Genomic DNA, 132,288 nt, shown 5'->3' with positions numbered 1-132,288 from the left:
GCGGCGGTGACCACACTGAATCCACATGCACTGCAGACTCCTCACCTCCACCACTTCGACCGGGCCCTGCCATGGTTTGTATGATTTCGGGGAAGTATTCATCAGGACATAGGGGCAGTGGAGCCACGCCTTGACCCCTGGCGTCCATATTGTTGTGGACTGGCGGGGCTTGACGAGCCGTTTATTGGCCGCCCGCCACAAGATGCCTCCCTAGCTTCTGCCAAACGCTGTAGGGTAAAACGCATGGGGTTCGGTATCTTTGTGCAATTTCCCAGCGGTTTGAGCTGCACATCAATTGGTGGGTCACGCTCCCTTCCATATGTAGGACTTGAGAAATACGCATTCCCGCGATGGGTTGAGATACGTGCACGTGGCGGACAGTGAGGGCAAACGGGGACACAGGGCGCTGAGCGACTTACTGTCGTTGTACCAATTAAAATGGCATGGTAGTTAAGGAGGGCCGCAGGTGGCCAGGGGTAATTGAGGACGCAGGCCGGTGATTGGACGAGAGGTATGGGTGTCTGAAATTGGAAACCGCTGTGTCTACAACAACAACGCCACGTGGCACTGGGGGCTGGGGGCGAGTAGCGAAGCGGGGGATGATCTAATTAATGAAGGGGAATTGGTTCAGGGATAAAGGCGGAGAGCGTGGAGAGAAACGGGGGTTGGTGCCTGGGACGAGTGACAAACGGATGGAGAGACGGAGCAGTGGACAAAAAGAATATAGTATAAGGTAGCAGTGGACAAAGAATATATCTTCTTGGTTCTTGTATAGCATATTGTATAATAATAAATAGTATTAAAGTGTACTGTTTAATACAATGTATAAGGTAATATATTGTATCGTTATTATATAGTGAATATACAGAAGTGTGGTATACATTTGGGTGGGTAGAATAATACATAGTGTAATATTACAATGTATAGTCTAAAAACATATTAGTTGCTGCGGCGCCATATTATTAACATTCTTTCCCTTTATTAATTCTAACCTTACTCCCTCCCTTTGATACTGCTAATCCTGCATAATGCATGGGCATAATGACTTTAAACCCCTCGCCAATCCTCCTACGTATCTCACAGGTAGTACTAATCGCATATCTGCATTTCCCATGAATATGCTAAATTCCTCTTGATATGCAAATTATTTTGTGAAGACGCTCTTCGCCCCTCCATCCCAGCATAAATAGTCGCTCCAAGCCTGGAGCGTGCCATTCAGACTCTATCTACTTGACAGACCTGTTCTCCACCTGAAGACGGCTGCTTGCGTTGTGGCCGAAACGTCGTGAGAATTATTTTATTATTTTATTATTTTTTATTATTTTATTACTTCCCTTCTACGTAACTTTACCGAAAGAACCAAGAAGATGAATCCCTGCAGTCACGAAAGCTTTAAATCGAAAGAGAATATAGTATAAGGTAGCAGTGGACAAAGAGAATACAGTGTACGGTAGCAGTGGACAAGGAGAATACAGTGTACGGTAGCAGTGGATAGAGACGATACAGATGGAGTAGCAGTGGACGGAGCGAATACAGCATAGGATAGCAGCGGAGTAACGGACCTTGGTGGAGAGAGCTACGACGGAGTGGGACGGCAGAGAGAACAAAGAGCGACTGAGCTGGAGAGAGAGCAGAGAGGAGGGTCGCTGGAGGAGCAGAAGGAGAGCGAGCGAAGCCAGCGGAGCGGAGCAAGCGAGCGGAGGGACATTGAGTGATGTTGATGGGGAGTTGCGAGTGGAAGAGTATGGAGAGACATTGAGTGATGCCGACGGAGGAGATGTGAACTATATGAGTTAATAAAGAACCGAGAAAGACAAAGAAGCTGTCGCGTCAGTACGATATAATAATGGGGAAAACCCGGTAAAAGCATACGGGGCGGAACTATATGCGGCGAGCACGCCCGGAACATGTAAGTCCCAGTCTGACAGGGCTTAATTGACACGTTGGCACAACATCGAAGTCAGGGTTCTGTGTAACCTCTCCACCATACCGTCCGTATGGAGGTGATAAGGCGATGTGCGCACCTTCTTCGTACCCAATTGCTCGCAAACCTCTTTCAACAGCTTGGACGAATTTGTTTTGCCCTGGTCCGTCAAGAGACGTTCAGGGGCGCCTTTATCCAATACGTAGCCATGAAGGAACACGTCCGTGATGGTTCCAGCTGATTGGTTTGGTAGCGGCCAGGACATTGGCCAACGTGACAAATACTTCCCCCACGGAGTGGAGTGGGGGAAACGCAGATTGATTTCAGCGTTGGGCGATCCGCTCTCATCGGAGGTTTGAGGCGAGCGCATTCTGTGCAACCCTGTAGCAGGTTATAAACGTCATCGGCCATGCCCAGCCAGAACAAGTGCATTTTTAGAGTAGCCAATGTCTTTTGGACACCAAGGTGCATTAACTGCTCATGCTCGGCACGTATAACCCTTCCCCGCAAAACAATGGCGTATCGATGGGATTCCTCGTCCCATCTCATCAGCAAGCCTCCGTCAAGGATCACCGGCGATACTTCTCATCTGTTACCCCGACCCTCTGCTTTATTGACACTGTGCCACAGTTTGAGCAGGGAGGCGTCTTCCATCTGGAGTCACCCCCATTCGTCATTCATGAGGCCGAGTGTTCTATCACGCATCTGGACCGTGTCCATAGGCAGAACATCCGCAGGTGCCACCATAGCCTGAGGCAACTCCCCATCAGGGGTTTTGCAGCATCCTGCACCCGTGAGGCATGCGCATGAATCTCGAGGTGGCAATCTTGAGAGAGCGTCCGCGTTATGATGACGAACACCCTTTCTGTACGACACTTTAAAGGTATAGTCCTGAAGGACCTCTAGCCACCGCGAGAGCTGCCCGGACAGTTGGTCAACCCGCAGCGCGTACTGAAGGGCCGTGTGATCTGACCACACCTCAAACGCCCTCCCATAGAGGTACGGACGATATACTTGGACAAAATAGACGATGGCCAACAATTCTCGTCGCGTTATGCAATACCGCTGTTCTACAGGGGATAACACCCGACACCCATAAGCCACGACCTTATCCTCCCCGTCAACAACCTGGGACAGCACGGCGCCAATCCCAGTGTCACTGGCTTCCGTGTTGAGGAGAAAAGGTCGGGAGAAGTCGGGATAGCGGAGAGGTGCTTTGACCAAACCCTCCCGCAGTGCGACCAACGCCGCCTCCTCCATTCCCCAACGAAATTTCTGGCCTTTGACAGTAAGGACATGCAGTGGTTTTGCGATAGTCGCAAAGCCGGGCACAAATCGACATCCTGGGGGTCAACAACAACAACCGCCATTCGCCACTAAGTGGCGGTGACATCACCACGACGCTTGTGCCAGGCTATGTGCACCTTGAGGCCACGTGAAGTGTCGAACGCCGCTGGCAGGAAGTCACGGGGCAGACCCAGATGAAACAGGTTGACTGACTGAGATGATTGGCTGATGCACCACCTTTGCCCCCTACTGTGCCAACTTGCTGTGCTTTTGCCACCCGGCGCTCCGCTTGTTGTTGTGAGCGTCGCTCCTCCCCCCTCCATTGTTGTTGGAGGGCAGACGCCCTCCAACAACAACAGAGGCAGACGCAGTTGCCCAGTAGCGTCCTTCATGAGCCTCTCCGCTGGTACCATCATCGGCAAATCCACTCAGCTTTACATTCTCCTGTACCACATCACTCCATTTCTTCTCTAGCCCGTGTCGTGCACGTTTCGCCCCCTCGATCCGGCCGAACAAAAGCTGTTTAGGCATGCAGTGGCTGAGCATGCGGGCAACATAGCCCAGCCGAAGCAGCCTTGACTGCCGGAGGAGCTCACCGATGGGACTTTACCCAGATATTTCAAGGATTTGTGAGCTCCTCACACAATCCAGCCTGGTTAAACCCAGGATGGATCGAAGGCAGGCCAGCCTAGATGTTTCTAACCGGCAAAGATGTTCCATCAGAGGGGTCCACGTTTCGCAAGCGTAGAGAAGGGAGGGAATGACCGTGGCCGAGAAGAAATGAAGCTTCGTTCGGAGCGACAGACCAGGTAGCGTCCACACAGAATTACGCAACCGATGAAAAGATAATGCCGCTCGACTGATTCGGAGTGAGACCTCTGCTGTTAAACTGGAGCCGGTCATGAGCGCACTGCCCAAGTATGGGAAACTTTCCACTCTCTTCACAACTGTCCTATCACCAATTGGGAGTTGTGGGGGTGGAGTTTCCGATGGTACAAAATACCCAGGCAGGTGCTTAGTTTTGGTGGAGCTGATGGTAAGGCCCCACGTCTTAGTGGCACGCTCCAGTCTCAGCAGCAGCGTCTCCAACTCCTCCTCTGAATGAGCAGCTATTACCAAATCATCGGCATACGTGACATGCTCTTTGGTTCTTTCGGTAAAGTCACATAGGTAGAAATAAAATAAAACAAATCACGACGTTTTGATCACAACACAAGCGATCTTCATCAGGTGGGACAACCGCAGAAAGAAAATGCTGAAGTCGGCGGGAGAGCTGCCGTGGCAAGAGGTTATATAGGTAAGAGAATGGGGAGGAGGCAAGGGGGGAGAGAGGGGGGGGTGTGGGGTAGGGGGGGGTGTGGGGTAGGGGGGGGGGGTGGGGTAGGGGGAGGCAGGGGGGCCGCGTGAGCGCTAGGGGAAGAGGACGTGAGGCGGGGGGGGGGGGGACGTTGGTGGGGCTAGCAGTATCCCGGCAGGTAATGATGGAAACAAAAACAACAAGTTAAGGCATTACCTGGTTGATAACATCCTTCCAATGATTGTTCAATTTGTATCCGTATCCATCTTCTCGGTTGAAGTTTTGTCTGTTTATATATCTGGATGGCTTCATGAACAAACCTTTGATAGTAGCCCAAAGGTTTGCAGAGTACCTTGGTCTCAGAAAAAAACAATATCATGCGAGCCCACAGCGTTATAACAATGGCCAGCTACGGCAAAGGTATTGGTTCTGCCATATTTCAGATCTGCCTTGTGTTCGCGAACACGGTCTGAGACATGTCGTTGGAAGGATGATATCAACCAGGTAATGCCTTAACTTGTTGTTTCCATCATTACCTGCCGGTTTACTGCTAGCCCCGCCCACGTCCCCCCCTAGCTCCACGTCCTCTTCCCCTATAGCGCTCACGCCCCCTCTACCCCAACCCCTCTCTCTCTCTCCCCCTTTGCTTCCTCCCCCCTCTTACCTATATAACCTCTTGTCACGGCAGCTCTCTCGCCGACTTCAGGATTTTTTTTCTGTGATTGTCCCACCTGATGAAGATCGCTTGTGTTGCGATCCAAATGTCGTGATTTGTTTTATTTTATTTCGACCTACGTGACTTTACCGAAAGAGCTAAAGAGTATGGATTCCTTATGTCACGAAAGCTTCAAATCAATACGTAACATGGTTGAGCAATTGGGAGCCATCCATTGACTGCACCGGGCATCGATCAGCCTCCCATTGTATCTGTACCAGATGGAAATTCCTCCAGTACAGCTATTGAAGGCTTCATGAACTACGTGGTCGAAATAGATGTTAAATAATGTTGGAGCCAGAGGACATCCCTGTCGCACCCCAAGATGTACAGGGAATGGTTCCGACTCCCGGCCACGTAGTTTTACCCAGGCCCGCTTACCATCATGAAGGTCCTTAATGATCGTGAGCAGAGGGTCAGGGACTCCGAAAGCACGAAGAACAACCCAGAGCCCTGACCTACTGATGGTATCACAGGCCTTGACCAGGTCGTGTTGGAATTCCCTACACCTCTGCTGTAGCAGACGTACAGAAAATATGGCATCTGTGCAGGACCGCCCTTTCCTGAAACCGCATTGGGGCTCCGCAAGCCTCTCCTCAGCGTGCCTAGCAAGGTGATGTTGAATAATCCTTGCCAGGACCTTTCCCGGCACACTGAGGAGTGAGATGCCCCTGTAGTTATTACAGTCTGTGCGTTCCTCCTTCTTAAAGAGGGGGACCACCTTTCAGTCCTGCGGAACCCGTCCAGTATTCCAGACTGTTGTTATCATCTCATGTAGGGCAGTCTGTGCACAAACGGCACCCTCCCTCAGCATTTTGCTTGGGAGATCATCTCTGCCCGGTGCCTTTCCTGGTCTCAGACTCTGGATCGCCTTCAGTACTTCTGTAGTGATTTCCGACGTTATCTTGGGAGCAACACTATTTATTCCGCATTAACACGTAACACAACACCATCTACACTCGGGTCTCGAATGCCCATCTAACTACGATACGGCCGAACTAGTCACAGTTTGCTATCCCGGTTCGGACCACAAATGGGGTCCCGGACTGTGTGGCTAGAGGCTTCTTCTCCTCGACGTCAATCTTGGTAACACCAGCACACGAAGAACCCCGAGCTCCGAACGGAGCCCTCGTTATATGCTCCCGGGCTGGGGCTGGCTATGCCCTTCGCCCCGCCCACCTTCCAGGCCTCTCGAGCTCCTTCTCGAAGGTTCACGAGAGCTCCTTTTGACCACGTGACCGCCCCACAGCCCCGGTTCACTGGTGGCCCCCCTCTAATATCGTCCGGTCACGTGACAGCAGGTCAACCAGCGTATCATGCCCCAAGATAACTCTGGCTGGCTGACGCTCCCTCACCGGGAGCCCGCACCGCACACTGCTCGCGGTGCCTCCGCGCTAACCAGCGCTCACCCAAACCCCGCTAGGGTTGGTACTGCATCCCGTAACCCGGGCTGCCCATAATGACAACACATTACCGGCCGTGGATTCGCTGCAGGTTACTTTTTTTTTATGGAATTAAAGAACAATTTGTGATCGCGGGCCATTGAGGCAGACTCCATCTCCTCAGCAACCCGCGACTACCACCCATCCTTGCAGCGGCTCACGGCTCTCCGAACCTCTGAGCGAAGGCTGCGGTAAGCCTCCTCATTCTCCGACATGGGATGCTGTAGCCGATGAGAGTGGACCTGTCGCTTTTTCTCAGCCAGCTTGTACACCTCCTCTGTCAGCCAGGGTCTCTGGGGACGTCTGGATCGTGTACCCAAAGCAGCCATTGTAGCTGCATGAGCCACAGTCCTAAACCTCGCCCATTTCCCCTCGACATCAGGAGGAGTGGGGGACGATGCCAACCCCAGCTGCAAGCGATGGTTCAATTTTCGCTTGCAACTTTCATCAGCTATCTGAGAACATGCCACTAAGGGTTTGAATAGGGTCCTGGGTGTACATCCACCACTGGTGTGGAAGAATGGCAGGTGCATCTTACAAATGACAAGTCGATGGTCAGTGGGCAGATCAGCTCCACGGTAGGTCCTAGTGTCAAGGACATGGGCCCGCATCCGTTGTTCCATCACTATGTCGTCCAGCAGATGTTCTTGCTTGGACCCGGCATGCATCCATAATGTTGTGTGGATGCTCCGATGCCGGAATAGTGTGTTGGTAATTACAAGCCCATGGGCTGCACAAAAATCTCGCAGCCTCCTGCCGTTGTTATTGAGCTGAACTGGCCCATGCCTTCCAATCACTCCAAACCAGGTGCCAGCATCATGACCAACTCGGGCATTGAAGTCACCCAACAAGATGACTTTATCCTGAGGGGCCACTTTAGCTATTTGCCAACAAGGTCTGCGCAAACAATAAGGTTTCACCCCGAGCCGCCTTGTTGGAAGGAACCAACATCCCTACCTTTGAATTTTTCCTATCAACTTGTTTCTTTAACCACAGGGGAATTAATATTTGTGAGCCAGGGGGGATTTTAACGGTTCGGCTGGCCATTGCCGGAGCGGATATATTTGCTGTGTGGAATACGGTTGGCGATGCTAAAAATGCCATCTGGCTAAAAAATCCGTCCCCAACAGGCAAAATACTGTGAGGGAGGTGGAAACAAGCACGGGATCAATCCAGCTGATCTCGCCGACGCATACTGTAGCCATTAACTGACCAATGATCCCTAATGACTGACCATTCGCGGCGAAACACGGAATTTTAACAGGCGAAATGGTGCGAGATTTTGGCGGCAAACAATCGTAAATAATTTCCTAAATGATTGTTGCCGATGCACCTGTGTCCACAAGTAGGAGTACCTCAATCTCCTCAATTGTCCCTATGTCCCGATGACCCTGCTGCCGCGGCAATAACGCGGCGACCCAAGGTGTGGAATTGCACGGGATGTCTCGGCCACCCTTCACCCGTAACATCGCGGCCCACACGTGACGCATCCTGACACGGCTGGACGACACGCGACCCCGAACCCGATGCATGAGGTGGGTGGTTTGGCTGTGTGTGGGGTGCACCGCGACTTGTCTGTAGGCCCCGATGAGAGGAGGAGGGTCAGTTGTAGAACTGCGGTGTCGTAGGAGGTCTTGGTCGTGGAGCGCGGCAGCCAATGGAGATGTGTCCCGGCAGGCCGCATTTAAAGCACACCACTGGCCCATCCCTCTGGCGAAGTGAAGGATCCCTAGGACGTCCACGATCGTCGTGTAGACTCACTTCGGCCCTCCTTTCCCTTCCTCCAGAGAAGAAAGCGGAGGCTCTTTGAGATGCTCCGTCTTCCCCGACAGCTAGGACTCCTGCAGCGACGTCGGAGCGTCGCTGAATGCTGATATGTGCCTCCAGGCACCGTGCGATCCTGAGCGAGGAGAGGACGTCAGTGGTCGGTCGCAGGTAGTGGGACCTGTAGTTCCCGGGTGAGCTGGAGCATCTTCCCCAGGACCAGCGAGTCCCTGCCGACCTGGTCCATCCCAGGGTAAGCTCACTTTGTCAGTGCCAGAAGCTCGCACTTGCCTTCTGCAGCGCGCTTATGGCACTGGCGAAGTGAGCGTCTCAGCGACTCGGCCTCCCCTCGCCGCCGCATTGCGAACTTGTGGCACTTTTGGCATTGAGGAGCGTAGATGAGCGCCATCTGGGCCAGGGCTTGTGCCAGAGAGGTCTTGTCCTCTTCAGGAATAGCGTCTAAGGCCGCCAGAGCGTCGTCGTCCAACGCCGTCGGCAGCACACGTAGCGCCTCCTCCTCAGTCCAATTAGCTAACTTATAAGCGGCGGTAAAACGGCGTCGAAAAGCTTCGCAATCGCCACTAGGAGCTGTGAATTCTTTGACGAAGGGCAGCCTCTTCTTGAGTGCAAAATCTGTGTTCAGTGCCATTGGCGGGTCTTACAAATTGGCGGGAGCCGTTTCCCGCCCGCTGTTCAAAATGGCGGCTGCTTTCGCGGCTTGCGTCCTTCCGGTTTCCCGCGTGCGGGAAGTGGCTGCGGTTGAGGTCGCGGGACGCTGCACGGGCATCCCCTCGTCGTCCTCCCTCTGCATTAGGGCGGCTAAAGCAGTGACGGCGTCCAGGAGGTCTCCCATAACTTATTTCTTTGTCCGGCGATCACTGCTTGGAAGCGGCAGCATGGTGGGAGGTCGGTCGTCGCCCCGCGTTGCCGGCGTATCAGCATGCTGCTCTATTTCTAGGTCTTGAGGAACCTGGGTCGCTGGTGGTGAAGTACCGTCGTCGTGGTCGTCCTTGTCCGAAGACGACCTTATAAGTTGCTTCCTCCCTGTTAACATTAGTAGCCTACGCTATCGCCAACTATTGTAACTCCTGACACCAGTTGTAGTGCTTCAATAAAGACACTACGTGAGTTGAGGTGAGTCTTTTAATAACACTTCGCTTACAGGATGGGTTCTATAATTGTTGTAAACGTAACTACCCCTATGTAACACTGTGTAACACTATGTAACCCTCTTACACACGAGGCTATTGAAGATCCCAACCCGACGACGTGACCCACCGAGTGTTATCCACAATGATGACCCTTTACTGTATCCTTCTTCCTAGCGTTGTTCCCGCTGTGGCGCAGGGTCCGCTTTTCGGCATTGTCTTCTCCATTTGGCTCGGTCCAGGGCATCTTCAGGGGATGCGTTGACCGTCTTCATGTCTTCCTTTATTCGGTCCATCCATCGCTTCTTCGGACGTCCGCGTGGACGGCGGCCCTCTGGCTCAATACGCACGGCAGTCTTGGCCACTGATGACTCTTCACTTCGCATCACATGGCCGTACCACCGAAGCCTTGCCTCAAGCATCTTGTCCGCAATGGGGGCCACACCAAGTCGCTTCCGAACGTCTTCGTTCCTGACACGATCCCATCGAGTGAGCCCGAGGCTCCATCTGAGCATCCTCATCTCCATGGTGTGGAGAGCTTGTTCGTGTACAGTTGTGGCTGGCCAGCACTCGGATCCATAGAGTGCCACCGGTCGGACGATGGTCTTGTATATTTTTCCCTTCAGCCTATCCGGCATTTTCCGATCACAGAGGATTCCGGTGACTTGCCTCCATTTCATCCACGCCGCATTGACTCGTGACCTCACATCAGTCGTGATGCTACCATCTGAGCTGATGGTGGAGCCCAGGTACTTAAAGTCCATCACTTTATTCAGATCTTCTCCGTCAATACTGATGGTGCCGTCGGTTTGGGGGCCACACTCCATATACTCCGTCTTTTTGATGTTGAACCTCATCCCGTTTTCGTCCAAACGTTCCTTCCACAGGCGCGTTTGTCTTTCCACTTCTCCTCTCTCTTCATCTGAGAGGAGGACGTCATCCGCGTAGAGAATTGACCATGGCAGGGGCGTGTGCAGGTCGGCAGTGATCGTGTCCATGCACAGGATAAACAGGAGTGGTGACAGGGCCGATCCTTGGTGCACTCCAACGCTGATGGGAAATGGCGGTGATAAGCCCACTGCACACCTGACTGCACTGGTGACGTTCTTGTATAGGAGTTGCACCCAATGCACGTAGGTTTCAGGGACTCCATGGGATCGAAGCGAGTGCCAGATGAGGTCGTGGGGGACCCTGTCAAATGCCTTTTCAAGGTCGAGGAACGACACGTGCATCCACGCTGCCTTTTTATCTCCCTAGCTGGGCCTTCCCCCGCCCTTTGGCTACGCCCTCTTTCTGGCACTCCACAGCCGGCTCGCTCCCTTGATTACCCGAATGATGTACCGGCATTACACTACTATAGTCAGTGGATACTACTATAGAGTCAGTAGATACTGCTATATAGTCAGTAGATACTACTACAGTCAGTATATACTGCTGTAGAGTCGCTAGATACGACTATAGAGTCAGTAGATACTGCTATAGAGTCAGCAGATACTACTACAGTCAGTAGATACCACTACGGTCAGTAAATACTGCTACAGTCAGTAGATACTACTATAGAGTGAGTAGATACTACTGTATATTTAGTCGATATTACTACTGTCAGTAGAAACTACTACGGTCAGTAAATACTGCTACAGTCAGTAGATACTACTATACAGTCAGTAGCTACTACTATGGTCAGTATATACTACTGTATAGCTAACAGATACTACTACTGTCAGTAGATACTACTATAGTCAATAAATACTACTAGTCAGTACGACTCTCTGAGTACTTCATCAGGTTAACGTATCCCTATGTGTGTCTCTCTCCCTCTATGTGTCTCTCTGTGTTGTGTCTCTGTGTGTGTCTATCTCTATGTGCTTGTGTCTCTCTATGTGTCTCTCTGTGGTTATCTCTCTGTGTGTGTATCTCTCTCTGTGTGTTTCTCTGTTTGTGTGTCTCTGTGTGTGTGTGTGTCACTCTCTCTGTATGTGTCTCTGTGTGTTTCTCTCTCTCTCTTTGTGTGTGTGTCTCTATCTGTGTGTCTCTCTGTGTGTAGGTGTGCCTCTCTCTGTGTGGGGGTTGTCTCTCTGTGTGTCTCCATATGTCTCTGTGTGTGTGTGTCTCTCTCTACGTGTGCCTTTCTCTCTCTGTGTCTCTCTATGTTGTGTCTCCCTCTCTGTGTGTGTGTCTCCGGCAAAAACAACCCCCTACCTCCTCGCGGTGCCGGATGGGCAACGCTGTCTTGGACAGTGCTGTGGGGGGGAGGGTCAATTCCGATTGACCTCTCCCCTCATGGCGTCTGTGACCACCACAGTGGCTAAATGGGGGCTCTGGACGGGTGCGAGGGGCTAGTAACCCCTCCACCTTCAATAAAGTACCACTAAACCACAACTAAAATATCTAACTAATAAGCTTGTGCCGAGGCCCCGGGGGGGCCAGGCGTCTATGATGTATCCTGGCCAAACCCCATCTGGTGGAGCCAGGAGATTTCATCTTTACCCTCGGGGCTCCTCCAGAAACAACGACAAGCCACTACGGATGGCCACGTGGAATGTTCGAACGCTCACTGCGGAGGAGAGGCTGCCACTCCTCTGTCGGGAGCTGGACCGGTACCGCCTGGATCTCTGTGGCATTCAGGAGGTCCGGTGGACCGGCTCTGGCTCCTGTCACCATGAGGGGTGGACAGTCCTCTACTCGGGGCAAGAGACTGCCAAACAACAGGGTGTCGCTCTTCTTCTGAACAAGAGAATGAAGGGGGCGTGGGAGCGTGGCGGTGAGGTTTGGGAAGCTGTAAGCCCCAGGCTACTTTGGGTTCACCTTCCCATTAACCGGAGGTGAGGAGTGGTGGTCGTGGTTACTTATGCCCCCACTGAAGACGAACATCCGTGGAGGGATGCAGGCAAGGCCGATGAGTCGGATGCCTTCTATGACCTCCTGTCACAGGTGCTGGCTAAAGTGGCCCCTCGGGATAAAGTCATCTTGTTGGGTGACTTCAATGCCCGAGTTGGTCATGATGCTGGCACCTGGTCTGGAGTGATTGGAAGGCATGGGCCAGATCAGCTCAATAACAACGGTAAGAGGCTGCTAGATTTTTGTGCAGCCCATGGGCTTGTAATTACCAACATGCTGTTCCGGCATCGGCGCATCCACACATCATGGATGCATGTCGGGTCCAAGCAAGAACATCTGCTGGACTACACAGTGACGGATCAGCGGATGCGAGCCCATGTCCTTGACACCAGGACCTACCATGGAGCTGATCTGCCCTCTGACCATCGACTAGTCATCTGTAAGATGTGCCTGCCATTATTCCACTCCGGTGGTGGGTGTACACCCAAGACTCGATTCCAACCTAAGGTGGTCTGGTCTGCTGATGAAAGTTGCACGCGAGAATTTCATCATCACTTGCGGCTGGGGTTGGCATCGTCCCCCACTCCTCCTGATGTCGAGGGTAAATGGGCGAGGTTTAGGACTGTGACTCATGCAGCTGCAATGGCTGCTTTGGGTACGCGGTCCAGACCTCCCCAGAGACCCTGGCTGACAGAGGAGGTGTTCAGGGTGGTTGAGAAAAAGCGACAGGCCCACTCTAATCGTCTACAGCATCCCACGTCAGAGAATGAGGAGGCTTACCGCAAGCCTTCACTCGGAGATTCGGAGAGCCGTGACGCGCTGCAAGGATGCGTGGTGGTCGCGGGTTGCTGAGGAGATGGAGTCTGCCTCAGTGGCCCACGATCACAAATCCCTATTTAACTCCATAAAAAAAGTAACCTGCAGCGCCACACCTATTACCATCATTAGGGGGAAAAAACGGTGATCCAATCTCCGACCCCCCAGGAACAGGTTTGAAGATTTGCTGAGCATTTCTGTGGGGTCCTGGGGGAGGGCAAATCCCTCAGCCAGGAAAACATTGTGGCACAAAGTGGGGATGACCCTGCTGAGGCTGCGGTGCCTCAAATATTGGAAGAAGGCGTCACCCCCTATGAGTGGCTGGCTGAGATGCCATCTATTGAGGAAGTACTGAAGGCGATCCAGAGTCTGAGACCAGGAAAGGCACCGGGCAGAGATGATCTCCCAAGCGAAATGCTGAGGGAGGGTGGCGTTTGTGCACAGACTGCCCTACATGACAGTCTGGACCACTGGACGGGTTCCACAGGATTGGAAGGATGCCCTGGTGGTCCCCCTCTTTAAGAAGGGGACCGCACAGACTGTAACAACTACAGGGGCATCTCACTCCTCAGTGTGCCAGGAAAGGTCCTGGCAAGGATTATTCAACATCGCCTTGCTAGGCACGCTGAGGAGAGGCTTGCGGAGCCCCAATGCGGTTTCAGGAATGGGTGGTGTTGTACAGATGCCATATATTCTGTCCGTCTGCTACAGCAGGTAGGGAATTCCAACAAGACCTACATCTCTGCTTTATTAACCTGGTCAATGCCTATGATACCATTAGTAGGCCTGGGCTCTGGGTTGTTCTTCGTGCTTTCAGAGTCCCTGACCCTCTGCTCACAATCACGATGGACCTTCATGATGGTGAGCAGGCCCGGGTAAAACTACGTGGCCCGGAGTCGGAGCCATTCCCTATACACCTTGGGGTGCGACAGGGATGTCATCTGGCTCCCACATTATTTAACATATATTTTGACCACGTAGTTCGTGAAGCCTTCAATAGCTGTACTGGGGGAATTTCCATTTGGTACAGATATAATGGGAGGCTGATCGAAGCCCGGGTGTGGTCAAGGGATGGCTCCCTATTGGTCAACCACGTTATGTATGCCGATGATTTGGTAACTGCTGCTCATTCAGAGTAGGCGTTAGAGACGCTTCTGCTGAAACTGGAGCGTGCCACTAAGAGGTGGGGCCTTACCATCAGCCCCACCAAAACTAAGCACCTGCCTGGGTATTTTGTGCCATCGGACACTCCACCCCCACGGCTCCCAATCGGTGATGAGGCAGTTGTGGAGGGAGTGGAGAGTTTCCCATACCTGGGCAGTGTGCTCATGACCGGCTCCGGTTTGGCAGCGGAGGTCTCACTCCGAATCAGCCGAGCGACAATATCTTTTCATCGGTTGCGTGACGCTGTGTGGAAGCTGCCTGGTCTATCACTCCGCACAAAGCTTCAGGTCTTCTCGGCCACAGTCATCCCTCCCTTCTCTACGCTTGTGAAACGTGGACCCCCTAAATGGAACATCTTCGCCGGTTATAATCATTTAGACTGGCCTGCCTACCATCCATCCTGGGTTTAACCGGGCTGGATTGTGTGAGGAGCTCACAAATCCTTGAAAAATCTGGGCAAAGTCCCATCGGTGAACTCCTCCGGCAGGCAAGGCTGCGTTGGCTGGGTCATGTAGCCCGCATGCCCAGCCACCGCATGCCTAAACAGCTTTTGTTCGGCCGGATTGAGGGGGCTTAATGGGCTAAATGGGTGCAGCAATGGGCTAAAGAAGAGATGGAGTGATGTGGTACAGGAGGACGTGGAGCTGAGTGGACTTGCCGATGACTGGTACCAGCGGTGTCATGATAGGCCTCAGTGGAGGAGGCTCGTGAAGGACGCTACTGGGCAGTTGGAGGCAGTCGCCCTTCAACAACAACGGATGGCGAAGGAGCGACGCTCACAACAACGAGCGGAGTGCCCGGTGGCTAAAGCACAGCAAGTTGGCACAGTAGGAGGCACAGGTGGTGTATCAGCCACTCATCTCAGTCATCTCAGTTCGTCGACCCGTGGCACATGGGTTTGCCCCGTGACCTCCTGCCATCGGGCGTTCGACACTTCACGTGGCCTCAAGGTGCACATGGCCTGGCACAAGCGTCGTGGTGATGTCACCGCCACTTAGTGGCGAATGGTGGTTGTTGTGTCTCTCTATGTGCTTGTCTCTTTTTGTGGGTCTCTCTCTCTGTGGTTGTTTCTCTGTGTGTGTCTCTGTGTGTGTCTTTGTGTGGTGACGTCACCGCCACTTAGTGGCGAATGGCGGTTGTTGTTGTTGTTGTTGTCTTTGTGTGTGTCTCCCTCTACGTGGATGTCCCTCTCTGTTTGTGGGTTGTCCCTCTGTATGTGTCTCTGTGTGTTTCTCTCTCTCTCTTTGTGTCTGTGTGTGCCTCTCTCTGTGTCTATCTGTGTGTAGGTGTCTCTCTCTGTGTGTGTCTCTCTCTATGTGCTTGTGTCTCTTTATGTGGGTCTCTGTCTCTGTGGTTGTCTCTGTGTGTGTGTCTCTGTGTGTGTCTTTGTGTGTCTCTCTCTATGTGGATGTCCCTCTCTGTTTGTGGGTTGTCCCTTTGTCTCTCTCTCTCTCTCTCTGTGTCTCTCTGTGTGTCTCTTTGTGTGTGTCTCTCTCTGTGGCTCCGCTCCATGCTCGCTGGGGAGAAGCTGCTGCAGGACGTGTTCCGCACCATGAAGGAGCTGCGCCTGAAGCTGGAGGCACCGGAAGATGGTGGCAGCCCTCCCCCTCCTCCTCTTTCCGGAGTTGTGCTTCTCCTGCGCGCAGCCCCCCGGGCCACAGCGACTCCGGCAAGCTACTGAAGCTCCGAGGCTGCAGGAACGTGCCCCTCAAGAATGCCCCAAACATAGCGCTCTACATGTGCTGCGTAAAGGCGCTGCATTCCCGGGACCTAGCCAACCTATTAGACACCAAATGGAGAGACCATTTCTCTCCCCTCATTGTGGCCGCCCCTCAGTGGAAACAAATGTACAAGTCTCCCATAGCCAAACGCTGCGGTGACCTCCAGTGGAGGTTGGCACACTGCACGTAACCATCGGCCGTGTGGCTCAGCCGAATCTCGCCAGGGGTAACAGACTTATGCTTTTCCTGCATTGCCAGGGAGGATCTGCCCCACCAGTACTTACACTGCCAGCGGCTCAAACCAATGTTCCGCCTTTTGGGGGACATCTTCAGGAAACTGGGGGTACCCTTCGACAACAGCAGCTTCGTATATGGGGTGCCTTACCTGGCTAACAAGCGCCATGACCTCGCCAACTTTGCCTGTGCTCAAGCGAAGATGTACGGTGTACAGAACGAGAAAATAGATGCTGGAAGGTGACACTGACGGCTGCTCTGTGCTTCCAGTGTTCAGAGGCCTGCTTAAGGCATGGCTCCGACTGGAGCACGCATACCACACACATGTTGGTGATGTGCACGTCTTCTTCGAACGCTGGGGAGCCGGAAAAGCCCTCTGTACCAGCATGGACGGCACCCTCATGTTTACCTTCTGAAGCGCTCGCTCGTCACCGTGGCGTGCGCGATGACCACCACAACCACGTGACTTTTCTTTCGTGTTGTGTGCGGTGCTTTTAGCACCACAGCGCGTGAATTTGTAGCTTTTATTTTCATTTGTTTGCTGGTGACTGTGTATTTCATATCTAAATCGCCTCCAGTGCTTTTGCTGCTGGTGGCAATAAAAGTTGTTTAAAAGTCAAGTCTGTGTGTGTCTCTCTCTCCATTTGTATCTCTTGCTCTTGCGGGTTTTTTGTTCCTGTTTCCCGGCTCTCTGACATTGACATGCTAATCTTCTCATTGGCACACCCCCGGTTGCTGGAGCCGTTTCACATTGACATGCTAATCTCTTACATTTACGTACAAAGTCCTTGTCTAGCTTCGCCCACTTACCCTTGGGTTGGGCCCACCAAAAGCCTATATAACCTCTTGTTGCAGCAGCTCTTTCTCCTACGTTAGCAGTTCTCCTGCTGTTTTGTTTCACCTGATGACGGTTGCCTGTGTTGTGATTGAAACGTCGTGATCTATTCATTTTCTATCTACGTGACTTGACCGAAAGAACCAAAGAGTATGGATTCCTGCAGTCACGAAAGCTTCAAATCAAAATTTATTTGTATTATTTTATTGTTATTATATTTTATCTATCTACGTGACTTTACCAAAATAACCATAGAATATGAATTCCTGCAGTCACAAAAGTTGTAAGTCAAAATCCACTTACAGTTGTTATAATTGAAATAGGATGAAAGCTTTCAGCTCAACCCCCGTTATAAGAACAAATTTCCCTGCTTCAGCCTTGAATTTAATCATCAGGCATCGTACAGAAATACAACTCTTGTAGCTGCTCCCGTTTTATTGCCACCACATTGCCATGTCACATATTTGAACCATGGTTGCTTGCAGCCACAACGCAGATTTATAACCACTATACGATATCGGCGAGTTACCCGACTTGTTGTGTGGCACTACTCCTGTCTGCATGCACAACGGTGCTCACAGCTTACAGCAGCACTGCAAAGCCTCACACATGATCAATCCCTGCTCATGCTCACACAGCGCTCTTTCTACGGCGTGGCTCCAGGCACCAGGGAAATACTTTCAGGTTAGGGGGAGAGGTGGGACCATTGTGGCCCAGGTGAAGCTAAACGGAATTATTTTTAAGGCTATAATTGTACTAGTATTACCATGAATTTACCTGATTAAGCAGCACGGATTCCAGTGAAAGACTAATGTGGAATCCACTTTGTGACTCTGGCATGAGGCTTACCGAGGGCTTTTGCCAGTGGGCCATGCGCTTGCCGTGATTGTATAGTGATTCGTACTCTGCGTTGTGGGTGCAGCAGTTATGGTTCGAATCCGAGTCTCGGCAGTGTGGCGATAATGATACGGCAGTGGCTCATTAACTTTTTTTCCTGCAATCTGTATCTGAGTTTTTGTGTTCTTCTATTTAACGATGTTGGTTTGAAAAGTGCAACACCTTCTGAAACGTTTAGTAGAAGTATCATTGTATTTAAATTAGTAATGAAAATATATATATATATTGCTCGCATGTGTCCATCCATCTGATATCTGGATTAATGGTTAAACCATTGTCTTCAAGGAATGTCAAAGCCAGGAGGTACGATGTGTGGGTCTCGAATGAGGTACTTATTCTGGATGTCCACAATGTTCTGCTCTGTTCATAAGCATAACTGGGTGAGATTTTAGGTTAGTAACAGCGTAATCCCAGAATCTGACGCAATCTTGAATCAACGAGGTTGTCATTGGCAAGAAAATGCGTAAACTCCATTGTCGTTTGAATGTGGCTATTTGGTAGCCTGTTCATTGCTGTGCGTTTCAGGGTTCTGGTTATTATGCACATTGCATTATGGGCAGTCATCGACTTACGAACTGGTTCCGTTCCTGAGGTCCGTTTGTAAGTCGAATTGTTCGTAAGTCAGAACACAATAATGTACTCTATTTAAATGCACATACGGTCAGTATTCATAATTGTGTTATGGTTCAACAAAAAAGGGAAGCGTCGTTAAACTCATAAATAAAAATAAATATTGAACATTTGCATGTCATACTGTAATACATATTGTATAATAAATACAACATAAAATAACACACAATTGCACACACATGGAGGCACACGTGCATGAACACAGACTAACGACAATGATCTCCCATATAGCCTTAACAGACTGTTGGGGCAAGTGCTCTTAGTGAGTACCTATGAAGGCCGGCCATGACACACTAGGTGGCAGTAGCTAGCACTACGCCGGTCGCCTTTGACTGCTCAGGGGAATGTTAATACACCGTAGCAGGTACTCATTTAAGGCTGAGTTGACCTAGGGGAGGCCCAGGACCCATTCAGATAATCGTCAAACTTGGGTCGTTAGGTTGGTAGCGCAGCGTGTTAACCGTTGCACTACCGCTCCCCCCCCACACACACGTGCGTGTCCACACACATGCACACTCACTTTTTAACACACACGTGTGCGTGTATACATATGTAGTGGGTTCAACTGAGTCGCACACTTAGACTTGGAGCCAGCGCATTTATTTAGTTCCAACACACGGGGTAAACTTTCCCCTTAACATGATAACAACCTAGGGTGGTGACCACCCGGCTAACTACACTAGTTACCACGTAACTGTTAACTATGGACCCGGGACCAACAGCATACTACCCGGGTCCACGTGCTGGAAGACTCGTAGAAGGAGATCGTAGTTGAAGGGTTTCTTTCCCGGGATGAACAACAACCACGATCCCTCTCGAGACTCGGCTTATATTCTTTGCAGCGTGGCAGGCTCCGACCTTGGCCATGCCCCCCTTCCAGAACCATCAGGAAGAACCTGGGTTCTGCCCACGTGATCCTCCAAGCCCCCTCTTCGGGTCCCCCCTGTCATTCAACCTGGTCACGTGTCCTCCCAGGTCAACCAGAGTGCCATGGCTTCACGCGACCTTCCCCTTTGGTCGGCATACACACACAGCGTGCCCTCTAGGGCCGGCACTGCACTTACAGTATGGTGCTATCCAGCGATGTCACTCTAAGCACACCGTGCCCCTCTAGGGCCGGTACTGCACCCACAGCATGGTGACATCCAGCGATGTCACTACACATTTTCACAAACATTCGCTTCCAGTGGGAGGCTGACACAGTACATCTCGCAGGTGGATCGCTCTGTTGAACAAAATAGTTCCGCAGTTCAGTTTGCGAGTGCGAGTTTTCGTTTGCAAGTTACAAAAATTATCATGGAAGCTGGTTCGTAAGTGCGGATGTTCGGAAGTCGGGTGTTCATATGTGAAAGACTGCCTGTATTTGTGTATGCGCTCCCATACCAGGCTGGAGCATTCTACTCTGCCAACAATTAGATTAGTAATAGGGTGATAATTAGCAGCAAATCAGCTAAGGCACCCCAATTTGTTCCTGCATGTTTCTGTAGCAGGACGATTCTTGATTTGGTCTTTCCTCACATCTATTTTTACGTGGGGTTTGAAGGTCAGGCTTATAACCACAACCTCAAGATATCTTGAAGTGGGGTCATAGTGCATTGAGCTACCACAGAAGGGCACATCAAGGGTGTAATCTGATGCATGATGGTTTAGGCCATGGGTCGGCAAACCTCTGGCTTAAAGAACCGCAGAGCCGCATACGGTGGCTCTTTAAGGACTGCAGTTTGACTCTTGAAATTCGAAAAAAATGGCTATTATTATTTTGGTTGCCGACCCCTGACCATGGAAGTCCAGCTCACCATGGAAGTCCGGTTTTCCTTGGAAGTCCAGTTTACCATCGAAGTCCAGTTTGCCATGGAAGTTCAGTTTGTCATGAAAGTCCAATTTACTGTGGAAGTCCAGTTTACCAATGAAGTCCAGTTTACCATGGGCAGGGGTCAGCAAGCTGTGGCTCCAGAGCCGCATGCGGCTCATTAAGGACTGCTTTATGACCTTATTTATTAAGGATCCTCTCGTATTCATCACGTGCATTGCGGCTCTTGAAATATTGTTTTTTTTTACCAAATTCGAAAAAATGGCTCTTGTTTAGGTGGAATGCGCTTGTGGTGGTCTTGGAGGAATTTGGTCGGAGTCTTCAGTGACAGAAATATGCCTCCAATAAAATATGACTCGAGATTTGTGCCCTGTGCAGCAAGGGCTGTGTCATCTACATACATGAACTTGCGAGATGATGTACATGACAGATGATTTTTACGTTCAATAGTGATGGTACTAGTACCGAGCCTTGAGGGAGGCCATTGTTCATTATTCAATTTTTACTGCAGTGACAACACAATGTGCACAATGAATACATCAATTTGCGTAAAATATTATAGAACTTTGCAAAAATGATCTACATTTGAATTTTAACAAGTGCATGTCTAATCTCGAGCAAAATTTATATTTCAATGCACATATTATGGTACAATTGAAATATTTAAATTATTACCGCTCTAAAGTGCAGTACATTTATTGGCACCAACTTGTACGGTGCAACACATGACAGGCTTGTGCGTACGATAAAAACATAACTGGAAAGGGCGTGGCTAATTTCTGCGTGGCACCGCCAGGGAAAACTGAGTCGACGCTTCCTAATGAGCTTGTGATGTCACAGGATCACGGCTCTGTGCGCTGCAAATTCGGCACTTTTTTTTAAGTAAGCGAACAAGAGTATCGCTGAAAAAATATAAGTGGAAAACGGGCTAAAGTATACTGCACCATTGTGATTTCAGGTGATTTTGTGGAAAATTTGCATCCTTGAGCCACCCCTTGACTCGGTCTTAGATGGGTGCCCAGTGTGGTGTGCACATTGGAATCTATTACTGCACACCTATAATTCAGTGCTTTGGAGGCAATGTTGAATCCCCAAAAGGTGGGGGCTAGCAGCTTCGCCAATGGTGACGTCATCATCACGATCTTTCACCGGCTTCTTTGTCTTCACAATTGTTATATTCATATGTATGTTGTCTTCATCATCATTATTTTTAAGTAATGTGAAACTGCCTGTGGCTTAGCCCTACAATTCCACACTTCTGTGAAGGGTTCATGCAATAACCTGATTGGTCGACTTGGCAGGCCAAGCGTGCCAAGCGTGCCAAGCGTGCCGACATCATCACGCTGGACCTTCAGACGTTCCTCCCCTGGCTGCTAACTGGCTGTGAGAATTTGCGTGTAATGGGGCCTTATAAAAGTCATGCTGAGCCGGTGGAACCGGGCTGAGAGCATTTGAACTTGTCAATGAGGACCTCTCTTACCGGTAATTGCCGAAATGGCTGTGGCCTGACAAAATGGTTTACTGGTCGACATAAATTTTATTTAGAGAGGCATAGCGCTGTTGTTTTTAAAAATATTGCACTCACCGCAGATAACTGTAGTATCATAAGCACACTATATGATAGCTGGCGTCAAACTATACCACACGCTCTCCTGCATGGCCTTGTGGGAGCCTCGGTAAAGTTATTTCCGTTTAGTTTTCTTATAGTTCCGTTTTGATGATGTACACGTACGTTATCGGAATGGAATCAGAAGAAAAACTAATGACGTACGTCATCGGAAGGGCAAAGGGTTAAGCTGGATGCGTGGCATGCTTGTCATTTTGAAAAAATAAATCCGGAAACACCATTTAATGGCGATTAAATGGCGCTGGTGTGTTCGGAGCACACACTTATGAAATATATCCAATCAATAAGCAGACAATACGCCTCAACATATCTGTCCATCGATGTAAAAAGACAAGTTACACACGGACTTCTGGGAGAGCATAATTTCAGCAGCATTTGTTCAACACATGCAAACTCTGGATCAGTTTTGACATTCAGTGTCTCCTCAGCTGTCAGGCTTGCTTTAGATAGGATAATCTTGATTTGAAGCTTTCATGACTGCAGGACTTCATACTCTCTGGTTATTTTGGTAAAGTCACGTAGATAGAAAAAATAACGAATAAATCACAACGTTTCGATGGCAACACAAGCCATCGTCTTCAGGTGATTTTTTTAAATAAACAACAGGCGGACTGATGAGGAGGAAATGTAGCGAGATAGCTACTACAAACAAGGGTTATATACGTAGGGTAAGTGGATGGGACTAGGGATGGTATTTGCAAGTGGTGAGTATCGGCTAATCCGAGGAGGGGGAGGGGGGAGCTATCGCAACAAGTGAGAGGGTGGGGGTGAAATTTACAGAGGGAAAAATTGGGGAGGATTTCCACACTACTCAGACATGACTTCAACCGAGAAGATGGATGCAAAATGTAGCAATCTTTGGAAGGACATTGATCAACCAGGTATGGTGTTGACTGTTGTGTTGGCCGACTCTCTGAGTTGCATTACATTTCTAAGTTTGCTAAGTTTGATACCTTTTTTCGTTTCTCTCTATCACCTTTTTCCCTCTGTAGGTTTCACCTCCACCCTCCCGCCCGTTGCGACAGCTCCCCCTCCCCCTCCTCTGATTAGACGACACTCACCCCTACCCTCTCTGCGATTACATTTATGTAGGGATGTAAGTAGCATCCCTACGGGGTGTATGCTATAAGCACCCACGATTTATGCGAGCGAGTGCACCTACCTCTGGAGGGAGTCGACGGAGACATTACGGGAAGCGGGCCCTGCTCGGCGGGGTCCCATCGCTGGAAGAGAGAGGGGATGTGCCGGGGAGTTAAGGAGGCCTGGAAATAAGGGCCCGAGGACATGAGATGCTGGCTACTACTCCATCTCGAGAGACCGAGCAGGGGGTGTGACCGAGGGCGGCACGAGGCCAGGCTCGGGGGAGAAGAGGAATGGGGGTGGAGTGGAGGACTCAGTCCAGCGTGGAAAGCGATCGGTGCGGCGGCGTGGGGAGCCTGGCGAATCGGCTATAGAGGGCTGAGTGATAAGGGGACTTCTTCCAAGGGGTCTAGCGAAATCCCCTCAAGTGTTGTGTCCAAGTGTTGGGGACCAAGAGACGACCGGGATCGGCGGACGAAGGCCTACTCCAGAAAGGGATTGTCCCCCGCCGTATGCTTCAAATGCGGCCATCCGGGTCACATCGCCAAGGGGTGCCGGACTAAGCATGGATGGCCCTCTGGGACGTCGCCTTCCTCTGGTCGACCGTCATTCGTCCCACAGGGCCTTCAGGTGAGTCGGGCTACACTGCACACCCGGCCCTCACACTCACCTCACCCATCCGATTCACGCATCGCGATCGGATCCGCCAGGGACGAGAAATGCAAGGTAGGGGGACGGACGGGTGGCAACGACGACCCGGTCAATGGTGGGCGTTAGGCCAACGTATTGTGGTCGTGTCCGCGACATGTTAATTGATACAGGGACATCTGCCACCATTATATCTGAAAAGATTTTTGATTGCTTGCCGCCTAAATTGGCTATCCTCCATCCGGTCGAGGTACCGTGTTGCGCGGCCAACGGCGGATCGTTGGGCATTAAGGAGCAAATGGCGGCGACCGTGACCATTGGTGACATTACATTATCTGGCACGGTACTGGTTTCAAAATCGCTGGCCGTACCTTGCCTCTTCTTCTTCTTGGTTCTTTCGGTAAAGTCACGTAAAATAATAAAAATAAAACATAATAAAATAATTCTCACGACGTTTCGGCCACAACGCAAGCAGCCGTCCTCAGGTGAAGAACAGGTCTGTCAGATAGACAGCGTCTGAATGAACACCACCAGGCTTGGCAGCGTATATTTAAGCTGGGTTGGAGGGGGAAGAGCGCCTTGACAAAGAAATTTGCATATCAAGAGGAATTTAGCATATTTATGGGAAATGCAGGTATGTGATTAGTACTACTTATGCCCGTGCATTATGCAGGATTAGCAGCATCAAAGGGAGGGGATATGGGAAATGCAGGTATGTGATTAGTACTACTTATGCCCGTGCATTATGCAGGATTAGCAGCAACAAAGGGAGGGAATATGGGAAATCCAGGTATGTGATTAGTACCTACTTATGCCCGTGCATTATGCAGGATTAACACCATCAAAGGGAGGGGATAGGGGTAGCATTAATAAAGGGAAGGAGTGTTAATAGTATGTAGCTGCAGTAACTAAAACCACCACGTACCTTGCCTGTTAGGTACGGATTTTCTGGGGAGAATGCCCATTAAAATCCTTGTTGACCAAGGGTGTCTCGAGTTTCCGTCGGGCCGTAGAATGGCCTTCTTGCCCTTTCCGACTCGGCTGGTGAAGGCTAACGCTGTCATTCAGGCCCTCGCGCGGCAGACGGTTTTGATCCCTCCTGGAGAACAAATGCTAGTACCCTTGCGTCTCAGGAGGCAACTTGATCGGAACGCCACTCATGGCGGTGTTTTTTAAATCCTTTATATTAAGTTCACTTGCTTGCTTGCTTGTGCGTTTACGACCGTGCAAATCTTTCGGTCGTTTTTTAACCCACTTCCCGTGATCCAATCGAGCTGATATTTTGCACACAGACTCATTGTTCGTGACAATTGATTTTCGTGAAAAAAATCCAAAATTTTACACTTTTAAGGATTTTTTTTATATTTAATTACCAATTGCTTAATGGTGGCAGGCAATCATCTGTGCCATAGGTGGCAGCCATCTCAAGCCAGAGGACGAAAGGACTCTAGCCGCCCGTTTCAAAGACCAATGTCCTTATATACGACTTTCCTTATATTTAATTTAAAATACCAATGTGATAAAAATGAAACTCTTACTCAAGAAAAACAGAAATGAATAATAGAATAAAACCGATGCCACGCATATAAAGGATTTATAGTGAAAAACTTTGTTTTTACGGGTTAATTTTTTTAACACCGGCCAACAAAGTCAGTCGAAGCCTTATGTTTGTGGGGGCTCAGACGATCGTCAGGGACGACCAGCAACCCTTTATTCAGATTTTGAACACGGGTCTGGGAACCACAATCATACAGGCGGGCACGGTTCTGGCTCACGCTTCGCCAGCGGATGAACATGTCATGGGATTTAACTCTGAAAGATTAGTCGCAGCTGCGGAGCAGAGGGAGAGCTGCGATGACGCGCGGGTGGACGCTCTGTGCACCGAGAGCCCTGATCTGTCCGAGGATTAGAGGTCTGCATTACGTGCTCTCCTTCTTGAATTCTCGGACATCTTCAGTAAATCTAAATACGACATCGGCCGCACGTCCTTAGTGCACCATCATATTGAGACGGGCGATGCGGCCCCCATCCAGATGAACTCGTATAGGCTGAGCCCAACGGAGAAAGAGCTTGTTCGCCAGATATTATCGCGCCTTCCACCAGTCCGTGGGGCGCGCCGATTGTCCTCATGAAAAAACAGGATGGCTTCTTACGGTTTTGTGTGGATTTCCGGAGGTTGAACAAGGTATCGGTTGCCGACACTTTTCCACTCCCGCGGATGGATGATTCCTTGGATGTTCTGTCGGGGGCACGGTTCTTTTCAACCCTTGATTTGCGTTCCAGCTTTTGGCAGTTGGCCCTGGATGAAAGCTCAAAACCTAAGACGGCATTTCGTACCCCCCAAGGGTTGTTTGAGTTTAATCGGCTTCCCATGGGGCTCCACTCCAGCCCTGCTACTTTCCAACAGCTTATGGAATTGGTTTTGGCGGGACTCCAGTGGGACTCATGTCTCATTTATCTCGATGACGTGATTGTCTTTTCACCTACGTTCGAGGAACACCTGCCACGGTTGAGGGCCGTCTTTCTTAAGATGCGGGCAGCTAACTTGAAATGCGAAGCTTTGTCGGGTTTGCCTCCTATTACCGTCGATTCGTGCCCGGCTTTGCCACCTTGGCAAAACTGCTGCATGTCTTTACCGCGGAAGGCCGGAAATTCCACTGGGGGATGGAGGAGGAAGCAGCTTTTACCACGCTGCAGAAGGGGTTGGTCGATACACCTCCTCTCTGTTATCCGGACTTTTCGTGGCCCTTTCTCCTCGACACAGACACCAGCAACACAGGAATTGGCGCAGTACTGTCCCAGGTGGTAGACGGAGTGGAGAGAGTCGTGGCCTATGGGAGTCGGGTATTGTCCCCTGTGGAACAGCGATACTGAGTGACGCGACAAGAATTATTGGCCATCGTCTACTTCATCCAATTGTATCGTCCGTACCTCTACGGGAGGGCGTTTGAGGTATAGTTAGACCACGCGGCCCTCCAGTACGCGTTGCACATAGAACAACCATCCGGACAACTGTCATGATGGCTCGAGATCTTGCAAGATTATACTTTTAAAATCTCGTATAGGAAGAGCATCCATCATAACAATGCGGACGCGCTCTCTAGGTTGCCACCTTGTGACTCTTGTGCGTGCTTTTCGGGAGCAGGTCGCTGCAAACCTCGGGGGGGATGAAGTTTTGCAGGCCATGGCAGCTTCTGATGACAGGTTACCACAGGACACGAGTCAGTTGCGTGGTAGAACGCTTGGTCTCACGCAGGAGGAATGGGGCCGACTCCAAATGGAGGATGCCTCGCTACTTAAGCTGCGGCGCCATGTCGGTAAGGCTGGGGGTCAGGTTAACGGTTGAGGGGTTGCATCGGTTACCCTTGATGGGGGGTTGTTGATGAAATGGGATGAGGAAATCCCAGCGTTATGCCCTGGTGGTACCATCTGTTCTACGGGGAAAGGCCATAAGGGCAGAGGACGAGTGGCTAATGCACCTAGGTGTCCAGAAAACGTTTGCTACCCTGAAACTATAATTTTTCTGGCCAAGCATGGCCGACAATGTTTATAACGTGCTGCAAGGGTGCACGGATTGTGCTCGCCGAAAACCTCTGCTGAGAACAGATCGTCCGCCGCTAAAATCCATCTGCGTTTTATGGGTGAATGAACTTGTCGCGCACAATGTCCTCGGTCCGTTTCCCACCACCCCAAGGGGGAATAAATATTTATTAGTAGGGGTGGAGTATTTGTTGCGTTTGCCTATGGCTTGACCGTTACCAAACCAATCGGTAGAGGCCATCACTACCGCGTTCCTTCATGGCAATGTACTCGATAAAGGCACCCCGGAACGTTTCTTGACGGAGCAAGGGAAAAAATATTCCTCTAAACTGCTGCAGGAAGTGTGCGATCATTTGGGTAGCAAGAAGGTAAATTACATCGCCTTATCACCCCAGATGGACGGCATGGTCGAGAGATTACACAGGACCCTTTCATCCATGTTGTGCCGACGTGTTAACGAAACCCAGTTCGACTGGGATTTGCACGTTCCGAGCGTCCTCGTGGCATACAGTTCCGCTCCGCATGCTTCTGCGGGGTTTTCCACATTTTTAATGTATAGGAGGTAGCGTGACCCGCCAATCGACGTACAATTGAAACCCCTGGGAAAATGGACTAAGATTTCGAACCCTATGCGCATGGTCCTGCAGCATTTGGAGGAGGCTAGGGAGGTGTCCTGGGGAAAGTCGGCCAACGAACGTCTGGTCAGGCCTCGCCGGCCCACTATGGTATTGGTGAAAGGTGACAGGGCGTGGCTCCATTGCCCTCATGTCCCACTGGGCACCTCGCCCAAACTGCACAAGCCATGGCAGGGACCGGTAGAGGTAGTAGAGGTGCGGAGTCCACAGTGTGTGCGGATCCAATATGGTCGTCGTCGCTGGTTTGTGTACCCGTCGCGACTGAAACATTTTGTTCCACCGCACGTTGGTTCTTCATTCCCAATCCACGAGGGCCGGGGGTCCGGTAAGTCCGATGAGCTGGGGCGCGCGTCACCTGATGTCCTTCCTCAGAACAGTTCTGCTATTCTGCCTGCAGGGTCCGGGCGCCTAGAGTGACCGATGTCGCCAGTCAGTCTGGGACAAGGGGTGCAGGGAAACACGGAGCTGCCATCGCCTGACCCTGCCCCGCGGGGGGATCCTCGCTTCAGGAGGTGCCAGGCCCGTCGAGCCATCTTCCGTACCCCCTTTGCTGGATGGACCAGCAATGAGAACTCTGGCTAAGACGGCTCGATTTAAATTACCATCCATCGGCAGTTGCGTATACCTACACCGGGGTCCGCGTCTGCAACCTGAGCCAGATGAGCCGTTGGCTGAACCGGGCTCATCTCGCGCTCGTGTGCGGTATTGTATGGACGAGGTTTAGGGTTGGCTAGTCCGGGGGGTGGTTTACCCATTGTACATATGCTCTGACTGGTTTTGTTCCCTTCCTAAAATTTTTTTATTTTTCTTGATTCTATATATAATGTACATATTGGCTTTTCCTCGTTCGGGTATATTTATTGTTGTTAATGGTTGTTCTTGTTTCGTTCTGTTGGAGGCCCACACTTGTGTTGCTTTTATGTTGGTCAGCCGGGACGGCTGAGTGATGTAGGGACGTAAGTAGCGTCCCTACGGGGTGTATGCTGTAAGCACTCACGATTTATGCGAGCGAGTGCACTTACCTCTTGAGGGAGTCGACGGAGACGTTGCGGGAAGCGGGCCCTGCTCGGCAGGGTCTCATCAGGGGAGTTAAAGAGGCCCGGAAATGAGGGCCCGAGGACATGTGACGCTGGCTCCTGATCCGTCTCGAGAGACCGAGCAGGGGGCGTGGCCGAGGGAGGCACGAGATCAGGCTCAAGAGAGGAGAAGAGGAACAGGGGCGGAGCGGAGGACTCAGTCCAGCATGGGAAGCCCGGGGAATCGGCTATAGGGGGGTGAGTGATTAGGGGACCTCTTCCAAGGGGTCTAGCCAAATTCCCCCAAGTGTTGTGTCCAAGTGTTGTGTCCAAGTGTTGTGTTATCCCTAGCCCTAGAAGTTATAATAAATTGTGGTGCCTCCAGATCTCTGCGTGTGCCTCGTCTGACACACTACATCTACTTACAATTCCATCCCTATTCCCGCCCACTTACCCTTGGATTTTCAGACATGACTTCAACCGAGAAGATGGATGCAAAATTTAGCAATCTTTGGAAGGATGTTGATCAACCAGGTGTGGTGTTGACTGTTGTGTTGGCCGACTCTCTGAGTTGCATTACATTACTAAGTTTGCTAAGTTTGATATATTTTTCTTCTCTCTCTATCAATTGTTTCTGTCTGTAAATTTCACCCCCACCCTCTCACCCGTTGCAACAGCTCCCCCCTCCTCGGATTAGCCGACACTCGCCACTTGCAAATTTCATCCCTAGTCCTGCCCACTTACCATACATATATAGTGGCGCAACGCGCGTGTGTTTATAACGGCTACACGTACACGTTCGGCTGCCAGGGGAAGGCAGTTGGCAAGCATTGCCACGGGAATGGGAACGCGACGTGGCTGGGTAACGTTGGGAGCAGCCGGGTGCGGAAAGTCCATTGGTGCAATTAAAATAGGATATGGACTGGAATTGAAGAGACCAGTACCTGTCAATCAGATAGAGGAATATTCTGGACAAAATGTTCTGGAAGGGTTGCGAGGGCTATATAAGACGAGCAAACGAGCTCGGAGGGGCAGTGGGCTGAAGACAGAAGACAAGACAAATTGAAGCCGGACCTGCATGGGCTAGCTAGAGTTTTCCTGGGTGGGAGTAGTCCTGTGTGGGCTCGTATAGGCTAGGGATAGGGACGCTAAGGGCGTGAGTGCAGTCCGTACGTCGGCACACTTAACCCCCGGGGTTTCCATGGTATCAATCCGCTGAGATGGCGAGACACGAGACCCGTATAGGCTAGGGGTAGAGACACTAAGGGAGTGAGCCCAGTCCGTACATCGGCATGCTTTAATGCCGTGGGTGCCGTGGTATCGACCCGCTGAGACAGCGAGACATGGCAGCCGAAAGGGGCGAGGAAAGGATTGTAGAGAGTGAAACCGGGAGGCGGCGAATGAGAGCGAACGAGCGGCGCACGGCGGAATCTCGGCATGCTGCAACAAGTGCTGTAAAAGTGACATTGTGAATAAAGTGGCCTGGGAAGGAAAAGACAAGAGGTCGTCTGCCTCAAATCTACAACACTACACATATATAACCCTTGGTTGTAGTAGCTCTCTCGCTACATTTCCTCCTCTGCAGTCCACCTGTTATTTATAAAAAAAAATCACCTGAAGACGATGGCTTGTGTTGCTATCGAAACGTCGTGATTTATAGTTATTTTTTCTATCTTCTTGACTTTCCGAAAGAACGAAAGAGTATGTTTAGATAGGATACTTATTTTTTACGTGGAGAGACGGATATGTGGAGGTGTATTTTCAGCCTGGAGCCCCCCTTCTACTCGGTGGGCTCTAAGTTATGGCTGCATACCCCACGCGTAGGGGCCGGACAGGTGGGGAAGCTGACCACCTACTGGCGCGGACCCTGGACCGTGGTGCGGCAGATCTCCCCCTACTGATCCAGGGCGGGGAGAGGGGCCGAGAAACGGTGGTCAATGTCCGCTGACTAAAACCGTGGAGGGCGGCCCCAGCGAGTGAGGCACCCACTCCTCGGGTGCCCCGAAACCCCAAAATCGCCGCACCCCCAGTACCCGACGGCTTCGCGCCGTACATGGGCCCCGCTGGGCCCCAGTTCCCAGTGGGCCCCGGCCCGGCAAGGAGGGGGCGGGCGCAGCAGCACTTAAACTCCTCCACCCCTGAGTCCGTTCCCCAGCCAGTGGATGCCGGAGGACGGGAGGCGCCTCTGGAATGGAGACGGAGACCACCGCCGGAGCCTCGGACAGCGGAGCCACCACCCATGAAACCGGCAACGAGATCCGGGCGAGTCCCACGGACTCTGCGGTGCTACCTGGTTGGAGCGTCCTAGACGAGGTGCTCCAGTCAGCTCGGGATGGGGACGGACACCTCGGGGGGCTATGTGGTGCCACGACCACAGAGCAACTCCACAAGCGCCGCGACTCCCGCCCCCCACACTAAACACACACCCGCATGCAGTGCGCCCATGTAGTGTCCTGGCGGGGGGGTTGCCTGGCACATCGGGTTTTACTCCGAAAGGCCCCTAGGGGGAGAGTCCCACGGTTTCCTGGTGTCAGATTGGCCGACCCCCACAGGACAGCTTACATTGCAGTGCCCCTAAATTGGCTTAAAATTGTATGGGCGCAAAAAGAAAAGGTTCCCTGGGCCAACCGCAATGAGTTACACATATTGGGGGAGGACGGAGGGTGGAATATTAGGCACCCTGAGCAAGGCACCCTGAGCAAGGAACCCTGAGCAAGGGACAATGGGTGGGGGCGTGACGGACGCTCCAGGTGGGGGCGGGGCATCAGTTGTAAATCGAAAGGTAGGCACGTGATTGGCTGTGCGACACGATGCACCCCGGGCCTTTGAAGTTTAGAGTATAAAGGTGGGCGTCCCGGGATGATTAGTTCAGTTTTCTACAACCTCTGGGCCATCCAGACCGACTCCCTGCCGTCCTGCCTCCTCGAGCCGCTCGCAGCATCCGCGTGATGCCAGCGAGTGCTGCTATGAGGCAGTGATAGGTTAAGTTTTCGCTCGTCCCTCTCCCTCTGACTCTCACAGCATTCGTGCGACGCCGGGAGTACAGCTACGAGGTATGTGGTAGAACACTTGAGTGACTGGGTTCATGGGCAGAGTTACACTAGGCTCTCCTCGCGAAATATTCCTCCTCCATTCCTGTATTGGCGCCATTAATAAACTGTAGTTCAGAATATCGGTGGAGTGTGATTTCTGTGTGTGTGGTTAGAACCTCGGCGTGGTGTCTGCAATTTGTATGTGGTGCGTCTGCGCGGGGGAATCGGGGTGCCTGAGAGAGCAAGCACTGGGATGCAGTGTCGGCGCGGGGTTGGTGATTTGAGCGTGTGTGAGGCACGTGTGTATTACAACATATACGTCTGCCATTGGTTGCGCGTGTTTATGTGGTGCCACAACGACGGGGCCGCTCTGCCGAGCCAGGGAGCCGCCCGGCTTCCACCACTGCACTGCCCCCCATCACCCCCCCCCCCACATAAGCACGCACCCGCACCCACGTAGGGCCTTGTGGTCGGGTCACCTACCCTGAGTTTTCACCCGAGGGCCCCCTCGGGGGGTTACCCCACGGTTTCTCAGGGCCAGGGAATTGGACAGGACCCTTCCCAGGCTAAGTAACACTGCGGCGCCGTGAGCGGATTTGAGATCGCACGACCACGGCGAGCTCAGAGAGCCCCGCAGTTAGAAACGCATACAAACACAAACACGGGTCAGCAAGGCAGATAGCTAGGATCAGGACCCGGGGCTGCTGCTTAGCAAAAAGGTCAAAGGCCGGCGGGATCGCAAAAGGGCGGGAAATCCTAGGCTCAGGATTGGTCGAGAGACCAAGGCGGTCGGGACGGGGGCGCCTAGCCTTTGATGTGGATAGTTTAAAAGAAAACGCAGGGGCAGTAGGGGACTCTCTTCTTCTGGAGTAGTGACACGGGGTCAACGACGAGGGAGTCATCGGGCGAGCCGCAGCATCGTCTGCAGGACGACCTGAGCGCCGCAAGGTCACCTAGGACTACAGACGGTATCGTATTACGCGCCTTACAACACCTCAGAGCGGAGAGTAGGATCCGTAGGAGAAGGTTAGTTCGGGGTAAGGACGAGTAGGAAAGCGGTGTAACAGAGAGCGCAGCATAGAATAGGGCTGCACGCCACTAGAGAGTGGGTTGGAAGCGCCTTGCTGGCTCGTACACACACACGGGTGGCTCGGTGGGTTAACAAGGGTTAATAAAATCTCGAGCATAGTAACAAAACCGTGTTGTTGGGTGTTTTTGAACGTGGTATTAGCGTGCACTGCATTCGCGGGTGTGTGGTCGTTGTATGCGTAAAGGCCGTGGTCTCTGTACGATGGTGCGGGTACGGAGGTGTGTGTGTTAACGCCCGGGGAGAGCACTTTTGTGTGTTGGCGTGCCTACGCAGCCGTGTGAGAGGAGAATCGTCCTTGCACGATACTTGTGTTGACGTGCACGCGCGAGTGCGGGAGGGGACGAGTCGTCGTGTCGGCGTGCACCCCGCTCGCGTGTGCGAAACCGCGGTGCGCAGTGAAGCTGTTAGCTTTGTGCGAGCTTGCGTGTGCTCGAGCGCGTAATCAGCTGCGCATTGTTGTACGGTTTATCTCGCGTGCACGGCGGCGGCAACTTGAGTCGTTGTGTCGGCGTGTGCCCCGTTTGCGTGTGCTCATTACGTGCGTAAAGTGCGGCGCGGTGGTGAGTTCCTGACCCCCAGCCCCGCGGCTCGAGCGCGTAATCGGCTGCGCATTGTTGTACGGTTTATCTCGCGCGCACGGCGGCGGCAACTTGAGTCGTTGTGTCGGCGTGTGCCCCGCTTGCGTGTGCTCGTTACGTGCGTAAAGTGCGGCGCGGTGGTGAGTTCCTGACCCCCAGCCCCGCGGCTCGAGCGCGTAATCGGCTGCGCATTGTTGTACGGTTTATCTCGCGCGCACGGCGGCGGCAACTTGAGTCGTTGTGTCGGCGTGTGCCCCGCTTGCGTGTGCTCGTTACGTGCGTAAAGTGCGGCGCGGTGGTGAGTTCCTGACCCCCAGCCCCGCGGCTCGAGCGCGTAATCGGCTGCGCATTGTTGTACGGTTTATCTCGCGCGCACGGCGGCGGAAACTTGAGTCGTTGTGTCGGCGTGTGCCCCGCTTGCGTGTGCTCGTTCGTGCGTAAAGTGCGGCGCGGTGGTGAGTTCCTGACCCCCAGGCCCGCGGCTCGAGCGCGTAATCGGCTGCGCATTGTTGTATGGTTTATCTCGCGCGCACGGCGGCGGCAACTTGAGTCGTTGTGTCGGCGTGTGCCCCGCTTGCGTGTGCTCGTTACGTGCGTAAAGTGCGGCGCGGTGGTGAGTTCCTGACCCCCAGCCCCGCGGCTCGAGCGCGTAATCGGCTGCGCATTGTTGTACGGTTTATCTCGCGCGCACGGCGGTGGCAACTTGAGTCATTGTGTCGGTGTGTGCCCCGCTTGCGTGTGCTCGTTACGTGTTATAAGTGTGAACGCGTGTGGTACGGTGTATGCGTAAGCTCTCGTCGTGCGAAATCGGCGTACCCCAGGTGCGCGATTGTAACGTGAGCGGCCAGCGCAGCGCAGAGCGGCGCAAGAGTGAGTGCCGTGCAGAGCTGTGTGTGTGGGTGTGCGCGTACGTAATTAACCATGCCTGCTACGCGGACCCGCGGTGGAGGGGAATCCTCGGGCGACGGCTCCCACACCATGGGTGAGGAACTTAGCAGCGGTTCGCTTAGCAGCGGGGGGGCGATTGATGATGCTAGCCCGGCCGTTAGCATTATCGAGGGAGGGATCTCGGGGGCTAGCGACCCCCACAAATTGGTGTCGGAAGCGGTACGGACCCCCGCGTTACCTCACGCTAAAATAAGACTAATATTTACCGGCCGGGGGGCCCCTTCGTGGAAGGCATTCGCCCGCAATCTCTTAGGGGCCAAGGAAATTAATGGATGGACGGACGCGCAGGCAGTACGTCAACTTAATATGAATCTTGATGGGCGGGCAGCCGATTTTGTAGAAGCGTTACCCGCGAGCGCACAGACACAGCTAGAGGAGCTGATGCGCCGACTCGATCAGCGTTTTGGCACGCGTGACGAGGAGGAAGCAAAATCGGCCTTAGAGGCGCGCCGTCGCCAACCTGGCGAAGATCTACGTGATTACGCCGAAGATGTGCGCGAGTTAACAAAGATCGCACGCCCGGGGTACGCAACTGATGTTATTGAGGAACTGGCCGCCGAGAAAATCCAGCGGTACCTGTCTCGCACGGCGTGGTGGCAGCCAGACATGAGCTGCCCACGTCTTCCCTTTAACACCCTTGTCGAGCGCGCACGTAAGTGTGAAAGAATTCACAGCGAACGCGCGCAGCTCCGGGGGCTGGGACGAGAGCGCGCCATTGCGAGCCTGCTCTCGGAAGACGAGGAGGAGGAACAGGAGCTCGCGAGGACGGTAAGGGGCCGGGAAAGAGAGCCTCCAGTGTCCCGCGAGACAACCCCGGGATGGGTTGCCGGTATACAAACGGGTATAAAGGATGTCTCCGGCCAGGTAACCCAGATAGACGACAAGGTAAACCAGGTACGCGAGGACGCAAATAAAAATATGAAGACCCTCCAGTCTGAGATGGGTGAACTACGCTCGACAGTAGGGGGACTATCCGGGAGGGTGTCCCAATTAGAGTCCGATTTGGGACAACTGCGTACTGGGGGAGGGTGAGGGAGCGGACAGGGGACCCGCTACGGAGCCGCCCCCCCTCCCCGGGCATGTTATATGTGCGATCGCCGAGGGCATCTAGTGAGGGATTGTCCGGAAATCACCCGAGCTAGACAGACACGGGGGTTAAACTCCAACGCCCCCTAGAGAGCGGACCAACTAGGGGTGCAATCGACGCGGTCCCGATACAGATAGACGATAATGAGAATAATGGCGAGCGAGTGATCTCCACACAGGTTCCAGCAACAACGCCCACAGAAACGGTGACTCCTGGCGACTGGCTACGGGAGCTGGTGGCGGGGATCACGGGGGCCACGTCGCTGGTGGAAGGGGAGGTAAACGGAGTGCGTACCCGAATCCTGCTGGACACGGGGGCGGTGGCCTCGCTCGTGAGCGCAGCGCACTGCAGCGCGATCGGGGTCGACGTGCGTCACCTGCAGGCACTGGACCGCGCGCTGCACATGGCGAGCGGAGCCGGAATGGGGCTGCTGGGGCGAGCCACCCTAGAGGTCCGCATAGGCAGTCAGGTGTGCACACCCAGGAGTTCTACGTGTCGAGTGCGTTGTGTCACGAGTGTATCGCAGGTACCGACCTCTTAGAACGGCTGGGACTCAACGTGCAACCCCGCCAGCGATGCGCCACCATGGAGAGCAACGGCGAGCGGATACCGTTCTTGGGACGAGAACCGACGCGCCCCCGCTTCGCACCTGTGGCCGCTATCCTGGCGACGGCAGTCACCATCGGCCCGCTCACCGAGATGCTGGTGCCGGTGGCAACATCCCCCACCGACCCCGCGCTCCGACCATCAGGAGAGGTAATGCTAACTCCTCACCCGGAGTTGGCAAAACGGTATGGGATAGTGGGATCCGCCACATTGGTAAACGCAGATGGGGACCGATTGTTTATGCGGATGTTTAACCCCCACAATACCCCAGCGATACTGCGACAGCGCACCCCGGGACCCCGGGCGTCCTGAGGGTGACCAGGACCTGGCCTGGCGAGTCGGCCCGACTCCCCGAGCCGAGGTCGTTCCCCTGCTCGACGCGTTACATGTACCATGGGCGGATTTACCTCAGGGAGAGGCCGATCGGCTGCGCGAGTTACTGCGGGAGTATGCCGACGTATTCAGTGAACACGACTCGGACGTGGGTCGGACCGATCTTGTTAAGCACCAAATTGACACCGGTGCAGCCCGACCCATCAAACTCCCTGCGTACCGAGTGGGCGCACCCGAACGCGCCCAAATCAAAGAGGCAGTTGGGGACATGCTTCGCGATAACATAATTCAGCCCTCGGCGAGCCCCTGGTCAGCCCCGGTGGTACTAGTAACGAAAAAGGATGGGTCAACCCGGTTCTGCGTCGATTACCGTAAACTAAATGCAGTCACGCTCGGCGATGCCTTCCCCATACCCCGCATCGACGACACCTTCGACAGTCTCGCAGGAGCGCGGTATTTTTCCACCCTCGATCTGGCGTCCGGTTACTGGCAGGTGGAGATGACGGAGGAGGATCGGCCAAAAACAGCATTCACCACCCCGATGGGCCTGTTTGAGTTTCGAGTGTTGCCGTTCGGACTCACTAACGCGCCCGCGACGTTCCAGCGGTTGATGGAGTTGGTGATGCGGGGCTTGCAGTGGGAACAGTGCCTGATTTACTTGGACGATGTGATAGTGTTCAGTAGATCTTTGTCTGAGCATTGGTCCAGGCTTCGAGAGGTGTTCCAGCGACTGCGAGCGGCTCGCCACCTATTATCGTCGATTTGTAAAGGGATTCAGCGAGATTGCACGCCCCCTCACCCAACTCACCTCCCCTAAGCACCCCTATCAGTGGACGGGGGCCTGCCAGACGGCCTTCACCACTCTCAAAGACCACCTCACCCACGCCCCCACCCTCGCTTTCCCCGATTTTACCACCGATTTTATTTTGGACACCGACGCCTGCAGCAGCGGGTTGGGCGCGGTGTTGTCACAGGTACAGGATGGGACGGAACGAGTCATCGCGTACGCCAGCCGGACCTTGAGTGGGGCCGAGCTGAACTATTGCGTGACCCGCCAAGAGTTGTACGCTGTGATTTTCGCATGCAAACAGTTCCGGCCGTATTTGTACGGCAGGAGATGTCGCGTACGCACTGACCATTATGCTCTTCAGTTCCTTCTTACATTCAAGGAGCCGCGGGGGCAGATGGCCCGTTGGTTGGCGCAGTTGCAGGAGTACAACCTGCAAATCGAGTATCGGGCTGGCCGGACGCATGCAAACGCGGACGCCTTGTCGAGGCGGCCCACGGTGTACGCCGAGACAAGGGCGGAGGAGGCCTGCCCGTGTTTCACGGGGGGACGCTGCCGGCAGGCAACGGACCCCCGAGAGGCCGCGGCCACTGACCCCCCCCCCCAGCGAGAGAGAGTGCTGTGTGCGCCACAGAGACCCTCACAGGTGGCACCGAGGATCCCGTCGACCGCCCGGCAAGCGCGGGACCCGCAGCCCGGGACCCGATCGGACGGATCCAGGAGGACGTCGGCTGCGCCTTCCCGGGCTTGGACGACGAGCAGCTGCGGCAGACCCAGCAGCGAGATCCGGATCTGGCGGCGGTGGAGGCGGCACTGCGAGAGAAGAAGGATACACTACCAGGACGCTGGAGCGGTTTGTATGCCCGGTTGTGTGTAGAAAACGGGGTGGTGAGGGAACTGGCCGACGCTGGGCAGCCAGGGTGCATCTGCGTTCCCGCCCATGTGCGACCCCAACTACTACGACTGGTACACGACCACCCGCTCGGGGGCCATGATGGGGAACGGCGCACCCGGGAGACTCTGCGTCGCCAGTATCTCTGGCCTAAATTGGCGCAAGATGTGGCCGCCTGGGTGCAGGGCTGCCGAGCCTGTCAGCAGTGTGGGCAAAAGCCGGCGAGGTACCAGGTACCCCTGAGGCCGTTCCGAGTCAGTCGGACGAATCAGTTGGTCGGAATCGACCTGCAGGGGCCCTTTCCACGATCCCACCGGGGCAACCGATATATTCTCGTAGCGGTGGAGTACTTCACCCGCTACCCCGTGGCGGTGGCTATCCCGGATAAAACAGCCCTCGTAGTGGCCCGGGCCTTCGTGGAAAACTACGTACTTAAGTGCGGGATCCCCGAACGAGTCATTACCGACCAGGGTAGTGAATTCGAGGCCGAACTATTTCAGGCGCTGTGCCGAGAGTTCGGGATCCAGAAGGACCGAACCACGGCGTATCACCCCCAGGCGAACGGGATGGTAGAGAGGATGAACCAAACTCTGGCCGGGAAGCTTAAACGCATGGCGGCCGCGAATCAACAGGACTGGGACGAACACCTCCCCTATGCCCTGTTCGCCTACACCACCGCCGTTCACACATCTACAGGACAGACCCCGTTCCTAATGATGTTTGGTCGCGAGTCTAGCCTGCCCGCAGATCTGCTGTTTGGTGTCCCTCCACCGCAACGGGAGGAAGGGAGCCACCCCGTGGAGCACTTGCTGGAGACCCTGCGAGGGGCCAGGGGCCGAGCCTACCCGCACGGAGAGGCCGCACACCAGCGGCAAGAGCAGGGCGCCCGACCCCGTATGGAGCCTCCCTTCTACACTGCGGGCTCCAGGGTGTGGCTGTACACTCCCCGCGTCGGTGCCGGACAGGTGGGGAAGCTGACCACCTACTGGCGAGGACCCTGGATTGTGAGACGGCAGATCTCACCATGGACGGTGCTGATTCAGGGAGGAGAGAGGGGCCGGGAGATGGTGGTCAACATCCGCTGACTGAAGCCGTGGCGAGCAGCCCCCGAGGGGGGGAGCCCCGCCGTCCAAGTACCCCGAAACCCCGGGGTCCCCCCACCCCCCGTGCCCGGGGGCCTCGCGCAGTATATAAGCCCCACGAAGCCCCGGGCTCCGAGGGGCCCCGGGCGGGGCCGGGGGCGACGAGGATGGCGACCCTTAAACCCCACCGCCTCTGAGTTTGTTCCCCAGCCCGCAGGTGCCAGAGGCCGAGGGGAGCCGTTGGAATGGAGGAGGAGACCACCGCCGGAGCCCCAGGAGACGGAGCCACCACCCCCGAGGCCAGCCACAAGGGCCGGGCGAATCCCGCGGACCCCGCGGCGATACCTCGTGGTGGCAACCCAGGCGAGGTGCTCCAGTCAACCCGGGACGGGGACTGGCACCCCGGGGGGCTATGTGGTGCCACAACGACGGGGCTGCTCTGCCGAGCCAGGGAGCCGCCCGGCTTCCACCACTGCGGGATTACATCTTGAATCATTGCCTCACTTGATGCAGCTAATCCGGCTGTGATGGTCCCACCTGATGACGGAGACTTGTGTTGCCTCCGAAACGTCGTGATTTTTTATTTTTATTTTATTTTGATGTTTTACTTACGTGACTTAACCGAAAAAACTTAAGAATATGTAAAAACTAAGTTTTTCACTATAAATCCTTTATATGCGTGGCGGCTAGAGTCCTCTCGTCCTCTGGCTTGAGATGGCTGCCACCTATGGGTCAGATGATTGCCTGCCACCATTAAGCAATTGGTAATTAAATATCATTTATTTTTTCCTAAAAAGTGTTAAATTTTGGAAAAAAATGTTCACGAAAATAAATTGTCACGCACAACGAGTCTGTGTGCAAAATGTCAGCTCGATTGGATCACGGGAAGTGGGTTAAAAAACGACCGAAAATTTTGCACGGTCGTAAGCGCGCAAGCAAACAAGCAAGTGAACTTAATATAAAGGATCTAAAAATAGCATTAACTGTGAGTCGTGCACCCATAGTCCTTGCGCCGCCGCTCCTTTCCCTTTAGCATTAGCCTTTCTTTACACGGCTGATTAAGGCTTAACCACTGGGGGGGGGGGGGGCGCGTGCATATTTATACAGTCCTATATAGCATTATCCTTTGTGTGCAAGCGGATTAGGGTTTAACCCCCTGAGGTGCACGCGCATATTCATACTGCCGTTTTGATTAACGCCAGCCTTTGTGAGGGAAATACGCGCCTGCAGGGGCGCGCACGTGCACGCCTCTGCGTTCGTGTTTGTGTGGTGGGGTGCGTGGGGGAGAGAACCCCGAGCGGTGGTGAGCCAGCCGAGTAGCGATGTCCCTCAGAGAGGGCGCTGGCGCGGAGGGCCGATCACCCGATCGGCGGGGGCGCGGCGAGAGGCGACCAAAGAGGAGGAGGGGGGATGGATGGGGTGGACGTCACACCCGCCCTCTCACGGGGAGCAGGGAGGTAGACGTCAGCCCCCACAAAACTCCTAAAGTTTGCAAAAATTTTTTTTTTTTTTATTTAGCAGTACGATCAAACACTTCCGAGATCTGATAATCTTTTGCCGATTTCTGGAGTCGTGTGGCTGATAACACCTGAAAATTTGCAATTTTACACAAACTGTTGCTGACATTAGTTGTTCTTGCGGTGGTGCGTAGCGGATTTCGGGATTCGCCAAAAGTGGCACCCCCACATCGATGCTGATTTTTGGAGTTTCACTGCATCAACAAAAAAGGGAATATGCATTTTTTAAAATCGCTTTATTATAACACATTTCGATTTTTTAAGACTTATTTTGGTTGGGGGGGGGTGTAAATTAAAGCAAAGCCTTTTGTTTCCAAAACCAGCAAAAGTACTCCGCAGAAACATCGCCACCACTTATGTTCCACACCTGCATTACAATCGTATTAAGTGCAACACAAGTGAACACTATTTTCTGGTGGCCCCATTCCGCTGCTTGTGAAGTCGGCGCAGCGACTACTCGAAGAATGGACAGGTTGTCGACCGTGACGACACACAGAAACGTGGCTGCCATAACTGAGCACTGCCACCCAGTCAATTTGTTGGCTGCAAAAACTAAGCATTGCAAAGGCTTTGCTTTGCACGTGTGGAAGAGGAATGACTCATCGGCTCGCCAGCAAAGGGACAAGTCTGCACGTGTTGTGGCCCGCGCTTCAAGGATGGTGTCATCGATGATAGAAATTGATGATGCCGATGGCGAGGGATGACAATGATAATGAGGGTGATGACACGTTGAGGGGTGGTAGGGGATGATACAACTAAAACTTTTTATTTAACTAGGTCAGGCCCACTGAGCTAGATAGCTCGTTTTCATAAGCGACCTGGCCCCAAATGATATCTCAAAGAAGTGGCATATCACGTAGACATTTATAGCAGTTGAATACTCTATAAACGCACGTTTATGTGGAGGGGAAACCGAGAGAAGCCAGAGAAAAATCAATGTGACCACGGGGAGAACATACAAACTCCAAATACAGGCGTCAGGGTCGGGATTGAACCCACGACCTCCTGTATACCAAGCGAGGTAGTTAATATCTCCTAGCCACCGTGGCGCCCGCGATATTTGGGATATGGGATGACGGTAATGATGGGGTAGAGGCGCATGCCATGCAAGCTGAAGAAGGGGTTCGGGATCAGAAGAGTTCTCGTGGGGAAAGAAGGGAGGGAGGAGATTGGCAGGGGAGGTGGTGTAACGCAGATTGAGGTTGAAATGAGCAATGACAAATAAGAGAGGGACATGGGGCGACCAAGGATGTGGGACGAGTAAGGAGATAATAAAAATAATGGACTGAGGGATTTGAGTCAGTCTGGTCTGGTGGGGAAGCTGAACATAGAAGATGGGAGAGAGGCGTTTAAGGAATAGGATATTTAGCAGGAAAGGTGTTCGTGGTAGGGTAAGACTCATCACTATAGGATTTTGGTGGAAGGAAGTGTGGGAAATAGTGATGTACGTAAGACTTTTTGAAACATTGTTGGAATAAAAGTATGGTTTGGAACAACCGTGATGATGCCAGTGGAAGAGGAGTGTAAGCAAGTGAGCAAGTCTGGCAACCAGTCGACACGTAGGTTAAAAAAGAAAACAAATAAATTAAATCACGACGTTTCGGAGGCAATACAAGCTTCCGTCGATATTTAATGTATTTGTTTAATTTTTAACCTACGTGACTTTACCGAAAAAACTAAAGAGTATGAATCATTGCAGTCACGAAAGCTTCAAATCTAGAACCAGTCGACAGTTACATCACGTGACTTTCAAATCAAGCAGCTGACTGACTGGAAGCATGTGTAAAGTACTCACTTGGAGCACAACTATAAAACCAGCCAGGTGTTAACAGCTAACGGTGGAGCCGCTCTCCCATTGGATAGAGGCTGTTTATAAAAGAAGAGCTCAGAGCACAAACAAGGCAGAGGATTTGGAGACACCAACAACAGTCCGGAGTGGAGGTGCCGCGCTACCAGCAACACCCGAAATAGTCTCACTGCTGCTGTGTGTGGTGAGCAGTGGACTCAACAGCACAATGGGGACTTATAAGCTTGACGCCGTGATTACAATCCTGCATAACAGCGTGTAGTTTAATAGTTTAGCTTCATGTGCTGTACACCAGGGTCCTTGAGTCAAGACTGGAGTACGGTGAAGGTCGAGGCCAAGGTCAAATCAGGGTGGGGCCGAGCAAAGAGAGCAGAACGCTGCCTTCCAGCGCCCGGCCTGTGGCAAGGGTGAGGCAGTGCAACTGACGTGGAACCACTATGAGATCTCTTTTACCAGTGGCAAAATATAATGGTAGGTTTTTACCCTTTTAACTGGTACAATAAAGGTGTCAGTTTTGTACCAGTTAAAAGGGTAAAAACCTACCATGACGTGGAACCCTTTTGCTGTGGACTGGGATGAAGAACTGAATTGTGCTTCCTGTCGGGCGTTGTGAATTGTTTGTGTGGTGCCTAGCATCGAGTGAATTGTGGTGAGGTTGGCGTGAGGCGCCATCTAGGAAATTGTGGAGGCAGTGTGTGCGAGGTCAGCTCGTGATGACGAGCGGGAGTGCTGTGTAGGGGTTGTGGTTGGAGGGGAGTAGTGGGCCTCAGGGCTCCACTCTGATCTCCAGAACCCGAAAGTATAAACCATGGGCAGGGTAAAACCGCGAGCGTGTGAAACCCCAGTGTAATCCAAATTATTTTGGCCGATGTGGGGAGAACTTCCGACGATCTAGAAGGCTGTCATCAAATTAACCTTGGTGCCTAACGGTGGCGGAGTTAACATTACTTCATAGTGTGTGTGTGAGCTTGGGAATACGCTAAGGATGTAGACATGAGCCCCTGTGCTCGGGAGTAATTTCTTTTGAGTTTTTTGAAAATTCTACTGTTATGCTCCCTGTATAAAACTGGACTTCCTGGTACAAACAAGTGTCAACACAAGCGAGAGTTAGTCTCACGCGCGTGCCACTCCAACCGTCGTACATGCACAAATGACCTGGCTGACCAAATGACACTAGTGCCGTCGGTAACGGATCTAAGCTATTGCTATGATTATTACTATGACCACTGTGGTTGGCCCAAGGATAAAATGCAAAAAAAAGACTTAGGCCTTTTGCACTTTGCAATGTAACATTTGCCACCTCTATCTCCTTACGTTCTGCTTTAGTTTTCTGATGCGTTTTCACAGCACGAACGTACATGTGCGTCGCCAAACGAGTGCCGTCAATAGGTAGGGCCACCCCTCATCATGGCGCGTGGAGGTCGGGGATATCCAGGGAGCATGCCGCCGCCCCCCCACGGAGGGTACATCATGCTTGGGTGTGCGTAGGGCGGATAACCGTACGGATACTGCGGGTGCGCGTAGCGGGGGTAAGGGTGGCGGGATCCACCTCCACGCCCACGCCCTGGCTGCGGGGGCCCCTGCGGAAAGTCCGATTCTCCCCGCGTGGCTCGTGCCCCGTTCGGCTGACTTTGACCTCTGCCTGCAGATGACAGGATGGGCAACGTCAGAGGTGCAGAAAACTACAGACGAGCTGGATGGCAGCCAGGCGGTGGTCCAGTGCCAATAATTGCCCAAGCTCTGGTCATCTGTATATTAACATGTTTCCTGTTGATTAATGAATGTTTACACACGAGAGAAAACCAGAGTACACAGAGAAAACCAATACCAACGAGGAGGGGGGGTTACACTATACACGTACAGATGGAAAACGGTGGCGATTAATTCATTTGTTGTACTGCCACGTCCTGGCAAGCCAGGGTATGGCTCCAATTAGCAGTTGGGTACGTACGGTGCGAAAGAAGTTCAACATACGTACATACATACAACCTCGACGCCCATGCGAAGGGAATTTCATAACATTTGTGCGATCCACCAAACCCCGCTGTCTCCACGGTGCTGGGTTACAGGTGTGCGCTACCACCACCCAGCGTGTTGTTATAAAACTGCACGCATCATTCTTGTGATTAACAAAATTACGTGTTTTAGAATTGCTCTCTTGTATTAAAAGTTAAGAGACAACAATCAAAAAGTATTTATCATCTCTTTTCATGGCCAACCCCACACATATTTCACAGTTGCAATGAACTGTCGTAAAGTTCAACACAAAACCACAATATCTCAGTACAAATCGATTCCTCCGACCCAACACACAAATTATGCAAATTCCTGTAATTTATGGGTCACACCTGGACAGGTGGCGACCCGATATGTGTTGGTCACTCACAATTGTTTCAGGTTGACTGACAGAATTTATGAAGCACATTAATGTTGCCATAATTTCCACAATTACCACCACATTGTAGCTTCATCAATATGTTACACATATTACATCCTCAGAAGACAACATTAATAACAGCTCACTGCTCTTCGAATGTGAAGTTGTACAATAACACTGCTACTTTTCATCACTATGCATCCGCCAGCTTGTGGTAATATCTGGAAAAGTATTGCACATATGTATGTTGAACTTTTTTTGCACCACACGTAGCCAACAGCACTAATCGGAGGTGCAGGATAACTACAAGTATTGTAATTTTTACTTCACTCACAATAACCAAACGTATAGAATGAAGTGTTTCTTAGCAAGATAACCTCACATCTATATAAATTGGGTTAATTTTCGGCACGTGCATGATATATCCTGCAAGCATTCTTCAGATGTACCAAGCATTTACAGTAACATCCTACAGACATCACGCCCATGAACTGAAAATTCCCAGAATTAGCCTAGGCATCTTCTTGGTTCTTTCGGTAAAGGCACGTAGAAGGGAATAAAATAATAAAAATAAAACATAATAAAATAATTCTCACGACGTTTCGGCCACAACGCAAGCAGCCGTCCTCAGGTGAAGAACAGGCCTGTCGAGAAGACAGAGTCTGAATGACAACCCAAGGCTTGGAGCGTCTTTTTAAGCTGGGTTGGAGGGGGGAAGAGCGCCTTGACAAAATAATTTGCATATCAAGAGGAATGTAGCATATATATATATATATATAAGCTGGGTTGGAGGTGGAAGAAGAGCGCCTTGACAAAAGAATTTGCATATCAAGAGGAATTTAGCATATTTATGGAAAATGCGTAGGAGGTGGGCTGGGGGGTTTCAAAGTCATATTATGCCCATGCATTATGCAGGATTAGCAGTATCAAAGGGAGGGGGTAGGGGGTAGCATTAACAAAGGGAGGGAATGTTAATAGTATGTAGAAGCAGGAGACCCGCAGCAGAGCAAATAATGCATTGCCTGTGGAGAACACAAGATACACAGTCAATGCCAGTGAGTGGACTGCGGTCTGCAAGTCACCGTAAACGTGAACAACAATCAGTTAAGATCCGAAATGGTTTATTACGTCCTTCCAATGATTGCTGAGCCCAGAATCCATCTTCTCGGTTGAAATTGTCTCTGTGTCTGTATATGTGGATCGCCTCATGAACGAATCTCTCATGGTAGCCAGATGGCTTGCAGAGAACCTCCGTCTTGGAGAAGTCAATGTCATGTGAGCCCAATGAATTGTAACAGTGATCTGCCACGGCTGAGGTGTTTGTCCTACCGTGTTTCAGGTCTGCTTTGTGTTCACGGATGCGGTCCGAGACATGTCGTTTGGTTTCTCCAATGTAACTGCTACCACAGAGGCAACTTAGTTTGTAGACGCCAGGGTACTGTATGTCTGGAACCACGTCTTTTACAGACAGGACCAGATCACGGATTTTATGTACTGTGTTGAATCGGACCTGGATCTTGTGTTTAATCAGGATTTTGGAGATATTTTTTGTGACCCCAGCAATGTAGGGTAAGGTGATGGTTTTGATAGGCTCCTCAACAGGATCCTTCTTGATGGTTGGAGTGATGGCCTTGCGGATTGTGTAGTCGGAGTAACCATTAGCCTTAAGAGCTTGGCGTACGTGTTTGAGTTCACTGGCAATGTGTTCCTGGTCGGAGATGCATTGGGCTCTATGGTATAGAGTCATGATGAGGGAGTTCTTCTGGGATGGATGGTGATGGGAATCCGGTTTTAGGTAAGCATCCGTGTGGGTGGATTTCCTGTAGACAGAATGGCTCATTGAACCATCAGGTCTCCTTTTAATTAGGACATCCAAAAAGGGTAGCTTGCCATCTTTTTCGACTTCCATGGTGAATCTGATGGCTGGGTGTATGGAATTGATGTGGTCGAGGAATTGGTCTAGAGCAGGCCGGCCATGTGGCCAGATGACAAAAGTGTCATCTACGTACCTCTTCCATAAGGTCGGGCATAGAGTGGCAGTCTGGATGGCGTCGGTCTCAAATTTCCTCTTGATATGCAAATTATTTTGTCAAGGCGCTCTTGTTCCACCTCCAACCCAGCTTATATATATGCTAAATTCCTCTTGATATGCAAATTATTTTGTCAAGGCGCTCTTCCCCCCTCCAACCCAGCTTAAAAAGACGCTCCAAGCCTGGGGTTGTCATTCAGACTCTGTCTTCTCGACATACCTGTTCTTCACCTGAGGACGGCTGCTTGCATTGTGGCCGAAACGTCGTGAGAATTATTTTATTATGTTTTATTTTTATTATTTTATTACTTCCCTTCTACGTGACTTTACCGAAAGAACCAAGAAGATGAATCCCTGCAGTCACGAAAGCTTTAAATCGAAATTTAGCCTAGGCATGCTCGAGCATGTGTAGTAGGTTCAAAGAGACTTGGACGTAGTCGGAGGCACACTTATTTATTAACCACAGAGTATATTGCAGGCCGAGATATACAACACTCGAAGGGGTATCGGCCCCTTCACCCGTCTAACAGGGAGATCCCACAATCTCTGTCCCGGCTAGCCTACTCCTAGGTCTTCCACTACAGGGCTAGGGGAGGCTAGCTGACCCAGCTCTGGTTAAGCTGGGATTACGGCACCCTGAGTCCCCAGACCGGCTCTTACAAGAACATCGGCTCTGGGCTCTCGGGGCCACGCCACTGGCTTGCCCTGGTCGGTCCTGAGAAGGACAGCGATCCAGGGGAGTCCCAGGGCCTATCTAGCCGGTCTTCTTGCTTCGCTGGTTTAAGCTGAACACTGAACCCCGAGCCCTCCGGCTCACCGCCTTATATAGCAACTCCCCCACTGAGGGGTGGGGCCGTGGGGGATCCCAGCGCCGTGTTAGCCCCCCAGGCTAAACGGTGCGGACGTGGATGTAAGCATCTCTTCGCGTACGGGCATAACCACGCCCAGTGTGTTTGTTTGCCCTCCCGTAACACCTCTACATCACCCCCCCCCCCCCTGTACAGCCCGCAGCCGTCCCGGCTGCAACAAAATCACAATAAAGATGCATCCCCCCAACCCCTTGTGTGCCTCGCGTAATTAACAACAACAGCAACAACAACCCGACGCATCCCCCCCCCCCCCAAATAAATACCCCATCCCGTAAAAAAACAACATGTATACAATTTCCAGGACCCCTCCCCCCCCACCCCTTAACCCCCGCAAGGGCCGCACAAGCGGCCGATCTCACAAAAGTCTGCGCGTTTTGGCGCGCATTCTTGCAGCGGGGCCGTCACAAGGGGCAGCCCCAGTTGGCCCAGTGGTGGGTGTCAACAGTCCGGGTGCGAGAGTGTCTGGCTTCGCCGATGAGCGACCCCCGAACCCCCCGGGAGGGGTTGGCGGTCGTGAGCACGTCAATCCTGGTGCACCTGGAGGTGGAACAGTCGGTGGCAAGTCAGGCGAAAGCAGCGAAGTCGGACTCCGGGAGTCGGTGGACCCCTCACATGTTTGGCCATGCGTGTGTGTGCTAGGAACATGGGGCGCAATGAACGGTTTCAACCTGGAGGGGTGCACGAACCACCGACGCTTCCCCCATCGGACACGTACAAATTGTGGCCGCAAGACCTGCACCACTTCCACGGGCCCCCGCCACGGCCGTACCAGCTTAGACGAGGTCGCCAGTGGTACTTGGGGACAGTGCAACCATGCCTTGTCACCCGGTTTCCACTGGAGCACATGTGCCCGACCCAGCCTGAGCCTCTCATTCGCCCTCTGGCGGAGTTCTGAATTCTGGATGGCCGCCTCCCGCGCCTCTGTCAATTTAGCGATGTTGAATTTGACATGGTCGGTCAATTTTGATTTAGCATGCGGCGTGGAGATCTGCAGCTGAGTCGCGACAGGTGGGCTAGCCTCGCGGCCGTACATTAAGAAGAAGGGCGAAAATCCGGTCGCCGCATGAAGAGCCATTCTGTAGGCCGCCAAAACCCCCGGAATATGAAGGTCCCAATCGGTCTGGGATTCAGAGACCTGTTGGGACAGCATGGACGTGATAGTCCGATGCAGACGCTCCACCATCCCATCAGTTTGCGGATGATATGGGGAGGTACGAATTTTTTTCGTACCCAGGAGCTCGCACACTTCGTGTAGAAGTTTACCAGAAAAATTTTTACCCTGGTCGGTCAGCAGCCGCTCCGGAGCACCTTTGTCGAGGACGTAGCCCTGGACAAAGGCCTCCGCGATGGCTGCTGCCGACTGGTTGGCGAGGGGCCAGGCCATAGGCCATCGCGTAAAATATTCTACCCCGGTCAATAGGTATTTATTTCCCCTAGGTGTAGCGGGGAATGGGCCCAGAATATCAAGTGCGACGAGCTCGTTAACCCGGGAAACTTTGATAGACTGCAATGGTGGGTTGGACCCCCTCGCTGGTGGCTTCCGTTGCGCGCACTGAGTACACGACCCTAAAAGATCATCCACGTCCCTTGCCATGCCCGGCCAAGAAAAATTCAGCTGGAGCATGGCAAGGGTTTTGTGAGTCCCCAGGTGAAGGAGTCGCTCGTGCGCAACCCACACCACTCTACCCCTCAATGCGGAAGACACCACCAGCCGGTGGCGGCGGGATCTCCCATCCCAATGCATCAAAAGACCCTGGAATAACCCCCACGAGTCGACATTTTCCGCCCCCCGACCAACTCCCCCGATGCGACGGCGCAAAGCGAGGAGGGAGGTGTCCTCCATTTGGAGGTGCCCCCACTCCGCAACAGACAACCCCAGCAAAGAATCCCTTCCTTCTTGCTCAATAGGACCCGCAATTGAAGGCGCATCAGCGGCGGCCGCAAGGACCGAATCAGAGATCACATTCGGAGGTCTGCAACGCCCCAAACCCAGGAGGCAAGCGCACTCGGAGGTGGGCGGCAAACGCGACAGAGTGTCTGCATTCGTGTGGCGAACGCCCTTACGATATGTAGTCTCAAAATCGAAATCTTGGAGAATCTCCAACCATCGAGACAATTGTCCCGATGGCTGTTGAACCCGCAAGGCGTACTGCAGCGCCGCATGATCTGTGCGGACGGTGAAATGTCAACCGTACAGATATGGGCGATATTGCTGAATGAAGTAAACGATTGCCAATAGTTCCTGACGGGTAACACAGTACCTTTGTTCCGCCAGAGACAACACCCGACTGCCGTACGCTACCACATCCTCTACGCCCCCAACAACCTGCGAAAGCACGCCTCCAATGCCCGTGTTGCTTGCGTCTGTATCGAGCAAGAAGGGTTTTGTAAAGTCAGGATAACTCAATGGCAGAGCCCCCACTAGGGCGTCCCGGAGGGAGTGAAAAGCAGCCTCCTCCTCCTGCCCCCAGTGAAACTTGACCCCCTTTGATGTCAAGGCATGTAAGGGTTTCGCAATTGTTGCGAAATCAGCGACAAACCGTCGGTAATATGACGCGAATCCAATTAAACTCCTGACCTCCCCCACCGAGGTGGGAGTCGGCCAGGAGCTGACACATTGCGTTTTGGCGGGATTTGTGGCAATACCTGAGCGTCCGACAATGTGACCCAAATACCGCACCGATTCGCGGAGCAAATGACACTTCTGGGGCTTGAATTTCAAATTAGCAGCCCGCATTTTGAGGAAAACAGCACGCAACCTCTGGAGGTGTTCATCTAATGTTTTACTAAAGACGATGACATCGTCTAAGTAAATCAAACATGAATCCCATTGCAACCCAGCCAGGATCAATTCCATTAATCGCTGAAAAGTTGCCGGCGCTGAATGGAGCCCCATCGGCAAGCGGTTAAATTGGAAAAGGCCGTACGGCGTACGGAAAGCAGTTTTAGGTTTAGATTCCTCATCCAGAGGGAGCTGCCAGAACCCTGACAGTAAATCCAATGTGGAGAAGAACCGCGCCCCCGCCAGGGCATCAAGCGATTCATCCATCCGAGGGAGCGGGTGTGCGTCGGCTACGGAAATCTTATTCAGTCGACGAAAATCGACACAAAACTGCAATGAGCCGTCGTGTTTTTTAACTAAGACGATCGGCGCACCCCAAGGGCTGGTAGAAGGGGATATAATATCCGCAGCTAGCATGTCGTCTACGGCCGATTTGACATGATCCTTTTCGGCGGGACTCAACCGAAAAGGATTTTGGCGGATTGGCGCGCTGTCACCCGCGTCAATATGGTGTCGCAGCAGTTTAGTACAACCAATATCGTATTTGTGTTGACTAAAAACGTCGGAAAACTCGCGCAGGAGGATTCGAAGCCTCTCACGCTGTGAGTCGGACAGGTCCGATGATCCCGCACAAAGCGCAACCAGCCAACCCTCATCACAGTCCGAATGCGGTTGCAACGGAGGAGCGGTGCTCACCTGACCAATGACCGGTTCCTCACAGGGTACCGGCGTCGCGTGCGCAAGCACAGTCCCTTGAGGAACCACAGCCGTTCGCGACCCCACATTGAGGACCGCGATGAAGGGGTCCCCGTCCCCTTTCACAATGGTCTGGGCCGCTATCAAATCAGGTCCGTTGACCCCGGCCCTAGATGGTCCCAACAGAACCCCCCGATCCCCAATCCCCTTAGCAAATGGTCGACGCAGCCTAAGAGGCACGAGCATCTGAGCTCCCGGCGGTACGCGTACCGTCCTCGCAACCAGCGCCTGTACCGTCGCAAATGCCGTACAGACAGTAGCGGGGGAGGACAAGAACATCATACGTCGGCCCGACGGGGGTTTGATGCAACCCTGGTCGATCAAGATACGAATTGGCATTTTGGCCAAGAAATCCGTCCCCAACAGGCACGGAACCGCCAGCGAGGAGGAGACCAATATCGGGCCGGATAATTTGATGTCCCCAATACAAATTTGCGCGCGGATCTGTCCGATAATGCCCAGCGAGCCCCCGTTAGCAGCATAGCATGGAACATAAACGGGGAGCAAAGGACGGCTTTGAACAGGGAGAATGTTATAAATTAAATCGGACACAATAGTTGCCGATGCTCCCGTATCAACTAAGACCCGCACCTCAACCCCATCAATATGCCCCACAACGACCGACGACCCCACCGACGCGGCAACAACGTGATGGGCCAACTCAGACCACTGGCCCGGTTGGAACGCCCTCCCCATCGTGGAACATTTCGACGCAATGACAGGCGATTTTTGACCCCCGTTCGTTGCAGTGAGTGAGTGTGTCACAGGTGTGTGCGTAGGCCAAACATGTGGGGTGCCATGACTCGCCGGAGTTTCCTGGTGAGGCTTGGGTAGAGGCGCGACGTCCGGCCGAGGCATCGCACCGCGCTGTCGAGGAGCCCGGCATCCCGAAGCCACATGGCCCCGGAGGCCACAGTTGTAGCAGCGCGTGAGCGCCCCAGACGGCTTGGGCTGATCCTGGCGGCTCGGTCCGTCCCGAGCTGGTCGTCTCCCGGATCTCAACTCCATCGGGCGACCCACAGCGCAGACCTCTTCCGATGGGAGGGTGGTTGCAGCCACGGTATGCCTGGCCGCCGCCTTGCTGGCCTTGCGACGCTGGGACAGCAAGTTTGCGTGGATGTGCCGCGCGGCCCGCAGGGAACACATCTCCGTGTCGTCTTGCGCCAAGACGACAATGTCCAAATCGTCCGCCAACAGCAATATCTTCTCTGCCACCATGGCGTCCACCCCTTCCTCGTCCATCTGCGGGAAAGCCGCCTTCGCCAGGGCCAGGAGAGCTGTGCGGTATGCCAGGGGCGATTCCTTGGTGCCCCGCTGGCGATCGTAGAACAGCTGTCTGCAGTCAGAAGGTGGTCCGTAGACTGCAGACAGGAGTTGAAGCGCCATTTGCAGCATGGCGCGCGCCGTTCTTGGCGCCGAGGTCAGGGTAACGAGGGCGTTACTGTCGAGCATCGCCGGTAGCGCGCGTAGTGCTTCGTCATCCGTCCATTGTGACATTTCTTGGTGAGCGAGGAACCGTCTTCGGAAGGCTCCCCAGTCACCGTCTTCCCCCACAAACTCTTTGAGGGGCGGTAATCGCTGCTGGAACGCGGCGTCCGCAGCCGTAGATCGCGCCCCGTCGTTCCCGCCACTCCGCACAGTATCGGCGGGAAGGGCGGGCGCCATCGGCGGTCGCTCTGCTGGTGACGCGCTGGCCGCTATTGACGACGTGGCGGCTTCTGGTTGGCGAATGTCGGTCACCTGGCATAGCCCGGCCCCGCCCTCAGCACCCACTGTACTGATGGCGGCAAATCCGACTTCCAGCCCCGTTGAAATGGCGGGAACCGGCGTCGCGTGTCGTCCGTCGTCGCCCCGTGCAGCTCCTCCAGCCCCCAGGCGAGTGATTTCCTCCAACGTGGCGGCTGCCGCGTAGAGTAGCTCCGCCAGGCGGGAGTGAGCCAGCCGTAGTCCGTCAGCCGACGGTCCCCACCCGTCCTGCCGTTGCGGTGTGGGTGGACTCGGCCCCGGTTGCTCGGATTCGCCTTCAGCAATCTCGGGCTCTGAGTCGGCCGAGGTTTCCTCCTCCCCCGGTTCTCTGGTACGAGCCGTCCGTCTCGTATCCATCCTTAGAAGACCACTTCTGACGCCAGTTGTAGTAGGTTCAAGGAGACTTAGACGACGTAGTCGGAGGCACACTTATTTATTAACCACAGTGTATATTCTTAATTTTGGAGCTTTCGTGAGTGCAGGAATTATTCTTTGGTTCTTTCGGTAAAGTCACGTATAAAGATAAAATAATAAATTAAATAATAGCATATGACGTTTCGATTGCAACACAAGCAATCATCATCAGGTATAATGAAATAGCGACACAAAATCTAACCAAAAAACCACAGACAGACATATAAGCAGACAGATATCACCAATATACACAGAGAGAGCAACACAGGTACAGAGAGGGGTGATCGTCTCTGTGGGGTGGCCTTAAATAGACAGAGGGGGGCGGAGGCAGAGAGAGGGAGGGGTTAGAGAAAAAATTACATGTCAATGAGTACGAAGAGACGCGTAGTAAAGTACGCAGGCTTACAGGTAGAAAGAACACACTAAATTAAACAACCTAGCAAAGTATCGAAATGTTACGTGTCGTTTTACATGTCAATGAGTACGAAGATACGCGTAGTAAAGTACGCAGGCTTAGAGGGAGAAAGAACACACTAAATTAAACAACCTAGCAAAGTATCGAAATGTTATGTAAAATGACACGTAACATTTCGATACTTTGCTAGGTTGTTTAATTTAGTGTGTTCTTTCTCCCTCTAAGCTTGCGTACTTTACTACGCGTCTCTTCGTACTCATTGACATGTACATTTTTTCTCTAACCCCTCCCTCTCTCTGCCTCCGCCCCCCTCTGTCTATTTAAGGCCACCCCACAGAGACGATCACCCCTCTCTGTACCTGTGTTGCTCTCTCTGTGTATATTGGTGATATCTGTCTGCTTATATGTCTGTCTGTGGTTTTCTGGTTAGATTTTGTGTCGCTATTTCATTATACCTGATGATGATTGCTTGTGTTGCAATCGAAACGTCGTATGCTATTATTTAATTTATTATTTTATCTTTATACGTGACTTTACCGAAAGAACCAAAGAACAGTGTATATTATTCATAATCAACGTTTTTGGGTTTAGATCGCGTTATTTATAAATGTGTCGTAACCCTCCACCACCCGACACGGCCAATCAGTAAAAAAAAGTGTCACGTTGACAAAAGACAAATAGTTAACTGCTTTAGCCCACCGGTGTGTTGAAGCGTGAAACCACAACATTTACAATTTGAGTACGACGTTTCGCTGGTAATTGCATCCAGCATCATCGGGCAATTCGCCAGAATGGTGAGGCTGACCCAGCTCTGGTTAAGCTGGGATTATGGCACCCTGAGTCCCCAGACCGGCTCTTACAAGAACATCGGCTCTGGGCTCTCGGGGGCCACGCCACTGGCTTGCCCTGGTCGGTCCTGAGAAGGACAGCGATCCAGGGGAGTCCCAGGGCCTATCTAGCCGGTCTTCTTGCTTCGCTGGTTTAAGTTGAACACTGAACTCCGAGCCCTCCGGCTCACCGCCTTATATAGCAACTCCCCCACTGAGGGGTGGGGCCGTGGGGGATCCCAGCGCCGTGTTAGCCCCCCAGGCTAAACGGTGCGGACGTGGATGTAAGCATCTCTTCGCGTACGGGCATAACCACGCCCAGTGTGTTTGTTTGCCCTCCCGTAACACCTCTACACATGTTACGCCATGGTCAGTGGAGAGGTCACAAACAGCAGTGAGAAAATAATGTATAGCTTAAAGTATCCACACACCTTTGTGAGCATGCCTGGAATTAAACATAGCAATCATTGCCCCCTACTGCTCGACTACTGCCCACTTGCAGGCCAGATGCCGAGTTGCCTTGTGCCTCCGAGGGACAGCTGCCACTGGGGGTACCCTTTCAAATGTTTGAGATGTGATGCAAGTCACTTATCGCATGAACATCGCTCTGAGATGCAGTGGCACGCAGGGTACTCCATCAAAAACAAATCCTAGTCATTAATATACCGCTATAGATGTATTTATTTAGGAGTTGAAATGGAAATGCATAAATGCCGATATGAAACATATTTGTCAAGCAAACCATGTTCACTGCTGCTTTCAAAATTAAGAGGGATGTTTTCAATTAACATGTTTAGTGTTTTGAGAAGTGTGACCCACTCGCTGTGCCTCTTTGTAAGAATACCCCAGTGTTCACTTCTTCGTCAGCATGCTTGTGTTTTGATTTAATAACTGAATGCGTGGCGATGTTGTAATTTAGACCAACAAACTAAAATAGTTGAGAAAATGTGTTGTGGGAAGCGGTAGTGTAATGGTTAGTGCACTACGCTACGAACCCCGTTGCACAAGTTCGATTCCCGCTTACGGCCACCAACACCAGTGGCGATTATCTGAACCGGTCTTGGGCCTCCCCTTGGTCGACTCAGCCTCAACTAAGTACCTGGTGTGGTGTGTAAACATTGCCACCGGGGAGACAAAGACGGTCGGGTGTGGTGCTGGCCACCCACCCCCTTCATCTGCCATGCCGGCCTTCATAGGTTATCGCAAACACATACCTGTCAACCCATACGGTTTACCAATATTCTTGTACAGGGAAATTGGGGGTTTTCAGGTCCGTACGGCATGCAGCCATTTTAATATGGGCAAAACAAATTAATACGGCTAAATAAAAAAAAGTCGTGGGACAGCATCAGCATGCAGGATCACAGACCAATTATCAAAATTAATAAGTAAAACTGTTTTGTAACATAATTTTTGTCTATTTGTTTGTGTTTCTCCCTTGTGATGGCACTTTGTAGGATGAACGTTGACATTTATAATGGCACGGGGTGACCAACAAGGTCTGAATTGGTCTGTAATAAGGTAGGCACTGATACGGGGTCGACAGGTATGCAAACAGCACTTGCCCCAAGTCTGTTAAGGCTATACGGGGCGTCTTTGTTGTTAAATCCACTTGTTTGCAGCGAGTGGGTTGGTCTCCACGCACGCACCTGCTATTGCTGCCTGTCCACTCTGCTGTCCCTGCGCCGCCGGCGGTCCCTCGTGAGCAGCCGCCCCGTGTTTGGCTCCCCTCTCCGCCTCTCCGCTCGCAGCCGCTGCCGCCGGTTTGTCACCGCCTCCCTTTCCCGCTCCCATCGCAGCACCGCCCTCTGCCCCCTTCTTCACGTCCACGTCGTCTGCTCCTCCTCGAAATCTTCCATGAGTCCCGCCGCCTTGCTCTTTTTGTTTTTCTCGTCATCGCGTTGCTGAGACGTTACAACGGGACGGGACGGAGGGCGGTGGGGGCGCACGAACCGCGGTGGTCAAAACAAAAATGATGTTCGGCGTCTCCTTGCTGCTCAAACGAGCATTGAGGCATTGGTGCTCATCTCCTGTTTACAGCTCTGAGCCAGTGTTGGAAATTTCCTTTTTCTATGATGGGGGCCACTCTCTCCAAAGGACTCATTTATGACGGGCAAAATCAACCCCCCCAACCGGGATTTGAACTCGCCACTTTTCAATTGCGAACCGTTCACTCACTACCGAGCCACCTGGCCTTACATTCACCACCCCGTGGTCGTTCAAATCAATTCCCTTTCCATTCAGAATGAGTGGCACCACTGCAAATAAAGGCATCAGCTGTGGTTGTGTTGTGCCCCAACGCTCGACAATATGCAACAGCTGCTGTTGTGAAGGCTCGAGGAACGGTGCCAGAGATGGAGATATTGACAAAGGATTTGGTATCAGGTGCTAGGGTGAGGAAGTATGATTATGTTTGTTCCTGTGAAGTTCACTCATTGATTTCTCTGCCCATGTTGAGACTCACCGTTTTATCTCACCCACACTCTTCTTCCACCACACTGAAGATCGCAACAGCTCACTCATTCACCCACCGGCTCACTACACTTCTCTTTCTGCGTTTTCTTCTCTCACAATCCCCGACATCGGATTTCCCTCCCATCGTTTCCTTTCCCAAATTATTTTATAAAAAAACACTAGCATAAGTACCCGGCGTTGCCCGGGTGAAAAATATATTTCTTAATAACCTTACATATATACACAATTGGCTGCTACCCCCGCCCCCCCCCCCCCCCCCAGCCACGATCTCCTCGGCCGCTGTGCAGTAATATGTACGGCCTATAGTGTGGTGGGGTGTCGAGGCCTAGTACCGTGCAGAGCCTCCGGCCTCGCCTAGATTGCCCACCCGGCTGAGGCTGGGTACGGGTGCCGTTCCCCCCCCCCCCCGCGCTACAATAATACTGTCTAATCGCTATAATTTTATTATCTACCGACCCTATAATAGTAATTGCACACATTGGGGTGGGGGGGGGGGAGTGAAGAGGACGTGAAACTTTGATGAATTTACCTCAGAGTCGCGTGTGAATGCGTGCGCATATTTTTAACGGGAATTCAAAATGGCGTCCACCCCGCAGCGAATGCGTCGCTACCCGTTGCCAGGGGCAACCGCCGTGGAAAACCAAACGGACCAATCGCGTCTCGCAAATCCCTCACATTTCGTCCAATGAAACTGCGTATGGTCCGGCGACACACAGACAGACAGACAGATTTGCGATTTTATATATATAGATTGCCTTTGGGCTTGTGCTCAAACATGTTAAAACAGACAGTGTAAGAAATAATAGAGCAAGGCAAGTTCTTGGGACGTGAGCTAATTATTGCATTAAACCAGGGGATTTTCGACATCTTCAGTTTTCAATTATTTTTGACTAGATTGTATTTGCTGTAGGCCTTCCAGTTCTGGAAATGGATTACAAGCCCCAACCCATTATAGTCTCAACAGCCTGAAACCAATGCTTTTATATCGATCCCTGGCTTGTGGGAGCACGGGGCAAAATAATCATGCTCGTGGCATTATGTAATTGAATTTCAAGCCAAGAGGATAGTGGTAGCTCATGGGGAATTATGGATTCCCAGTGCTTTGCATGTGCTTGAATCGAAGTTTGCTGAAATCAGGAACGCGATGCCACTTAGAAAGTTGTGATGTATTGCCAAACGTGCAGAGTCCGTACCATTTGAAGTTTCTTCTTGAGCTCCAGGTTGGCATCTTTGTAAGATTGAGACACTGCCTGTAAGTAGTACAGGGCTAGCCTGATGGGTGCAGGGCAAAGGGAACAGGGCCATCACAAACGGCACAGCACATTTCCAATCTGGTATTTTGCTACAGTTGGACCCATGTTACACACGGGCTATACATGAGGACTCTAACTTAAACATCTCATACTCTTTGGGTTTTTCGGTGAAGTCACGTAGATAGAAAAATGATAAAATAGTAAAAAATCACGATGTTTCGATCGCAACAAGCAATCGTCTTCAGGTGAAAAAATACAGCAGGCGGACTGCTGAGGCAGGAAGAAATATAGCGCTATATTTCTTCCTGCCTCAGCAGTCCGCTTGCTGTATTGTTTCACCTGAAGACGAATGCTTGTGTTGTGATCGAAACGTCGTGATTTTATTTTATTTTATTATTTTTCTGTCTACATGACTTTACCAAAAGACCCAAAGAGTATGAATTTCTGCAGTCACGAACGCTTTAAGTCAAGATTTAAACATTTTACACGTAAGTTGATACAACAGTTCCTCTGGGGCTAAAGAGGGTAGAGTTTTGAATTAAGATTATAGCGTCATCCCTCGGTTAACGTTTTAAATCCGTTCCACGAAAACTGTTAACCGAAATAAATGTTAATCGAATTCACTTATAAGTTGAAAAATAAGTAAAAAATCATTGAGTCTGCAGGAGAGCTGTTTCCACCACCAAAACAGAAAGCGTTGTATGAACAAAGGCAGTCAAGGTCTAAACGCTCATGAATGGGCGTCGCTGATTGGCTGAGGCCATGGCTCAGCCCCACTTACTAGCAGTCAGATTGCCCGAAATTGGCGCTCGCGTGCATAACATAAACACATTACCAGTCAGAATGTTAGTGTTCGTCGAAACCATGGGGTCACTATGAGAGGCGAAACGTTAACCAAAAAAAGGTTAATCGATGTCACTGTTAACCGAGGGACTAATATAATTTGTTTCTGTTTGATGCAAATTAGACTTATACTGTATTACCAGCACATTGTGATATGCAGTGGGTGCAGAGACATCAATCTCGGAGATTAAGGAACTACTCTCTGGGATTTAACTCCAGGAGACCTTGTTCCCAGGATCCTATACACTTTCAGGAATAGTTTAATGAATGGCGACACGATTGTCCAGTGGTAGTACTTGTGGCTTACAGCATGAAGGGCCCGAGTTCGATTCCCAACTCGGGCGAATTTGTGTGTGGTTTGCATGTCCTTTCCCTGTTATGCATGACAACAAAAAATTACATGTGATAGAACTAGTATTTGCCAAACATCCCAATGCTGAAAATTGACCTGCAAATTACTCAATTGGGATTACACGCAGCAACGTTGCCACCGACTGCGAAAACATGGCAGGATCCTCCTCAAAAAGAGTATTTTATGGGTAAACAAGCATCAAAATAAAAACTGTGAATGAAAACCTCAAAGTGATGGGTTCATCATCATTATGACAAAAGGGATGTGAGAAACAATATAGCGAGGTGCTGATACAGTGAGGGAAAGAAGTATTTGATCCCCTGCTGATTTTGTACGTTTGCCCACTGACAAAGAAATGATCAGACTATAATTTTAATGGTAGGTTTATTTGAACAGTGAGAGACAGAATAACAACAACAAAAATCCAGAAAAACGCATGTCTAAAATGTTATAAATTGATTTGTATTTTAATGAGGGAAATATGTATTTGACCCCCTCTCAATCAGAAAGATTTCTGGCTCCCAGGTGTCTTTTATACAGGTAACGAGCTGAGATTAGGAGCATACTCTTAAAGGGAGTGCTCCTAATCTCAGCGTGTTACCTGAATAAAAGACACCTGTTCACAGAAGCAATCAATCAGATTCCAAACTCTCCACCATGGCCAAGACCAAAGAGCTCTCCAAGGATGTCAGGGACAAGATTGTAGACCTACACAAGGCTGGAATGGGCTACAAGACCATCGCCAAGCAGCTTTGGGAGGAAGGTGGCAACAGTTGGTGCGATTATTCGCAAATGGAAGAAACACAAAGAACTGTCAATCTCCCTCGGCCTGGGGCTCCATGCAAGATGTCACCTCGTGGAGTTGCAATGATCATGAGAATGGTGAAGAATCAGCCCAGAACTACACGGGAGGATCTTGTCAATGATCTCAAGGCAGCTGGGACAATAGACACCAAGAAAACAGTTGGTAACACACTACACCATGAAGGACTGAAATCCTGCAGCGCCCGCAAGGTGCCCCTGCTCAAGAAAGCACATATACATGCCCATCTGAAGTTTGCCAGTGAACATCTGAATGATTCAGAGGACAACTGGGTGAAAGTGTTGTGGTCAGATGAGACCAAAATGGAGCTCTTTGGCATCAACTCAACTCGCCGTGTTTGGAGGAGGAGGAATGCTGCCTATGACCCCAAGAACACCATCCCCACCGTCAAACATGGAGGTGGAAACATTATGCTTTGGGGGTGTTTTTCTGCTAAGGGGACAGGACAACTTCACCGCATCAAAGGGACGATGGACGGGGCCATGTACCGTCAAATCTTGGGTGAGAACCTCCTTCCCTCAGCCAGGGCATTGAAAGTGGGTCGTGGATGGGTATTCCAGCATGACAATGACCCAAAACACACGGCCAAGGCAACAAAGGAGTGGCTCAAGAAGAAGCACATTAAGGTCCTGGAGTGGCCTAGCCAGTCTCCAGACCTTAATCCCATTGGAAATCTGTGGAGGGAGCTGAAGGTTCGAGTTGCCAAACGTCAGTCCTCGAAACCTTAATGACTTGGAGAAGATCTGCAAAGAGGAGTGGGACAAAATCCCTCCTGAGATGTGTGCAAACCTGGTGGCAAACTACAAGAAACGTCTGACCTCTGTGATTGCCAACAAGGGTTTTGCCACCAAGTACTAAGTCTTGTTTTGCAGAGGGGTCAAATACTTATTTCCCTCATTAAAATGCAAATCAATTCATAACATTTTTGACATGCGTTTTTCTGGATTTTGTTGTTGTTATTCTGTCTCTCACTGTGAAAATAAACCTACCATTAAAATTATAGACTGATAATTTCTTTGTCAGTGGGCAAACGTACAAAATCAGCAGGGGATCAAATACTTTTTCCCTCACTCTATGATCAAACCGAGCTGCTTTACCCCTCCTACACTCATGTCGTAGTTTAGGCCATCAACTCTGAGAGTTGATAAAACGTGACCATCACATGAAAGCAAAGCCGCGAGGCTGGTGGTGTAAGACAGGAACAAGCAGATGTATTTCACTTGGCCCCATTGTCTCTCGAAGACAACAGAAGGGAACTAAAGCAGAATAAGATCTTATTTCAAGCCACGTGATGTATAAACAAAAGACTTGTAGTTCAATTACAAGCCATCCATTTTGAGGGAAATGCAACCCAAAAAATGAAACAATTCTCATAACGCTTACCTTTTGCCAAGAAAATGTAAGCTGGTAAAAGCAGCATGAATGTAAAATAAATAGACTTCACAGTAGGGCAGCATTATGGTGATGAAATTTCATCATTGCGTTTGAAATATGGGAATTATACTTTGGTTCTTTCGGTAAAGGCACGTATAAAGATAAAATAATAAATTAAAATTAAATACTAGCATACGACGTTTCGATTGCAACACAAGCAATCATCATCAGGTATAAATTAATAGAAACACAAATCTAGTATACTTAGAAATGTAATGTAATACAACAGAGAGTCGGATAACATAACAGTCAACACCCTATCTGGTTGATTACGTTCTCTATGTTGTATTACATGTTTGCTCTCTCTCTATGCATCTCTGTGATATCTGTCTGCTTATATGTCTGTCTATGTTTCTGGTTCTGTGTTTAATCTCTCTCTCAAATTTAGCATTCTCAGGAAGAACGTAATCAACCAGATAGGGTGTTGACTGTTATGTTATCCGACTCTCTGTTGTATTACATTACATTTCTAAGTATACTAGATTTGTGTTTCTATTTAATTTATACCTGATGATGATTGCTTGTGTTGCAATCGAAACGTCGTATGCTAGTATTTAATTTAAATTAATTATTTTATCTTTATACGTGACTTTACCAAAATAACCAAAGAATAATTCGTGCAGTCACGAAAGCTCCAAATTAAGTTTTTATGGGAATTATATTTAACTGAGATTTATGTTACAGACTTTAAGCACGTTTGCAATTATTTTTAGACTTGCCCATGAGCAAAATGGCGACAGCGCCGCAGCTGGCTGCAGTCCCAGATCGCTCTCAGTTTATCAACTTTAACCACACCTCGTACTTTACCCACGTCCTTCTTCATTAACCACCACTCTTCTTACTTTCATCTTCCACTACATTTTTCTTATTATTTATTTCGTTTGATTATTTTCATTATTACTTTGGCGTCGCCCAAGTTCTGGGTGGTGGCAGATCCCTGCCTCCAACCCCGACTGCCTTTGCATTCACTGCATACGCCTCGCGGCGCTACAACAGCTGGAAATGCCGGCTGCTGCAGTGTCACACAACCCGGCTTAACTGCCGCATCGCACAGCTGAGGGGCAGTGCGGGTAAACGAGGCCTGCTGCTCCGACTCACGAGGTTGGAGGACGCTGGCTGCATTGTTCAAGCAGTGCGGCTTAACAGCCGCCCTGGGTCCGGTTCCTGCCAGCAACGTCCTCACAAGGCACCTCTTCCGGCACTATCAGTGAATGGGAGCTTGGCGTGCCCCAGCATCGCCAGCAAGTGGGAGCTCGACGTGCTCCATCCACTGTTCAACACCATCAGCGAGTGGGAACGTGAAGCAGACTGTCATCTCCTCAACACGAGAGAGTTGGTTTGCCTGCTACCCAGCACCACCAGTGAACGGGAGCTCTGCGAAGTTCGTCCACCCTGCTGTATCATCAGCGAGCTGGAGCACAGCGTGTGGTCAGCCAATCCAATGGACCTCGTGTTCTTCTGGCTGCTCCATTGTATACCTCACCTGCGTGGTTGTGTCCCCCGTGTACGTGCTCAACGAGTGTTTACACGGACGTGTATGCATCCGCTACGTATGGGGAAGTGCTTGCTGACGGCACGGAGCTTGGACAACGCTACCTCGACTTGTTGCTACCATCGGTACAGAATGGGCTGATATAATAGGGCTTCGACATGCACCATATCTTCATCACCTGCACCTGGAACCCGCGCTCCTGAGGGCGCTCTCTGGCCTCGGGCTTCTTCGAGGTAAATGTCAGAGACTGCATCGGCACCGTGGTTGCAGAGGTGGTAGGGGCCGCTGTTCACAAGTCAACATTCAACCAGCCATCTCCTCAAATCTCTCGACGCCTCGCCACTACGGATCTTCACATCCACCTTCACACATCCGCCTCGGCCTACTCAACTCAGGCTCCATTACCAACAAATCAGCCCTGGTTCACGATACCATCTCGGACCACCACATCGACCCTTTTGCTCATTATTGAGACCTGGTGCAGGCAAGACTCCCCGCCAGCCATCTTTCTGGAAGTCGTGCCCCCGGGATACAAGGTTCTTCATAAACCTCACGCAACCAGCGGGGTGGTGGCTTAGCGGTCGTTTACAATGCACACTTGAAAATTAAAGAGCTCTATCTACCGATGGCTCCTGCCACCTTCGAGGTCCAGTCCGTATCCCTCACTACTAACGAGTGCTTTTCCAACATTTCCATCTATCGCCCTCCAGATGGCAGCATCACTACCTTCTTAAACGAGCTTTCGGAATTCCTTTACCTCATTCCTAACCCATCTCACAGGCTCGTGCTTACAGGATACATTAATTGCCCCAGCAATACCCCTGCCTCCATTGATAGTCACCTTGAGTCAACCTTGGCCTGCCATAACCTAGTCATCACAAACTCAGGCCCCACCAGAGCTTCCTCAACAAATGCTGAGAGCATGCGCGACCTGGTTCTGGAACCTGACCAGCATCGACGCATCATTGCACTGGGAGATTTTCAAACTGGTTACTCTGACCACCGCCTCATACTATTTTCCCTTCAAATTCCCAAGCCAATCACCATCAAATTCACCCGCCACTCCCGTAATTTGAAGGGTATCGAGTTTTCTGCTTTACACCACCTCCTCGCAAAATCGCCTGCAATGTTATCCCCATCATCGGATCCAACCGTCTGCGCTCTCCAACTAGAAGCTGACATGAGGGCGCCGCTGGACAAACTGGCTCCATTAAAATCACGAACCGCTAGGCAGTCTTCCCACGACACTCACTGGATAAGCAAACCAGGAGGCGCCTTGAAAGTATCGCGTCCTGCAGTGGTCTACCTGCTGATCGACTTGCCTACAGAGTTGCCTGCAGGAAAACTAACAAACTTATCCTTGTCTCACGTTCCTCCTACATTGAAGAATGCATAAAAACAGCAACCAGAAAACCGCACATTTTATGGAAAACCCTCAAGGATCTTCTACATCCTGGTAGCACCATGGTGCCTCACCTTAGCGATCCCCCGGCATCACTGAAACTTGCCACCTCTTTAATACTTACTTCACCAACAAGCTGATCACCATCGCAAACTCCTGCACGTCTACCCACACATCGCATCATTGTACACCGCTCCAGTTTTCTGAAATTGTAAGCATTCACCCAGACACCTTTCTAACTATGCTCAAGCCGGTGTTTACAAAAGACGTTTTCTCTTTAATTGAATCACTTCAATTGAAATAATCTCCACTCGACGTGCTCCCAGCTTCCTTGTTCAAGCAATGTGGTCCGGAACTCGCCATCATGATCAGGAACATCGCAAATGCCTCATTCTCTATGGGGTGTTTTCCGTCCAACCTCAAATTTGGCCTGGTTTCCCCCTTAAATTTCGATTTAAAGCTTTCGTGACTGCAGGGATTCATCTTCTTGGTTCTTTCGGTAAAGTCACGTAGAAGAGAAGTAATAAAATAATAAAAATAAAACATAATAAAATAAAATAATTCTCACGACGTTTCGGCTACAACGCAAGCAGCCGTCTTCAGGTGAAGAATGAGACACTGCCAAGATAGGAGCTTATATATAAGCTGGGTAGGAGGTGGAAGAGGAGCGCCTTAACAAAAGAATGTGCATATCAAGAGGAATTTAGCATATTCATGGGAAATGCGTAGGAGGTGGGCGGGGGGGTTTCAAAGTCATATTATGCCCATGCATTATGCAGGATCAGCAGCACCAAGGGAGGGTGCAGGGAGTAGCATTAACAAAGGAAAGGAATGTTAATAGTATGTAGCTGCAGTTACTAAACAACCACGTAGAAAACTAAAGTATAAACTACATAAAAAACTAAAGTATAAACTGCATAGCATCATCAGTATATTTACTATACTCTACAATAAGCTGAGTTACTAACAGCAAGTAATACATTACAATTCTACGTCGTAAAAATTATATAATATGCTTCCATCTAAACTTTATTCTCTTACATCACACAAGCATACACCGTACTATATACCAGTGGCGGCTCCTGCAAAATCTCTCAGGGGGGGCAAATGTCTGGATGATTGATAAGGATAAGGTCCACCCATGCAATGGATAAATTAACAGCTTAAGCATGTAAAGGCAACTTCACTTCTTTAATATTAATGAAAAATAAAGTGACTCTTACAATACATCTTGTTTGTTTCTATACTCACTATTAATACAATCCACTCAAGTTTATTTTATTAAAGATTCCACTAGGTGGCGACAAATTATATTGTTGGATGAAACATGCTTACGTATAATGACGTAAGCACGTTAGGGCGAGCCCTCCCAGAAGCCATAGAGAATGCATTGCAGCGCCCCCCGTTCGAAAAAAAACATCTTTGAATGTAAGTCTATGGGGCCACTCGGGGCGATTCTCAGCCGGAGTGAAATCGCCCAAAAAGAGGCGGTACTCCACAGAACGTGACATGACGCTGATTGGACTATATCCAGAGGCACAGTGACGGCTAGCGTGACTCTGTGGTTGAATGACATTGGTGGTGCGTCGCCCAATCGCCCTAATGAAGAAACCGCCCCTGCTATATACTGCCATAGATAAACCCAACATTAAATTATATACTGTATTGCAATAAACCACCTTATACATTTAATATAACACTATGTATTATTCTATCCACCCTAATGTGTATCACACTGCTATATGTCTACTATACAATTACGATACTATATGTTACTTTGTACATTGTATTAAGCATATAAATGTTATACTATTTGTTATTATACACTGTACCATTGACCGTCGTGTCAATGGGTGAGTCGTGGGGGGAAAATCAATTCCATACACCCAGCCATCTGATTCACCATGGAAGTCGAAAAAGATGGCAAGCTACCCTTTTTGGATGTCCTAATTAAAAGGAGACCTGATGGTTCAATGAGCCACTCTGTCTACAGGAAAGCCACCCATACGGATGCTTACCTAAAACCGGATTCCCACCACCATCCATCCCAGAAGAATTCCCTCATCAAGACTCTATACCATAGAGCCCAATGCATCTCCGACCAGGAACACATTGCCAGTGAACTCAAACACGTACGCCAAGCTCTTAAGGCTAATGGTTACTCCGACTACACAATCCGCAAAGCCATCACTCCAACCATCAAGAAGGATCCTGTTGAGGAGCCTTTCAAGACCATCACCTTACCCTACATTGCTGGGGTCACAAAAAAGATCTCCAAAATCCTGATTAAACACAAGATCCAGGTCCGATTCAACACAGTACATAAAATCCGTGATCTGGTCCCGTCTGTAAAAGATGTGGTTCCAGACATACAGTACCCTGGCGTCTACAAACTAAGTTGCCTCTGTGGTAGCAGTTACATTGGGGAAACCAAACGACATGTCTCGGACCGCATCCGTGAACATAAAGCAGACCTGAAACACGGTAGGACAAACACTTCAGCCATGGCAGATCACTGTTACAACTCAGTGGGCTCACATGGCATTGACTTCTCCAAGACAGAGGTTCTCTGCAAGCCATCTGGCTATCATGAGAGATTCGTTCATGAGGCGATCCACATATACAAACACAGAGACAATTTCAACCGAGAAGATGAATTCTGGCTTAGCAATCATTGGAAGGACGTAATAAACCATTTCGGATCTTAACTGATTGTGTTCACGTTTACGGTGACTTTCAGATCGCGTTCCACTCACTGTCATTGTATTCTCCGCAGGGAATGGATTCTTTGCTCCGCTGCAAGTTTTCCCCCCACGACTCACCCATTGACACGACGGTCAATGGTACAGTGTATAATAACAAATAGTATAACATTCATATGCTTAATACAATGTACAAAGTAACATATAGTATCGTAATTGTATAGTAAACATATATCAGTATAATACACATTAGGGTGGGTAGAATAATACATAGTGTTATATTAAAATGTATAAGGTTTATAGCAATACAGTATATAATTTAATGTTGGGTTTATCTATGGCAGTATATAGTACGGTGTATGCTCGTGTGATGTAAGAGAATAAAGTTTAGATGGAAGCATATTATATAATTTTTACGACGTAAAATTGTAATGTATTACTTGCATTTAGTAACTCAGCTTATTGTAGAGTATAGTAAATATACTGATGATGCTATGCAGTTTATACTTTAGTTTTTTATGTAGTTTACACTTTATATTCTTAGGTTTTTTCGGTTAAGTCACGTAAGTAAAACATAAAACAACAGCCTCCGAAACGTCGTGATTTTTATTTTTATTTTATTTTTATTTTGATGTTTTACTTACGTGACTTAACCGAAAAAACCTAAGAATATGAATCTTTGCAGTCACGAAAGCTTCAAATCTAGAATTAGTTTATACTTTAGTTTTCTACGTGGTTGTTTAGTAACTGTAGCTACATACTATTAACATTCCTTTCCTTTGTTAATGCTACTCCCTGCACCCTCCCTTGGTGCTGCTGATCCTGCATAATGCATGGGCATAATATGACTTTGAAACCCCCCCGCCCACCTCCTACGCATTTCCCATGAATATTCTAAATTCCTCTTGATATGCACATTCTTTTGTTAAGGCGCTCCTCTTCCACCTCCTACCCAGCTTATATATAAGCTCCTAGCTTGGCATTGTCTCATTCTTCACCTGAAGATGGCTGCTTGCGTTGTAGCCGAAACGTCGTGAGAATTATTTTATTTTATTATGTTTTATTTTTATTATTTTATTACTTCCCTTCTACGTGACTTTACCGAAAAAACCAAGAAGGTGGTTTCCCCCTTGTTAAAGAAACCAAGTCTCGACCAGGATGACCCATCTAGTTATCGTCCCATCACTAATCTCTCAAACCTCTCTAAACTCCTTGAACGACTAGCCCTCGCCCAGCTAAAACCGCACATCACTTCCTCCCCAAACTACTGCTGCTTCCAGTCAGCTTACCGTCAAAACTACTCCACAGAAACAGCACTCACTAGAGTGCTCGATAGTTCCGTACCTTACTGACCAGCAATCTTCAGTCAGGGTGGGCACGTCTACATTGCCTGAAACAAAAGCATTATGCGGGGTTCCCCAGGGCTCCATCCTAGGTCCCCTGCTCTTCACAGCCTACACTTCCCGGATCGGCCGGCTCATCGCAAGCTTCGGTGTTAAGCACTACTCATACGCGGATGACACTATTATATTCACAGCTATCTATTCTAGCAATGCATCTGGATTCGAGAGGCTCTCAGAATGTACCACCACCTTGCAACAGTCGTTCACTGCACACAACCTAGCCCTTAATCAGAAAAAGTCAGTGGCCATCATGTTAGGTACCAAGCAACGTCTCAACTCATCAGCACTCCCAACACAATCCAAATCTTTGATCACAACATCTGGTTCACCGATCACTTCAGCTACCTCGGTGTCATCCTAGATTCAACTTTATCCTTCGACCGTCAAACCAATCATATCATCAGTTCATGTAACTTTCACCTGAAGGCTTTCAGACACCTATGTCCTTTCATCTCCACTTAAATTGCCAAAACATTGGCATGTTGCATAGTTGGGTCTCGCCTCGACTATTGCAACTCCGTCCGAGTCCGGACCTCCACTGGCAACCTAAAAAAACTTCAAAGACTACAAAACAACCTAGCACGCATCGTCATTGGCCGCACTTATCCCCGTCTCGACTCACTTTCTTGTCTCCGTGCCCTTAACTGGCTACCCATTGCCAGTAGGGTCATATACACGATCGCCTGCCTCTGCCACCATGCCTTCACATCTGCCTGCCTGCCGTACCTTTCTCCATTATTGACGAATTGCAGCTCAGCACATGGCAGATGCCTGCGCAGCGCGACTCACGACCTCCTCTTGATACCAAGATCCAGGACGGTCATGTCTATGCGCCACTTCTCGGTGGCAGCCCCAACAGTCTGGAACATTATCCCTCTGCACATTCGCAGCATCACCTCAATCGTCTCCTTCAAGAGACACTTAAAAACTCACCTCTATAACCATGCTTTCGAGCGACTCTGAGCTTGGCTCCGCGCCTCTGAGTTGCGGCCGTTATGTCCATAAATTTGCTCGCGTTATAAATTGCATTATTATTATTAGAGGGAAAGCCTATGGGAACTTCAATCTGAAGACATTCGGATCGCTCACAGCACGTGTACTCACTTAGTAATGCAGGTGCTTTCATTGTGCACATGGGTGACAGCTCCAAAATTGTGGAATGATTTATCCAAAGCTCTGAGACTCGGATACCAATTGGTATTTTAAAATCTCATCTCAAAACTCATTGTTATTAACTGGCCTTTATAAATCGATTGTTTTCTAGTTTACATTGTCCGTCTTGTGACAGTCATTATCGTTTTATCATTCTATTGTTTTGTATTGTACAAAGCAATGGGACATTTGTTTTGTGACAAACGCTACCCGCCACAAATATGCTCGTCTGGCCGATGGCAAAGGGAATGCATCTGGGATTCGAGATGAAAATTGCAGCACTGTGATGCAGCACTGTGGTGCGGCGCTGTGGAGTGGCGTGTGGTGCATACACCATGAGGAGGATGAGCGGCAGGATGAGGCCCGGGTTGGCCGCGTAGCTGAACACGGTGCTGAACCAGGCTGGGAAGTCGGCCTCAATGGTCTCCTGGATGACCTCGTACATGCGCGTTTTTCCACTGGGGTCACAGGGCAACAGGTAGGGGTTTGGATTGGAAGGGGTTTGCAATGATTGATCCAAACTCATTCACGGTTTGTTATTTTCAGTAATGTACGTACAATGCACACGCAATCGCTGGCAGGGAATAAGCTCTCTACGTAGATGCAAGCACAAAATTAACAAAATGTAATGCCAATACTCTGCAGAATAGATTGTAGCAGCCCCTGTCATGTAAAGTACATAATTAAAGGTTATATCTTATGTGTGTCCATATACTAAAAAAAATTTAATCCATTTACTAAGAAATTATGTCTTCTTGGTTCTTTCGGTAAAGTCACGTAGAAGGGAAGTAATAAAATAATAAAAATAAAACATAATAAAATTATTCTCACGACGTTTCGGCCACAACGCAAGCAGCCGACAGAGTCTGAATGAAACAGCACACGAGCTTGGAGCATATATATAAGCTGGGCGCCTTGACAAATGGATTTGCATATCAAAAGGAATTTAGCATATTTATGGGAAATGCAGGAATGTGATTAGTACTACATATGCATGTGCATTATGCAGGATTAACAGCATCAAGGGGAGCTGCAGTTGCTGCTGCTGCAGTTGATGCTGCTGCAGTTGCTGCTGCTGCAGTTGCTGCTGCTGCAGTTGCTGCTGCTGCAGTTGCTGCTGCTGCAGTTGCTGCTGCTGCAGTTGCTGCTGCTGTTGCAGTTTCTGCCTTATCCATTTTAATATAACACTATGTATTATTCTACCCACCCTAATGTATATCACACTGCTATATATTTACTATACAATTACGACACCATACATTACTCTGCACACTGCACCATGCCAGTGAGTGGAACGCGGTCTGGCATGGTGCAGTGTGCAGAGTAATGTATGGTGTCGTAATTGTATAGTAAATATATATCAGTGTGATACACATTAGGGTGGGTAGAATAATACATAGTGTTATATTAAAATGGATAAGGCAGCAACTGCAACAGCAGCAGCAACTGCAGCAGCAGCAACTGCAGCAGCAGCAGCAACTGCAGCAGCAGCAGCAACTGCAGCAGCAGCAACTGCAGCAGCAGCAACTGCAGCAGCAGCAACTGCAGCAGCAGCAACTGCAGCAGCAGCAACTGCAGCAGCAGCAACTGCAGCTCCCTTTGATGCTGTTAATCCTGCATAATGCACATGCATATGTAGTACTAATCACATTCCTGCATTTCCCATAAATATGCTAAATTCTATTCTTAGGTGTTTTCGGTAAAGTCACGTAGGTAAAACATCAAAATTAATAAAAATAATAAAATAAAATAAAGATCACGACGTTTCGGAGGCAACACAAGTCTCCGTCATCAGGTGGGACAGTCATAGCCAGATCAGCTGCATCAAGTGAGGCAATGATTCAAGATGTAATCCCTTAAAAGCGAGTTGAGGGGGGAGGAGAGGGGGGGGGGCTCATCAGAATGTGGTAGCCAATGAATTGGCTATCACTTGATGCAGCTGATCTGGCTGTGACTGTCCCACCTGATGACGGAGACTTGTGTTGCCTCCGAAACGTCGTGATCTTTATTTTATTTTATTATTTTTATTAATTTTGATGTTTTACCTACGTGACTTTACTGAAAACACCTAAGAATATGATTCCTTGCAGTCACGAAAGCTTCAAGTCTAGAATTATGCTAAATTCCTCTTGATATGCAAATTCCTTTGTCAAGGCGCCCAGCGTATATATATGCTCCAAGCTCGTGTGCTGTTTCATTCAGACTCTGTCGCCTCGACGGACCTGGTTTTCACCTGAGGACGGCTGCTTGCGTTGTGGCCGAAACGTTGTGAGAATAATTGTATTATGTTTTATTTTTATTATTTTATTACTTTCCTTCTACGTGACTTTACCGAAAGAACCAAGAAGATGAATCCCTGTAGTCACGAAAGCTTTAAATCGAAAAAGAAATTATGTCTTGGCCAATCTGGCCCGGTGTCTCAATGGTAGAGCCAACAGCTCACAATCGAAAGGTTGCGACTACAAAGCCTGGTTGGGGATTGACTCATCCCATCAATGCTCTGGGGTTAATAAAATGAGTGCCACATTGTGAGGAAGTCAAAAGTGAGTGTCTTATCAAAAGACTCGTCTCCACCCATAGGAATGTGGATTTTTCCACCACTGTAAATAGGAGAATCAATGCTTCATTGGTAATTTTAGCAGGAAACCCCATTTTCAGGCCTGTATATGGGACCGGTAAAGAGCCTATGGTTCAACGATACCCTCAAATCCTCCCTGATGAAGCGCGGAAACATCGGCCATATCCATCGGGATGCAACCCATTTCGAGACCCAACGTCACAATGGCGAAGCGGATCGCCGCCAAAAAAGAAAGGAAAAGGATGCTAACCCGGCACTGCGGATGCCACTCTATCTGGGACCGCATGCCATCTCAAGAGCCACCTCCAAATCTGATGGATGTCATCCTCGAACCCCGAGGGACTGTCGACGAGGTAGAGAGCCACTTACCTGCCCCACCGTGGCCTCCCAGGAAATCACTTTGACTTTACCCTGAGTATTAATTTATGGACGTTAAGAAGATTGGTCCAGCCTTTGTGTAGCACTGTAACTTGAGCGCCGTGTCCTGTCGATGCTGGGGAACGGTTAAGTGGTTGGCCAGAACAAGTCGTGGGAGCATCGCCCACGCACCTAAAGGGACCGCAGTCGAATGAGGGCGGCAGGGACACGATGGTGTACGCTGTGGGCAGCAGGCTGAGGAAGAGGATGAAGAGGAGAATGGCCATGTAGAAGTTGTTGGAACGAGAGGCCTTGAAGACACGCTCATGCGGGACATTGCTGCTCATCACGGCCCAGCACTGCAGGTACATGGAGGCGAGAAGTCGCAGCACGTTGATGGCTGGGAGGCAGGGCGCATAGAAAGAGCCCATCCTGGGGTAGGGTGGGGTGGCAAGGCAGTGTTGGCGAGCAGGTGGATGTATGTTATGCGATCTCTCCTCAAGCAAATGTGGAATTATCATTTAATTTCAAACCAAAGCAGAATTCCAATAACCTATGAATCCCTATAATTCGAGGATTATTGGAAGTTTGCAACTGTTGTTATCGGTTGCGGCACATCGCAGGTGAAGAGAAAATGCTTCACAGCAATGCAAAACGTGATTCATATAATTGAGCAGCACTAATTTGGAGCTGCAGGAGCGGAGCTGCAGGGAGAGTAGATATAAGATGTGATTTTTAAATAATTTAGGTTAACATTGCCCAGACTAGCTGTGCTGTCACTATTTGTTTTGTGGAAAAGGATTTTTTTAGACTGATTACAACGTAAAAGAAAAATCCCTAATCATAGACCCATGTGGCAGATTTTGGCCCTTTAGGTCAGAGAAATAATCATGAACTTATAATTTACCATTATAAGTTCATGATTGTTTGAACAGCCCAGATGAACTCCCTCATCAAAACACTACACCATAGGGCCCGCTACATCTCCGACCAGCGCCACCTAGCCAGTGAACTGGAGCACGTACACCAAGCCCTCAAGATGAATGGATACTCAGACCGCACAATCCGCAAAGCTGTAGCCCCAGCCATGGGGAGACAAGCATCTGAGGACCCAATCAAAACCATCAGCTTGCCATACATAGCAGGTGTAACCAAAAAGATTTCCAAAATCTTAAACAAACACAAGATCCAGGTCCGATTCAATATAGTACACAAAATCCATGATTTGATCCCATCTGTGAAGGATGTCATTCCTGACATGCAATACCCTGGTGTCTACAAACTAAGTTGTGTCTGTGGCAGCAGTTACATTGGGGAAACGAAACGACATGTCTTGGACCATGTTCGCGAACACAAGGCAGATTTGAAACACGGCAGAACCAATACCTCTGCAGTGGCGCTGTTCATTGTTATAACGCAGTGGGCTCGCACGATATTGTTTTTTCCGGACCAAGGTACTCTGCAAACCTTCAGGCTACCATTAAAGATTTGTCCATGAAGCTATCCAGATATATAAACACAGACAATTTCAACCGAGAAGATGGGTAAAAGCTGAGCAATCATTGGAAGTACATTTATTAACCAAGCAAAGTCGTAACTTGATGTGGTGCTTCCATTCTTCTCTGCCGTTTGGCTATTATCTCCGACTCTCTGAATTGCATTACCCTGTTAGGTGCCTCTGCATTAACGGGCTGGGGTCTCACTAACATGGCCACCTCTGCTCCCTTTGCCTCGATGTACCGATGGTTCTGCCTGTGTGATGGGCTTTGTGTCTCACTGGCGCGACCACCATTGTGGTGGTTCTCTTGCGTGGACGCGCTTTGCCTCACAGTCGCGGTTGGCAGCGCTGCAGCTTTTGTTATACATAGACATGACATGAACTTACTAATCTCCCTGCCTAATCTCTCCCATCAACATAGTGCTAATCTCCCATTAACACTGCTGTTGTGCGCATATGTGGGGATGATACTCTGATGCGGCGACGGAAGCTCATCTCATGCTAATCTCTCTCCCTAATCTCTCTTTCCCTAATCTCCCCCATTAACACAACTGACGTGTTTACGTCCGGGGATGGAATTCCTTTCCAGCTCACACCCCGCTTGCTTGCCCATCGCCACACAAATAACTCTTGTTGTAACAGCTCTCTCACTGGTTCAGCAGTTTGGTTTTTCAGTTCCACTGCTGAACCAGCAGTGGAACTGAAGAACCAAAGTGTATTAATTTAGTAATTTGTCACATGCCGTGCTTCCCCAGTGGATTAACAGAATCCCGTGGCCAATTCCTCCCAAAATCCGCCACACAATATTCGTTTTTGTAGATTATAAGTCTAACCCCCGTGGTGTGTTGCATATTACAAGATCCACGAAATGAGCACCCATATCAATACAGATCAATGGATTTCTGCCAATGGCTACTGTACGACAATATAAATCAATAGTATAATATCTATACCTAAAGCTTTCGTGACCGCAGGAATACATATTCTATGGGTCTTTCGGTAAAGCCATGTAGATAAAACAATATATATCACGTTTCGATCGCAACACAAGCAATCGTTACCTGAAGACGTCACCTGAAGACGATTGCTTGTGTTGCGATCGTAACGTCGTGATATTATTTTTATATCTACGTGGCTTTACTGAAAGACCCACAGAATATGATATCTATAATGACTGCGCAGGTCTCCATAAACTTGCAATTCCACGTGCTCCTATTCCAGAAGGTTGACAACCACTTCAGGCCACTTGGCCTTCTAAGCATAAGCTAGACAAAACAGTACTGTTTCCACGAACAAAATACTGCATTAAGTTTTCAGATGAAAACTAAACTCGTGAACATTTAAAGCAGAATCCGCTCTTCAGGGTAGCGATATGAGAAATAAAAAAAGAACACCACAGGTGTGTATATAGACAAAGATCCCCCATAAAGTTTGAACAGACTGTTAGGGCAAGAGCACACAAATACAAGTACAAAGATTCCCCATATAGCCTAAACAGACTTTTGGGGCAAGTGCTCTTTGCAAGCACCTATAAAGGCCGGCACGGCACATGAAAGGGTGGGTGTCCAAACGCACACCCGGCCGCATTTATCTCTGCAATGGCGATGTTTACACACCACACCAGGTACTCATTTGAGGCTGAGTCGACCTAGGGGAGGCCCAGGACCGGGTTTCCGGGTTCGTAGCACGGCGCGCTAAGCGCTGCACCACCGCTCCCCACATCTTTGTGTTTATACATATATACATACACGTAAGCAACCCTGTTGCATAAATGCACAATATGTTGTCGGTGTCAACTAATTGCTGTTAAAATGTACATTTATGGGAAGCAGAATTGTTCAAGAATAAACGGCCATTATTGGATTCGACCAAACATCCCAATGTAGGGCCACAGAGCTTGGACAATTGTTGGTGCCAGCCCTGACTGCCTCCCCGCACGTGTGGTTTGCTGCACGTCTAAACCCAATGAAAACCCTGCAGTGCATTACACATTTGGGTATTAATTGATTCTTCATAATTTGTTATCGATACATTTCATATTGGGACCGAAAAGTTCCCCCATTATGACTCGTGTTTGTAAGACGACGTTTTCCATCCCCAGGAGTGCTTTAAGGCAGGGGTACTGTGTGATACTCACCAGATCATGCCCTGGTTGAAAATGAGTCCCAGCACATTCCCACTGATGTCGAACTCTGCATAGGAGGGCTATGTGTGAAAATTTAGTAAACACACACACAGACACAATGTTTTGATACTGAAGCTGAACGCCGTCTTCTCTGAGACCACGAGAATGACTCAAATGCAACATTTATACAATCGTGAGTGCAGTGTTGTATGTGTGCAAAGGACAGTGGTGCACAGCTGCAGATCAACGCGTTGGAGGCAACAGTTGGTGGATCAAGTAGATTCATCACCTGTCAATCGTTTGGCTTTCTCCAGGTAGTCGTTTTCCTGCCACATGTAAAACACTTTTTTTAAGATATAACCAAACGCCCACATGCAGGGCCCTCCCAAAATGAGTTTTCAGACTCAGTGCAGCTTACCTGCTAAATTAATAAATAAATAAAATTTGTGTTTGTTTCATTGTCACTTGGTGGTGGTAGTGGTGTAAAAGACACAGATCTCAAAGCCTCCCCCCCCCAATGCTGCATCTTGATACGTTTGTAGTGACTGTTCTTGGCATTGTGTGGTGCCGGGACTTGCGAAGTCATGGCCGGTAATGTTGTCATTGCAGGTACCAACACTAGCGGTGGTTGGGTGAACGCTGGTTAGCGCGAAGGCACCGCTCGCAGTGTGCGGTGCCGGCTCCCAGTGAGGGAGCGAGAGAGAGCGTCGGCCAGCCAGGGTTACTCTGGGGCATGACACTCTGGCTGACCTGTTATCACGTGACTGGACGATACTGGAGGGGGGCCACCGGTGGACGGGGGCCGAGGGGGGGTAAACGGGTCCCGGAGAGCTCTCGGGAACATTCGAGAAGGAGCTCGAGGAGCCTGGAAGGTGGGCGGGGCTGAGGGCGGAGCCAGCCCCAGCCCGGGGGCAAATCACGAGAGCTCCTTGAGGAGCTCGGGGTTCTTCAAGTGTTGGTGTTCGAAGATCCACGTCGGGGAGAAGAAGTCTCTAGCCACGCGGTCCGGGACCCAGCTTGTGGTCCAGACCGGGATAGCGAACTGTGTCTAGTTCTGCCGTAGCGTGGCTAGATGGGCATTCGAGACCCGAGCGTAGGTTATGTTATGTTGGTGCTGTTGTGTTGAATAGTGTTGCTCCCGAGTTAATGTCTGTGACTCAGTTGGACTCACTACATGTTAATTCTGGCGGTTTTTGCCCACACCTCACATTGACTTGGCAGGAGTGATTGTTACGCTTTTCTCTGACGTCTCTCTCCATCTGCATCTCTGATAATGTTAGAACCGCCATTTTCCCCATGATTACACGGAGGTTTTTTCAGCTAAGTCACTCCGAGGTGGATTCCTGACTCGTCTTTTTTCCCCAACGTCCAAAGCCCAATATAGATCAATCCCCAGCAGAAGGGGAAGTATGGTTGGGCCCAGCTGTGAGCATAATCACCCCCGCTTAGAGAACTGTTCAGCCTCCTTTGTGACGTTGCAAGCACTCGCATAGGGAAGAGGGGAAAGGGGAACGGGAGGGGGCTGCAGCATGACACGTTCCCATTGTGTGTGTACTATATTGAACTTCTTTAACACCGTACGTAGACAACTGTGCTAATCAGAGGAAATGACCAACATGCAGAGAGCGTTTGCAATGGATATTAGAATTCTCGCATATCAGGGAAATTTAGTTCTGCCATCTTTTCCACAGAAAAACCCCGGACATATTTCTTAGTGACCCGAGGCTATAAAACTCTGGCAGGCTACCCTGGTTAATACTGCGAGTGTATTAGCCATGGAATTCGTGCCATCTGTTGTACAGTGGATGTTAAAGATTCTGTGAATTGTATGTATGTACGTTCAACTTATTTTGCACCGTACGCAGCCCACCATGCGAATTCGAGGTGCAGGCGAAGGACAACAAACTAAACACAAAAAGCAGTTCTAAAGAAATTACTTTTCAATTTAGATTTAAAAATGCACAGCTCCAGTGGCTTCCTAATATCGGAGAGCGTTCCGACGGCCGCAGAAGCGTGGATGAAAGTACGCACTACGGTAACCGTCTTTATTCAATGGCCAGCCAAAAGCCGCTGTGAGGATGACCGGAGTTCGCTTGATGATTTATGCTCCTTGACGAGATCAGCAAGGTATTGGTCGAATCTTGCAGTACCCATTACGACATGTGCCAGAGAATTTTGTACACGCTGCAGCTTGGTGATGTTTTTTGTTAGACGTACTGTAGAGTAGACTAGCGATGACGGTGCGCTAAGCCGGCAGTCAGAGCTATCCCCTGTTCACGTTAGGGTGCGATAGGGATGTGCTCTAGCCGCAATGTTATCGACGAGTCGCGTGTGGTTGTACTGCATCGCTTCACACATTACCCAGCACCATGAAATGACCAACATTCATATTTGTGTGTGGGGTAACAAATTGGGGGTGCAAAGCCTTTTAATGTGGATGTGCAGTTAGCACCTTGCCTCAATTCTAAGTACATATGTTGGCACTGTATGCTGAGGACATGCAGTTAGCTTATGACGTACTGAAGACGTTATGCAGAGGATACAGAAGCCTTCTTGGTTTACTTGGCGAACTTTGGGATGTAGTGTGGTGCAGGATATAATTCAGATTAGGGTTGCTACCTTTTCCACAAACCAAACCCAGACATTTATCACTCAGCGTAGGTCTATCAATACTTAGCAGTAAACCGTGATAAAAAAAAAGCATAACACAGGTGTTAAGTATCGGTACAAATCAATTCCTGCATCCGAACACAGAGGCCAATTTTCAGACTGTCCAATTCACACCCGGACAGTTGTCAACTCCCCAGTGCGGGTTTTCTTGCAGCGAGCTGCACGCTCGTTGTGCGGTGAGGTGCAGTGCCGGGCTGCTGCAAAGGCCCTTACAAAGCCGTACTCCAGGTCCCAGCACCAGCAGTGGTTGAAGAGGCGAACAAAGACGGCACGGCCAAAATCTCCAACGAGGATAGTGACGTAAGTAGTGAGGGTGTCCGACACGGTGAGTCGCACAAACTCCTGCACACATCCCGCACATTCAGCCGTTTTTGGTTAATTGCTCACAAGCTTACCATTAGAAGCCGCATAACAATGACAGCTAATACGAAACAATTAGCACACAAGCTTGTTCATTCAAATCCAACACTCTGTAAATGCTGATGAAAATCCATCAGAACAGGAATATGCCAAAGAATAACTAAGCCAGATGTTTGGCTCTTTTGATCGAGATAAGGCAAAAAGCATTGCAATTTAAAGGTGGTGATCACATGACATGCATGTGTAGCGCTGTAAATAGGGCTATATATACTTAATGGGTCGCGCTACTTACCTGCAGTTGCAGACGTGGTCCACCAGGGGCAATACCTCGGACCGCAATATGGGCCGCTAGATTCTCCAGCTCCGAGTCAAGGGGGGGCTGCGGGTGTGCTGAGATCCCCCGGGACCCCCCTTGGAACTCTCTGAAAGGGAGGCGTGGCCGGGGGCGAGCACGCCTCCAGAGCTGTATAAAAGCCGGACCTCTGGACGGCTCGGGCAGCCAGTTGAAGACTGAAAACCAGCTAGCCAGGACCCTGGGACTCCCGTGACCCACCGTCCCTGTAAGGGCCGGGTCTGAGTGGGCTAGTGGTGCGACCCTGGAACCCTCGGGGCCTGACGTCCTTGTAAGGGCCGGGACCGAGCGGCCCAGTGGTCGGGATCTGTACCTTGGTTGGGTCAGGTCAGAATAGCCTCCCCTAGGTCACCCTTAGCCGGAGGACCCAGAGACCTTAGCCCCAGTAGTAGGGCACGTCAGTCCGGAGGTGGTACCTCCTTAGGCAGCGGGTGAAGGGGCCGTTACCCCTTCAAGTGTTAGGGTTCGCTACATGCTGTATCGTAGCCATTGTTAATAAACGTGTTGCCTCTAACCATCCGTCTCCACTCCCGTAAAACCCACACTACACATGCAAGGCATGATGAGAGTTGAGATTTCCTGCTGTCTGTTAGTACACCCTTTGTGTGTTGTTAAATCTCACAGGCTCTCCACAATTCAAGTCGATGTCAAAAAGTGTCCTTACAGTGGCTTGCAAGAGTGGTACACGTATATATACTCTATTCCACAGGAAAACATGTAAACCAGTAAGTGTAAATTCTGGACACCTCATGACAATTCTTGCTTTGAATTTCCATAGTGTGCCTTCTGTTATTATCCAGTTCAGCATTTGGCTGTGGGTAAAGGGTCATTTAACCAGCCAGATGGAATTAGCAGCAAAGTCAACGACTCACAATTGGAAGCTTGCAAGTTCAAATCCTGGTTGGGGGTTGACTAAGCCCACCAGTTGAACAATGCATCCTGCACAAAGTTTCCGTCGTCTGTTACACAGCACAAACATGCTGGGCCAACCGACAGATTTAGCTTCTGCTGTATCCGATCTGCCTCAAGTGGCCTCCAATCTCCGATTTGCCTCGTGACCTCCTCCTCGTTAAGCCCATTATCTCTGGAACCGGACAAGGTAACTTTCGGTTCTCTGTCACAACTGTGGTTGTCTGGAGTTCACTCCCTCCTCTTCTCTCACGGCGTCAGTGTCGACTTTTTGTCAGAATCTGAACACTTATCTCTATCTTTCATTTATTCTCCTGCGCCCCTGAATGTCCTTTTTGCGTTTAATTTGCGTGTATTATAAATTTAATAATGAATGAATCATCTCTGCAAGGTTTATAAAAACGAGTACCACTTTGTGGAGTCAACACTGGTTGTGCTCTGGATAGACTGACCCACCACCATAGCAATGTGAAATTTCCACCATCGGCTCAAGGCTGTAAGCAAGCAGGAAATGAGCACCACCTCAACACTCATTCGAGTGGGAAGTGATTAACCGACTTTTCCAAAAGTTAATGGAGGTCTGTATGTGGGGTCGGTAGATCACCGCTTTAACAAAAAAATATAAAAAAAATTGTATTTTACCAGGCAAGGCCCACTGAGCTTATATATATCTTTTTCAGAAGCGACCTGGCCAAAAACGATAGCTCAACGAAGTGGCTTATCATCACGTGGAAATGTATAGCAGCCAAACACTCTAAACACATGACGTTGATTCTAAATTTGGAGGGAAAAACCTGAGGACCCAGAGAAACATCCACATGACCACCAGGAGAGAGAAAGCATGCAAACTAAACATATATAGCACGCGTTTTCAGGGGTCAGGATCTAACCCACGACTTCTTGTAGCTTACCTGCCCCACCATGGTCTCCCAGCAGGGCCCACGCGGAATGTCCATGGGATCCATGGGTATGAGCGGGGGCATCGTGGCGTTCTCTGCCAGCGTGCCGTTTAGCACCACGGGGTAGAATGGGTGCAAGATGAATTGCATTTGAGTCGAATTTCGAAGCTTGCTTTCCTCCACCAGCTGCTCGCAGAGGGAGAAAGACGCAATCGGTGAATTACTACACGTGGAATGTGCATCAGGGAGCTGGTAATGGAGTGTGTTGCACGTGCCCCACATTCACATTTAGATCTGCAGGAAAGTGTGGAATCTGTCATCATCTTCATTCAACTGTCCCTGAACCGCAGTGGTCATTGAGAGGGGGTTTCACTGATGCCTCCTCGGCTGTCAATTCTCATATTTGCCAGTCGCCTGCAATCTATGTCAGGTGTTGAGCTGGCTTGTCAGTCCACGTTCCCACATTTGTCGTCCATTGATAGTGGGTTGTGTCCTCTCATTCTTTTCCCTTCTACCATGCCCTGTAAGAATGTGTTGGATAGACACCCCCTTTCGTGACACGTGTTCAAATCATGGGAATTTCCTTTTCTTCGCGGTTGTGAACAGTGGTTTGTATTCTGTCACCGTTCCCAAGATTACAGCCACAGTGGATTTGTTTTTGCGCGGAATTCCATTCTAGTTCGATATTTTTTTGGCGATACTACGTCATGTTGTACAATCCAAGGTCCACAATAAACATATCATCCGTTTAGCAAAATATTCATACCATGATTATTGTTTCTTATAAAAAAAATTCTAAACTATTTAATTTCCTGGCAAAATAATTATGAAATAATGATTAACTTGCATTATGATTAAAGTAAAAAAAAAGTTGATACCCATTAAATGAGCGCTTTGACGTCATAGGGATGATATGATGTCATAATTTTGTGACAGAGTGTACAATATAAGCATTACAGTGTACAATTGCAATGATTAGTCGACTATTGGCAGGCTAATTTTAGGTTAACTTACGTTAAATCACTAAAGATCAAAGTACAAAAACAAGACGATAAAAAAGTGCGAAATACAACGACAAACTTACGGAGAACTTATCGTGCAATAATCATTGTATTGTGAGATGTAACATTTGTATCATGAAATGTTACATTTCGGCGATCGTTCACCTAGCTGCGTTCGAGTCACATTCATATCAATCAGCAAAGTGCTGCGCATGATGGCTTTGTTTGTTGTGTAAGTTCGTTGCTGGACCACGAGGGCTTCCATCTGTCTGGGTTACACTTGGACAGTCTGGTAAATGGGAATCTGTGTTTGTATGGCAGGAACTGATTTGTGCAGAAATGTGGTGGCATTTAATTTAATTGTATTGCAGGAGACTGCACCGTTGTGATAGACCTTGGCTGACTGTGAAATACATCCGGATTTGTTCTATAGTGCAAAAGGTGGCAACCCCATGTGCCAAGCCCTTACCTTGTTGTTGATTTCGTCCATGAGGGCGATGATGAAAGTGTACAGGTTGCCCATGAAGAGAGCGAAGATGCGGGCAAGTTGCCACCGCAGGGCGATACGGGGGTGGTAGTTTTCCAACTCCCCGATCATGTCAAAGAGCGCCGGGCAAAACATACTCAAGAGCGACATGACCACGTTCACCTGCCCAACATTGGTACACATCACCACCGACTCAACAAGCCAGAATAACAGCCATCGTAATAAAAATATATATACGTATAACATTTGCATATTCAGGGAACTTGCTTAATTGCCTAAGAAACCCAAAGCGCCTGACGTCACATCTTATCTCAACGATTCAAAGGGGGACCCCAATAGTGGCAGCCGTCCCTGTGCGGCACGAGGTGACTCAGCATCGGCCTGCATAAACCATCACGCAAACTCTGGTCATGCTTGGAGTAGCTGTTGGCTAACCATCAAACAAAGAAGGTTACTATGTCGCGCACTTTCAGATGCGCTTCTGCGGACGTCTGGAACGCTCTTCCTTCCGATATAATGAAGCCACTTGAGCTATGCACTTTTAAATAATTATCTAGATTGAAATCTCATTTCTTTAGAAATGCTTTTTGTGTTCATTTTGTTGTCCTTCACTCGCATATTCGATTCGCACAGTTGACTACGTACGGTGTGAAAGAAGTTCAACATACATACAAGCCACGGAATCTTTATCATCCACTGTACAATAGATGACACAAATTCCATGGTCAATACATTCGCAGTATTAATCAGGGTAGCCTGCCAGAGTTTGATAGCATCGGCTGAATGAGAAATATGTCTGGGTTTCGTCTGTAGAAAAGGTGGCAGAACTAAATTCCCCTGATATGCAATAATTCTAATATCACTAATAATTCTAATATCACTGCATTCTCTCTGAATGTTGGTAATTTCCAATGAATCCTAAAAATCCTAAACATGCCAGGTTAGTGTAAGTTGAGCTCACAAATAACGTCATCACATCTATCCCTCTATTTAAGGAACGGAACAAGAGGGTTTCTCCACAAATCTGGCTGTCGCCTGATGAAGCTAGTTGTTATTACTGGTGAAACGTCGTACTCAGGTTGTAAATGTTGTGGATTTGCTCACAAACACACCGGTGTGCTGTACTCGTGATGAAGTGCCATGTTTTATTTACGTGACAAATCTTACTAATTGGCTGTGTCGGGTGGTGGCGGGTTTAACGACATATTTATATTTACGCGATCTAACCCCAAAAAAACCCTATATTACTCGTGTAATTTGTTTAACCAGGTGAGAACTCAAAAGCACATGACGACTTCACGTTCACGAACTAATAAGTGATCCATCAATCCCATCGTGTCTACCAACAGAGGCTATTGAGTTATCTCTTCTTGTAAAGTAAAATAAGGGTACAAAGTAGAGTTTCCACCTTTTACGCAGACTAAACCCGGACATACTTCTCAACCTATAGAAACTGTGCGATATACCGCAATAAAGTTCAACACGATACTGGTTCCGGACTTTGGTACAAATCTATTTTTGCCACCTAAGCACAGATGCAAATTCCCGGACTGCACAGAGGCATATCTAGAAATATCCAAAGGCAAGAGTGGCCCCAACATTTCAAGCTTTTTTCATAGGGCTCTACATTATGCATAAAATAAAAGCACTTAATGAAATTTTGCTCGCAATTATAAATAAAAGTACTTTTCAGGGTCTGAAGGAGGAGGCATTGCCCCCGTCACTTCCCCCCGCCAGTTCCACTACTAGGAATGTCAGAACCAAACCCAGAAAGATGACAACGGTTATGAATGTACAATATTAGAATGACGCTGCTGATGACGATGAGCCGATGTGTGCTCACTTCATTGCGCTCCCACCACCCGTAGTTGTCCCATCCATTGCGTGAGAACGTTTGTGCTCGCTTGACGACGTAGTAGATCAGGTAGCCACTGCCCGCAAGTGACCAGGCGATGAGGAAGTTGGCCAGTACTCGCAGGAAGCGCTGGAGATGGACATTCTCTTCCTTGCGGTTCTCCTGCTCTTCCACTATCGATTCCTGCATGCGCACAAAGACAAATCTGCATAACACCTACATAGTGGCAAAGATAGAAAACAAGAACCGACAGTGTGGCCTACACAGCTTGTTGCACAAGTGCTGTTTGCGAACACCAGGTTAATGCCAGAACACAGCACAGGAGGGTGTAAGTGTCCTCCGAACCCAAGTGCTGATGTTTACTTGGGCATCCGGTGGAAATCTGACCAAGGAATTTGACCAAGGGCGCTATGGTGGCAAGATCTTAATTATCTCGCCTGGTATACAGGAGGCCGTGAGTTCAACCCCGACCCTGACTCCTGTATATTTGGAGTTTGCGTGTCTCTCTCCCTGTAGTCGCGTGAACTTTTCTCCGGGTGCTCCGGTTTTTCCCTCCACATTTAGAAACGTGTTTAGAGTTTAGTCAGTTTTGTTGCCAGATAGAAGGGTAAAAAAACAATTATCCTATTTTTAACTGGCAAATGAGGTTCCAATGGTGTAAATGCTTACTCGACATCTCATACTCTGATGGTGCATTGTCTTTAAGTTGTGTGCCTTTTGGCGTCATCTGGTCCAACCCATGTGAGACTAGGCTCTAAGGAAAGCTGTCTCGGGTGTGGACCAATCATCTTCAAGGACAGTGCACACATTATCAGAGTTGTGTTTTTTGTTTGCATTATGACTGCAGGTATTGTGGTCTATGCAAACATGACTCCTTGTAAAAAAGGTGTCAGTTTTGTTGCCAGATAGAAGGGTAAAAAAACTAGTATCATGATAAGCCACTTCATTTGTGCTATCATTTGTGGTCAGGTTGCTTCTGAAAAAAAGCTATATAGCTCATTGGGCCTTACCTGGTAAAATAAAAAAATAAAAATTTGAATTTAGTTTAAACGTTTCTGTTTTCTGAGCCTATCGCATGATGCAGCCGAGGAAATCTCGGAAAGAGCCATTCATTAGGATAAACTACAGGTGAACCTATACGGTAGTTCCCATTCTTACAAGTGTACAGAACAGAAGGCATATTTACGACCGTACAATTTCTTGTGCTGGTTTGTGCAAAAGACACATTCGTAAAACTAAAAAAAAATATGGGAGAAAGACAAGGAGGGAGATCACCAGTGCTGCCTAAGTGGCCGAAATATTTTTTCTTTTAACATTGAAATAAATTGTATTAGAAAATCACCATCTGGCAATGAGGGGGTGCAATGTCGCCACTAGCAGATTAACATCGTGGGCGGACGGCATGTAAGGCCACGATTCACCGATCGCGTCAGTCCCACCACGCGCTCTGCGAGCCTGCACACGCTCGCACGCTTCTTGGGCATTGTTTGAATAAATTAAGTTGCACAGGTTCCACCAATTGCATCAGTCCACAAGAGTGCTATCGCTACGTACCCGAAACACTGTGGTGGTGGACGCAATCTTGCTGTCGGCGGTCTCCGGGTTTCCGATTAGGTAGTCCCAGCTGGTGAACATCTTCCAGCTGAAGTTGAAGTTATCGTCGCCCTCTCCGCCCTGGCTTTCATGGACATTGCGCGCCATCCTGAAGCACGGCACACACCGCGCATCGTGGGCAGGAGCACAGCGACCCAACAACACGCGAATCAACTTAAGAACATACGCGTACACGTCACGTGTGTAGTGATTACAGTGGCATGCAATCGCACGGCAGTGACACACGTACGGTGAGTCCTCACTTAATGTGTGTTCACGTAACGAGTTTTCGCGATAACGTACCTCTTCCATTCGGGAAACACTTTGCTCATAACGCAGAACATGATAATTGGTTCTTTACCCTTCTATCTGGCAACAAAACTGACACCTTTTTGCAAGGAGTCATGTTTGCATAGACCACAATACCTGCAGTCATAATACAAACAAAAGAACATAACTCTGATAATGTGCACTGTCCTTTATCAGAGTTATGTTCTTTTGTTTGTATTATGACTGCAGGTATTGTGGTCTATGCAAACATGACTCCTTGCAAAAAGGTGTCAGTTTTGTTGCCAGATAGAAGGGTAAAGAACCAATTATCATATTTTTACTGGCAAATGAGGTCCCCATAGTGTAAACGCAGAACATGTCCTGTCATAACGCGGAACATGTCCTGTCATAACGCAGAACATGTCCTGTCATAACGCGGAACATGTCCTGTCATAACGCAGAACATGTCCTGTCATAACGCAGAACATGTCCTGTCATAACGCAGAACATGTCCTGTCATAACGCGGAACATGTCCTGTCATAACGCAGAACATGTCCTGTCATAACGCGGAACATGTCCTGTCATAACGCAGAACATGTCCTGTCATAACGCAGAACATGTCCTGTCATAACGCAGAACATGTCCTGTCATAACGCGGAACATGTCCTGTCATAACGCGGAACATGTCCTGTCATAACGCGGAACGCACCCGTTGTGACCCCGTTTCTGAGCGGTCGACGACAAACTATTTTCTTGAGCTGTGTGACTGCGCGGTACGATATTGCACGTGGAGTGATACAGTAACACGGCGGCGTACCCTCATTTATTTGTCCTGCCATCTCGCTTTGTTTGCATACACCGTCGTATCTCGCCAAAATTTATCGTTACATTATTTTGGGGGAAATAATTTTCCTTTAACACGGAACTTTTCAGGAAACGTATCTACCCCGTTCAATGAGGACTTACTGTACAGCACTGCGATTACAGAAATGCACCTGCAGAATGGTGCACTGTACAGTGAGTAAAGATGCCACCATGCAATGCAAATGTTTGGTAGATATTTGTACCCCCAGATATTTGTACCCCCAGTTTTCTATCATGAACCGCCACATACTTAAGGACCTGGATAAGGAAGCTCATTCATGGGGGAGCTGAGCTTCTGTTAACACCTGATGATATGTATGTAATTGCCCATGAAACGTCGTTAAAAATTATAAAAATGTTGCCTGCTGTTCAACAATCTGGAGATTTCCTGAAATGTATATATTTGCCCACGTGACAACTTGATTTGATTGGCTGTCAGGTGACCGAGGGTATAACTTTAAATTGGTATTATACCGACATGATCTAACTCAAAAGTAAATAATTACGACACATTAATGGAGTTGGCCAAACATCCCAATATAGGACCATAGAGTTTGGGCAATTGTTGGCACCAGTTCTGGCTGTTTTCCAGCTTGTATGTGGTTCCCATGCCTTTGAATCTCCCTCTCTCTAAGAGTGCATGAAAACTGCGTATTACTAATGATAAATAAATATATGTACTATTATTACTTGCACTTGTTGGCTACATATTCCGTATCATTTCACTCCGAAGTGAAGGATTCTTCTCTGTAGAGCACTGACACTGATGGGCTGGCGATGCCAGGGTGTTGTCGGCGCCTTTCGGGGTGTCTCTGGGCGGCCCTCACGTGCGAATGAGCACCATGAAGCTGTAGGCGAAGCAGCCGAGCCCCACTAAGAAGTAGGCGAGCGGCAGCCGGTACTTGAGCCAGCCCACTTGGCGCTGGTTGTCGTAGTAACCGCAGAACAGCACCGAGTACTGCGCTAGACCCTGCGAAACGGACGCGTCGTATCATTAATTGCGGGAACCGATTTACACACCCGGTCATGAATTTACACCGAGTGTAGAGAAATTCACTCACCACTCCGGGATTCATCTGGTGCGAGTGTACGCACCTGGTGTTTAACAACAACAACCGCGCTCGTAAACATTGATCCAAGCGACCACACATACACACACGCCCAGAACAGAGAACAACACCCCACACAAAGCAGAACACACGGGCTTGCAATATATCAGAATGCACTAGGTGCACACACAAAACAAATATTACTGTGTGATTTAATTAATGTAATTGTGGTGTCTGACAAATTGAATTATTGATTGTAACTTCAAATTTACACACGTAACAAAACATAGCGTACATCAGGGCCGGGGCGACGTGGGTGCTGGGATAGACCCTGCACCACCAAGTGTAATTTTGGCTCAACCCAGGCCACTCTCCTGGGTGGTGAATCACCGTTATGGTTGCCCACACAACCCAGCCTTCCTGCCCCCCCCCCACTACCGATCCGAGAGAAGCTGCAGCCGGGCCTCACTGCACAAGGCATGTGAAATTATGGTGATCTAAAAAGGAAAGCTCCACTTGGGCCAGACACGGGAAAATGGAAAACAAAAAGAGCAACTATCTTTAAAACTAAACTACTTTTTATTTTATCATGTAAGGCACTCTGAGCTATGTAGCTCGTTTTCAGCAGCGACCCGGCCAAAACTGATTGCTCAACGAAGTAGCTAATCGTGTGGACATTTATAGCAGACACATACTCTCAATGCATGTTGATTCTAAATGTGGAGGAAAAAACACACTCTAGGACAAGGCGAGAGAAGATTATGATGGGGCCGCGCACCCACAGGGACACGTTAGCGGTTAGCCCATCGGAGCCCGAGCAATATTCCACAGTGACTGCACAAACTTCCAATAAAATAACCGGCACAATAGTGTGGCACAATTATGTGCATGTAAACCATGCACCATGTGCCCTTAACAACAACAGCCGAATTCAGAGATTGTCCACTAATTGACTATTAAAACCAACGAGATCTCACTCACTTGCTGCACACGTTAACCAGTACAGACACGGGCATGACACACACACACGACACTCCAAAATTCACATACCATAAAATTCCACAGGGTGGCAAAGTTCATGGCGGTTGCAGAGTCGTTTCGGGGAACGGCCTTGCGTGGCATGCTGCCATAAGGTCGGCCCATCAATGCCTACATGCACCAAACAGAGTACATACACGCATGATGAGACTGAATGTTGAAACCGGTCCAGAGATTGCTTGTATTAAACAAATACTGCTGGAGAAAAAAACACTCTCAGATGTCCATGGGGATGATGAGATGAGTCAAAAATACCTTGTTTTAAGTGCTGAGAAATATATGGACAGTAGGTATATAGTCTGCTAGTTATATTATAACAGTACTTTAGGCCTCCATAGAACACACACACTACACACAAAGCAGATCACATGCATACAATGTATAAGAATTAAAATTATATACATAACACAGCAATAGCCCATTATACGTACCTCGGGCACCATAACCAAGCCAAAGGTCAAACCAAAGAGAACCATGTTTATGCCGTACATCCAGCGCAGGAAGATGAAATAGGATGCAACCGATGAGCCGAAATGACCTTCCAGAGCACACACACACACACACAGGCGCACACACTCAAGCATGAACACAAACATATTGTATATGGGCCTGACAAGATTGTGCACACATTCACCTGTGTTGTTTAATCGTTCTTAAGGCAGCATGCAGGGCAATGTTTTAGTTTTCATCGTGTTATGGATACACAAAAATGTATAGTGTTGAGCCCAGAGGTGTTGAGAGAAGCTGTGCACGATGTGTTTTCACTCACTCTCAATCTCCTTGATCTTCATCTCCCAAGGAATGCAAGCCGTACGAAAATTCTCAAAATCCCGTTTGAATTTCATCCATTTCTGTGGAACGACGGTGCCAGCAAACACGTGATCGGTTAAGTCTAGTTTCAACATCAAGACGTCATCGAGGCCAAAGCCATTGATGTCATTGCAACTCGGTACCAACGCTCTCCACCCTCCGCCAGATCCCGCAACTGCTGCACAGGAGACGCACATCGACCTCCAAGATTTACCCTGACATCTATGATAACTTTTTGCCAGTATCAAAAATGATGAAAATAAGAATAGGTTTTAACATGTCTGACAATAAAGCAGGTAAAACATCTTAACGCCTATTTTATTACCAGAAAGGGTAAAACCTATTCTTATTTTTCATCATTTACTCTGGCAGTTTCCCACCCTCTGCTCTTAGGTCTTCTCTTCCACTTGGTCATAGGACTCATGGAGCCTACGACAATGCCTGTCTCGGCAATTGGGCCCTCCCAACCTGCACACATGGCTCACCCAGCATAGCTCGTTTTGGCTAATTAGTTCTCCACCAATGACCTGCCACGGGTCTCTTCTGGACTCTTGCGTTGTGTATCCTGTCTCACCACAGAATTATTAGCATAAATCACAAACACCTGTGCTCAAATGCCAGAAACGTTATTTCAAGTTGCTTAGTTAAGTATTCATCTCTCTTATCCATACCGCAATAAAAGATAGCACTTCTGTCTCAAATGCCCTTTTAAAAAATCGGTCTGGTTCATGATGAGGATAACTTGTTCTATTAAAATATTTCACTTGCTCATCTCACCAGATTGATTCCGAATATTATCTCCCAAACACATCCTTATTCTCACCATCAGCCACGTACCCCTCACTCACACTCACCCTTCACAGCCATGCTCCGCACGCATCAATACCCAGTGTGAAATATCGTTAATGATATATAACATGCTGCTCATAATAATACCCGGTCTAGATGTTTAGTAACCACAAGGCGATGCTTGTCGGTCTTTTTCCAGTTCTCTTTAAATGTGGGTGAATGTTTTAGGCACAAATCCAATGTCAGTCTTCAGTGAATTGGACAAACCCCAACAATACCCGATTCATAACTCAGTTTAGGTTGGGCCACATAATGATCTGGCTACATTTTTGTCACGAATCCCCACAACACCCGATATAACCAAATAAATGAAATTGTCATATGCACAAGTGTTTACACGGCGATCATTGTCAAGCTTCTACACACGATAACTGAAATTATTGGACTACGTTGAGGGGTGGAGAGTTTTACAACTAGTCCTAAAAGGCCAGATCACTACGTGGCTTAACCTCAACGAGTAAATAAAGAATCATAATATCGGGTGCGAATACCTGTGTGTTAAGATAACAACACCTGTAACAGCCTTCCTTACGCCACATCACATGCTGGACCTGCCACAGAATTGCCACTGCGAGACATCTTGCAGTAATATGCTCTTCACAAACATTTCACTCCACACCTGTCAACCAGGAAAATTCAGCCAGCTGCTCATATTAAACCAGCGAGCACATACACCGTATGCCCAGGCTGTGCATTCCTTATCAAACAACTACAATTCGAGGGCAAGCTTGAAATTTGTATTTTTTTATGAAGCCAGGTGTCATTGCAGTTATGTCAGTTACATCACTTCGTGAAATGTCAACAGTGGTTGTTCTATGGATAAAATGGCCCCTCCCATATGGATGTGGAATTTCCACAGCTAATTCTGAGCAGTCAGCAGATATATGTGATGCGCCAATATTTGAGCGTGCGGAAACGTAGATTAGAGCAGAACTCCAATATTAATATAAATAATCAGTCCGATAATATGAATCTTTGTAATTCGCGGATTGTTGGCAGTCCGTGACTGCTCCCGTATACCATGGCACACCGCAGTCGAGTGAAAACGCTTCTACGGAGCCACAAACCGCGATCCATAGGGGTGGTCATGGTTAATGACCACTCCCATGCTGCAGTAGCGGAGCAGTGCTGACATTATTTAATTAGAGAACATTTTTTGCATGTATTAGACGTGGATATCACATTCAAAAATGCAAATATCCTTAAATAGACACATATGACAGGTTTCCACCATTTTGGGTCTTAGAAAAAAACATTTATTTTGGATTAATTTATCTGCTAGTCATGTGTCGCGTTTGCCCTATAATCCGCAAATCTTTTGTGGAATAACCTGGGTCTCTTTCTGCCCTTAATCCGTGGCACACCACGCCAGCGTAAATAAAACATTGCCATGGATTGGGTTGCAATTCTGCGGTATGATGCAGATCACAGGTTCTGCCATGTAGTCCCCACATACCAACACGGGGTATCGGAGTTCTATGGTATTTATAAATGTTTTAAGAGTTGTGATGTGATGAAAAACGCGACATCAAAGCAAATAGTATGACGTTTGTTGTTTGAATAACGCACCTTGGTCATGAGCACCTTGTAGGCGTAGAGTTTCCGTCCTCGTCCCTTGCCCAGGGCTCCCTCGAACTTTTCCACAAACGTCTGTGCCTCCCTGCAACACAGCCAGCACGGAACTCACTACAACCTCACAGCACACACAACACACACACCGCACACCCCACACACAACACCAACAACTGCCATTCGCTACTAAGTGGTGGTGACGTCACCATGCCAGGCCATGTGCACCTTGAGGCCACGTGAAGTGTCGAACGCCCGCTGGCAGGATGTCACGGGGCAGACCCAGGTGCCACGGGTCAACTGACCGAAATGACTGGCTGATGCACCACCTGTGCCACCTACTGTGCCAACTTTCTGTGCTTTAGCCACCCGGCGCTCCACTCGTTGTTGTGAGCGTCGCTCCTCCGCCCTCCGTTGTTGTTGGAGGGCGACTGCCTCCAACTGCCCAGTAGCATCCTTCACGAGCCTCCTCGACAGAGGCCGATCTTGACACTACTGGTACCAGTCATCGGCAAGTCCACTCAGCTCCACGTCTTCCGGTACCACGTCACTCCATCTCTTCCCGTTTAGCCCTCTCGATCCGGCCGAACAAAAGCTGTTTAGGCATGCGGTGGCTGGGCATGCGGGCTACATGGCCCAGCCAACGCAGCCTTGCCTGCCGGAGGAGCTCACCGATGGGACTTTGCCCAGATTGATCGTAGGCAGGCCAGCCTAAATGTTTCTAACCGGCGAAGATGTTCCATTAGGGGAGTCCACGTTTCGCAAGCGTAGAGAAGGGAGGGAATGACCGTGGCCGAGAAGACCTGAAGCTTCGTGCGGAGCGACAGACCAGGTAGCTTCCACACAGCGTTACGCAACCGATGAAAATATATTGCCGCTCGACTGATTCGGAGTGAGACCTCTGCTGTTAAACCGGAGCCGGTCATGAGCACACTGCCCAGGTATGGGAAACTCTCCACTCTCTCCACAACTGCCTCATCACCGATTGGGAGTTGTGGGGGTGGAGTGTCCAATGGTACAAAATACCCAGGCAGGTGCTTAGTTTTGGTGGGGCTGATGGTAAGGCCCCACCTCTTAGTGGCATGCTCCAGTTTCAGCAGCAGTGTCTCCAACTCCTCCTCTGAATGAGCAGCAATTACCAAATCATCGGCATTCATAACGTGGTTGACCAATAGGGAGCCATTCCTTGACCGCACCTGGGCATCGATCAGCCTCCCATTGTATCTGTACCAAATGGAAATTCCACCAGTACAGCTATTGAAGGCTTCATGAACTACGTGGTCAAAATAAATGTTAAATAATGTGGGAGCCAGAGGACATCCCTGTCACACCCCAAGGTGTACAGGGAATGGCTCTGACTCCCGGTCACGTAGTTTTACCCCGGCCCGCTCACCATCATGAAGGTCCTTAATGATCGTGCAACACAGCCAGCATGGAACCCACTACAGTGTTACACACCACCCAACAACACAGCCAGCATGGAACTCACTCGAAAGTCACACCCCACACAGCACACCACCCAACAACACAGCCATCATAGCGGCCGTTTGTGAGATCACACTCATTGCAGATGAAAAACAACGTATACTGCACAATATACATGTCACAAGGTCATTTCAATGATGCCACTGATGCCACCACATCGCAGGTCCTCAACTGTATCTGACCCACACACACAGTTGGGGTGTTTTAGGCATCAGCAGTTATTGGCCCAAATCATGTCACTCCGAATTATAAATAATAATTTTCTGCGATCTTACATTGACATGCTAATCTTTCACAATAAAATGGGCACCTCCGGGCCCTCGTCGTGGAGGTAGCGCTCTAATCCTACATTTACATGCAAATTCCTCACTTTAACATCACTAGCCCCACCCACTTCGTTTATTACCCTTGGGCTACACCCATTTCAAACCTTTTAAACAGCCTGCCTCAGCAGCTTTCCCCCTCTTTTTTATCCTGATGACGATTGCTTGTGTTGTGATTGAAACGTCGTAGTTTTCTGTTATTTTTGATTATTTTCTTTGAACCTATCTACGTGACTTTACCGAAAGACCCAAGAATATGAATTCCTGCAGTCACGAAAGCTTTAAGTCAATAATTTTCTGCTTTATTTGTAATTTAGTTTGACTATATAGTCATGTTTGAGATGTTACGATGTTTTCACAGACTTTAAAATTATTATTTTCAACAATATGAAAAGCACATCTTCATTCGACCATTGTCCCCACAGCAGCAATGCAATGAGCATCACTCTGTACGAACTCAACAGTGGTTGTCATAAACTGACTTCTGACATATGAATGTGGAATTTCCATTACTGGCTCAGGGCTGCCAATGGATATGACTCCCACCGCACACTCATGTAAGCAGAGAGACACTTGGACTCTTATCTTCACTGGCGGAGCAAGTGTGGGTGGGTTGGCACATGCCCCCCCAATGATCCGATCGAAATCCCTAATTTCGATCAGATCATTGGGGTTTATTAGTAATAAATCGGCATTTGCGACCCCAACTGCCACTGTGTAGCATATTATTACATGCCAGGGACTCTATGAGATGATAGGACAATAGTCTGAGTCCATAATTGGCAATAAGTAACGGCAAAGCAGTTTAAGTGACTCGCAGAATTGTGGACAGTTGCGTATACATTACACGACTTCCCTGAAGGTAAACACCTTCAGCGAGCGCGATGCCGATCACACGCGGTTCGAATTCGACCCTGGATCGATAGCTGCGCCATCGCCACACACGCGTCGAATAAAAAGCAAGGGACAAGTCCTTACTTACTAACAACTCCTATCATTTTTCATTGCTGGAGGGGTTGCCCACCCTACCTGAAAATCCTGTCTCCGCCATTGCTTTTCTTTATATACCTTCCTCCTGCAATGTTTCTGTAATTGCACGTGCATCTCCGATGCATTGTGTACTCCATGAGGATAATACTAGATTTAAAGCTTTCGTGACTGCAGGGATTCATCTTCTTGGTTCTTTCGGTAAAGTCACGTAGAAGGGAAGTAATAAAATAATAAAAATAAAACATAATAAAATAATTCTCACGACGTTTCGGCCACAATGCAAGCAGCCGTCCTCAGGTGAAGAGCATGTCTGTCGATAAGACAGTCTGAATGACACGTCCTAGGCTTGGAGCGTCTATTTAAGCTGGGAGGGAGGAGGAAGAGCGCCTTGACAAAATAATTTGCATATGAAGAGGAATTTAGCATATTTATGGGAAATGCAGGAATGCGACTAGTGCTACTTGTGAAATGCAGTAGGAGGTGGGCGGGGGGTTTTCAAAGTCATATTATGCCCATGCATTATGCAGGATTAGCAGCATCAAAGGGAAGGGGTAGGGGTAGCATTAATAAAGGGAAGGAATGTTAATAGTATGTAGCTGCAGTAACTAAACAACCACGTAAAAAGCTAAAGTATAAACTACATAGTATCATCAGTATGCTAAATATACTCTCAATAAGCTGAGCTACTAACTGTAAGTAATACATTACAATTCTAGGTCGCAAAAAATATAATATGCTTCCAGCTAAACTTTTTAAAACTTTTTCCTTACATCACACAGGTCTATCCTGTACTATATGCTGCCATAGACAAACCCAACATTAAATTGTATACTGTATTACTATACACTACCCTATGTCTTAGAATAATACATAGTGTAATATTACACTATGTATTATTCTACCCACCCAACTGTATACCACACTGCTGTAAATTCACTATACAATTACGATACTATATATTACCTTATACATTGTATTAAACATTACACTTTAATACTATGTATTATTATACAATATGCTATACACTATACCATTGACCGTCGCGTGAAAGGTACTAAGAGGAAGAAACGAAATATGTCAATGGGAGAGTGGTGGTAGGAAGCTTGCAGCGGAGCAAAGAATCCATTCCCTGCGGAGAACACAAGATATATAGTCAATGTCAGTGAGTGGAACGCGGTCTGAAAGTCTCCGTAAACGTGGACACAATCAGTTAAGATCCGAAATGGTTTATTACGTCCTTCCAATGATTGCAAAGCCGGAATCCATCTTCTCGGTTGAAATTGTCTCTGTGTTTGTATATGTGGATCGCCTCATGAACGAATCTCTCATGGTAGCCAGATGGCTTGCAGATAACCTCTGTCTTGGAGAAGTCAATATCATGTGAACCCACTGAATTGTAACAGTGATCTGCCACGGCTGAGGTGTTTGTCCTACCGTGTTTCAAGTCTGCTTTATGTTCACGGATGCGGTCCGAGACATGTCGTTTGGTTTCTCCAATGTAACTGCTACCACAGAGGCAACTTAGTTTGTAGACATCAGGGTACTACTGTATGTCTGGAACCACATCTTTTACAGACGGGACCAGCTCACGGATTTTATGTACCGTGTTGAATCGGACCTGGATCTTGTGTTTAATCAGGATTTTGGAGATTTTTTTTGTGACCCCAGCAATGTAGGGTAAGGTGATGGTCTTGAGAAGCTCCTCAACAGGATCCTTCTTGATGGTTGGAGTGATGGCTTTGCGGATTGTGTAGTCGGAGTAACCATTAGCCTTAAGAGCTTGGCGTACGTGTTTGAGTTCACTGGCAATGTGTTGCTGGTCGGAAATGCATTGGGCTCTTTGGTATAGAGTCTTGATGAGGGAATTCTTCTGGGATGGATGGTGGTGGGAATCCGGTTTTAGGTAAGCATCCGTATGGGTGGCTTTCCGGTAGACAGAGTGGCTCATTGAGCCATCAGGTCTCCTTTTAATTAGGACATCCAAAAAGGGTAGCTTGCCATCTTTTTCGACTTCCATGGTGAATCTGATGGCTGGGTGTATGGAATTGATGTGGTCGAGAAATTGGTCTAGAGCAGGCCGACCATGTGGCCAGATGACAAAAGTGTCATCTACGTACCTCTTCCATAAGGTCGGGCGTAGAGTGGCAGTCTGGATGGCGTCAGTCTCAAATTTCTCCATGAAGACGTTGGCTACAACCGGAGATAGAGGGGAGCCCATTGGGGTGCCCTCAGTTTGCTTGTAGAAAGTACCATTCCAGGTGAAGTATGTATTGGTTAAGCAGTGTCTCACCAGGGGGGGGTACCCCAGCATTCAGTCCTTGATTAACCAAGTCTTCAATGATTGCGATGGTGTCAGGTACAGGAACTTTGGCGAATAAGGAAACCACATCAAAACTGACAAGCAGGTCGTCTGGGGACAGGGAAATCCCCTTGATTGTCGATACCAGGTCAGTAGAGTTTAGTACCGCAGAAGTGGTTTTTCCAGTGAAAAGCAGTAGGATTTCAGACAATAAACGAGCCAGTTTGTATGTGGGGGAGTTGATCGTAGAGACAATGGGACGAAGAGGTGTATCTTCTTCATGTATCTTTGGCAAGCCGTATAATCTTGGTGGCCTGGCTGCAGAAGGTTTCAACGAGAACTGTTTGGTCTGATCAATTAATGCGGTTGAATCAGAAATGATTTGGTTGGTTTTAGAGACGAGGCTGTTGGTGGGGTCTCTTTTTATTTTTTTTTATAGCTGCCATCGTTGAGTAGTTCTTGAATTTTGTTGTTGTATTTTATGTTGTCCATGATGACAGTGGCATTGTATTTGTCAGCTGAGAGGATGACAATGTCATCCCTCTTTTTTGATTGAGCTAATTCAAAACGCTCATCTTTGCTGATGTTGCTAGCTGGCATCTTAGCGTTTTTGAGGGTTGCAGAGATTTCAGATCTTGCTACGTCTGCAGAGATGTGACTCAGGCCCTTGAGAGCTACATTTACTCTAGCAATTATATCATTAACTGGTATGTGTCTAGGTGTGACTGCAAAGTTTAGTCCTTTAGCTAAAACGGATTTCAGACCTTCAGAAATAGAACTGTTACTGCGATTAATTACGACTTTGTTAACGTCTAGCTTTTCAATGTGTGGGTCCGGTCTCTTGTTTGAGAGGCGGTTGAATTTGGAAATCAAGTTGTCCTTACATTTGGTCGACATAGCGGCAGCTGAAGAGGCAGTAATTTTGTCTACATGTTCCCAATCCGATGTGGACATTGTTGCACTCAAAGATAAGTGATTTGTAGAGTGTCTTGTCTAACTGATCTAGATCGGTGCACGCAAGTCTGATTTTCTCTGAGATAAGAGCTAAGCTAGTTCTAGACAGAATTCGTTTAGCATTAGAAGAAGTTACAGCAGCAGATGTTAGTGTAAATGCGTTTGGTATTACCTTAGAGTCGCGGCATCTCTTCAGAAAGGTGAGAGACTCGATTAGCTGAGCCTTCTTATCACGGAGCGTGTTGAAGGATCTCAAAGTTACGTGGAATCCCTCCCCGTAGAGGCGGTTGACATATTTCTTTGCTTCCTCTTAGTACCTTTCACGCGGCGGTCAATGGTATAGTGTATAGCATATTGCAGCAGTTTGCAGCTCATTGCAGGGTGAATATTAGCAAATTAACGCGAATTATGCAGTGAGATGAATATACGCATTCAGGATTAAGCTCAATAGCCAGATTCCACAAGTCATGACTAATCCCATATCTGCATTTCCCATAAATATGCTAAATTACTCTTGATATGCAAACTCTTGGAACCTCCGAGTTCAACCAGTCTACACAACAAAGGTTCATTCCTAACAACGTGTTTCAGCCGCACCTTCCCCCCTTCCAACCCAACTAAAATATACGCTCCAAGCGTGGTGGTGTTTCATTTTGCTTCCTTTAAGTATCTTTCACTCGACGGTCAATGGTATAGTGTATAGCAGATTGTTTAATAATAAATAGTATAAAATTGTAATGTTTAATACATTGTATAAGGCAATATATAGTATCGTAATTGTATAGTGAATATACAGCAGTGTGGCATACAGTTGGATGGGTAGAATAATACATAGTGTAATATTACACTATGTATTATTCTAAGACATAGAGTAGTGTATAGTAATACAGTATACAATTTAATGTTGGGTTTGTCTATGGCAGCATATAGTACGGGATAGACCCGTGTGATGTAAGGAAAACGTTTTAAAAAGTTTAGCTGGAAGCATATTATATTTTTTGCGACCTAGAATTGTAATGTATTACTTACGGTTAGTAGCTCAGCTTATTGAGAGTATATTTAGCATACTCATGATACTATGTAGTTTATACTTTAGCTTTTTACGTGGTTGTTTAGTTACTGCAACTACATACTATTAACATTCCTTCCCTTTATTAATGCTACCCCTACCCCCTCCCTTTGATGCTGCTAATCCTGCATAATGCATGGGCATAATATGACTTTGAAAACCCCCCGCCCACCTCCTACTCATTTCACAAGTAGCACTAGTCGCATTCCTGCATTTCCCATAAATATGCTAAATTCCTCTTCATATGCAAATTATTTTGTCAAGGCGCTCTTCCTCCTCCCTCCCAGCTTAAATAGACGCTCCAAGCCTAGGACGTGTCATTCAGACTGTCTTATCGACAGACATGCTCTTCACCTGAGGACGGCTGCTTGCGTTGTGGCCGAAACGTCGTGAGAATTATTTTATTATGTTTTATTTTTATTATTTTATTACTTCCCTTCTACGTGACTTTACCGAAAGAACCAAGAAGAGGATAATACTGTGCGCACTCTAGCATAATTAGTGCATTGGCAAGTATAGATTGGGATAAGGAATGAGTATCCAGGTATTTTCACCGGGCTTGAGAGCACTGGTGTGTTTTGGACAATTCTAAAGTGGAGCAGTACGAGGGAAAAAGCAGAAAGCAGAAAAGGTTGTGAGCTGCAGTGTTCTAAGTGAGTGAGTGATTGGGTGGGTGTTAAGTGAGTGGGTGTGTTGTTGTGACCTGCAGTGTGGTGAGTGATTGAGTGGTTAGTGAGTGTATTATGACCTGCAGTGTAGTGAGTGAGTGATTGAGTGGTAAGTGATTTGGTGTGTTGTTGTGACCTGTAGTGTGGTGGCCTCAAGGTGCACATGGCCTGGCACAAGCGTCGTGGTGACGTCACCGCCACTTAGTGGTGAATGGCGGTTGTTGTTGTTGTAGTGTGGTGGATGAGACAAAACAGCCTGATAGACCGAGTCCATATCAAAACCCATCTCTTCTCCCTTGCCTATCCTACTGCTACTCCCTGTCCCGGCCCCCCCAGCTACGACCAGGCCTACCCCAACCCCAATCACTAACCCTATCACTATCCCAACCCCTATCACTACCCCAACTTCTGTCACTACCCCAACCCCTATCACTACCCCAACTATTGTCACTACCCCAATCCCAATCACTACCCTTATCACTACCCAACCCCTATCACTACCCCGACCCCTATCACTACCCTTATCACTACCCCAACCCCTATCACTACCCCAACCTCTATAACTACCCCAACCTCTATCACTACCCCAACCCCTATCACTATCCCAACCCCTATCACTACCCCAACTCCTATCACTACCCAACCCCTATCACTACCCCAACCCTATCACTACCCAACCCCTATCACTACACCAACCCCTATCACTACACCAACCCCTATCACTACACAACCCCTATCACTACCCCAACCCCTATCACTACCACAAACCCTATCACTACCCCAACTCCTCCTTGCTGTCACCATAGCTACACCAACGCTTTTAATAACCCCACTCTTTATAAGAACCGCTATCATCTAATGTACAATTTTATAATTCTTTTAAAGCGCCTTTTACAAAGGCGCTCTCTATATATACGATTAGGTGGAGGTTACACATGAACAGTAACCATAATACTGTCGTAGCGGTTGAAGAGTGACAAGGAGGCGACTGACTGCCAGTGAATCGGTGAGTGGAGTGAATCAGCGAGTGGAGTGACTCAGTGAGAACTGGATCATCAATCACTCCGACTGCTATACGTTGAATATGAATCACAGCCAGGTAGGAGCTGGGTGCTCCACCCATGGGCGCAGCCACCTGTGGGCGCCCTCCTTTCTCCAGACTCACTTTTATAGAAATAGCTAGGAATGGTTTTTTTGTAGGCTACCACTAAAGATGTTATTTTAGTTGCACCGTGTATTGGGTTTAGAGGAAGACAGTCTCACAGTGACAGTTATTAATTAAAAAAAATGTTTAAAGATACAATACGACTCATAATTAAGTTATCGTGCGTCTTGCTTTCATGCCAGCCCCATCGGTCTTGGATATCCTCAAAGGGGGTGAATCGCGCAACTTCACGTTGCTCTGTTAACACGATAGCCAGATGCGTTACTTGGGCTTGGTCCATGGTAGACCGCAGGTCATTTTTAAAAAACACATTTTAATAATTACTTATTTTTCTTGACATGTTTGTACTTGTGTTATTCGGGGACCCCTTGTGGTTGACTGGGCCCCTATGTGTCGCATAACGCTGCTACACACCCCCAAGCGTAGCTGCGTCCCTGGCTCCATCCACCCTAACATGCAGTGAAATGACACCCTTGGGCACTTGATGTGGAGAGGCACCTTAGTGTTTGTAGACGCCGTTTCATCCGCCAGGGTTTGTTCCGTAGCGTGCTGATGAGCTTCTTTTGCTCTTCCACCTGTTCCATCAGCTTCTCCAGCTCCTCCGCTGACAGAGATATCTCACTCTCTGAGCCGCTGTCACTAACATCGGGAATGCAACGGAGTCACGGCTCAAGAGCAGTAACGCGAGGGATAGCGCAACACACAAGTTCACCGCAAAGGGAAACCGGAATAAGGGATAGCGGTGTCTCGAATGAGTTTCAATTAAGAGGGAAATTATACAAATTACGAGAACCACTGTGTGAACACATAGGTGGCCTGATTCACGTACAAGTTGGTTGTATGGCTTTGTGTAATGATAATTATACCAACATTATAGCGCTGTTAAAGTCTATGTTTAGTTGCTGTTGTCAATGTTGTATCCTCCCGAGAGATATGTACAAATGATGATGTACAAGCACCAAATATAACATGGGATGAACCATTGTACTCCAAGGAGGTTATTCTAATGTACGTGCCGAGGCTCTACTGAAACCTGACATTGTGTGTGTGCTTTAACTCTCACTTGGAAGCGTCTTTATTTTTCTTCTTGCCCTTCTCTTTCTTGCTGCCCTTCTTCCCTCGCTGCTTGCCACCCGTGCTGCCCTCATCCTCACTCTGCTCCTCCTCTTCCTCCGAGTCGTCTTCGTCGTCGCTTTGCTGCTGTCGCCTCTGCCTCGCTTTGCTGCCCCTGTCGCGACCCTGCCCTCTCCTGCCCTTGCGCTGGGCCCTCGCGTCCTTGCGCGGCGGCGGCGGCCGCTTCCGTCGTTTACGGGGAGCGTCCTCGCTCTCGCTGCTGCGCTCCTCCCCGTCGACGGCTCCGTCTTCTTGCTCCGCGTCGCTCTCATCATCCTCCTCCTCCTCGCTGTCGGAGCCCTGCTCATTCGCGTCAACCTCAATGCTCACTTCCGGACACAGCGCAACATCAACAAGTCATTTCGTTCGTCGAAGCGTATGGCAAAGCAGCTTCTTGGGTGTTTTATTGGCGTGGTTGCAGAGGTTCGTGGTTCGATTCTGGCAGACCACCCTGGTTATTACTGTGGGGTGTACTGACCATAGAAAATCTACCGTCTGCTTCAGAGTGGATGTTAACAATCCACTGATGTAATTTGAAAGGAGTAAGCCATTTTCTGCTGGACATCTGTGAAAACTGCTGAATATCTGTGAAAAACAGCTTCACAGCTCATCGGATTTCTTCAGGATAAAGATTCTGATTTTGAAATTCGAAAACTACCAATACATTACTCAATTGTGTTAAAAATTTCAATCATCGGTCCCGACTGGCAGACTCATGTCCGATTGCAGGCCAGGTAATGAGTCATTGTGAGCCTACTTATACGTGACTTTACCGAAAGAACCAAGAAGATGAATCCCTGCAGTCACGAAAGCTTTAAATCGAAATAAATTAGTATATTTAGTAGTAATATGTTTGATTATTGACGGGGTTTTGTATCTTACTCAATAGCTACGTTTAGGTAACCATTCTAATGCCATAATAAACGTTTTTGGGTTAGATCGCGTTATTTATAAATGTGTCATAACTCTCCACCACCCGACACGGCCAATCAGCAAAAAAGTGTCATGTTGACAAAAGACTAAGAGTTCACTACTTTAGCCCACCGGTGTGTTGAAGAGTGAAACCACAACATTTTCAATTTTTGAGTACGCTGTTTCGCTGGTAATTGCGATTTAAAGTTTGTATTCACTTCTCAGCGGAAATAACAAAGAAACCCAAAGAAAGCAACACTTGGAGTAACATTTCATCCCGGACGTCTCGACAGGCCCCTTCCGATTTTCGTTCCATCCGCGGGTGCCCCCACCTACAATACGACAAAGGCCTGCCACCTCAACACCCACCGCCCCGCGCCCCTTTCCCCACCGTCGTCACCATTCACCCTCGCAACGCTCCTTCGCATCGCCTTCCCCCCCTTCCCTTCAAACTTCTCACATTCACGGACGCCATGGTAAGTTCAATGTCGGGATGTGTCTCAGTCTGACTCCGCCCTCTCCGCTCGCCCTCCGTAACAGCTTTCGTTTGCCAGCTCCCGCAGCTTCATCTTGCCCCTTGCTCTCAGGGGTTTCCCCCTGCGCCGGCTCCCCACCATTTCCTCCATCCCCTCCCTCGAGGCCTCCATGTCCGGCGAAGAGTCCAAGGGTTCAGTGCTGCCTGAAGGGGCGACTTTTTTGGAGCTCTCTGTAGCTTCCTTTTCCTTCCAATTGGTCCCTCCCATGTCTCGCTGCCGCCTTCCTCCTGCTGTCGTTCCCCTTTTCCTTCATCCTCCTCTACCGCCTCCGCCCAGTCTTCCACGGTCGTCTCGGAGATGCTGCCCATGCCGTCGCTCTCCTCCCCCGCCAGCCCCCTCTCCTGCTCGCTCGATGTCGATTCCTCTCTTTCCGCGGGCCTCTCCCCTTCTCCCGCTCCGCCCGTCGCCGGTGGCCGTTGCTCGGCCACCTCCCCTCGCTCCTCCCTCTCCAATTCCCTATCCGGCCCCAGTCTGGTCCCGCCCCCTTCCTCATCCCCCCCCCCCCCCCCCCCCCCATACGCCCTAACCCTGTTGGCATACGATTCCGGACAGTTTCTGTACAGATGTTCTCTGCTACCGCAGAGATTATATTGTGCCGGGACACTGCACTCTTCCACCACGTGGTCCAGTGCCTTGCATCTATAGCAGACCCTCGCTTCGCACGATGTGGCCAGGTGTCCGTGTCCCCCACACCTCCTACACAGTTTGGGCTGTCCCGCATATACAACATATCCCCGGCTGCCTCCTATATTCAGGGCACTCGGGATGTGGCTCAGGGCCCCCCCCCCCCTGTCTTCAGCCGCACCCTCCATTGTCTAGCCCCTGTTGGCTCTATTTGTAACAAGCCCATCACTATTGACCGTACAAAGGTCGCCCGGTCGATGGTCACCTCCTCCGCCACCTCATCCTTCATCGCCACTCTGATGCTGTTATGTCATCTGATGTGAGGTGGTGTTAGGCTCGCCCCTGCCCCGCCTCGCCACCCCCCCCCCCCCGCTCGTTCCCGGGGCCTCCCAGCCCCCACCAGTCCAGCGTCCACTGCCACCTTCTCCCCCCGGGCCTCCCACAGCCCCAGGGTTGCTGGCGTCTCCCTGGCCTCGTCCTCCACCCTCCGCTCGGGGACGCCCGCCCCTTCTGCCCCCCGGCACCATACCTCTTCCTCCCTCGGCAACTCGGGTGGCACCTGTGGCCCTCGACTCTCGCCATGTCCCCTCCTCGTCCGCTGCGATTTCCATCTCGACGCTCCAGCAGTCCCAGCCTCTTGGCAGCATGGTCATCCCTGGCCCCACGGCCAGGGCCCTCGCAGGCCTCGGAGCTGGTGGCTAAGTCTCGTGGGTGATCACCATGGCGAAAGCAGCTTGAGGTCCGGACGGGCTGGAAGGATCACCTAAGTGCTCCTGGTGTCTCCCCTGGCAAGCCAGGATAGTTGCACCCCTCCTCATCGGGCAATTCGCCAGAATGGTGAGGCTCTGCTCTTGCTACCGGTCTTAAATAGAGCAGCAGCAGGGTGACGTCATCATTTCACTCATCAGGTGCAACGATTTGAGGCGGAGGGGGGGGTTATCGTAATTATATACTAGATTGGTAATCAGGCAATTGCTACGATGTGAGTTGTAGATTAGTAATCAGTTGCAATGTGTGTTATTGTAATTATATGCTACGTTAGTAATCAGTTAATTAGTATGTGTTTCCCCTATAAGGAATTGTAATATGTATTATTTAATAATACGCTTCCAGACCGCACTAAGCCTGTAGCTGTCTGAGCGATTAAAGTTATTTCTGTTTCTCCCAATTTCAATGGATTCTCTAATTAGTCTTTGCCAGTAGTAATTCGTTTTACACAACACTTCAACGATATCAAAATCAATTGAGTGTCCCTGTTGGCAAGCATGTTCTGCCACTGCCGACAGTTGTGTTTGAGATAATTTAATATTTCTTTGGTATTTTTTTAGCCTTACACTTGTAATATGAAGAGATGCACCTGGGGGGTAACTGGGCCATAGTGATAGGCTCTGCCGGCCTCAGCCTGCAGCCAATGGGACGTCGAGCCAGGGGCGTAGCCTGTTGCTCCATGGCAATATCTGGAAGGTTCCAGGGGGCGAGGCTGATGATTGGCTGCGTGGTATCACGTGGGCCAGGTGTTATAAGGGGTGGAGAGAGACAGCTCCGGGTCAGTGTGGAGAGAGGCTGAGGAGGAACCACGTCTGTGTCACCGGTACGCCAGCGACCACGTGGTGGGCCGGAGGTTGTCTCTGACACACACCGTCAACCAGCGGTGTGGGGAAGCGAGGCAGCGAGAGGACGCCACGCTCGGGGAATGGAGTAACGGGGAAAAGAGGAACCCAGCGTGTGAGGGAGCTGTGAATGAGGAACGAATAAAGAAAAGACAAAAGACATGGTCTCGTCTGGAGCGGATTTATTACATTGGTGTCAGAAGTGACTTTTGAGACTGCTTGGGCCAAGAACAACGATGTCCAGGCACCTCAAGAAGAAGAACCCACCGGATCCGCTGATGGATGACGACGATGACTCCCTTGACCAGAGCTTGCTGCATCACTGGGCGACGGCCCCGCTGGCGGCGACCGCTGCTGCGTCGGGCGCCGCGCTGCGCGGAGAGGCCGGCGCGGATGCGACTATGGCTGCGGACGAGGGTTGGCGGCGGGTGGCGGAGCAGATTGAATCTCTCCGCATGGTGCTGCTGAACCTCGTCACTTTAGTCGCGTCGTCTGCTGCCCCGGGACGGCCTTGAGATGTGGTGCCGAGTGCGGACGACCAGGGCCTCCCTCGGTGGGTCTCGGAGGAGACGGCCGCCATTACGCCCGCCGTGTGGAGCGAGCCCACCATCTTGGGTGCGGTCGCAGGCGCGCTGCCTGCGGCCGCCATTTTAATGGTGCCACGTGCCGCGCGGGTGGCGGGAGCGGGCACGCCCAGAGATGACGACGGTGGACGCAGCCATCGCCTCCCCAACATTAAGGAATTTTTTGCCGGTGGTGACTGGACCGCCTTTACTTGGCGTTGAACGCTTTGCCCACACTGCTGGACGACGTGTCATTGGCGGTGTTCCACTCCATCCCGGCCGACAAGAAGAAGACGCTGAAGGACGCGTTGTCTGAGATGGCGGAGGTTTACGAGCCGCCTTCGGACGCTCACAGGAAATTTATGCAGCGGCGTAGGGGGCCCCGAAGAAACGCCTCTGGCGTATCGCGGTGCACTGTTGGCGCTCGTGATGGCCGCCTACCCCGATTCCTCCGCCGACCTTCTCGATCCTCTCATCCTTACGAGGATGGTCGAACTGTCGCAAGAAATGGGGATCTCGCTGCCCGTGTACGGCCATGGGCTGCTGACGTCCCGCTGGGCGGCTCGGTGTTTGGACGCCAAGTTCAACTTGCGCCGTTGGGAGCAGATGGCTGCATGGACGGGGGACCCGGACAAGGACGGCGAACCGCTGGGATGGGCCCCGTCTCGTGTCGTTCACATTCCGGACGGGTCCAGCGACGACGACTTGGCGGCCGCCGCTCCTCCTTGGGTGCCGCAGCGCCAGTCGGAGTTGTGACGTGACGGTGCCGGGATGCCGCGGGCTGGTGCCGACGTGGCTGCCCGAAGGCCGGCCGCGTCGGCACCGGCCTGCGGCATCTTCATGCTTTAAGTGTGGCCGCTTGGGCCACTTCGCTCGAGATTGTCGGCGCTGTTCCGGTCCTCCGCTGCCTCCATCGACTCTCCCTCCATCCTCTCCCCCGGAGGCGGATCGCAATTCTGCTCGGGCAAGTCGGCATGCATCAGACACCTGGCATATCCCAACACCTCATGCATCCCTTCACACCGCGGGGGGCCTATCTGATGATAATTGTGGATACGTATATTCGGCGCGCACACTATTATCCAGTGGAAGAAATTGGCTCGGCGGGTGGTCGTAGCTGTGTCGGGGTCTTCTACGGTGCCGAGCATCATTCAAAGGGTGGACGTTCGTATTTTGGTAGACACCGGCGCATCGGCCACCATCATTTCCTATGTTATTTTTCACCTGCTGTCCATCACTGCTGCGCGGGTTCAGCCGGCTTTTGACGAATGTATTGCCGCGAAAGGGGGTAGCATGGGTATCATTGGGTGGGTGGAGGTCCATATTGCCATATGGAACATTGCCGCATCAGGTTCGGTCCTTATCTCGTGGTCATTAGCGGTTCCCTGTCTGTTGGGCACCGATTTTCTTCGTCGAATGCCTGTTAATATCCTTGTGGATCAGGGCTGTTTAGAAATGCCTGAAGGACGTAAACTGTGGTTCCTACCATCCCTGTTGGACCGCCCACCTCCAGAACCCGCCGTTCATGCGCTTGCCGATGTCGCGGTAGAGATCCCTCCTGGTACGCAGATGCTCATCTCATTGCATTACCGTAAACGGCTGGAGGTTGCGGATGGAACGGCAGGTGTTTTGCTATCCCCGTCGAATTCCTTGGCTAAGGCTTTCTCTCTTGTCCTGGCTCAAACCATTGTTCGGGCCGGACAATCCCCATTCTTGCAAGTCTTGAATGGGGGCCCAGAACGGGTAGTCATTCTGGCAGGTGCGGTTTTGGCCCATGCCACTACCGCCTTTACTGGCCTCGACGGGGACCGCCCGCGTGGGTTGGCTGCGGGCGTATCTCATACTGTTGATTCGGATGATAGATGGATCGCCGAATTGTGCCGGGAGAATTCGTCCCTGTCCCTTCCGCAGCGTGACGTGCTGCACTCACTGCTGTCGCAGTACGCGGACGTCTTTAGCAAAGATGATTTTGACTTGGGTCGTACCTCGCTCTTGTCACACCACATTGACACTGGTGCGGCAGGTCCGATACGTATGAACTCACACCGCATGAGTTCCGCGGAAAGGGAGCGTGTGCGTGGTGTGGTGGACGACATGTTGGCGGCTGACATTATATCGCCGTCCAACAGCCCTTGGGGCGCCTCGGTTGTGTTAGTTAAAAAGGACGGCGGACTTCGGTTCTGCATTGATTTTTGCCGGTTGAATAAAATATCCGTGGCAGATGCTTAACCCCTGCCATGGATGGACGATTCTTTGGACGCCTTGTCGGGGGCTAAATTTTTCTCTACCCTGGACCTCTCATCGGGCTTTTGACAGCTTCCCCTCGATGATGCGTCGAAGCCAAAAACGGCGTTTCGCACGCCGCAAGGCTTGTTCGAATTTAACTGCCTTCCCATGGGCTTGAATGCCGCGCCCGCGACGTTCCAACGCCTGATAGAGTTGGTATTGGCAGGACTGCAGTGGGATGCGTGCCTAATATACTTGGATGGCGTTATTGTCTTTAGTCGCACTTTCGAAGAACACATTCAATGGTTGAAGACTGTTTTTCAAAGAATGTGTTCCGCGGATCTCAAGTTTAAGCCCAAAAAGTGTCATTTGTTACAGCATTCTGTCCGTTACCTTGGCCATATCGTCAGCTCTGGCGGTGTCTCCACTGACCCGGACAAGACTTCTTGTGTCCATGAGTGGCCAACGCCCACTTCCATAGGTGACGTGAGACGGTTCATTGGCTTTGCGTCTTATTATCGTCGGTTCGTTCAGAATTTCGCCACGCTGGCGAAGCCTCTGCATGTCTTGACGGGCAAGAATCAGAGGTTCAGATGGGGATCGGAGGAGGAACTGACCTTCCAGTCCCTCCGGGATCAATTGTCTACCGCAACGATGCTTGACTACCCGGATTTCTCGCAGCCTTTCATCCTTGACACAGACGCTAGCGACACCGGAATCGGTGCTGTTCTGTCTCAACGTAAAAACGGCGTTGAACGGGTTGTGGCGTATGGCAGCAGAGTGTTATCCCCCGCTGAAACTCGTTATTGCGTCACTTGCCAGGAGTTTCTGGCGATCATCCATTTTGTTCGCCAGTACCGGCCCTATGTTTACGGTAGAAAATTCCTAGTGCGCACTGACCATGCGGCCCTGCAATACTCGTTGAAATTGAAACAACCGTCTGGACAGCTGTCACGATGGTTGGAGTTGTTGCAGGAATTTTCTTTTGACATAACCTACCATAAGGGTACCTGCCATGGGAATGCAGGCGCACTTTCCAGGTTGCCTCTGGGTCCTCCTTGTGCCTGTTCGATGGGCACGCATCGCTGCGCAGCACCGCCCTCCCCGCCCCGCCCTGTTATGAGTGCGGTGCCGAAGGTTGACGGGCAGGCCGCGCCGGTTGGGGCCGACAGCACGCTGCATCTGCCACGCTCGGTGTGGCAGCGTGAGCAGATGGCCGACACCTCGTTTGCTCCTCTGCGAGATCGGGCCATAGGGTCGGGATCTCATTCGTCCTGCGGGAATTCGCAGCTGATTACCAACCAGGATGGGTTGCTTATGTGCAGAGATGGCTTGTTGGGCCGTTCGCTGCTTGTGGTACCGACATCACTCCGTTGTGATCTTATCCGCACGCTGCATGCCGACAAGTTGATGCATCTCGGTGTGCAGAAAACCTTGCTCACGATGCAGCGGGATTTATTTTGGCCCGGTATGACGGCGGATGTCATCAAGGCTATCCAGGCATGCCAGGAATGTGCGAGGCGGAAACCGCCGCGTGAGAAATATATTCCGCCCTTGAAATCGATCGAAGTGTCGCGGATTAATGGCTAGTTGCTCTGGATATCCTTGGGCCATTCCCTCCTTCAGCGAGGGGTAGCAAATTCCTCTTGGTCGGGGTTGAATATTTTTCTCGCTGGCCGATGGCCTGGCCCCTGCCCGACCAATTGGCTTCCTCCATCACCGAAGCATTCCTGAATGGCTACGTGATGGACAAAGGGGCTCCGGAAAGGTTACTCACGGACCAGGGCCGTAACTTCTCCTCTAAATTGCTCCAGGATGTATGCGCAGCTTTGGGCACAAAGAAGATTCACACTTCCCCTTACCACCCGCAGACGGATGGTATGGTGGAACGGTTTAACCATACCCTGTCGGCCATGCTTTGTCACACGGTGAGTGCAAAGCAGACCGACTGGGACTTGCACATACCTGGCTTTCTGTCTGACTACTGCATGGTCTCGCACGCTTCTACGGGATACTCGCCATTTTTCCTTATGTACGGGCGGGAGAACGTGCCTCCCAATGAAGTGCAACTGGCTACGCCCGCGAAGGAACCTCCCCTGTCCTTGCCTGAACACGTCCGCGAGTCGCTTTGTCATGTCACGGAGGCACGGGAGGCCGCCAGGCTAGCTACGGCCCGGACACAGGCCTGGAACGAGCGATATGCTCGTCGGTCGCGACGCGACATGCCATGGGTGGTGGGCGACGCGGCTTGGCTCCGCAGGTGCCTGTGGGTACATCCCCTTAACTGCACAGGCCTTGGGAAGGGCCCGTTAAATTGATAGAAGTTCACAATCCCCAATGTGTTCGCATCCAGTCGGGGTTGCGTCGCTGGTATGTACACTCGTCGCGGCTGAAACCTTATTTCGCACCACGCACTGGCCCTTCATCCCCACTTGCTGACCTGCCGGGGTCTGATGTGCCCGACATGCTACCTGGCTTGCCGATTGATCCCCAGGGGGGACCTGTTCTGCTCCCCACAGACACACAGGCTTTAAAGGACACCGCGCCCCCTGACGAGCGGCCTCCTGCTGGACCTGTTCCTTCCACGAAGGATGCTGGGCCTGTTCTGGCACCGCTGCCCCCTTCTGCTGGGCAGTCAGCAAGACGACCACGTTCCACGGGGGGAGACGGACCGGCATCGCGCACGCGCTCTAAATCACTTCCATTCCGTTAAAAGTTGATTGTTGTGTTGCGCCTTCCCTTCCGATGCCGTTTTTGGTGTTCTTTATCTTAAGTCAAGCATTGTTCGGCGCACTAATGTTCATTCGTGTTGGCGTTCCTTATCTTCAGTCGTGCATTGTTGGCGCCCTAAATGCTCATTCGTGGGTTTACACATCTCGGTGGGTCGTTACGGTGCATCACCATTTTCCCAGCCGAGGTGGCTGACTTTTCACACCGGGGGGGGGGGGGGGGTGATGTAATATGAAGAGATGCACCTGGGGGGTAACTGGGCCATAATAATAGGCTCTGTTGGCCTCAGCCCGAGCCAGGGGCGTAGCCTGTAGCTGCATGGCAACATCTGGAAGGTTCCAGGGGGCGAGGCTGATGATTGGCTGCATGGTATCACGTGGGCCAGGTGTTAAAAGGGGTGGAGAGAGACAGCTCCGGGTCAGTGTGGAGAGGGGCTGAGGAGGAACCACGTCTGTGTCACTGGCACGCCAGTGACCACGTGGCGGGCCGGAGGCTGTCTCCGACACACACCGTCAACCAGCGGTGTGGGGAAGCGAGGCAGCTCGGGGAACGGAGTTACAGGGAAAAGAGGAACCCAGCATGTGAGGGAGCTGTGAATGAGGAACGAATAAACAAAAGACAAAAGACACGGTCTAGTCTGGAGCGGATTTATTACACACTGATGTTACGCCCCGTCTGCCCAATATAGCTTCTGCCACATGCTATATTGGACATACGGGGCGTAACATCAGTGTAAGACTAAAAGAACACCAAAGAAATATTAAATTACCTCAAACACAACTGTCGGCAGTGGCAGAACATGCTTGCCAACAGGGACACTCAATTGATTTTGATAACGTTGAAGTGTTGTGTAAAATTAATTACTACTGGCAAAGACTAATTAGAGAATCCATTGAAATTGAGAAAAACAGAAATAACTTTAATCGCTCAGACAGCTACAGGCTTAGTGCGGCCTGGAAGCATATTATTAAACAATACATATTACAATTCCTTATAGGGGAAACACATACTAATTAACTGATTACTAACGTAGCATATAATTACAATAACACACATTACAACTAATTACTAATCTACAACTCACATGTAACAATTGCCTGATTACCAATCTAGTATATAATTACAATACCCCCCCCCCCCTGCCTCAAATCGTAGCACCTGATGAATTAAATGATGACGTCACCCTGCTGCTGCTCTATTTAAGACCGGGAGCAAGAGCAGAGCCTCACCATTCTGGCGAATTGCCCGATGATGCTGGATGCTATTAACAGCGAAATGTCGTACTCAAAATTTTTAAATGTTGTTGTTTCACTCTTCAACACACCGGTGGGCTAAAGTAGTGAACTATTTGTCTTTTGTCAACGTGACACTTTTTTTTTGGTTACGACACATTTATAAATAACGCGATCTAACCAAAAAACGTTTTTATGAATAAAATTTGTCGCGAAAGCCTACGTGTTAAACTGATTCATATGCCAGTTTAAAAACATTTTAAATATGTAATTATTCTCAAAGCTCAATTGTGTAAAGTGCAGCCTCCAACTCTTATCATTATCCACTCTATCTCTCTATTCATGTGCTATGAAGAAGGGCTATTGCATGAAACGTCACCTGTTTTTTATATATATACACACATTTCCTTTTAAGGCCACGGCGTTATTGACAAATGTTTTATTTTGTTAAATGTACTTTGTGCGCCCCTTGCCAACACAGCATCACCAAATATATCGTGTGACACTCATTTGACAGCTTAGCATCACACGATCACGTATCGAATGCTCTCAGAATGTGTAAGAGTTTGTATTCGGATTTGGCTCTAACATACATGGCTGTGATTATGAGTCACGTACAGAACAGAATTGCGAGTAGGAATAAGCAGTTGTAAGGCTGCCTCGGCATTGCATCACACAAGGCGGGGTGCTGTTGGATGCTGCTAGATGCTACCCACGCACCTCAGTTTTTGTTCAGCATGCGTACATATCGCATGTGTTATCGCGAACTGTGCCTTACCCTATATAATTCATTATAACGCGATTTTTCCAAAACGCGGTGTTCTTTAGGAACGCAACTACTACCGCGTTATAGGAGAACACGACTGTATTGTATTACGATGAGGGGAAACGGCAGTGAAAATGGACTGCAGGGTGAATCGGTTTCACACCAGGACTCTTGCCCAGCTCCAGCTCCTCGAGGATTAGTGGGGCACATTAGGAATGGACCACTCATTTTAATAAGTCCTTATGTACTGTGCAGTACAACAATGCACGTGTGTACACCAGCATGTGATGACTGGGTTGGGCCTGTGGTGGGGCTGGCAGGGTTAATAATTAACCGGACGTGTACACCAGTCACATGGTTAATGGTGACTCGGTGAAGATTGCTGTGTGTGACACACGTGCTGTTGTATTTTACAGATAAAGGACCCAAAGGTTGTTTTTGATCATTATATAAATGTTCTAGACTTGTTCTAGACTTCAAGCTTGGCTTTGATTTGTTAGTTTGTGATATATTAAATTGGAGGGGTTGTAGCACTGCATTGTAAAGGATGACGTACTGCAGTTATACTTTTAATTCTTAATTCTCTAGCCCTAATACTGTTCATTCAATAACCATGCCCATGCACCCAGAGTATGACTACTTGCAATGCTATTGAGAATCGAATACATGTAAAGTAGTAAGTTGTACAATGATGACAAATACAGTACGTATACTGTACACATACAGTACAGATAATGGGTGTAAGTGGATGGTATAGATAGACATACAGCTTAGGATTAAAGTAATATTCGAATAGTAAAGTGCAAATGTTATTGTCAAAGACAAAGATGGTTTATCAGTAGTAGAAGTGGATTTAAGAGAAAACTGTTAATGAGTAACCGGACGTGTACACCAGTCACGTGGTTAATGGCGACTCGGTGAAGATTGCTGTGTGTGACACGTGCTGTTGTATTCTACAGATTAACCACAATAAATGTGTTTGCCCTCGATTTGGAGCACCTGCCCAACGTCCTTTATTTCGAGTGTGCAACATTAGGCTACTGGGTGGGCCACCATAACGATGATTCGCCACCAAGGTTAGTGAATCTGGCTGGGCCAAAATGGACATTTGGTGGTTGGATGCCCGCCCCAGCAGTGTCCCAGTGCCAATGTCGAAAACAGCCCAGCAGCAGCACAGCTTACCGTCACTCTCGTTTATGGCAAGGCGCTTGTGCCTCGGCATGACTGTGGGCTCGGTGTAACGGTAGAATTGCACCAAGTGGCGGTGCCTCGCAAGCCCCGGCACAGCGTGGGATACGTCGTACTACGTGCACACAACATAGACAACGGAGGTATCACACGTTTTTTGGTGTCGAGGGTAAAATAAACAGTGTTACATTATCATGCAATGGGTAAAAATTATGATTAGTTAAACGACGACCAGTAAACCGGTATGTGAGTGATGAGTGCACCGATTGGTAGGTGCGAACACACAAACCTGACGGCGGTCGAATTCACTACGTGCTACATTTAGCCCTCATTTTTTCAATACAGGAGTCAATCCCAATTCAAGTGTATTTGTGTCACCAGGTGGTAAGATCTCGACAGACCAGGGATATACGGATTTGCAAGAATGACCAGAGGATACCGAAATTACAAAGAAAAGCTAATAAAGTGCAGCGATAATAAATTGCAGTGCAGCAGTAAGTGTAGCGTTACCACCTTGCCATCGCCTTCTCACACATGGAGCTCTGGAGCAGCGGTTTCTCAATCTTTTGTTGGCGGCTATACCCTATCTCCCTTGTTTAAATTTATTTCAACCGAGTACAACCCCTTGCCTGACCCAACATGGCACTGAGGAATAAATGTATGAATAATGAACATTAATATTTAACCAATTGTCCATTTTGTGAGGTACCCTAACAAGCGAGTAACTGCAAGCGAATAAATAAAATTAAACGGACGCCCTGCACGCATAACGTAATTTGGTCACGCTTGCTGGTTACTCTTGGAAACCCGAATTGTTTACGATCCATGAGTTTATTAAGGTCTTTATATCGTTCAATGTTACCATATGGATTTAAAATGTATCGTTATTTTATATTGGCAGATTTATATGTGATTATTCACTAATGACTCTCGTGTATGATATAATTTCACACATTTATGAATCACCTCACGTACCTCTTGGGACATTGCCACGTCCCCCCCCCCCCGGGGGTCTGCGTACCCCTGGTTGAGAACCACTGCTCTGGAAGATATTTGGTCTATCCTTCTGCTCCGGCCAAACGTCGTTGAAGAATTACGTGGGAGAACCCCCACTTTACCTCACCACAAGCTATCTGCCAATTTCGATCGATTGTGGTGTAGCCATGCCTTGCCACTGGGTATACTGAGATTTAAGGAACTTGAAGCACCATTTGTTTCAACTACCGTGCCGGGAGATGGAATAAAATCGGCAACCTCTGGTCCAGTGTGCTACCCTTTACACCACTGTGACAGCTCCCTTTGTTTCTCAGTTAAACTGGTAACACTTTAAGTTTATTGCTCTGGACATCTCTATACGGTAACCGGTTTTTACCAGGTTTTTTTTGTTCATTCGGTTACCAAGAATGCATAAGAACTATTCTAACCACCATTTTAATAAAGGCATGAACACACACAGTGGAGCACGTGACAAATACGAAGCTGCTAAAGTACCGACAGCAGGTTTTACAGAACTAAACTAATAAACAAGCCCTGGCGCAGGAAGGATGCGACGCACCTGGTCGCAGAGGAGTCCCACAGAAGAGCAGGCCAGGCCAGCAGCACGCTCACAGCAAGAACTCACTCCGCAGACGCCACTTGGAGAGGACGCACACACACACAAGGCACAGGGGCCCCGGTGAGTCACGGTTTGTATACGCCCAATGTAATACAATAAGGCTCACGGTGCATTAAACATTCACAAGGGCGAACATAACCCGGTCCCTGCGCACGGCACCTGCACGCTATTCGCTTACGTACGCCAAAGCATCGGGTATGAGCGTGGCCGCCCAACCATGGCACAAGGGGAATGACATATCGCCTGGTTAAACAAGTGGGTTTCACGCAAGTAAATTGCACTTGTTTCAAATGAAGGGCATTTTTTTTCTAGTCAAAAACCTCAAGAGTGAAGTTTAGAAAGTAAATTGCGGAGCTCTTGTCTATGACAGGGCATTTCACTACTGTACTGTGGTGTGCAGTGGTCAAAATGTGCCGGTATACGATGGTATGCCATACTGGCACTTCTCAGAACACCACACACATATATAACGGTTCCTATTGTGATACGGCAGTGGTTCTCTTCGTGTGCTTCCCGGACCACCGGTGGTCTGTGACGATCCTCCAGGTGGTCCGCGGTGGCTGTAATGCAAACGCAGGTTCATCCGGAAAAATAATGGCAACATTTATACCTTTTGTTTCGGGCATTGATATTGATTTCTGTCGAGATTAATTTGTCGTGGGGGTGTGGTGTGGGTTTTGTTGGCCCGGGCAAAGCCGGTTATATAAGCTAGTATATATATGAATTTGCAACATGACCATATATTTTGTATACAATTTGCAAGTGTCACTATCCTCTGCAATTAATATAGTCATTTAAAAATCAATAATATTTTAGGAGACTCTACACAAGATCGTAGAACGGTATATTAATGCAAGTAGAAACAAAGTACTGTCCAGAAATCGTCTTTTCCGCTGCCCTTTTTTCCGCAACTGTAGGGTCCGTGAAAACTCCTATTATCCCCGATCCTATAATAAAACATACACCAAAAAGATGAATCCCTGCAGTCACGAAAGCTTTAAATCGAAATTTAACCGCCTCTACGGGGAGGGTTTCCACATAACTTTGAGATCCTTCAACAAGCTCCGGGATAAGAAGGCTCAGCTAATCGAGTCTCTCACCTTTCTGAAGAGATGCCGCGACTCTAAGGTAATACCAAACGCATTTACACTAACATCTGCTGCTGTAACTTCTTCTAATGCGAAACGAATTCTGTCTAGAACTAGCTTAGCTCTTATCTCAGAGAAAATCAGACTTACGCGCACCGAACTAGATCAGTTAGACAAGACACTCCACAAATCACACTTATCTTTGAGTGCAACAATGTCCACATCGGATTGGGAACATGTAAAAAAAATGACTGCCTCTTCAGCTGCCACTATGTCGACTAAATGTAAGGACAACTTGATTTCCAAATTCAACCGCCTCTCAAACAAGAAACCGGACCCACACATTGAAAAGCTAGATGTTAACAAAGTCGTAATTAATCGCAGTAACAGTTCTAATTCTGAAGGTCTGAAATCCGTTTTAGCTAAAGGACTAAACTTTGCAGTCACACCTAGACACATACCAGTTAATGATATAATTGCTCGAGTAGATGTAGCTCTCAAGGGCCTGAGTCACATCGCTGCAGACGTAGCAAGATCTGAAATATCTGCAACCCTCAAAAACGCTAAGATGCCAGCTAGCAACATCAGCAAAGATGAGCGTTTTGAATTAGCTCAATTAAAAAAGAGGGATGACATTGTCATCCTCTCAGCCGACAAAGGCAATGCCACTGTCATCATGGACAAAACAGAATACAACAACAAAATCCAAGAACTACTCAACGATGGCAGCTATACAAAAATAAAAAGAGACCCCACCAACAGCCTCGTCTCAAAAACCAAGCAAATCATTTCTGATTCAACCGCATTAATTGATCAGACCAAACAGTTCTCGTTGAAACCTTCTGCAGCCAGGCCACCAAGATTATACGGCTTGCCAAAGATACATAAAGAACATACACCTCTTCGTCCCATTGTCTCTACTATCAACTCCCCCACCTATAAATTGGCTCGTTTTTTGTCTGAAATCCTACGGCCTTTCACTGGAAAAACCACCTCTGCGGTACTAAACTCTACTGACCTGGTATCGACAATCAAGGGGATTGCCCTGTCCCCAGACGACCTGCTTATTCACCAAGGTTCCTGTACCTGACACCATCGCAATCTTTGAAGACTTGGTTCATCAAGAACTGAATGCTGGGGTACCCCCCCTGGTGAAACACTGCTTAACCAATACATACTTCACCTGGAATGGAACTTTCTACAAGCAAACTGAGGGCACCCCAATGGGCTCCCCCCTATCTCCGGTTGTAGCCAACATCTTCATGGAGAAATTTGAGACTGACGCCATCCAGACTGCCACTCTACGCCCGACCTTATGGAAGAGGTACGTAGACGACACTTTTGTCATCTGGCCACATGGCCGGCCTGCTCTAGACCAATTTCTCGACCACATCAATTACATACACCGAGCCATCAGATTCACCATGGAAGTCGAAAAAGATGGCAAGCTACCCTTTTTGGATGTCCTAATTCAATGAGCCACTCTGTCTACAGGAAAGCCACCCATACGAATGCTTACCTAAAACCGGATTCCCACCACCATCCATCCCAGAAAAATTCCCTCATCAAGACTTTATACCATAGAGCCTAATGCATCTCCGACCAGGAACACATTGCCAGTGAACTCAAACACGTACGCCAAGATCTTAAGGCTAATGGTTACTCCGACTACACAATCCGCAAAGCCATCACTCCAACCATCAAGAAAGATCCTGTTGAGGAGCCTTTCAAGACCATCCCTACATTGCTGGGGTCACAAAAAAGATCTCCAAAATCCTGATTAAACACAAGATCCAGGTCCGATTCAACACAGTACATAAAATCCGTGATCTGGTCCCGTCTGTAAAAGATGTGGTTCCAGACATACAGCACCCTGGCGTCTACAAACTAAGTTGCCTCTGTGGTAGCAGTTACATTGGGGAAACCAAACGACATGTCTCGGACCGCATCCGTGAACATAAAGCAGACCTGAAACACGGTAGGACAAACACCTCAGCCGTGGCAGATCACTGTTACAACTCAGTGGGCTCACATGATATTGACTTCTCCAAGACAGAGGTTCTCTGCAAGCCATCTGGCTATCATGAGAGATTCGTTCATGAGGCGATCCACATATACAAACACAGAGACAATTTCAACCGAGAAGATGGATTCTGGCTTAGCAATCATTGGAAGGACGTAATAAACCATTTCGGATCTTAACTGATTGTGTTCACGTTTACGGTGACTTTCAGACCGCGTTCCACTCACTGGCATTGTATTCTCCGCAGGGAATGGATTCTTTGCTCCGCTGCAAGTTTTCCCCCCACGACTCACCCATTGACACGACGGTCAATGGTACAGTGTATAATAACAAATAGTATAACATTTATATGCTTAATACAATGTACAAAGTAATATATAGTATCGTAATTGTATAGTAAACATATAGCAGTGTGATACACATTAGGGTGGGTAGAATAATACATAGTGTTATATTAAAATGTATAAGGTATAGGGTGGTTTATAGCAATACAGTATATAATTTAATGTTGGGTTTATCTATGGCAGTATATAGTACGGTGTATGCTCGTGTGATGTAAGAAAATAAAGTTTAGATGGAAGCATATTATATAATTTTTACGACGTAGAATTGTAATGTATTACTTGCTGTTAGTAACTCAGCTTATTGTAGAGTATAGTAAGTATACTGATGATGCTATGCAGTTTACACTTTAGTTTTTTATGTAGTTTATACTTTAGTTTTCTACGTGGTTGTTTAGTAACTGCAGCTACATACTATTAACATTCCTTTCCTTTGTTAATGCTACTCCCTGCACCCTCCTTTGGCTGATCCTGCATAATGCATGGGCATAATATGACTTTGAAACCCCCCCGCCCGCCTCCTACGCATTTGCCATGAATATGCTAAATTCCTCTTGATATGCACATTCTTTTTGTTAAGGCGCTCTTCTTCCACCTCCAACCCAGCTTATATATAAGCTCCTAGCTTTGCAGTGTCTCATTCTTCACCTGAAGACGGCTGCTTGCGTTGTAGCCGAAACGTCGTGAGAATTATTTCATTTTATTATGTTTTATTTGTATTATTTTATTACTTCCCTTCTACGTGACTTTACCGAAAGAACCAAGAAGACATACACTGTAAATATTTTTTTATCTCATCGTGACCACAAATCGTGATAATCAAATCGTGGGGGTGTGGTATGGGTTGGCCCAGTGGACGACGCTCTCATTGGCTGAGCGAATGTAAACAAGGACGGCGGCGGGTACATTTTCTCACTCGTAAGTGCTTTTTTGCTTTTTAGATTTTCTTTTTTTGTAAAAAAAAATCTCCAAGACAAAGAGCGCCATCGCGAATCAGTGTTCTACAGGGTCGCGCGAAGTGACGTCTGCTTGTAATCAATAACGGATTGCCTGTGACATCCTGTCATCATCATCATGGCTTGGCTTCGCGAACGAAGATCTAGGAAGGACATCCATGTCTTCTGCAGGCACGCTGGTGGCTGAAGAGGCCTATGCGGGACAAGCCGGTCCTGCCACAACAGCTGCAAGTATAGGTCTCATCTGGGATGGGTGCTGAGGGATCACGGTTTTTCCTCCTTCTCCTTTTGTCCTCCATACGGGCCCTGCGGGTATCTTCGAAGAAGGAGGTGGCCTGGTGGACTGTGTGCCGCCAGGAGTTGCGATCAGCTGCTTGTGTTGCCCACTGACGGTGATCGATGCAGCAAGCAGTGAGGGACTTCTTCAGGGAGTCTTTGTATCGCTTTCGTGGTGCCCCTATGTCGCGATGGCCAGAGGACAGTTCCCCATACACCACAATCTTAGGCAAGCGGTGGTTCTCCATCCTGGCGATGTGCCCTGCCCAACGAAGCTGTGTCTTGAGGACCATGGCCTCGATGCTGATGACCTTCGCTGACTTGAGGACTTCAGTGTTGGCAACGAAGTCACTCCAGTGAATATTGAAGATTGTGCGGAGGCAGCGCTGATGGAAACGCTCGAGGAGACTCAGGTGACGACGGTACGTGACCCAGGACTCAGCACCATACAGGAGAGTGGTCAGCACAACAGCTTTGTAGACGTTGACCTTTGTGGCTCTTTTAAGGTTTCTGTTGTTCCAGACACGTTTGTATAGTCTGCCAAATGCACTGTTTGCCTTGGCCAGCCTGCTGTCGACTTCGTTGTCGATCTTGGCGTCAGACGAGATGACGCACCCCAAGTAGCTGAACTGGTGGACAGCTTTCAGTTCTGTTTGTTCAATGAAGATGCTTGGTGGATGGTGCTCCTCATGGGGTGCGGACTGATGAAGAACTTCAGTCTTCCTCAGGCTGACTTCAAGGCCGAAGATCTGAGCTGTTTTCGCGAAACAGGACGTAATTCGCTGCATAGCTGCCTCTGTATGAGCAAGGAGGGCGGCATCGTCAGCAAAAAGCAGCTCCCTGATCAGTTGCTCCATGGTCTTTGTGTGGGCCTGCAAACGCCTCAGGTTGAACACGCTCCCGTCGAGACGAAAACGGATGTATACGCCATCAGCGTCGTCGAGGTCCTCTGTGACCTGCTGGAGCATCATGCTGAACAAAATGGTGAACAGCGTGGGAGCAAGAACACAGCCCTGTTTCACGCCGTTTGCAATAGGGAAGGGCTGCGAAAGATTGTTGCTATGTCTGACTTGTCCAAGCTGGTCTTCATGAAGCTGGACGATCATGGTGAGGACCTTCGGTGGGCAGCCTAGCTTGTCCAGGATTTTCCAAAGTCCCTGCCTGCTCACGGTGTCAAAAGCTTTTGCCAGGTCCACAAAGGTGACGTACAGTGCTTTGTTTTGCTCCCGGCACTTTTCCTGAATCTGCCTCAGGACAAACACCATGTCTGTGGTTCCCCGGTTGGCTCTAAAGCCACGCTGGGTCTCTGGGAGGTGATCTTCAGCTATTGCGGGTACCAGTCTATTCAGCAGTACTCTTGCGAGGATTTTGCCGGCGACGGACAGAAGTGTTATGCCACGATAATTGGAACAGTCTGATTTCTCCCCTTTGTTCTTGTACAGGGTGATGATGACTGCATCTTTGAGATCTTGAGGGAGTTTACCCTGCTCCCAGCAGCAGACGAAGAATTCATGGAGTTTGGTGTGCAGTGCTGGGCCTCCGTTCTTCCATACTTCAGGAGGGATGCCATCGACTCCTGCAGCTTTACCACTCTTCAGCTGTTTAATGGCTTCCTCAGTCTCTTGTAATGTTGGTGCCACATCCAGTTCGGTTTTCACTGGTTTTTGTGGGATGCGGTCAATCGCTGGTTCTTGGACTGAGCGGCTAGCATTGAAGAGCGTGTAGAAGTGCTCAGACCAGCGGTTCAGGATTGAGTCCTTTTCAGTGAGCAGTTTTTTCCCGTCTGCACTCCGCAGGGGGCTCAGGATTTGGTACGAGGGGCCATATACCGCTTTTAGGGCTTCGTAGAATCCCCTGTAGTCGCCAGTATCAGCGCAAACCTGAGTTTTTACTGCGAGGTTGGTCCACCACTCGTTCTGAATCTCTCGAAACTTGCGCTGGATGGTGCTGCATTCCAGGCGGAAGGCTGCTTTTTTGTGCGGGCAGGATGGTCGGGCCAGGTGGGCCTGGTGTGCTGATCTCTTCTTTGACAGCAGCTCCTGGACTTCTAAGTTATTCTCATCGAACCAATCTCTGTTTTTCTTCGTGGAGAATCCGAGGGTATCTTCAGATGTTTGCAGAACAACAGTTTTGATGCGGTCCCACAGCGCTTCAGGAATCGGAGGCGAGTCTCCTAGGCAGCTCGGTTCCTCTAGCCTAGATCGTAGGCTTTTCTGGAAAGCTGCTTTGACCGCGGCAGACTGAAGGCTGCAGACTTTGAGCTTCTTCCTCGGGGCGCCACCGTTTCTTGGTCTGGGTTTAAAGTGAAAGCTGAGTTTGCAGCGGACAAGACGGTGGTCTGTGTGACACTCGGCGCTGGGCATTACCCTGGTGTGAAAGACATCTTTTAGGTCACGCTGGCGCACAAGGATGTAGTCTATGAGATGCCAATGTTTTGACCGAGGGTGCATCCAGGTTGTTTTCAGACTGTCTTTCTGCTGGAAGATGGTGTTGGTAATGGAAAGCTGCTGTTCCGCACAGAGTTCAAGTAACAAGCGTCCATTGTCGTTGCAGCTGCCCACGCCGTGCCTTCCAAGTACGCCTTTCCAGGTTTCCGAGTCTCTGCCCACTCTGGCGTTGAAGTCGCCAAGGATGACAATCTTGTCGTCAGCTGGGATATCCTGCAGAAGGCTGCGTAGGTCGGAGTAAAACTTGTCTTTATCAGCGGGATCTGCCTGGAGAGTTGGAGCGTACACACTGAGCAGCGTTGCGTGTTGTTGGTCACGAAGTGGTAGACGCATTGAGATGATGCGGTCAGAGTGGCCAGTTGGCAGGCTTGCAAGCTTGGTAGCGATAGAGTCCCTGATCATGAAGCCGACACCTGAACGGTGTCTCTCTGTCGCTGGTTTACCTGACCAGTAGAGAGTGTAACCTGCGCCATGCTCCCTCAGACTGCCTTCCTCTGAAAAGCGGATTTCGCTGAGGGCGGCGATGTCAACATCCAGCAGAGCGAGTTCGTGTGCAATTAAAGCAGATCGTCGCTCAGGTCGAGTGCTGTCAGCTGAGTCTAGCATGGTTCTGATGTTCCAGCATGCGAGTTTGAGTCCTTTCCCACCTTTTAAGGCGAGTGGGATGCGCCGCCGATTCTTTGATGTAATTCGACCGCATATGAAGATGCCCGTTGACCGCGGTAAGCCAACTGAGGGAGGAGTAGACGAGCTTTGTTTAGGCCACCTTTTCTAGGCCCCTCTCCGTGTGGAGCAAGCAGTGCTGTCCCTAGAAAAGGCTGCTTGGTCGCTCAGGGTGCTGCCGGGTGATGATGTCGTTTCCAGGTCATCATCAGACGACCACTTGCGCCTGAGCCGCCTGCATGCAGGATTGAGACTGCGGCTGCCAGTGTCATCTTACACCTGCCGAGTTCGCCCCTTTCCCATCGCTACAGGACTTAGTGAGACCGGGGGGGGGGGGGGGGTAGACGTGAAGATTTCCTTCTTGCCTGCGCAAAGGAGCTTTCAAGTGGAGTGCAGTGTGCGCAGAACTGACCCCACCCTTTAAACCCGGGGTTCGTCTGCCATGGCCTAGCAAGCTGGGACGGTGACAGCGAGGTCCTCGGGCCGTAGGTTTTACATCAGAGTTTCCTTCTCCTAGGTAGACGGCCTTCCAAGGCTGAAGAGATCCACCTTCCCTGCTATTTCAAAGCTGATAGGCCACAGCCGCAGTCCACAGTAACGAAGTGGCGCGCGTTGGTCCCGAACACTTGGCCGTTGGGTCCTAACGAGACCCTTCCGCCCTGGCCGGTGACTCCGTCGTGGGAGTTCATTCGCCCAGTGATGCAGTGTTGACATCACCCCCTCACGTCGTTTAGCCCGCCAGCTGAAGCGGTTTACCGGGGTGTGGCACTAGGAGCCAGACGTCAGAGATTTAGGAGATGGATGAGGACCAGTGTTTCCGTCCACTCAAAAATTGAGTGCAGCTACCAGAAAACAAAGGTACTACCTCTACCCAGAGCTCCCTACACCCCCTATCCTGTACACACACTGCAATATACACACATTAAACTCAACTATGTGATGGAGGTGTCAGTCACCCCCTTTTATTCCATCTCAAACACTCACACGGTCTATCTGGTGCTCACCCTGGATAAAATACGGAGATCAAGCATGGCAAAACCGCAACTACATTTGTCGAGTGTCAGTGGGGAATCCCTAATCCTAAAGGGCATGGTGCATCACCCACAATGCAAACAAAACAGTGCAAATATAACATGAGAGCAAGTGACGCCGGGAAAAGTTCGGGACTCCCATGTAGCAACCGCTGTTTACCACTAAGTGGCAGTGATGCCACTACGGCGCTTTTGCTATGCTCTGTGCACTTTAAGGCCACGTGAAGTATCGAGGGCCCGCAGGCAGGTCGGGGAACCGGCTCAGGTGCCATGGGTTGGTGGCAGTTTCCTTCCTGAGTGGAGAACTGTCCACTCCTCATGGTGACTGGAGCCAGAACCAGTCCACCAAACCTTTTCTGCGTAATTTGCACATACAAGAAGGTCGTTTGGCTGATGGGTTGTATAAAATTTTTTGCATTATTTTATGTGGAGAGCCATATGTGTGAAGGAAAAGGGAAATAATGAAATCATAAAAATCAAACATAACAAAATAATTATCACGACGTTTCGAACCAAGAAGATGAATCCCTGCAGTCACGAAAGCTTTAAATCGATATATAAAAATAGTAAAAAAAATTGTCTGTCTGTCGGTTTGTGGCTTTGTGTGTTCGCGCGCTTGTGAAGGATTTGGCTCTCCAACGGTGGGGTTTCCATTAAATAAAAAAATAACCCGTAAAAACAAAGTTTTTCACTATAGATCCTTTATATGCGTGGCATCGGTTTTATTTTATTATTCATTTCTGTTTTTCCTGAGTAAGAGTTTCATTTTTATCACATTGGTATTTAAATTAAATATAAGGAAAGTCGTATATAAGGATTAAAAGGTTTTCAGTTTTTGTATGATTGTTTATATTGTACATTTTTGTTGTTTTCTTGAATAATTTTCTGTGTTTAGGAAAAATATATGATTGTGTTAGTGAAAAAAAAAAATTTCCTAAAAAGTGTAAAATTTTGGGAAAAAAAATTCACGTAAATAAATTGCCACGCACAACGAGTCTGTGTGCAAAATGTCAGCTCGATTGGATCACGGGAAGTGGGTTAAAAAACGACCGAAAGATTTGCACGGTCGTAAGCGCGCAAGCAAGTGAACTTAATATAAAGGATTTAATAAGTATAACCAGTAAAAACAAAGTTTTTCACTATAAATCCTTTATATGCGTGGCGGCTAGAGTCCTCTCGTCCTCTGGCTTGAGATGGCTGCCACCTATGGGTCAGATGATTGCATTGCACCATTAAGCAATTGGTAATTAAATATAATATTTTTGTCCTAAAAAGTGTAAAATTTTTGAAAAATTTTTTCACGAACATTAATTGTCACGCACAACGAGTCTGTGTGGAAAATGTCAGCTCGATTGAATCACGGGAAGTGGGTTTAAAAACGACCGAAAGATTTGCACGGTCCTAAGCAAGCAAGCGAACTTAATATTAAGGATTTAAAAATAGCCAAGTACCACGCCGTAAGCCCCGCCGTGAGCAAGTGCTATTTCTTTTTCATATCCGTCAACTTTTAATAAATGTAATTAGCGATTTAGTGCGATTTTTTTGCGCTATCTCTTTATTTATTTATGACGCGTGCACGACCATACCAACTGACGCACCTTTGGTGGGGGGACGGCCAATGCCAAGTCGCACGCCATCGGTGGGAGTGAGGGGGACATTTTCTTTCGCGTTAAAAATACTTTAAAAATACATTAAACGCTGAGCTTAAATCTTCACTGTGTGATGTCCCCCCCACCCCGATGCGTGCAGTTACTAATATATACAGTCGCTAGATGCTACCACTATAGGCCGTAGATATTACTGCAGAGTGGCCGGGGAGATCGTGGCTGGGGAGGGGTGTCAGTGGTAGCAGCCCAGCCCCAGCCTGCCAAGGTGCCACCTCGGCTGGCTGGACAATCTAGGCGAGTCCAGAGGCTCTGCACTGGACTAGGCCTAACCACGCCACTGTCAGGTGAGTACTTTGTGCTATAGAATCGATAACTCCTGCTATAGAGTCAGCATGTACTACTGTTGTGATAGCAGGTACCACCACAGTCGGTAGGCACTGCTGTAATCATAGCAGGTACCACCACAGTCAGTCCGCACTGCTGTTAGATTTTTAAGAGTAGTTTTGAAATATGTTTTTGGCCCGGGCAACGTCGGGTATATAAGCTAGTTTGTTATATTACTCAGGTACTCGGCGACATTCTGCCTCACTTGGCCCGCCCGTGACCTTTCTCTCATGCTTTGTTGGCCTGCGGGGCTCTACATTACCCCACGCCTCCACATAACTCTGCGAACCACGAAGTCCAACAGTCGCAGTCGAGGAGGAAGTCATACCCTGGCTCGCCAGGAGAAGGCAGTACAGCAACAATGTGAAGTTCACCTGCTCAGTCTGTTTGGGATAAAGTGTTGCCCTGTTGTACGCGTGTTTTTTCTCCATGTGCTCCGGTTTCTTCCCACATGTAAACACTCGTGAATTAGCCGATAACACTTTCATAATCAGAGGCGTAGCTAGGAGGGGGCAGGGGGGTACATATGTCCCTGGGCGCCAAGGTAAAGGGGCGCCAAAATGAGGCTCACAACGTTACATTAGAACTTATTGCGGCGGGCGCGGCAGCCTGAAACTACTGCACAAATCTACACCTCAACCTAAAAGTTTATATATCCCGCCACACACAGCCTACATGTCATGTAATTACATTTTGGTACGCGCACCTATTAAGAACTTACATGGAAGAACGTCCCAAACAACAGACAGGCGCAGTCTTTCAGCCCTAGTCACTGGCCTGTTTTTTGGTGGCGGAAACTACGACATGATGATGAACTTGTTGACAGTAACGGGGAATATGAGATAGAATAATCTTCTGAGGTTTCAGGTTTCACGATGTTGGCTACTTAGAATTTGATAAAACGACAAAGCTATCGAAAATATCACAGCCTCTTCGCAATGAAATGATTACTCTCGGATCCTTGCCTTTTCAGCACAGAGACAATCTATCATCAGTATCCAGAGAACGTTCAATTACACCAGCATGGTTTAAACGCTGACTAGCGAACGGAGAGGAAGTGAATCGTTCGTGGCTATTATATTCACCAATCAATAACGCTGCTTACTGTTTCTGTTGTCTATTATTTACATCATCGAGTTCAAACTCACGAGCTTCGTTTGAGTTAACAAACGGTTTCAACAAGTGGAGAAAGCCAGAAAAACTAAATTCTCATGAAAACAATCCTAGCCACCGCATACAGCTTTTACTACATGGAAGTAAGCCAAACGAAGGATAACACTGGTCACACTTTTTCTGGCATAAGGTATTCCAACGGTTTTAATGTAATTTTGGGGTGCTGATTGCAAATCTGGCATCAGTTTTTGTATATCACATCAGGTTTTTTGAGATATCAAATATTGCATTTTCAATAAAAACTGCAGAAGAAAAATATTACATAAATGTGGATATCTACATAAAATTATATTATAAACACACTATCCTAAAAATACAGCACCATATTTTAACACTAAAGCAGTCACTCACTCGCAACAACTTGCAATCATAAGTGACAGTTAATTTCTGGTAAAATCAATGAAAATGGGGTATGCCGATAGCATAAAAATGATGTGATAGAGCAAATCTGAGCTGCAAAAGTCCAGGCCAGAAAAAAATGTTTTTTTTGTTGACCAGTGTAATTGATGGTACTGGAATTAACGCAGTGGTTCAAGCTCAGATTCATTTGGAAAAACAACGTTGGCGAGATATATTGCAAAGAATACTCACCTATATTCAGTTTCTGGTTTCACAAAATTGGGCACCACGTGGCCATGAGGAAAATTTGAATGCAGATGAGGATAAAAATGTTGGAAACTTTCTCGCGCTGATCAAACTCGTTGCTCAGTATGGCCCATTGTTAGCAAAACACGTACAGCACGCAGGAGAAAATCCGGGATCAGTTTCTTATTTGTCACCGGAAATCCAGAATGAATTTATCCACATACTTGCGTCGACTGTAAAGAACCAATTGTTGAGTGATATCAGGAAAAACAGGTACTACGGTATCTTACTTGACTCAACTCCTGATCTAGGACATCGGGAACAGCTTTCTCAGGTCATAAGATTTGTGGATGTGGATTTTCAAACTAAAAAAGTAACTATCAAAGAATCATTTTTAGGTTATATCGAGATACATGCAAACGATGCAGCAAGCCTAGAAAGAGTCATCGTCGAGAGACTGAAATCTGACAACATACCTCTAGCCGACTGTCGGGCACAATGTTATGACAATGCTGCTGTGATGACTGGGCATATATCCGGCCTTCAACAACGAATGTGACAAAAATCACAGAGCATTGTTTGTCAACTGACAACCACAGCTTAAACTTGGCAGGAGTACACTTAGCTAAACAGGATCCACTTGTCATCATTTTTTGGAACAGTTGAAAGTATATATTTGTTTTTCTCTCGTTCAACAGTTCGTTGGGAAGAGTTAAAAAAAGCTGTGCCCATCACAGTAAAGCGTGAGTCTGAAACACGCTTGAGTGCACGATCAGAAGCTGTTAAAGCTATCTATGAAGGACTGGATGAACTAGTAGGGCTGCTAGACAAATTATCGGAGGACGTAACTATGACGCCTGAAACCAGAAGTGATGCAGAACAGTTACATTTCTGGAATGTCATTCTTGGAAAAATTGATCGTGTTCAGAAGCGCTTACAGGATCCTACTATGAATTTCAAGGAAGCAGCAACTGATCTTGAATCTTTGGAGCATGAATTTGTCAAGCTTCGTGATGATTTGAGCCAAATTGCTGTAGAAAACGCTAAAACAAGATGCACAGCCTGGGGGATCGATGTGGACAGAAGAATTAGGCGACGTCGGAAGATGCCAGGAGAACTGGCAAGAGATGCAGGAGTTTCAGCAGAAGAAGAAATTGTGCGCGTTATGAAGAGCGTATTTTATCGACTTCAACAGGAGATTGTCAACACGGTTTTTACGACTAAAAGACCTGAACACAAAATTTGGATTTCTGATGGACGTCAAAACTCTTCTATCCGACACAGATGTCGATGCAATTCGTCGAGATTGCACAGATTTTGGAAATTTCTATGACACCGACATTAATGGCCATGAACTTTTCACAGAAATTGGAGATGGCAAAATGCTGCTCAGTAACCGGAATGAAGTTCTACCAGAAACTCCTTTGGATCTGCTTGGTTTTATTGTGTTTTATGGAGACGACATATTTCCGAATTTCACTGCAAATTTTATTAACAATAGCAGTTTCAATTGCAAGCTGTGAGCGGTCGTTCAGCAAATTGAAACTTAGTTTGTCGTATTTGCTTGCTTCAATGGGACAAGATCGTCTCAGCGATCTTGCTCTTCTTAGCGTTGAAAGAGAAACATTAGAAAAAACAGATTTTTATCACGTGTTGACCAGTTTGCGACAGTGAAATCAAGAAAAATGTATCTATTGTAGACTGTCAACCAGTCTACGAGAGTGACTGAGTGAGCCATGTAATATAATTTCTATAAATTTGCTTCTTTAAATACAATGTTTCATTAAATTTTTAATTGGTATTCCTTATTCGATGTAATAGCAAAATGTGATTCAACGGGGGGGGGGGGGGGGGGGGCGCCAATTTTATAGTTCGTCCCCGGGCGCAAAATATCCTAGCTACGCCTTTGCTTTCATTTATAGACCTAGTTTGGGAAATTGGTGGTGCCCGCTCATCACGCGGCTGTTCCCCGTGTCTCCGAATCATTCCGTCCCTATGAGAGTGAGTGAATACTGTGTGCGCGTTACAAGTTGAAATGTATTATTTATACGCAGCGTCATCTCCTTTAGCCACAGCGCACCTAATTACTCACTATCCTCCACGACATCATCGTCACCTTCTGCATCCCCAACCTTCCAA

At 49.0% G+C, this 132,288-nt stretch overlaps 1 protein-coding gene across 1 annotated transcript; it reads right to left on the bottom strand.

The window, feature by feature from the left end:
- Positions 1 to 44,129: 44,129 nt before the first annotated feature.
- LOC133358565 (transmembrane channel-like protein 1) lies at positions 44,130 to 117,595 on the bottom strand. Its single transcript, XM_061576935.1, is given in 21 exon segments — positions 44,130 to 44,469; positions 56,686 to 56,874; positions 56,877 to 56,946; positions 58,711 to 58,789; positions 70,706 to 70,831; positions 73,501 to 73,740; positions 76,944 to 77,011; positions 79,815 to 79,943; positions 82,134 to 82,307; positions 83,592 to 83,771; positions 85,453 to 85,647; positions 87,019 to 87,166; positions 89,020 to 89,162; positions 90,292 to 90,390; positions 90,711 to 90,817; positions 91,049 to 91,130; positions 93,508 to 93,598; positions 102,959 to 103,099; positions 103,524 to 103,902; positions 115,955 to 116,075; positions 117,516 to 117,595. Coding segments are annotated over 20 exon segments (2,940 nt in total). The 5' UTR covers positions 115,995 to 116,075; positions 117,516 to 117,595; the 3' UTR covers positions 44,130 to 44,209.
- Between the last annotated feature and the right edge of the window lie 14,693 nt (positions 117,596 to 132,288).

Source organism: Lethenteron reissneri, chromosome 7 (genome assembly GCF_015708825.2).
Source record: "Lethenteron reissneri isolate LAM-NWPU_2019-01 chromosome 7, ASM1570882v1, whole genome shotgun sequence".
Lineage (NCBI taxonomy): Eukaryota > Metazoa > Chordata > Hyperoartia > Petromyzontiformes > Petromyzontidae > Lethenteron > Lethenteron reissneri.
Note: the sequence above shows the minus strand (reverse complement) of the source record. Positions and strands in the feature narration are given on the sequence as shown.